Raw genomic sequence first — 144179 nt, 5'->3', positions numbered from 1 at the left:
GTAGGTGGGAAGCCAGATCAATCAAAACTTGCCTTGATGATATTTGTTTGGCTTCTGGACAGAAAATCAACTGGCACAAATCTGAAGTGTTTTTTGTCAACACTCCGCTCAACTTGCAAACGGTATTATCAAGGATTCTCAATCTCAGAGTTGCTAATTCCCTGGGAAATTTCTTGGTACCTTGCTCTTCATTGGTAGTAACAGAGCTCACTACTAGAAGCACCTCATTGATAAGTGCAAATCCAAGCTTGCAACTTGGAAAGGCAAGTGGTTATCTTATGCTGGGAAACTCACTATGATAAAGTCGGTCCTTTCAGCGCTACCAGTTTTTTCCATGGCTTGCCTACGATTACCAGTGGCAGTTGAAGATGAATTGATTTCTCTAATGAGAATTTTCCTTTGGAATGGGTCGGATGATAAAGGTAAATTTCCCCTGATAGCTTGGAAAAAGATCTGTCAACCAAAAATGGCAGTTGGTGCTAGTATTTGCCAAATATCAATTATGAATTTAGCAATGGGTGCTAAACTGGTTTGGGAAATTTGTAGCGGCGAGAAGCAAAAATGGGCAAGGCTCCTGAAATATAAATATATGGACTCCCTAGAACCTAAGAGGATTCTGACTATCAACAACCCTCCTAGGGGTTCGGCTATCTGGAATTTCATTTTCGACAACAGGGAAATCATAAGCGATCAAGTTACCTGGGAGGTCAGGAATGGCAAGGATGCCTCCTTTTGGTTTGATTCTTAGTCGGGTGAAGCTGCCCTATGTCACAACCCCTCTCTACATTCTGTTATGGAGGAAACCTGTCACCTCTGGGGGCATAATATCTGTGATTATGGTTATCCGATCCTAGAAAATGGTATTTCTAAATGGAAATGGAACTCCTTAGACGAGCTGGACTTGGATCAGTTTCAGAAGGGCTTATTTACTGACATTTTTACAAAAGGATTATTTTCCCTTCCCCTGATAAGGATATTATTAGGTGGTATGGCTCCTCTGATGGAAAATACAAGGTATGCTTTGGCTACAAGCTGAAAGATGTGGCTATAGACAAAAAAGACTGGCCTGTTAATCTATTTTGGCATCAACAGCTCCTTCCCAAAGCAGGTTCCTTTGCCTGGTTGGCTTGCCAGAGGAAAATCTTAACTCAAGAAAGGCTCCATTAAATGGGTATCAATGGACCCAGTAGATGTCCTTTATGTCTAGATCAGGAAGAGATTGTAGATCATCTTCTTCTCCATTGAAAATTCTCCAGTCATTGTTGGTGGTATTTCATGGGAAAACTGAGATTATTTGGCCCCTTCCCAACAAGGCTGGACAAATGGTTTTTACAATGGCCTAAACCGGTAGGAAAGGCGGTTTTTTCTGATTTGCTCTCCATCTTCCCATCACTTCTGATTTGGGAAATTTGGAAAGAAAGGAACCACAGAATCTTCCAGGGTAAAGATATGGGCCCTCAGTCTCTTTGTGCGAAAATTGAGAACCACCTGACTGAGCTCCTGAATGTGGTGGCCCAATCCAAAACACTTAAGAAAAAATTGTTCACAGACTGGGATTGTAAGATTAAGATGGCTCTTCCAAACCTACTCATCCCTCCGATTTTCAGTCTAGGCTCTTCGGTGGATCAGACCAATCCAAGAGTGGGGGTGATTTGGGACGCACCAGCGGTTGGGTGGAGCAAGGTAAACTTTGATGGTGCTTTTGCAGGCAATCCGGGCCAAAGTGGTATTGGTTGCATTCTGAGTGACTCTAATGGTCTTTGTATAAAATAAATCCCCGAAAATATTGGAATGGCTACTAATAATGAAGCGGAATTCAGAGCGGCATTAAGAGGTCTTCAGCTAGGGAAGGAGCTTGGGGTGCAGAAAATTCATTTGGAGGGTGACTCACTAAATGTCATTAACATGATCCGCTGCAATAGCACCCCTTGTTGGCGCCTTAACCAGTGGCTTCAACCGATCCTGGTGCTGCTAGCTACCTTTGATAAATTTCAGGTTAGCCATATCTATAGAGAAGGCAATGGTGAAGTCGATAGACTTTCTAAATTGGCTATAACCGTTAGTGACCCCCCCTGAAGATCCACCGATGATGTTTTTTGTTGGGCCGATTGACATGCTCTCCTCACTCAGGTTGGGTCCTTTGAAATATGGCACGTACCAATGGGTCTCCTGATAGGTGTGCGCTCTCTGTTTCTATCTGCCCTCTCCGGTTGTGGAGCAAACCGGTGCTCTGCTCCCCGATAGCCGCGATTCCCCCTCTCCACCTTTTGGTCTTGTTTTCAGTGGAAAGATCGACTGGCTGTCTTGTTAACTGGTTAAGGTCTCCTCTTATCATCATGATGTGATGCATTGCCGACACTATTGATTAGTGCTAGCTTTTGGCTTGTGGCTCTTAAATACAAGTGCACTTGAGTATCTAGTTACGACTGTATCCTTTCAAGATTTGTCTATGATCACTTGATGCTTAAAGTCGGTCGACATCAAGTTGAAGAGTTTTGGAGCAAATGGTTAGTCAGATACCGGTAGCTCACACATGTGAGCATTTATTGGAGACGCAGGTGCAGGTTGTCATATTTTTTAGTTCGATTCCTTGTTATTTAATAAAGGAATACCCCTTCTTTCCACCATATTTTGCTTTCCTCTCTTGGCAACTCGGTATGGAGACCCCAATCCTCCTCGAAGCTACTTGTCGACAGATGGCTTTCTTGGGCAAAATCACGGACAGGCGTCTACAAGAGGTCCTTTTCTCTCGACATCCTCTCATTCTCTACAACTTAAGAGGATTTTGGGAAAGGAATTTCTTATGGCTTACCATAGGTACAGACCCAGTGTTGATATTCCAACCTTTTTTCTTGCAATATTAATCTACATGGGGACTAGTAAGCAACAAGCAAAATTGCTAACCCAAATGATGTTCGAGCACCACTTGTTGGGGGAAATAGATGGTGTATTGGACAATATTGATGCCAATCTCAGAATTTCGCTTCCCCAAAACTACTATATGTCACTTAGCAACGGAGCGGAGGTGAAGAAGCTTGTGATTGTTAATTCTCTGGATTTTGAATCCTTCCAAGCAACTTGGCCCGTCATCTACAGGACCATTAGGTTCCTTCTGAAAGCAGCTAGTATACAAAGCGGTTTCACGTCGAATTGGAGGGCAATTTTTCTCTGTGGTGAAGATCTAGCAGTGACTGATGACCTCAGGATCCTTGAGAATGGTGATTTGGTGGATGGAAACGATTGGGGGTTTGGGCTGGGTGAAGAATGGTATCCAAACAACTACCGACTCCCTAAGGAGAAGGCAGAATCAACAACTCATTTGAATTGTGGCCCTGAATGTCCCATTTTCTTAGATATGGCCAATGCGCTCGTGGATGATGCTTCTGATGGCTCTCTGTGACTTCGGTTGACTCTAAGCCCTTCAGTCTCTCTGCCTTTTAAGATTGTCTGTTTTTGTCTTATGACCTCTACATCCTTAAGAGGTCGGTATATTGTTGTCCTCATCCAGTCTTGTGTTGATTTCTCTTTTCCACGGATTAGAGCTATGGTAGGGGGTTTTCTTCTTGATTCTTTCCCCCTACCGCTCTTATTCAATCGGGCCTTGTATTCTCCTCCTTTTTTAATACAAGGGTGTTGCCCCTCTGCAGCTATTTACTTATTAAAAAAAAAAAAGAATAAAATATAAGTATATTGTTATTAAAATATATTCATGCAATTTAATTAGTTAATTAATTGTTTTCAAAAACTAAAACTTAGCATGAATATGCATTCAAAAATAAAATTACTACAAATAGTTTTCTAAATTTAAAATTAATAAACCCATTATTATTAATCATGCACTCGTAATTATAATTAACTAAGTTTTATTTTTAGATCTCATTATTAAATGATTTTTAATTCGTGCATCTTTCATGAGTTAAATCGAACTTAGCCTTAAAATTCATAAATATAGGGTTCAATATTCGAATTGATCATCAAATTCTTTTTGTTCTTTGGCGGAGTCGAACTAGTTGGAGATATTTGGGTTGGAGTTGGGTATAATTCTCTCCTGTCTAAATTGGCTGGGGTTTAATTCTTTCCCTCACAGCTAGACATCTTCTACACAATTAGTTTGGCTGGTAATGTTTTTATTTCCCTCACACTTCCTCTCACCCTCCACGCCTACTTATACCTCCACGATTTCACTCTTTCAAGGGATCAACGGAGATTAAGGATTCAATCAGGGGGGTAGCAATAGATGTTGAGTGGACTAAACTTGCCATGCCTTCCTCTTTTCCACGCCTTTTATCTCCTTTGTCATTCTCAGCCAGCTTTTGAACAACGCCTAGTCAGATATATGGGAGGGAAGAAGAGGGTGGTAGCGTAAGAGTTTGACTACATGGAGACGCCTTACGCTTATTCCTTCCTTTTCCCATGTTTTCCTTCATCTTTGTGCCCTTACCTTTGGCCCCCCAAACACTGAAAATTAGGACAGAGGCAACAGTAGTTTTAAATTTTTAGAGTTTGCTGAAGATTTGATCTACAGTCAATCGGTTTGCCTGAGAATAGTAAGTTATTCAATTTTTCTTAATTTCATTTAAATTCTACAATCAACTTTATTGATTGGCCTTATTCTTTTACTTTAAAATTTATTTGTATTATTCGGTTGCTAGTAATTAAGTCACTGTGAGTACCAAATATGGTAAAGGGAAAAATTATTAAATTTTTTATTGGAAAATTCTAAGTATGAGAGGGTTTAGATTAGCGTATAATTAGAAAATGGAAAATCATTACCATTAATTATATATATATGCAAGAGATGGATTAAATATTGGAAAGATATTAAATCAATATTAAATAAATAATTATTATATTAAATTAATTAATCCGGGAGGGGTTGGAAAAGTGTGCTTGATTATGGAATAACCAGGGAATGGTGATTTTTCTTCACCTCCCCAATAGGGTAATGATGGACATCAATTTATTTATTTTTCTCCTTGCCATAACACACGTAGTTAGTTGAACAGGATGGGTTGTTAGTTCAACATGCATGCACGGGTTGCATTCCCGCCAATTGGTACCAACTTGCTAGGATACTCCGTCGTGAGGGACGGGAGCTTATCATGAGCACCAGGAAGCTTATTCTTTGTTTGGTTGGGCGGATAAAATGCTTGGTTCATATGTCCGTCATCTAGTTTGCAGGTGGAAGTTTGTACAGGGCAACGAAGACGACACATCCGGAGACAGAGAATTGGAGATTCAGATAATTTTTTGTAATAATTACATGATGTATATTGTATCTTATTTGTAATTTGACCAGAATGGTCGCATGCAAAAGTTACGTAAAAGACCTGAAAGGTCCATGATGTAATGCGACAGAAAGTCGCCATGCAATGTAACTAACATAAAGAAAAGATAAAAACTACTAACCTACTAACCCACTAACATGCATGATTTACTTTCTGTAGATTTTTTTTTTCCCACATGCATGCATGTTTGCATTTAATTTTAGCATTTTGCATGTTAATTTAATTTGTATTAACTCATGCAAATGTTACTTTTGTTTTTTTTCATGAACGCATGCGCACACTTAACTTGAAATCATTGATAATTATGGGTTATGCATGTTACTTTATCGTCATGTACACTTTACTTTTGTTTCACTTTTACTACATGTATGATAGGTTCGCATGTTAGACATGAATTGGTTGGATGTTAAGTTTCCTTATTTATTAAATTGCATGTCAATTATCGTAAACATTGCATTGCATTAATGAGAGTTTAATTTAATTGTAACTATGAATTATTATGGTGGTTCAACTAGGGTTAGGACAAGCGGGTCCTTACAAAAGGGCACCGATGTCAAATTGTGTGGACACCATTAATAGGGATTGGGTCAAAGTACTCCCAATGGAGAAGTGAGCAAGGTTGATGGTGGAATGTGGGGCTAGTCAGCAAGTGGAAGGGTCGGACTAGTGCATGCCACCAAAAAAAAGTATGACCACAAATATTTAATATGCCACCCAAATTAATAAACGGCTCCATAAAATATTAATAAAAAATAGCTAACCAAGATTTCAATATATGATACCTACCAAATTAAGTATGCCAACCAAAATGAAAGAAATAATAATATTTTTATTTTACAAAAACCAAGTACCTCTATGAACGTACCAATGATGAAAATGTCAAATGTGTCCCAAAATGAGCCAATATTTTTATTAAATAAAGACCAGATAAACTAGATTTCTGTGAATATAGTCTTAGAGGCAAGAATATTTTTCTCACACATCCATACAATGCTGATGCAATCCCTGCACAAGAGCGGTATGGACCGTATGGATAGTACTTGAGAGCGAAAAACCTTTGATGGCCTAGGATGATTGTGTTGGATTTTGACAAATTGACAAGTGTTCCTAGGGTTTTCAAGCCTTTTAGATTCAATGTCAAGGTTGGATTTGGCCCAAAATACTCCAAATGATCAACTACTTCCTAGAATCAACAACCAACCCTTCCTTCAAATCCTTGAAACTTTGGCAAAATATGTCAAATTTGAACAAAACAAAAGCAAAAACTGCCTTTCTTTAGTATCCTAGACTCAATAGGGAGCTTAGATTCCCTGAAGTGATAGTGAGATTCTTTGATATGGGAAGGGATTTACTTGGCCAAAGCTTTGATACCATGTTGAAATGATAATGGACCCATCATGAAGTTGCAAACTTCAAGGATCAAACAAGAAAGATGCCTTCCATAAGAGAATATTCGAATAGGTGCCTACATGAACAAGAGAAATGGTATTTGATCAAATTCAAATGAAAATGTGATATTGTAGAATGTACAAACACCTTGCATATAGAGGCAAGGTATGATGATGTAGGAACAACTACCCTTGATACAAGTCATTAAATGCCCACAACATAATGATAAATACCTAAAAAACATATTAACTAATGAGACATGGCCTCATATCTTCTAGAATGCCACCTAGGATAACTAACTCGATCCTATGAACATTATTAAATGTCAAGTTACATAAAAGTAACTTTATGACAACTAACTTGAATGTAAGTTAGGTCTTAATTAAACTTAACATGGGAATAGGTTCCAACTAAGAACTAGTTCAGATAAAACCACATTCAAACTAACACATGATAAAATAATTAAAAATAAAATGAGATAACAACAAACCCATAGACTCAAGACTGTCATAGAGTTTTGCAACAAATAGTCCAATCAAAACCCAAATTGTAACTTCAAACCCTTGCTTGCAACTTGTCAAGACTCAGAAATCTCTCTAGATTTGTATTGCATGATTTTAGCACTTTGAAAGAGAGTATGAACAACCAAACAATAGATAACCCATGCCCATACACCCAACAATAACTCCTGTAAACCAAATATCCAAATTAAAACACTAAAAATTGTAGGAATCATACCTACAAGCGAAAACTCAAGAAACTGCCAAATCCTTAAGCATAATGGTAACCTCTAGGTGAGAATACTCTCAACAACTCCTAACCTCTGAACCTTAGATCACCTAGAAACAATGAACATCTTGCCGAGAGAGTCTCCTTCTCCATTGGTTTATCACCATTGAAGAAAGAAGCCAAAGCTCTTTCAAAATATGCAAACAAGAATGATCCCTAAATGTAAAATTGCCTCCAAATATATAGAGGAGCAAAATCAAACAAATCCCTCCTAGGAAATAAAATAAAATTCATTAATTTCCCTCCAAAAACTCTTTCCAAAATAGTCTAAGCAAGATTCTTGATCAAAATTATAAAATATCGTCCACTATGACAACCTATAATAAAATCTGCCATAATTATTGCCTTTTGATTTGGATCCACTAAAATATTAATTATTTGAAAAAAAAATTGCCCAAAGGATATACATTTTATTAAGACAACGTAAATATTAAATACATAATATTTCTCAATGTGTTTGATTATCTATGACTTGCTATTTTTGGACAATAGGAAATTATTTTTAGTAAGTGTTATTTTTGGCAAAAGGGCACTTGACATTTTGGGAGTCAATTAACCTTGTAGCTAATCCTATCATATTGGTACTGTGAGATATTGAAAGAGGGATCCAAAAATTAAGCTATTACTTCACTTATTTCCAAACAAGACATTAAAAGGGAGAGTGGACCCAATAGATTCAACCTAAATTCTATTAAGAAGAAGGCTAAATATTGATTAAATTCTACTCCTTTTTTATTGAGTCGAGGATGCAATTCAAATGATGTAATTTGAAAGCTAGATCTATGGGTAAATGATTGTAATTTGACATAAAATATCATAAACAACAAGCTATAGACACAATATGTAGACACAAAGCTAAATATAAACAAAAGGAAAAAAGAGGCATCTCTGTCAGCAAGTTCAGCAAAAAAATATAGGATCGAGAGGCTCTGGACAAGCTGGTTCTCCAGCTATCAGATGAAGATAAACATAAAACTTTGGAATCAAAATGTCACTTAGAATTCGTTCCTAGGAGCTTGTTGGAAATTCATGGGACCGTGTGGTTCTGGGCGACTTGGTCCTCCACTTTTCACTCTTGCAAAAGTTATAATTGATCGTCCTCAAATTCTCTACCAAAATATTCGACCATGGCTCTTGAAACTATCATCTGCACACAAAAAGAAGGAAAATGTTGTTGATAGGGGTTTTCCTAGGTCAAATGTCGGGTTTGGAATTAACCCTTGAATTGAAATTGAGCTTGAAATGGAATTCATTGAATTGGAAAACTTGCCTTTTGAGAGGAAGGCTAAATTAAAATGCTTGAATTGGAACTTGATACCTTGATGAATCTTGCTTTGAAGTATTCATGCAAAGGTTGATAATGTCATGTATAATTTATTCATAATGTCTTCATCATGGATGCTTGAAATTTGAACTTGACCTCTCCTTCGTTGCCTTGACGATGCTTGATTTCTTGCTCACTTGAATTTGAAAAAGTTCAATTGGAAACTTGTAGAGAGATATTGGGAGATTACAAAATGAGGGGGTTAGGCTTGCTTTTATACCTAACTACACCAAATGTGTTTAAAATTTTGAAGCGGGCCAACACAAAGAAGTTTTTCCTGCATCCGAAATGTAATCATTGCGAGGTCCAAATTTCAACCCCTTTTGTGAGGTTCATGACACCCAAAGCATCTTGGTCCAATCAGGACTCAAATTTGGATAGAGCCCCACAAAGGTGCAGAATATGTAGATTTTGGATGGTGTGAGTAGAACCAAAGAGTCATGACATGAAAGGTCAGAACATAGAAGTGAGGCCTAGGCGAGGACAAAATTATATATGGATACAATTCATGATGCTACATCTAGCCCTCACTTTAGCGGAGTATGAGGCTACGTTCATACTCTCACTAAAGTACAAAATAACATTGGAAAACTTTCATCAAGATATTAAAGAGGAAAGACACAACAAGCCCTTGAGGACTTAGGATCTTATTGATCTAATATCAAGATAAAATGAGCAACACGTGAATAGAAAAGAGAGCATGACTATGCTAGCCTAGTAAGGCTTATGATTATTATGAGTCATGTTGAGAAGGAAAAAATTTAATTATAAAATTGATGCAAAATATCACAAGAAAAAGGTTTAGTTTGCAAAGTAATTTGAATAAATAAATTGAATCAACTGCAAAATGGGTACTGCATGTACCAAACATATGATGGTGTGTGATAAAAATTGTACAAACCAAGTCTTGCGGTGCATGCACAAAGTGTAACAATGAGTGGAGTGTATGCCCCCATGTTCAAGTGGTTGTGTACGCCTTAATGGGAGTAACAAATTTAAGGTGGCATACATGCATCTTGAAATACAAGCGTGTTTCCACAATGAAATGCACCCAAGCAAGGACAAATCAAGGGCAATGGTCACACAGTGTAATGAGAAAGCACATAAGGGATCCACTAACTAGGGTCAGTATGTGCTTTTGATAAATCATGTATATTAATTATGATTGTATTGAATTGACATCATCCCCCAAAGGTAGTGGAACTACGAGCACAATGGAAGGAGAACACATGAGATGAAAAAACAAAAGTATTTATTGGGTCAACATAGTAGAGACCAAAAAGAGATCACAACACTTTGCATCATCCCCAAGTAGACAACACAAAGACACATTTACCAACAATAGCATATGTACAATATAACATTGATATGATATATAGAAGGATTAAAATACAAATAGAGGAATGCCACGATAGATTCAACCTCTTTATTGTCTTATGTCAACTGAGCAACAAGGATCATCCAGAGATAACCTATCATAACACAAAGACATATTAAACAACACATTGCGCACAAGTAAACGTGTATACACATAAAAATGGCTATGAGCAATAAAATAAATTTAATAATTATTCTTAAATTAAATAGTTAATTTGAAAAGATTAATTTATTTAATTCATTTCATGTTTTTCTATTGATTAATTTAATTGAAATATTTTATTAATTAATTTATTTATCCTTTTCTTCTAATCAATCAATTAAATATCTAGTATTTAATGGTTATTCTTTTATCATATGGTCTCAAATATTAAATAATTTCTTAATTATTTAATCCCTTTTCCAACTCACCTTCCATCTCCACTTCATCTTTCCTTTGCCAACTCATCCATCATGTGGCTAAATTAATTCAACAAAATTAAATTAAGTTAAACATTTATTAGCCACTTATCTCCAACTTCCACAATAAATAAAATATTGTGTACGTACACATATTTCCTAACCTTCTTCTATATTCTCTCTAACATCCCTATATCTTAGGAAGGACTTGAGTCCACTTGTCCTCTCATGCCTAAATCTTCTCCAACCATCTCTAGATTCCCCCAGTCTGCAACTCAGTCAAGGTGAGATGAGTGACACTTATCTTTTCCTTCCCCCTTTCTCTCAACCTTCACCTTTGCTCATAGCCATCCAAATTTGTAGATCTAATCATGACCGTTGATCTCAGACACATCATCTTATCCTATCAAAAGTCTATAAAAGTAGGAGTTTGAGTTGAGAAAGAGTTAGTCTTCAAGTTAATAATTTGAGTAAACGTATGCATCTATGAGTTTTTATCTTGAAACAATTTAGCATTTCTCATTTAGCATAATCATTTAGCTTTAAATTATTTGCATTGCATATCATAGTATTAGTTAACTATCAGTTATCAGTCCATTCTTCATATGCCATCTTGGAAGCTACCAGTGCTTGTCTGAGAGCAAATCATCTGCAACCAGGAACAGTGGAGTTAGGACACAATGAGACTTAAATCATGAAGGTAATAATATGGTTTTTATTTTAATATTCATTCCATGTAGTTTCATTGGTTGAGTTTGGATTTCATGTAGCATTTCCTTTGTATTTTTTGAAACTAATATGTTGAAGGTAGTATTCTGAAGATGAAATTCAAGTCGACACATTTTGGCGCTCACCGTGGGGCTCGAGCCTCACATATATCTTTCTAATATCTTGTCTACTTCTCGTAAACATAAGTTTAATGCATTTGTAATCCAGATTCATGCCTGTGTGAATTCTGACAGTGCTTTCATTTAATAGATTAGTGCTTTTATCTCACATGTTAGCGCATTTGACATTTAGGTTAGCGCTTTTGTCCGCAAATCAATGCATTTAATCCTCAAATTAGCGCTTTTGTCTCGCGAGTTAACGCATGTGTCATTTAGGTTAGCGCTTTTGTCTATGAATTCATGCATTTAGTCTGCAGACCAGCGCTTTCATATCACAGATTCACGCTTTTGTCACCTAGGTCAGTGCTTTTGAGGTGGAAGACAACACATTTGCTAGGATAACGCTTTTATTCGTAGCTAACAAACTTTTTCTGCAAGTCAAAATGTCCAAGAACTAAAAATTTCAAACTACTAACATATATGTGTGTAGGATTATTTTAAAGCAAATTTCATGCATTTCCTCACATAGTTAGTTAGGAGTTTTATTTTGGAGAGTAACAAATCATATCTTGCTCATTTAGCTTAACTAGGGGGGCAAATTGACAGCATGCAACTTGCATTTTGAGTGACTTCGTTAAAGTAGTTGCATATAGATTGTAGAAGGCTAAAATGAACTTGTGTTTTTCGTACTTGATGAAGTAGTAGGTAAGTATGCTCTCACCCTCATACGGTGATCAGAAAACCAGACCTACTCTTTTTTTTTATGTGTAACCTTTAGAGGGCTTGCCTTCCTGAGCTGCCTTGAGGGGGCCAGTGAGAGTGGAGCGACCCAAGTGGAAACAGGCTAATACTGAGTCCTTCTGATCCACTCTAAATAAATTGTGTTTGTAATGAAAGTCAGAAACAACGTGTGCTGATAAGTTCATACCGACACTATGTTTCCCCATAAACCCTATGGAGTGTAACCTCTAAAGGCTGGGAACCTTCTATATTTATAGAGTTGAAAGTGCCGCATGTATGGCCACATGACCAGAAACCTTTACTAAAACCACTTGTACTAGTTGCCAAAATCCTTCTAATTGTTGGTGCAGGACGTCGGACCTCTGAAGCAGCTCACACACATACGGTTCTTAGTAGAGATATAAAGTTTGTCATGGGGAGTTTTCATGGAAACTGGTGCTTGCTTTCCCCAGAGAAGTGAGTGTTGAGGGTGGATCTAGTGGGGTCAAGCATCTAAATATCCGCTCCGAATAGCGTACCCTCGAGGGAAACCCCATGTGAGATTCAACAATTATTGTCTTAGCCTGCCATAGGATTCATGCTTTCTTGTGCATTTTGTTTTTCAAACATTGTGTCTTCTATGTCTATAACGTGTTCAGAATGGACAAAAATTGAAGAAAATCATCATCTAAAAATGAGCAAAAATATAACAACTTGCTGGAAAAATTGAAAAATCCTTGTAACATAGTCAGAACAACGCTTTTAAGGCACAAAACCGTGCATTTATTATGCAAAACAACGCATTTGAACAATATTACAATGCTTTTGTGTCATATGTTCATGCATTTGATCAGTGGATTAACACTTATAAACATAAAACCGTGCTTTTATAACACAGTTTTCCACTTTTAGTGTCATAGAGCAATGCTTTCAAGCAACATAGTAGCACATTTGTCCCATAAGTTAGCACTTTTGACCAAAAAGTTAGCACAAATGCTTTATCGCATCTAAGACAGAGCATATTAAAACCAAAATTTCAAAATCAGTATCAAAAACACTTCTTGAGTAGAGTTGTCTTTAAACTATCGCAGATCTTCAAACTAGTTCAATAATTGGGTTACCAATCCAACAGACTATTTCCAAAAAGTTTCTATAAGCATAAAATATTCAACAAGCTAGTGATTAAACCATCTTAAGTTCAAAAATCAACATCATTATCAGTTTCTCATCAAGATATATCAAATCCTCGATCACGAAACTTGATCAATCCACCCTGTGTTCATTATCTTGGATATATCGTTCCTATTTTGAACCTAGGTTTTATCAAAATCAGAATTGCACTCACTTTGGAATCAAGCAAACTTGTAAACTATCATATGCTTATCTAACTTTTAAATATCGCCTTAAGAAAATAAAACCCAGTTATAAAGCTACTTAGAAGAGGATAAGATTCTTGTATATCAATCGCAAGATCTTGTTAAAACATAGGACATTCCTACACTGTTTTCGTCACTATTTATGTGGCTGTGGGAAATAATTTGACGAAGAAATTTTGCAAGGATGTGTTTTTCAACAAAGAGACGCTTTATCACAACAAACCAATAACAGTGGTAGAATCAACAAAGCCTACCTTCCTAAACCAATAATCACCTATTAAGTTGTTTTTAGAAGGTCAAAACTTGAGGAAATTTTCAAAGCAATCATATGCCAGTTTGGACTAGAGCTCAATACGAGCAATTAAGAAAACAACAAAAACAAATGGAAGAAGATAATTCAATGTTCCAAACTTTTGAGTATGCAACTGTTGATGAAGAAGCGGTCAATAACACCATTAGAGACCTTGAGAAAGATTTCAAATTTGACAAACAAATGGAAAAGTTATTAACAAAGCAAAAAGAAAAATATCTTTTAATGTTGGCAAAATCAGGAGCTAAATTGCCACAAGACTTTAACGTAGAAGGCTTGAAACAAGATGCAGAGACGAGTAATAATCAAAACACAGATGATCCAAATAACGAGGATATAAATAAAGAAAGCCATGAGAAAACAAGGGGAGATTAAACAAGAAAAGAGTATGATGATACAAGAAGAGAGAGTAGTGATAAAAGAACTTATGAAGATACAAGGAGAATCCGTGTGGATAATCCTTTGTTAACTCTAGCTCAACAAATGCAAACCTTACAACAACAAATACAAGATATGCATAATGGAATGAGTTCCAAGAAGTATTTGTTGGAAGATATCTGTCCATATCCTTTTGACAAAAGTTTAAATATGATATCTCACAGCATTGTGAAATCCCTAAATATGATAAATATGATGGGAGATTTGATCCTCAAGATCACTTTAGGGAATTTTGTACTATGAGTATGGAATTTGCACATGATGAAACTTACCTAATGCATCTATTCTGTAGGAGTTTAAATGGACAATTGATGGAATGGTTCTCAAGACTACCATCTGGAATCAAATCTTTTGAAGAACTTGTGAATAGATGTATTTCACAATACTCCTACAATGTAATAAATGAGATAACAATGCTGGATTTATGCAATGTTAAGCAAAAGAATGGTGAATCTTTCATGATCTTTTTATAGTGATGGAAACAAATGTTTAATAGGCATCCAAGAGATGTACCTGACCAATAGAAAATGGACATATTCATTGACAACCTTATCAATGAAATGAGTTACCATCTAAAAATGCAATGTCCTCCTTTTGCCAAGATGATTGAAAATGGTCTAAAAATAGTAGACGCAATGGTAAAGAAAGGAGAGATAAAGCTTTACAATAATTCCTACAACAACAACAACAAAAATAACAATGACAAACCTAAATTTTGGTCAAAGAATAAGAATGCTATCAATGGAGGAAATGATGACAATAATGCTACAAAACAACAACCAATCTTTAATCTATCGAGTCAAATCCCAAACAATAACAATCAAGAGAACAATAAATCCAAGTCTTTCTTCTCCAATCCTCGCAAGAAATTCACAAACATTGGAGAACCCTTGGAATCAGCTTTGAAAACTCTTCTTGTGAATACACTAATTACTTTACCAGAAGCAAGAAATTATGAACAACAAGTCAAACCTAATTGGTGGAACGACAATCATGTTTACAATTACCATCAAAACAAAGGACACCAAACTAATGATTGTCAAATATTGAAGCACCTTATCCAAGATTTAATCGATAATAGAACTATCACAGTGGATAGTCATAAGACGAATGAATCACATCTAGCCTTCAAAACTCTAATTCCAAATTATGAAAAAGGTGAACAATCTAAATCAAAAGATGACAAAGGAAAAGCCAAAGTGAACTACACTTATACGTGTGATGATGTGGTAAATGTCATCATCATTAAAGATAACACACCTTCAGAACCAATCAACGTCATTACGAGAAGCAAAGCGAAGGTTACATTTTCAAGTATAACAAATGAATCAACATCCACTTCATGACAATATAACTTAGTGGAACAATTGCAAAGAATACCTGCTCAAATATCAATTTTAGAGCTCCTCAAAGTTTCACCTATGCATAAGGAAATATTGGAAAAAACTCTAATGAAAACAACAGTTTCAAAAGACCTGGATGTAGATTAGTTCCAAAACATGGTGGGACACCTTATAGCCCCTCATTGCTTATCATTTTCTGAAAATGATGACGCATCCTTGCAAAATCCTCACAATGCTCTCTTACATGTTGAAGTCACCATTCACAAAACTCATGTCAAACACATACTCATAGATGGTGGAGTTCACTTAAACATTTGTGCATTAAGTTTAATAATTTAGGCTTTGGGATATTCAGAAAATGCAATAGATCCAAAGAAGAAAATAACCATTAAGGCTTATGATGAAGAAGAACGTTCTTCTAAAGGAACTGTGGTGTTACCAATCAAAATAGGACCTGTGGAAAGGAATACATTATGCCAGGTTTTAGATTTGAATCTATCTTATAACATTCTTCTAGGAAGACCATGGATTCACAACATGCAAGCAGTTCCTTCTACATATCACCGATGTGTAAAGTTTCCTTATGAGGGACAAGAAGTCACTATAAATGCAGACTCCAGCCAATATTGCAATAATCTGAAGCCAACACAAGATACAAGAGTTCCACATAACAGAGAATTAGTCTATCCCACCAAAGAAATTCAAGAAAAATTATGGGAAATGTTTGAGAAAAAGTTCAAATTAAATGATGAAGGAATGGGAAAATATTCTTTACATAGCTTGCCACTTTCACCTAAATCATATGGAAAGCCTACAAATGTTCAACCATGGATCTTAGAAAAATTAGTAGAAATGTTTGATGGAGAATTTGTTAAAGCAGAAACACTTGCAAAAGAAACTGAAGACAAGGACATTCTTAGTTGGTTGTACAAATATGAAAATGAAACTATAGCAACAGTTGCAGAAGTCAATATTCCCATAGAGCAATATGACAATGGCTATAAGATCATGCAAAAAATGGGATATGAAGGAAAAGGACCAATTGGTAAGCAACGAGAAGGTATTTTAGAGCCTATTTGTCCTCACTCGCAATCTAAAGAAGATAAATCGGGATTTGGATATCCAAAATCAAATCAAAATAATTATCAAAAGCTAAAGTGGAGAAAGAAAGCAGTCCCTAAAGAAGAACCATGGCAAGAAAAGCTACACCAAGCAGCATAAATAGTAGCCAATAAACAAGAAGAATATGAGAAACAATAGGAAGAACTTGCAATCAAAAGAGAAGACGAATCTTGCAAACAATTTCAAGGAATACAAACAAGTGTTGAATCTAAGCAAGATATTCCAGAAGCAGTGAAAGAAGAGATGGCCAAAATCAGAGAACTATTTGCACCATACAATATTCCCGTATGGTATAGTGGTGTAATCCTAGACAATGGTTCAAAGACAGATTCAAATGAATATGAATGGGGTTCAGATTTATCATCTAGTGTATCAAGTGAAGAAAATGATAAAGAACAAGTAGCTATTACAAATGAAGATTCATCTTTCACAAAACAAATGATAGAGTTAGAAAGAAGACACGAAGGACTCATAATTCAAAGGAAAGAGGCATATACAAGACAACAAAAGAAAGAGGATGAAAAAGAACAAGAAGTAACATCGCAAGAAACACAAACAGCTATTGATCAAGCATCAGGAAATATCAAATTTTTATCAAATGATGAGCAAGACGTACCAAGGTATGGAAGAACTAATAGATAGTCAAGTAGGATTGACTATTAGTCCAGAAGAAGTTGAGTTTGAGAGAAGACAAAAGATAGCAAAAGAATCCTCTATGTCATGTACACAAGTATGTCAACTTCAAAATAGAAATGAATCTATTAAAATTAATCAAGAAGGAACTTGCAGTATTAAAGATGTATGTGTTGATATAATCCATTCGTTTGAGGGACAAACGTCAGATGAAGAGTCACTTGATTGTGAACCACAAAATACCAATACGATTTTATTAGAACTGATTGGAGAATAATTGGGAGAGACTATCCTCAAGAGCGTTCTATTTATGATATTACCTACTCTATGCCAAATTATGACTATTATGTCATGAACCTTGAAGCACCTAACAATGATGATGACTATGACTTACCCCTTCTTCATCCATAACTAAGTGATTGGAATAACCTAGAAAACCCTAAATTGGATGTCTTTTCCAATGACCATGACTTAGTTGTGTATCTTAATGTTGTCGAACCCATAACACCTAAGATATCTTCCATTGCAAAATCAAGTAACGTTTCTTGCAATCAGGAGAATGCCAAACTTTCCAATCGCAAAATTGAAATAAAACAAGGAAAAAGACCTAGTGTTGAAAACCATTTCATGGCAACACTAGATCAATCAAGAGGAAAAATAAAGGACGTATCTGACAGTGAAAACCTCTTTAGGGCACTAGAAGATGGAAAATTTGACATCCTCCCTACATATTTTTATGAGAGATCTACTATTCCAATAGAGCCAACAGAAGCAATAAACATTGACACACCAAAGGATCCCAAGATACTTCATCTTGCTGCATCATTATCAGATGAAGAGAGGAAAGAATACATAGAATTCTTCAGACAAAGACACGTAAATTTTGCCTGGTCCTATGTAGACATGCCAGGACTTGATCCAGATCTTATCATGCATCATCTCAATATGGATCTAAAAGCAAAACCAGTTAAACAAAAGCTAAGGAAGATGCATCCACACCTCGCTCTCCTTGTAAAAGTTGAGCTAAAGAAACTATTGGATGTGGGTTTCATAAGACCTGTTGCCTATCCATAATGGGTTTCAAGCATTGTGCCAGTGTCAAAGCTAGATAAAAACATAAGAGTCTGCATCGATTTCAAAGATTTGAATAATGCATGTCCCAAAGATGATTTCCCACTACCCAACATTGATATAATTGTGGACTTATCAACAACACATGAGATGTTTTCTTAATGGATGGATTCTCAGGATATAATCAAATAAGAATTTCCCCTGAAGATCAAGAAAAAACAACATTCACCTGTGCATGGGTTATTTATTGGTGGAATGTTATGCCATTTGGGCTTAATAATGCAGGAACAACTTATTAAAGAGCCATGCCAATAATTTTTCATGATATGATGCATACATTTATGGAAGATTAGGTAGATGATATACTTGCAAAATCTCATACAAGGAAAGAACATTTGAACATCTTGGGCAAGATCTTTGATAGGCTCGAACAATATCAGTTAAGATTGAATCCAAAGAAATGTGCATTTGGAGTAACCTCTAGAAAACTTCTTGGCTACATTATATCAGCTCGTGGAATTGAAGTAGATCCAGAAAAGGTCAAAGTTATCATGGAAATGCAATCACCTAGGAACATAAGTCAATTGCATTCTTAACAAGGAAGATTGCAATCAATCGGAAGATTTGTCTCTCAATTAGTAGATAGATGGCATCCATTCACTCATCTTTTACATAAGAATGTTCCATTTAAATGGGATCATAAGTGCGAAGAAGCTTTTACGCAAATCAAAGAATATCTGATGAATCCTCTAGTACTTGTATCACCAATCAAAGGGAAACCATTGTTGCTTTATATCTCAGCGATAAATACATATTAGGAGCTCTTTTAGCACAACATGATGAAGAAGGTAAAGAAAGAGCAATCTATTACATCAGTAGAACACTTGTAGGCTATGAATTGAACTATACATCAGTAGAAAAGACATGCCTAACAGTTGTATTTGCAACTTAGAAACTACGACATTATATGCTGACTCATTATGTGAAATTGATAGCAAAAATAGATCCACTAAAGTATTTGTTGAACAAGTCAACTTTGACAGGCAGACTGGCAAAATGGGCTATGGTACTAAGTGAGTTTGATATAGAATATGTTGACCAAAAAGCTATCAAAGGACAGGTCATTGCTGATCAATTAGTTGAAGCACCCTTACAAGATGACATACCATTGCACATTGAATTTCCTGATGCAGACATTCAGACAATAAGTACAAAATTTTGGGAGTTGCACTTTGATGGTTCATATACACAATATGGATCAGGCGTGAGAATTTTGTTCATCACACCTCAGGGACACACAATTTCAAAATCATATAGACTATAGTTTTCATGCACAAACAATACTGCAAAATATGAAGCATTGACTATTTGGCTCAAAATGGCTATTGAATGGAACATTAAGGAATTACATGTATATGGTGATTCACAACTTATAATCAACCAAATAAATGATGATTATCAAACTAAGGATGACAAGCTCATGCCCTACAAATAGTTGGTAGAAGAGTTTAAGAACACTTTGAAGAAGTATCATTCACTCGGATCCCAAGAAACAAGAATAAAGAAGCAGATGCAATGGCTACAATAGCATCTCTCTTGCAGAATCAAGATAATCAACAACTTTAGGAATTCCTGGTGGAAGATATCTTGAAACCTACCATTGAATCCCATCATACCCACATGATTTACCATATATCTGGAACAAATCAATCCTTATACGACCAAACTTATCAATACTTAAAAGAGAATATCCTTCCTCCTGACCTATCCCGCAATCAAAGAAGAAATTTTATCCGTCAGTCATCCCGCTATACTATTATTGTTGATACCTTATATAGGTGAGGTCTAGATAGCACTTTATTGAGATGTCTCGAACAAGAAGAATCTGAGAAAGTTCTTACTGAAATTCACGCAGGTATTTGTGGCACCCACTCAAGTGGATTAACACTGGCTAAGAAAATTCTGTGTATGGGTTACTATTGACCTACTATGGAGAGAGATTCATTCATATATGCCAATAAATACAAACAATGCCAGATCCATGGGAATCTCATCCACGCACCAGCACAAGAATTGCATCCTATGGCAGGATCATGACCATTCTCCAAAAGGGGTCTTGATTTGGTAGGTAAGATAAATTCTTCTTCATCTAATGGACATAAGTTCATTTTGACTGCTACTGAGTATTTTAGTAAATGGATTGAAGCAATACTTTTCACAAAAGTGACAGGAAAACAAATATCATCATTCATCTTGAATTATATAATTTGTCGTTATGGAGTCCCTATGACCATTATCACTGATAATGGATGACCATTTAAGATTCAAGATGTGAAGGAACTATGTGAGTGATTCCATATCCAACATAGGTTTTCTACACCATATTATCCACAGGGAAATGGTCAAGCCGAGGCATCAAACAAGACTATCTTAAAAATCCTAAAGAAAACAGTCAATGAACTTGTAAAGACTGACACATTCAGTTAAATCCTGCTCTTTGGGCATACCAAACCAATATCCGCACACCAACGGGGGCAACTCCATATTGCTTAGTCTATGTATCAGAAGCCATATTACCAGTAGAAGTAGAGATACCTTCTCTACGAGTTTCCTTGAAAGGTCTTATAACGAAAGAAGAAGAACGAGTCTCTAGACTTCAAGAACTTGAGCTAATTCAGGAACGTCACCAAAATGCAATAGAGCATTTGAAGACATATCAATAGAGAATGATGAGAAGTTATAATCACAGAGTCAAGCCACACATTTTTCAGATTGGAGATATAGTTCTAAGTGAGAATCCGATAAATTAGCAAGACCGAGAAAAGAAGGGTAAATTTGAACCAAATTGGTTAGGTCCTTTTGTCATAGTAGCAACATATGGCTTAGGAGCATACAAGTTATCTACCCCTCAAGTTGATTGGTTCGATGAACCTATCAATTCCATCCATCTCAAGAAATTCTATGCTTGAGATATAAAGTCCTGAAAAAATCAGTAAAAAGCATATAAAGTCCTGAAGAAATCAGTAAAAAGCATATAAAGTCCTAAAGAAATCAGTAAAAATTAGAAAAGCACAAAATCCCTAAAAAACATAAAACAATGAAAACAAAAGAAGAAAAAAATCAAAATACGAAAAAAAAATGCAATAAATTTAGATAGTGAAAACTTGGTAAACAAGCTCTATCTAAAAAAGTGAGTTCTTCCATCTATGAGATCGCTTTGCACACCTATCCACTCCATCCTATTGCATCTATCACTTCCATCTATCTTAGCCTATCCATTTCATCTTTCGCATCCATTGCTCTGAACCACTAGCAGGAAATATGCAGCTTACCAATAGTTATCAATCTTTGACATACTTGTCATAGTCACTATCTTATATTTTATCAGAATCAATCATATTTGCATTATATCCCACCGTGGTTTGGATCTTGATCAATTCATACATCCATAATAAAGTTTGTTTCCACTGGGGGGCAAAGTTCTAATTCCTTTTTTGCTAAGGTGATCTTTTGAATCTTTGAAAATCCAAAACATTCAGAAAACTTAGAAAAAACAAAAACACTTAGGATTTTGAAACAGATAACGAGCAACAAAGCAACGAAGATCAAGACATTTTTAACAACTGAATCATGAAACTCAGAAAACAAAGAATAAACCAGCAAGTAATAAAAGATTATCACTGATCATTCATCAAGATGATTATATATGTTAATGACCATGAGAACATGTGAATGACATACCAGATTCTGTGTTTATATCTTAATTTTATTGATAATCATGTACTCTATGTGACTCAAGAATCTCCATGACTAGAGAATCTATGATGGGGCATGATTATTTTCTTTGTTTATTGTATGTGGTTTATCTCTTATAAGAATATGTACTTGTCTAAGGATATGATCGGCAAAAGATCAAGGAGGACGTTCTAAGTCATGCATGAAAAGGGATAATCCTTGTCTGTTCTGCAAGAAATACTAAGGTCAACTTGATTCATTATATCAAGTTGCTTGTATAAACTCGCTATTTCAAAATCCATGTAAGAAATACTTAGGTCATCTTGAATCATTATGTCAAGTTGCTTGTATTTTCTTACAACATTTTAAAGCTCAATGATGAAATCAAGCATTGTTATAAGACAACATATGAAGAATGGAAGTATCATTTTAGTTAGATCATTTTAGATTAGCTCATTAATTCATTTGCATTATAAGCATTCATTGTTAGTTGCATTATAAGAATTTCATTCCATTCAAAGATCAACAGTCATAAATAAAGATTGAGTATACTTAAACAAACAAACAAACAAAATTTGCATTTGATCATTGTAGGTTCATTCATCTTTAGAATCATTTAAATTATCATCATTCATTTCATTTAGTTGCATTTCAATCATTGCATTAGTTTACATTTCATTGAGTGCATTCCATTAAGGCCATTTAGTTGCATCTTTGTGCACTTAGATTCATTAATCATTATAAGCATAAAAAACATTCCATGTAGATCATTTGCATTTTTTGCATACACATTAAAATCATACAAAAATAAAAAAAATCAACATTCATTTGCATTCCCATATAGATCATTGTATTTGCATCATTTAAGTAAAGCATATCATTTAAGTTAGTAATCATTTTCATTTGCATCCATGATCATCAAAATAGAAAATCAAATGCATTTTCTTTTCATAATCATCGCATCATATGGATTAGTATCATCATTGCATCATCATATAGAACATCATCATCATGAAAATAAAGGAAAGAAAAGATCATCATAACATCATCCATGTAATCAATGCATATAGATCATCATCATATAGAATAACATGCATAAACCAAATATTATCATATAGAGTCCACGTCTACATATAGATCATTATAAAATAATAAAAATTCCAAGTATACAATGATATCAAATCAATAAAACAAGTGCCTCATTAATATAAATCAAGTCAAGGCTGTCTTGTGTCACTACCACCCGACTCTGTCTATCTCTGTGGCTGTGGGCGAGAAGATCCTCTAGATGGTTGTCCCCCCTGATCACCACTCCTCTGAGGAGGTCCCATGACTCCACCGCTGCTAGTATCCATCCTCGCAGTAGTATGATAGCTACCTTCCCTCTGGCTCTTTGGGACTAAATCCTCATATAATCATCACCAGTGTGTTGTCTCCTTCCTAGCCCAAAATAACGCTCTAACGGTATCAGGTGAGAGAGTGCCAGATCCAACCTACTGAATGTGATCAAGAAGACCTTAAGTATCTTATTGTCTCCTAACAAACCTGTCTCTCTCTATCATAAGTGTCCGCACCTATGTCCTAAGCTAATCTATCTGTGCTCTAAGACTATCCAAGGTCTCCTGCTCTTGCACATCTTATTAAGGAACATGATCCCGAATCCCCTCATCTCCACCTCCCTCTCCACCTGCTAGAATCTCAACCTGAGTAGCCCTCAGAACCCATCTTCTGATGAGAGGAACATGATCCTCTGAATTCTTCTCCTCTCCACCATGAGTTGCAATAACCCTAGGGTCTGGTTGAATCTGACCAAAATCAATGCCTCTCCTGCAACCCTCATCCAGTCCAATGTTCTTGCCTCCTCCTGTAGAGGGTAATCCTCTCACTGATCTCATACCTGCCCTGCCAGTATCCCTCCCAATCCGTCCTGTAGAGGGTAATGCTTGATACAAATGAGCAAGCATGCAAACACCCCACACATATCGAGTCTGATGCTGCATCATGCTTTGTAGAATCTCATCCCAACCAATAGCGAAACCTCAAGATTTCCTGTCTGGACAGATGAATCCGCTAATCAAACCTGCAAGAATCACTAAGAGAGTCTCGCAGTACATGATCATATCCTCCCATTGGATCTCTCCTCTGGAAATGCTCTCATCACCAAATATGGCTCTGCAAGCCTCTATCCCTCCAAGATCCTGAAAAATCATACTGGACTAACCCACCAATCATAGGGATGTGAAGAATCCTATAGACATCCTCGAGTGTCACACTAATCTCACCAGTGGGTAGGTGGAAAGTGTTATGCTCGCTATGCCATCTCTCTGATAAGGCAGTCAACAATCTCCTATTATGGGTAATATCAGGAATGTACAACAAATGGTGTAATCCACATGCATCTATATGTCTAATCTCAGCCTGTGTAAGCTGTGGCACTAAATGGCGCATGGCCGAGAATTTCTCCTGACACTGGAGAACATCGAGTTTGTCCTGTTTAACAAGAGAATTTGATCTCTATCAATCATCTATCTATCAAATCAAAGAGATCACTAATCTATCACATAAACAATTGATAAATCTTTTCAACCAAGCAAATCAGGCTATCAAATCAACCTAAAACTATAAATCATGGTTTTATATCAATCAATGAGTTCAATCAAACTCTATTATGCTCTTCATCAGAAATTGAATCGGTCTCTTATAGCTAATCTATCAATCTACCAATCAAATCAATCAATCATTTATCTTATCAATCACATTTGCATATCAAAATGCCTAAATCAAATCATCTCAATGAATTTTAACATGGACAAAATCAAACAAATTCATCTAAAGAAAATACGCTATTCTTCAAGACAAAAGCGCTATTCTATTAACCACAGGCGCTAAATCATACAAAAGCGCTAACCTTTTCAACATAAGCGCTAATCGACAAGTCAAAAGTGTTAAATCATTCAAAAGCGCTACCCTTTTTAACATATGCACGAACAAATGAGTCAAAAGCGAGAAATCTATAAAAGCGCTAACATTCAAAACAAAAGCGGTAACATTCAAAACAAAAGCGGTAACCAAACATTCATATGCGCTAAATTAACAAAAGAGAGAACTTGCAAAGCAAAAGAATAAACCAACGGAGCAAAAGCGCTAACACGCAAAATAAAAAATCAAAAAATTAAAAACAAACCATAAAATGTGCCAAAAAGCAAGGAAATTGGTACAGAAAGTTGTAAACAAGCTTGGGATAAGGTACATACCGGATAACCATACTCAGGAGGTCGTTGATACCGTTGTACACGCTCAAATCGATGGTTTTCGAATGGAATCACCATTTTGCCAGCTCCGCAAGACAATTCTTTTCACTCCACAAGCTGACAAGGATGCAAATGAGGATAAAATTAACCTAGGTTAATTTTATAATTACCATTTTAAAGGGTAATTAATGCTTCTAAGTGGGTCAATTTTATTTATTTTTCACAAATAAATTTAATTGAAGGACCTTCTCAATTATCGCGAGATCAATCGCTTATCCAATTTTTTTAATTTCAATCAATCTCCCGAGGGGGCATACAATCAGGGTTTTAATCTTCATTAGGCACATTTTTTAGACTTGATTTAATCTTTTAAACAATGTTGTCTCAACATCATTTCAAAGAGGGGAAAATGTATACACATAAGAATGGCTATGAGCAATTAAATAAATATTTTATATTTATTTAATAATTCTTCTTCTATTAAATAGTTAGTTTGAAAAGATTAATTTATTTAATTCATTTCATGTTTTTCTATTAATTAATTTAATTGAAATATTATATTAATTAATTAATTAATCCTTTTCTTCCAATCAATCAATTAAATATCTAATATTTAATGGTTATTCTTTTATCCTATAGTCTCAAATATTAAATAATTTCTTAATTATTTAATCCCTTTTCCAACTCACCTTCCATCTCCACTTCATCTTTCCTTTGCCAACTCATCCATCATGTGGCTAAATTAATTCAACAAAATTAAATTAAATAAAACATTTATTAGCCACTTATCTCTAACTTCCAAAATAAATGAAATATTGTGTACGTACAAATATTTCCTAACCTTCTTCTATATTCTCTCTAACATCCCTATATCTTAGGAAGGACTTGAGTCCACTTGTCCTCTCATGCCTAAATCTTCTCCAACCATCACTAGATTCCCTCGACAACTCAGTCAAGGTGAGATGAGTGACACTTGTCTTCTCCTTCCCCCTTTCTCTCAACCTTCACCTTTGCTCACAACCATCCAAATTTGTAGGTTTGATCATGACCGTTGATCTCAGACACGTCATCTTATCCTCTCAAAAGCCTATAAAAGTAGGAGTTTGAGTTGAGAAAGAGTTAGTCTTCAAACTAATAATTTGAGTAAACTTATGCATCCGTGAGTTTTTATCTTGAAGCAATTTAGCAATTTAGCATTTCTCATTTAGCTTTAAATTATTTGCATTGCATATCATAGTATCAGTTAACTATGAGTTATTATTCCATTCTTCATATGCCAACTTGGAAGCTACCAGTGCTTGTCTGAGATCAAATCATCTGCAACCAGGAACATTGGAGTTAGGACACAATGAGACTTAAATCATGAAGGTAATAATATGGTTTTTTATTTTAATATTCATTTCATGTAGTTTCATTGGTTGAGTTTGGATTTCCTATAGCATTTCCTTTGTATTTTGTGAAACTAATTTTTTTAGTATCCTGAAGATGAAATTCAAGTCGACACAAAACGCACATAAGAGCCTATTACACAAGTGAAGCTACTAAAGAAAATTGTTCGCCCCCCAATCTTATTTAACATCACTTAGGGATGGTGGATAAGAAGCCAGAGGAGCAACAATGAGCATGGTAGGTGAAGCTACTACCAGTTCCAAACAAGGACCATGCTCTAATAATGAGTCACTTTATTTTTCATTACTAGGTAGGGTTAATGCTTTTGAAAATTGTGAAGATAATTCATGATTAATCTTAATAACCACATAGATATCATCAAAATCGTTAGGATCAACATTGTTAGCATTAGCATCAACATCAATATCATCATCTAAATTAATCACAATAATATTTGTAACACGTAAAGGAAACAGATAATCATTTTGCATCGACATGCTTAACTTTTAACATGGTGGATTAAGTTGAATTTCCTCCCTAGGGTCAGGGGAAGGTCAGACAAATGGAGCCAAGTCAACATTTGGTGTATTTGGGGAGGAATTGGTTTGGGAAGCAATTTCATGAGCCTTGGCATGACGTGTTTGTCAACATTCTCTCGCACTATGATATGTCTTAGTTCGACTCAAAACTTGCAAAGGTTGAGGAGCAATCAACATAGGCTTCTTTTCTTCCCTAGTAGGGGAGGAATAGAAGAAACTTCACTAGGTTGAGAGATACAAGATGTTGGGCATTTTCCTTTATACAATGTAGGGGTTGGGATCACAGCATATAGAGGGGGAATAAAAGTAGGAAGAAGTCCAAGTCCAAGGTGAGGAGGAGGAATATCCATAGGTGAAGGATCTTTAGGTTTACTCAAGGCTAATATTATCTCATTTTTTATGGGATAAAAAGAGAATATTTGTTTGAGGTTTCAAAGGTTCAAGTTGCCGAGGCCAAAAGTAATCAAGGGTGAAATTTCTATGCCTTGCTGTTGGTTGTTAAAGGCTATGATTAATTATGATAATATGCCCATTATGAGGGAACTTCAAACACTTATGAATTTTAGAAGGGACAACTTGCATGAAAGAGAGCCAAGGATGTCCCAACTTCACATGAAATTGATTAGAGGTAGGGATGATAGCAAAGGTAACATCTAAGGACTTAGTACCAACCTCAACTAGAAGGGTGATAGAACTTATAGTAGGACAAGTGAAACCATTATGCACCTTAATCAAAACATTAGATTTGTCATATGTTTCTTAATGAAATTGTTGCTCAAGTAAAGAGATGTTCTTTAGTAATAACATTCACCATACATACTAGATAAATGAGCAATCCTTGTGAGAGTTTTCCTTTAATCCCTATCTCCCCCCCTATCTCTACTCTTATTGAACTATATCTCTCGACTTCTCTACCCTCTCTCTACCCCTCTCTCTCTCTATATATCACTTCCTATGTATTTATCTTTCTATCTCTTTGTCAAGCCCTCTCTCTCATCCGCTCCCTCTTTATATCTCTATTTCTCCTTCATCTTTCTCTCTCCTTCCATCTCTCCCTCTCTATCTATCTAACCCCCTCTATCATTTCTAGCTTATATCTTTCTCTCTATCTCTCGATTCTATTCCTATTTCTCTATTTCTATTCATGTCTCTCCCTATCTCTCTATTACTCCATCTTTCTATATCTCTCTACTTCTCTCCCCTATATTTATGTCTCCCTCTTCCTCCCTCTCTTTCTATTTAAATGTATCTATCTCCCTCTCTATATCTCTCTCTCTCTCTCACTCACTCACTCCATGTTTCTCCCTTCCCATCTCTATCTCTATCTTCCCCCTCTTCATCTCTATCTCCCTCTCTCTACCTCTCTCTATTACTCAAGTCTTAGTCACCTTCTCTCTCTCTCTCTCTCTCTCTCTCTCTCTCTCTCTCTCTCTCCCTCTCTTTCTCTATATCTCTATTTCTTTATTCCTCTCTATCCCTTTCAATTCATATCTCTATACCTCTATCTCCTATCTCTCCCCATTTCTCTCTCCATCTCACTATATAATTCCTTCTCTCCTCTGTCTTTTGAGATCTCTATCTCATTCACTCCATTTCTACCTCCATATTTCCTACTCTATATGTCCACTTCTGTATTTCTATCTGATTCCTCTCTGTCTTTTTATCCATCTTGCCATCTATATATCTCTATATCTCCCTCTCTTTCTCTATATCTCACTTGATCTCTTCCTCTCTATCTCCCCCTATCTAGCTTCCTATCTCTACATCTTTATCTCTCCCTCTCCCTCTCTCTATTTTTCTCCCTCTTTCTTCCCCCCCCCCCCCCCCTCTCTCTCTCTCTCTCTCCACATTTCTTCTTCCATCTCTCATTCTATCTTAATCTCATTATCTCTCCATATCTCTCCCTCTCTATCCCTCTCTCTATCGCTTTCTATCTCTATTTTTTATCTTTCCATCTCTCCCTCTTTATATATTTATCTCTTCCATCTCAATTTGTCCTCTCTCTTTTTTTCTCTTTATTTCTCTCTCTCCATCTCCATCGATATCTCTATCGTCCTCTCTATCTCTATCTCCCCCCCTATCTCTCCCTCTTTCTACTCTATCTCTTCCTCTCTTCCTCTCCCCCTCTCCCCATCTCCCTATTATAAACATAGCACAAGTCTATTGGTAGTGGAGCTTGATTATCTTCGTAATTCATAGGTTTTGTTTCAATTTCACAACGACATTTTCTAAATAATTTATCAATTGACCTCTTGTAGTGCATAAATGTATAGACCAATTTTTTCGCCAATTTACCCATTGCATACCAAGGTGCACTTGTTAGTGGAAGGTATCGAGAGGCAACTGATTTAGCCTCTCATAGTTGTTTCTCGTGGAAAAGAAATCTCCGCAGCTTGATATAAACTCAACACCTTCTTACTTCATTCAGGAAGCGACTAATCTCCACATAAAATGACATTCCGTATGATTTTCAAAATGTGCAAAACACAACATATTTGTACGAAATTTTCAGCATGAAATCTTCGTGATCTTCATCTCCATTGCTATAAAAATACAAAAAAATGCAAAAAAAATCATCGTGTTTTGCACATCTGAAAAGTTTTTAAATTTTTTTCTAGTACCATTTTATGTGGAGATTAGCTTGTTCCATTCATAACGGGGTCAAATTTGTACCCTTAGTGATGGATAGACATTATTTACTAGTGAACTTTGTTCAAGCAAAAGAAAACAAGATAACACGTTAAGTATGTTCTCCCGATTCAAGAAACAAGGAGTACAGGATCCGTACTTTCCGTCGTGTGTCTGACAAAACTCTTCGGAAATCTTATTCAATTACAGAAATTGCAAAGTCAAAACGATTTCAAGATCCGAAACAAAATGCCTGCCTCAGGCGACTAAAGAGATGGCCGTAATTAAATTACAGCGAAGAATGGAATGCAAAAGAACTGAGGTGGATCTAGCTTAAGAATTACTGACAATTTTGCATATACCTAGGTTAGATTTGGAGAGAATTGTAATGGCGAGTGCTGCAACGCCAGATCGGTTTTATGCGGCAGCGGCCTATGCTGGATTTGGCGAATCTGCCAAACCTGCTCCATCTTTCTCCGTCGACACGGCCTCGCTTTTGTACGGCCTCTATCAGCAGGTACAAATTTCAGTTCGCTTAAAGTCCCTTCTCGAAATTTCCCGTGACATGAGATCGGTTCAAATCCCTTTAAATCCATGCATTTTTGCTCAGGATCTTTTTTATTCATTCTATTCCTTTGTGTATCAGGCGACTGTTGGACCTTGCAATGTGCCGAAGCCTCGAGCATGGAACCCTGTGGAACAGATCAAGTGGTCTAGGTATGTAAATTTCTGCTCTGTTTCTTTCTTTTTTTGTTTTTCCGTTCTCATTTTATTTCAATTGTGCTTATATATTATTCAAATCAGTTGAGTTTGGAGAAAAGTATATGGAATTCAAATTGATGTGTCTGTAGTCAGTGGCTCAAATGTCACACCTCAATTCAACTCTTTCGAGGAGACAAAACTTTTGGATAAAAAAAGTCTATGAGTTGAAGAGGTGGAAATGCTACATTATCAGATCTCAGAGAGTAGGCTAGGCCGCAATCTGGACAACCTTAAGTCATTATCACATCTCAAATTCCAACTCTTTCTCAAATTCAGTTGCTCCCATTTTGATAGGTTGCAATTTGAGATGTGATTCGAGTTAGGCCTTTTATCTAAATAGTGTTGGAATTTCTCCCTGTCAACACTCTTGGACATGCGTGCAGATATGCCAACAAGATTGAGGAAGAACTTTGTTTAAAAGTTCGTGCTAAGGATGCAACACAGAAGTAATGGAAATAATTCAGCAGTACGAGAGCAAATTCTGACAAAGGAAGGGAACCCCAATGTCAATATGGCTATCACTTAACCATCACCTGCACCAGAGACATCACAATCATCTTTGGTCCCAGAGAAGCAGCTAGGAAATGAAAATAGAATGCACGACCAAATTGGTAAGTTGTGTGGATTGTCCAAGGACCAAGTCATTAAACACTTAATCACCTCAGCGTGGTCACATATTCTGTTCACATATACAGTGCCTGATGGCTAGGGAAAGTCTGTTCTGGTTGATGCCAATCTTGGCATCCTTATAATTCAAAATGAGCTTTCAACCTTCAATTCTGAAGGAGAGGAGCATCTCTTTCATTCTTAGATGTGGGTTCCAAGGACAACCTTTGCACATTATTGCGGACAGTGGTATTAAAATATAGTCAAGCTCTGTAGAAACTAGAAACTGACAAGAGGTTGAACTTATTCACAATTTAAATCCACAACCATATACCATTGGTTGGAGGTCAACATGGCCAAGAGATGTGTACTTCTTAATATGAAACTCAAGCATGAATTCTTTCAAGGGTGGAATTGCCTGCAATGTGGCTTCCGATGTTTATGATATTCTTTTTAGAAGGCCATATAATAAAACCTGGCATGCAAAAGTCAAGTTCACAATCTGTCATTTTAATCATTGGTAACCAGCTCTACAAAACACCTTTTGTCATTCTGAGGAAAATCTTTGTTGATGCCGAGAAGTGCTGAAAGCTATCAATAAGTAACGAGTTCATATGTGTTATGATCAGCTGCAAAACCATTGCAAGATTCTTTGCTAATGCTTAACGTGTATGTCTTCCATTGCACAGTGTAACATACACCGCTATTTTTCCTTTTTTGAAAATGTTAACTTCAATTCTAAACAAGATGCATAACAACTTTCTTTCCACTTTTTGATCACCAAGATCCTGGAAAGGGCAAGGTGAGAGCCATGGTGTTTAGGATCACAATTAATTGAAAACAACTGTTGCAAGGAAAGCATCAAGCGGCAAGCTGACCAATACCACTTATTCAGTGTGATGCATTGCAGTGTTGAAAAGAGTAAGCATCCACATATTAGATGGGAATTACAATTGCACTTCCACTTCTCATTGGGAAAGATTACAGACACATTCACTTTTAGTGGGAAAGCTTCTACAAATTTGAAATATAAAAGCAAACTTCTTCCACTTATCCAGTGGTGAGCAATTACAGTAAACCACTTATTTAGTGGGGTAAGTATGAACAATAAACGAAGAATTAACTCACTGGTGATACTACCAGCTAGTGTTACAATCTATAATGCATGAAAGAGATAGCTTTTGGCTGTATGACCATCCGAAACATTACTATGTTAGCCCATAAGCAATATTATCACTGATTAGCTGCTGATAAGGAAGGTTGGTCTTTTTTTTGAAAGGAAGGTGGAATCATAGAGGCAAGAGCAAATTCCCGCATACGAAAATGCTCTTCCAGAGTCTCAAAGGCACTTCCAGATTAATAAAGAGGAAATCGGAATTTATTAGCATTCGTTTTCTAGAAATGAGAGGTTGATGGCATTCATTTATGAGTTTAAGATCAACCCACCACCATGCTCAAAAAGTATTCTTTTTCTTTTCAAGTTTGAGGCATAGGATGATTGAATGATGGTAAAGGAGGACATCTTAGTGGCTTGCAAAGCCAAAGATGAAGCAAGTAACAAGATTGGACAGGCCAGGGCCCTTACTCCCACTATTGTAGTGCAGAAGGCCAAAGCAATGTCATTGTCAGGACCCTGGAGGGTATTGATAGAACAAAGTGATGCTACAGGAAGTATGTAAACTCAGAGGATTGACAAATTGATACAGTACAAATGACAGCTAGAAATGTTTTATTGTAAAAGGGATTTATTATATTGTAAAGTAACTACTTTTGGCTCAATCTAATACAATACAAAAAGGCCAAAAGGTTAGTTATTTCTTCATCTACCCAAAGCTGTCTATTTTGTCCTGTAGTGGAGGTAGTTGAAAGTGGTTGAAAAGGGGCAGTTGGGAAGTTATGAGAATCACTAGGTATGGGTTAAAGCTGTTAGGGCTTCTGGAAGGCAGATCAGAGCCATTGGATGGATTCAATCTTGGCCATTGATTCAAAATGTAAATTCTATAAAAGGCCAGTGCCTCTCTCTTTGTAAGGGGTTAGATAGTTAGGATTTATGCAGGTTGGCAACTAGCATATTAGGAGTAGAAGTAGAATAGAGTAGAAGCTATTGAACAAAAGTTGTTGTAATGGCAGTTAGAACAAAAGAATGAAGCATTGAAGCATGGTGTTTTGTTATGGGTCCTAATTTGTTTGCATAGTTTCTCTTCATCTGGTTAGTTAACGTTCAATGATTTTAATGGTGAAGTGTGAAGGTATTTGATGTGATTTCAGGTTCATACCATTGGAGGCTTGCTGATTGTAGGTCCCCGTGTATGGTTAGTCTGAACCTAATATTGTTCTTAGTTCAACTGTGGGTGTTTGTCTCAAGCTGCGGCATAATTGGGTGTTTGAATGAATATCCACAATTTGAAAATCCTTTTATCCCTTGGAGCTTGCACTATTCTTGTGGAATTGTGAGTATATCTCTGGCTAAGTAGGAACTAGTTTATATGAAATCTGTCTACCCGCAAGATCAATTGTTACTATCATTGTCCTTAGGATTCCTAAACCCTATCTCTTTTGTTATTTATTTCCCCTGTTTGAGAATCAAAGCATCGCCAGATGCAGATCAGCTTGCTACATTTGTTAGTCCCCTCGTGTTTTCCAGCAAAATACATCAAACCGCTGAGTTATCCTGAGTAGTCAAGACCTGATAGTTGGAACCTTGAGGTTATATCCTTTGATCAGTCCAAACAGCATTAGGGACTTCCTTATTCAAGAGAGGTTAGGTTACTTAACATTCTATTATGTGTTGACCGAACAAAGAGTGTACTTCTCCCACGTCAACACGTACATGATGTGAAAACCTTTCATTTACCTTGGAAGATTGCATTGGTTTTGTGTAGTTGTTGGCAATGTGGCAAAGAAAAGCTTGGTTTAAGGAATGTGTCCATCCAAGCATGATCCAGTGCTATCATTGATCTTAGGAGTAGATTAGATTTCTCTAAACCTTCAATCCCTTTCGTCTTTTTCAAATCAAGTGGAATTCACGTTCTAGCAGCATTCGAGCAAGAGTTCAAGTACAAATGTAAGTCCCCCTTGTGATTCTAGCAATATCACATCAAATCATTGAGCTTATCCACACGTCAAGACCTGACATTTGGAACCTTGGAGTCACCTCGAGTGATCACTTAGTTCAGCATTTGAGGAGATTTTGTTCAAGAGAGGATAAGATACCTTGGTATTTTATTTTGTGTATGAAGTGCATAAAAACACATCAACACCTCTCAAATACAATATTAAATTATTAATGAAAGTTATCGGCCAGCTTTGCAAGTGATGCAAGGCCGCCAACATGATTTTGGTAAGCAATTTGTTGTATGATTATAGATAAAATTTGGAATCAAAGAATTCCTATACCCCCTTTGCATTTTAATGATTAACTCATCCCCTTTGTCAATGGGGAAGTTTGCTGGGAAGTCCACTTCTTGGTTAATTTATTTGAAAATGTGTTGAACTGAGAAGGCAGCCAAACAGTCCAAAAGTGGCCAAGCTTGTAACAGAATATTGTTTATCTTCTAGTTGGGTGAACCCTCTTGTGTATAGCATTGACTAAAACAATAGAGTACTCATTGATCTGAATAATTTTTATTCCATAAGCAGCACATACATGGAGGCCTGGAAGAAAGGCTTGAGGTTTGGCTTCATTGTTTCTGCCAACTTTTAGTTTCTTCAAGGCTGCATCAATAAGCTTCTTGTTTTAATTAGAAATCAAGTATTCTGCACCTGATAAACCTAGATTATCCCTGGAAGCACCATTGAAATTTAATTCCATTCGTCCAAATGGCAGTGGCATCTATATTGTTCCAGCCCTTGGATTCAGAAGAGAGTCAACTCTAGCTGCCCCATTAACAGGGGGAACTTTGAGGGTGTTCCAACTTTTCATCAGTTCATTGTTACAAACTTACAAGAACTGAAAATTTTGTTTTTTGAGGATTGATTCAAAACTATATTGTTGACCACTTCTTCAATCGTGTTTTTTAATTTGATCAGAAACAAATTCTCTGTCAGCTCCTTATACTGAAAGGTGCATTTATTCCTTTCTCTCTGTAGATCCCAAATAATCATTTGAAGGGTAGATATTCCAAATACATGAGAAGGTATAGCCAAGATGTTAATAGTGCCAACAAATCATCAGGTAGGACACTTGTCCACCCAGTTTTGCACAAATTCATTGCCAACATTTCGCTGCAAAGGGGCAACTAACCATTAAGTGGTTAGCTGTTTCGTCAGCCCATTTACACACAACACATCTTGATGGTTCCAGGAATTTATCCACTTTTAGAATCTTATTTAGAATGGCCAGCCACGCAAAGGCTTCTGCTTATGGCAGACAAAGTTTGTTCCAAAAGAGATGTATTGGTCGATTGCCCTGTTGAGCAGGGAGGTCTTCTATCATATATCCAACATTTGCTGAGTAAGCCTTGGATTTGGTTGCACTCCATTTCATAATGTCTTGTCAAGTGGTCACAAAAGCTTTTGTCTATTAGAGCTTTGCCTGTGCCAATTCTGTATTGTCGTTTAGTGCTGGGTAGCCATTCCATAATCCTCCTAATAAAGTGCTAATCTGCCATCCTTTATTTCAATGCTGGATGCTAGGAAGCTCTTGTTTTACACATGTTTGATTTCATTACAGATTTTTTGTAACAATTTTTTCAGATGGGGCCACTTGGTTACTCAACACTTTTGTGTTAACATTTGGGTCATTCATGGATGTGAAATTGATTGTGGTAAGAACTTTCCATCCATTGACTGCTGGTGAGACCAAGGTTGTCAACAAAACCATAACCCTCTTAACAAATGTTTGTGGTAAACATACTATGTATCTAAGTCAGTAATGACAATTTGCAAGATTATTAATCTATATGTCATCTTGCATTGCCCTTTTACAAAATCTGGTTTAGTTGTTGGCTTGAAAAAGCTTCAGTAGGCTTTGATTTTCAATTGGTCATATCTGTATTCTTTTTCTGCATTGTTCGTAATTGTAATCATGTAGATAAAGGTATTGTCTAATCTAACTTTTTTGTTTTGAAAAGCCATAACAATTGATATATTGCATATAGGAGGAATTCAGATGGTAAGAGTAAGTACAATCTTGTTCTGATGCTGAGATTAATAGGATAGACTTGTTTGGGATGTCGGTAGTGCAGTAGATATGATATTTTTCTTGCCTCAGATGGTCCAGAGTTAATACGCTTGCAGATTCTTGTAATTTAAGGTTCTTTATTGCACCATATAATAAGAAGTTACAATTAACTGTAAACTTTTGCAGCTGGAATGGCATTGGTAAGCTGTCCTCCACAGAGGCAATGAGGCTGTTTGTCAAAATATTGGAGGTAATTATATATGTTAATTCCACTTTTTAAATCATTTGGGTTGGTTTTGTATCTTCTCTAAGTACGTTGTTTATTTTCATCAGGTAAATGAGATTTAGTCTTTCTTCTTCTATAGGTTTACATAAAATAATGCTTTTTGTCCTTGGTTTCAGGAGGAAGATCCTGCATGGTACTCGAAGGTTTCTGAGCCTGGGGTGGAAACAGAAGTTAGTGTTTTTAACACATGGAGATCTCTATCCAATATCTCTTTTGTTAACATATTAATTAACTCGAGGAAAATAACAGTATTTGTTTAGTTCCTAACAAAATTAGAATGATAATTCATATAGCTGGGAAAGTCTGGTAAAGTTTTTCCATTTCTTTTTCTTGTCTGCTTCCAAAGGTTATGCCATATTGGTTTTTTTCTTCTGAGTGAATTAAATTATTGATTCAATTCAATTTTTGGGTGATGGTGTAAGAGTAATGGATACATTTAACTGTAATTTGTATTCATTCTGATTCCAACAGGGACCTGCGTCATCCTACAATGCTGGGCAAGAATAGACTTAAACATCGAACCTCTGACTTACAGACATTCTGTCAATTCTTTGAGTCTGCCAGATCATCCCAATTAGCAAAATAAAAGAAACTGATAGCAGATTGGATGTTTTTGTAAAAACTCAAAGTAAATATAAACTGTTTCTGGCATATTGAAGGTTATATGTCTTGAAATGCCCACAAATAGCTTATGCTCTTTTTATGCTCTAATGCAGTGGTTAGGAGTAAATGTATGCATGCCTTTCTAGTCTCAAGTTTGTGCAATTTTTGGAACACTGTGCTTGCATAGAAACACTATGCATGCCATGCATGAAACTAATCCTAGCACACTGCTGGATTTATAATGCATTGGGATTTGATAATCCATCATGTGTTCTGCACAGTTGAATAGACTTTGCTTTGCCTGCTAATTGTAATTGACACTCTGATTTTGCAATCCCTAGAAATCCATACTTTGATTCTGAGCTTGAGTGGGGCTATGTACTTCACTAAGATTGATTTGAAGAGCAAATATCACCAAATTTAGATTAGAGGAGGGGATGAGTAAGAAGATTGCATTCAAGAAAAAGGAAGGGTTGTATGAGTAGTTTATTTTTAAATTATACTTGTTTGGACTGACAAATGCACCAAGCATATTCATGAGTGTAATAAATGAGATGCTGAAACTGTTTATTGATAATCTTGTTATTGTTTATTTGGGTTATATCTTGATAGTTAGTAAAGTAAAGAGGAACAATCTTGATAGTTGGTAAAAGTAAAGAGGAACACTTGATGCATTTGAGGTTAGTTTTACAAAGGTTGAAGGAAGAGAAGTTGCTGGTAAACTTGAAAAAGTACAGTTTTATGGAGTTAGCGTACTTTGGAATTTCCCAAGAACGTTTGCAGATGGACCTTGAAAAGGTAAGGGCTATTGTGGAAAGTGAAGGATACCATCCTCAAGCATCATGAGGACTAGTACATGAAGTTTCAGTTGTTGAGGCAAAAGAGTGATCAATCTGTGTAAGACCATACAAACACATCTTGTGAGCTCTTTGCACCCCAAATGTATGTGAAATTGAGCATCACAAAGTATTGGAGAACATTAGAGGAATTCATTACCAAATTGGGTCAACATGGAATCTTGCCTTCCGAGACTTTGGGGCAAACCTGTTTACAAGCTTCCAAGATTGAGGAAAATCCAAGATGAAGAAGAAAGGTCGAGACTCTTTTGGTCCGTCACACAAGAAAATTCCCTCATGCAATGCATAGAATCACACCATGCAACAACCAGCTTGCAGTGGGAAATCTTTGTCTAACCTGCAAGTGACTTCACACACAAAGGCACCAGACTAGAGTCCTTTAATCCAGGGAAGGAGAAGTGTAGTTAATGTATACAGTTTCTGGATTTGATTGTGTAAAAGTTTTTAACCATCAACGTTTCGAATCACACTCCGTGATCCATCATCAGAATGAAGAGAGCTCAAGGTGGTGTAAAATGGATAGTTGCAGACCAAAGCTTCAATAAAAAGAAAGGGGTGCACGAGAACCAAGGAGAACCAATAGACCAGTAAAATATAAAACTCCCAAATATAATTACTACAAAAAACAACAAGAGAAAGAAGAAAAAGGATAAAAAAACAAAAGTAAAAAAGGAAGACCAAACTAAGCCTACTATTAAAAGTCAAAATGAAAATGAAAATAAAAGTAAAAATAAAATAAAATAAAATAACAAAAAATAAAAAGTAAAACGACAAAAAGGGGAAGAGGAAATGAAAAAGAATACAAACACTATATATATATATATATATATATATATATATAAACAAACAAATAAATAAATAAAAAATGAACTAAGCCAACATAAAGTAAAAAATGCATAAATAAATAAAAGAATAAAAAACAGACAAAAAAAAAAAAAGGAGAGGGCAAGAAAATGAATAAGAAAATATATAAACTGTATACATTAACTCAATGGATTGTGGAAATCTGATAGCTCTGAGAGAAGTGTAGTTGTTACAAGGTTAATGGCAATGCAATTATGATTGTCATGTGCAAAAGGCTTTTCTCACTCATTTTACAGAGTCCAGAACTGAAAACCTGCTGAACACTGACCGATATCCTATAGCATGTCTGAATATCAATACCAAGCTAGTTTGCATTGATGCTGAAGGGCGTGAGTGTCTTTTCTGCACCAAATGTTGTGTCATGAGGCAACCTTTCCATGCCATCAACACAAAAAGAAAAGGAAGCCATTACCTACTCCATTGGAGTCTTATCATAAAAGTATCATTTCAGTTAGCGTGCTGAATCCTTTTAGAAGAGGTAGGGTGTGGGAACATTGGCTGCAGCAATGGGGAATCGAGCATGGAAGCAGCTTAGTATTTAATTTCCTGTCTAATGTCTTTGGGAGTTAATTTGATTAGTATGAAATATCATGAACACCTTATTGTCAAGTGTACCCCTCTTGGACAATATACCTGATTATAGCAACAATCAACTTTGTGTAACATAATCCCTAACAATGTTTCAGCCTCAGTTTTCAAAATCGGTACACCTGAGGGGATACCCTTAGTGCCTTGTGTATGTGTGTGCGCGCGTGTAGATATATATTCTGGAGTGTTAAACTAGATTTTGAGACATTTTGATTACAATTAAACATTTTTAATCAACATTAAGAGCTTTGGGGAAGTAATTAAGTATTTATATATTCTTTTTGTCTGTGTACGTAAATTGTCTTTTTTGAGGTACTGTGGAGCATTAACACGCTAGATGTTGAGACATGCCAGTAGTATTATATTTATGACCAACAGTAGGATGCTTTGGAAATTTACAACTATTTATGTATTAGTTCTTTTACAAGGTTAAATGAAACATAACAAGCTCGGTATCTTATTCACCCCTTATTGAATGCAATTTTGCAAGTATTTTTTTTTGTGAAAGTAGCTAGAGAGTATTGACTGGAATGATTATAAGTTGCAATGAAATAGTTATTCACAGAGGGTTTGCAAATTTTCTAGAATATAATTCCTTTTGTTAGCATTATGGAAGTTTCTTTTTCCCCTTAAAGTGAATTTAGTTAGAAAATGAGCAATTTTTGATATTGTCATGGCAGCCTACAGATCAAAAGAATCATTTCAGGGCATCAAATGGAAGTGCCTTAGAGAACATGAATGTGGAAACACAAGATAATGAGATGATCTTGGAAGGTCTAGTATCAGCTTGTATTTATGACTGGTGGGTTGCACCACCTTTATCTGGTTGGCGTCCGACAGCTCGCTATGAGGTTAGATCAAGGATATTGCTTTTAATATTTTTGTGAGCTTTTGTATTTTATCCCGATGGTAATCTGATGTACTTCAGGTTTTTTCCAAGGGTCACCTCAAGTAGAGTAAATATTTGTCTGCATCTGCATTTCTCTCAAAATAATGGATTATCTTCTTTACCTCTTGGGTGCCTTAAATGCACAAGCTTGTTCAATAGGCACATATATACAGATAGAGAGAGAGTTACAGACAATTATATGCATTTCAAATAATCTGCATTTACGATTATCATAAGATTTTACACTTTTCCATGTAAATGATGTCATTTGCCCGTACCTAGCATTGAAATCTTAATGAGGTGGGATATGTATCAGTGGCTAGTATTTTGTTGACTATTTTTAGCATGACAATTAACCTTTATCAGGGTTTTGTGTTGTCTGCTGAGCAGCATGCAGCAGAAGTGGTGCAAGGAAAAATGTATGTCATTGGTGGTAATCACAATGGACATTATCTTAATGATGTTCAGGTGAGTTTGTAAGATGTGATAAGTGTGAGATTCTTTTCTGTTCTCTTCTTTGGAGAGTTGTTAAACTGAAATTATTAATCCATCATCACATGTTTGATGTGATGCAAAGTCTGTAACTATTGATATACTACATGGGTTGATGGTTGTCTTTATAAGTGCAGGTTCTTGACCTCAAAACTATGATTTGGTCCAAGATTGAACCAAAAATTGATCCAGATTTTGTGTCCAATGAAGCTTCTTTGCAAGCACTTTTACCCCCTTGTGCTGGTCATAGCCTGGTTAGTATGCTACCCTGAATGTAGGTATATCATTAAATGCATTATTTGTATTGACAGTGATAATATACTGTAGATCAGTTCTAAACTTCTAAGAGGCTGATTTCTCTATTAATAAATGTGCTCACCATACCATACTCTAGAATCTAGTAAATACTCTTGACAGTCTGACTAATTATCACATACAGATTCGATGGGGTACTAAACTTCTAGCTGTGGCCGGACACACTAAGGATCTTTCTGACACTGTTACAGGTGTTTTATTCATACTTCTCTTAAGTAATAAAAGTGAGATTTTTTTACATTTTTGCTTCCACAATTTAGGTTTAAGATGTGAAGCTTTCTAAGTAGTTTCTTTTTTCTGCAATTTGGTTTTACTTTTCATTGTGTTTTTTTGAGACTTCTGGTTGACTTCTTATATTCTGATAGTTGGAGACTTTGCACATGGTATTTACTTCATTTATGTGGTTCTGATTTTGACATTATTAATTTCAAGTGGAGTATTTTTAAAATGCCACTTAACACTATTTTTGCTTGCAGTTAGAGCATTTGACACAGAAACCCATATGTGGTCTATATTGAAGTCATATGGAAAAGCTCCGGTACGTTTTTTTTCGTTTTCTTTCAGTGGTTGTACTTGCTTATCTAAATTTAGTTCCCCCAAAAGTATGGCCTGTTTTATGGATCAATCCAGGTCAATAACAGTTTTCATGTTCAGAGAAAAGCTTCTGGAATAATTGCATACACCAAGTTTTTTTTGATAAATCATTGTTTTGCAATACACATTTTGGTTTATCATTAGGATGCAAAGTTTTTTTCTAAAACAAGGGGTAAACTCTTTTGACCTGGAGCTATGAACTGGTGAGGCCACAAACGGGGAACCTCATCCCCATTTAAACATTCAACAATAGCACCCCAGCAGGGTTTGAACCTTGATGGCAAGAATAACACCACCACAACTTAACCATGACACCAATGCCAATACTGGCACCATTCGGATGCAAAGTAGAAAATGCTTCAACAATTAATTAATTAATGCCTTAATACAATGCCAGTATAAAATAAGTCCAAGGACATTGATTAGACCCTTATATAAAATAAAATTAGTTTATCTACCATATGGTTTAAGCATATGACAAAAGGGCCTCCATGAAGCATTAAGCTTCAAGCTGTCATCGTGGTTTTGAAGTTATTGGGGATGTTTGAAAATTTCAATTGTTTCTCTAATTTTTCTTTTCAAGTAGCGCCCCTCATTACCTACAATTTTATATTTTGAGAGAATATAAAATCTATCCCATACAACCATTCAGCGTTGCTTCTTCTGCTGGTTAGCTTTATATTGCAGCTGAAATAATACCAAGTTTCATTTCTAAAGATGATAGAAAATGTTCTAATACTTGTTTGTTGATATTTATCAGTTAGCACGTGGAGGGCAGTCAGTGACTCTGGTTGGATCTCTATTGGTTATGTTTGGGGGAGAGGACTCAAGAAGGCATCTTTTAAATGATCTTAATATTCTAGACTTGGAGACAATGACATGGGATGCCATTGAAGCTGTGTAAGCAATGAGCCCTAAACCGGTTATGGTTCATGACATCTTTTTATTGTAACCTGTACATGGCATCTTAATGATTTTTGGTTTTCATGGACATTTATGTGTACTTTGAGGAATGTTTCATGTAGAAGAACATTTTGTAATGCTCAACATTTTCTACAGGGGCACACCTCCAGCACCAAGATCAGATCACACCGCTGCTGTATATGTTGATCGATATCTACTTATCTTTGGTGGTGGTTCTCATTCTACATGTTTCAATGATCTGCATGTTCTTGATTTGCAGACTGTAAGTGGAAAAGTATTCTCAGCTGTTTGACTTGTTTGATACTTATGGATTTGAAAATTGCAAAGTCTTTATTATGGGTGCTTTTAAAACATGAGCATTTTAGATATATTTTGGATATCGTTATCTTATTTAATTTACTTGAATTGAATTACATATGTATGAGAGAACCTAGATGTGAGCATAGGAGGCTTGTTCTGTCATAGTACTGGTGTTTGCAACTTATAGTTCAGTAAGTGACTCCAATGTGGAAACTAATAGCATGAATGTTTGTGTGATCTTTAATTGTTCTTGGAACTAAAGCGAGCATCTTTTGGTTTATTTGTAGCAATAGCTGTGATGTGTTAGATTTAAGATCTTTTGGGAGCTGCCTGATTAAGTTTTGGTGACATTATCTTCAAATAAACGGGATTTTCTAATTTTATGCAAGAAAGTGAACTATGAGCACTTGCAGCTGAGACACATGGGATTGCAGACCAGGGTGTCTGGGTTAAGCTCTAAACATGGGGTGTGTTTCCAACATATGGGGTGCCCCTATTCCATTTTGGCATTTCCCATGCTAAAAATTTAAAATTAGGAAAAAATCTAAAAAGTAAGAATGAACATGATACAAAAGTTTAAAATCCTAATAATGTCGTTTTTTCATTTTCTGTTTCTGCTGTTGTGAGCCATTAGGAGATGAAAGCCAATGAGAAGCAACAAGCTTTGGGGCTTCAATTTCACATACACTAGAACTCACATAAAGACAGATGGGAACTGTTTTGAAGAGAGAAATGAGTTTGTATGGATTGGAATGGCTTTTCAGCAGCTAAACACTACTTTCTATTTTTTCTTGGTTGTTGTTGGAAGGCTGTATTTATTTTTGAAATGTTCATTGTTATTTGCTAAAATAAACTTGAGTTTTTAAACTTGTATTTTTTTAATTTTATATAATACATGTATGCAGTTCATTATAATTCTTACATGGTTGCAGCTTTGTATCTGCATATCTGAGTTTGGGGTTTGCATTTGATACTTGTATCAAAATATGCATTCCTCCAGACACAGTCCTTGCAACCTTGTAAAGTATTTAGTATTGATACACACTACAAGCAGACTGCATCATGCAGGAAGGAATGACTTGTTGGGGCCATCTACCATTTTTGAGAATGAGTACAGCCACATGCATATTGTCCAGCTAGGGTAGGATAGTGGCTGCAGGGCAAGTTCCTTTTGGAAGCCTTACGCACATGCTACAGCCCTTGTTGTGGTGATTTTAAATAAATCAATTTAGCTTGTGCACGCTGAGAGAAATGATTGCCTCATCCAAAAATGAGTAAGAAACAAGAACCTCTAAAGGAATGTGAATTGAGCAAGTAGGGTTGGAAAACCAACCTGATATTTTTTCCAAGAAAACAAGAATGGACATCTCAATACTTTCAAAAATAGGATATATGGGTTTTGGAGAACTGCCAAAATATAATTTATGTTCGTTTGTGTGTGTGTGTCCCATACATAAAAATCTTAGTAAAATAAAATATTAGAAGATTTATAAATGAAAAATAAAAGAAATTGATGTATGTTATTGTTTTAATTTGCACCTTTCAGTGTGATAGAAAATGAAATTGATGTGTGGTAGAATCACTCTTAAAATTAGAAGGGGAGGTTTTCCGTAAATAAAAACTAACCTAATTTGCACAATATATACTTGCTATTTACAATTTTTACAATGTTGTTCTGGGGTGGTTCAAGATCATGCTGATAAACTTGAATAAGTCTTTCTTTTTGATTGAAAGAAAACCTTACAACTACACACTTATGTTGTTAAGCTAAAAGAAGAGACTAAACAATGTAAGTACACAAAGATTGGAATAGGTTAAAACACATAAAGGGAAAATGCTTTGTTTAATTAAATTAAGGGATTGATATTGAACTACAACCCTCAAAATTGAACAAACCTGCAAACTTGTTAAAAGCAACTGAATCTCCCTTAGCACAAACAACAAAACATTTGAATGGCATTTTGAAAGCAAGACATAGTAAATTTTATTGCAAATTCCTATCCTTTAATTATGAAACAAAAACCGTGAGACTGCCAGATAGATTGACGATAAGAATTATTACAAATTAACACTTAGAGCTAATATCTCATATATTATGAGAGATCTAAGGATAGATGATCTAACAATCACTAACTTTGGGCTAAAAATAGAAATATCTCAAAATAGCATGTTGGGTTAAAAATAGATATGGCTAAAAGTAACATTGGCTATGAATAGCATCAACCAAAAATAGCAAATCAAAATTTGCCCTTCTTGAAAATGGTGATGACTAAATAGTATGGGCTAAAAATAGACTTCTAGATAATTTTAATGAAGCTCTCCTCTGTATTGCATGGTGGACTTCTAAAGACACTTTGAAATGCAGACCTTTTCCTAACATCTTGAATTTGAATACCTTTTTCTTCCATCACTCCAAAAACACTCGAACTCAAAATATTGCTTTGAAAATTTCCTAGAGTTTAACCTTTTCTGAAATTCTTGATATTTCTAGTGATGACATGTATTCAAGACAATTGCTTTCAATTTGATTTGTTGATGATTAATGGAAACTGAAGACAATAGACTGCTGATCAGTGTTCTGCTTGATGCAATTTGCTGTTTTCACCTCAAATGATATAAGGAAGAATTTGAAAGATATTTTTTTTTCAATGCTATATGCTTCATTTTTCTTTGAAATTTGTTGTTTGTATTCATAGTTGTGTTGAAAAATACATGCTCTCTGCTGTCACCTGCCATGCCTTTGTCTACTTTGCAACTTACCATATTTTGAATATGGCCATTCTTTTGCATTCTGCTCTGATTTTGCTTTCTGCTAAAAGTCTCTGAACTGCAACATGATGTAGACTATTAAGATCCTGCTCAATGATTGATGAAAATCTGATTTTGGTGTTCTGCCATGTTGATTTCCGCTGGAGCTTGTTCAAACTTGAATTTTTGCCATTCTTTGGCAGTAAATGAAGCTTTCTTTAAAGAGTACTCTATCTCAAACTAGGTGCATTCCTTTATGTTTTCAAAATTTAAACCCTTGCTTTTCTATTGGTAATTTTTTTCTATTTAAAGTTAAACCTTGTTTTGTTCCTTCATCTGATTGCTGCTCCTAGGTGTGTGACTAACAACAGAATGCAAATCTTTTTTTTTTTTTGAAATTCTTGTTTCTGCCCTTCTGAGGTGCATCCACGTACCTCAGGTCTGTAGCATATGGTTTGAAACTTTGAAATGTGAAATTTATTTATTATTTGATGAGGTGCACACCTCATCCGTAGATGCACTTGGACTTTGCATTGAACTAAGATATTCAATTTTTCCCTTCATAGGAACATGCACCTCATGCTCCCATGTGTACTTTACCATTTTCAGGTATGCCTTACAACTCTAGGCACACTCCTGAACACCATTCTTAGCCACTTTTTTTATTTGAACATTTCCTTTTCAAAGGTGCAACCTTGTCAATATAAAGTTCCATGACAAAATGCACATCTCTCAATGACAAATTCTCATGAAATTTATAGGTTTACTCCTTCTAGGTGCACCCTTGGCCGCATTCCTCTGCCATTTTTTATAACAAAACTATCTTTCTTTGTGTGTTTCATATAGGTGTGTTGATATGCCAACTCATCTTCTGGTACCTACCATCCCCTTCTTTCTATGGTGAACTCTATGCATTTAAATGACAATTTGTTTGACAAATCTCAACTATTACTTGATTGTTTGAACCTATCTTTTGTCAACACATAAGTGTTTGAAAACTCTTCTCGCTGTTCCTGCATAGGAAAGGATGGGAGACAACATAGACAAACAAAAGACAAAGCTTGGAAACACAACTCATCATTTACAAAAGAACAAATGTTTAGCATGGAATTTGACCTATATTCCATGACGTTTTGGGGACAGGGACATGGGGGTGATAGGGGATGGCAGTTTCTCCCAAAAAATTGCCCTTAGGCTTTCATCCCTGAAACACTTACCCTTTCGTCCCCACCTCCCTATCCCCAAAACGTCATGGAACATAGGTCAAATTCCATGCTAAACCCTTGTTCTTTTGTAAATGATGAGTCATATTTCTATATATATAATTTTTTAAAATATATTAATATCAAACAATAACAATAGTATAACTGTTTAGATAGAGGGGAGACACTCAAATTTAATCATGGCAGTAGTATAACAGTAATAAAATTTAATCATGACTAATATAGCATATACTGGCAGTATAACAACAATAAAATTCAATCATGACAGCAATATAGTATATACCAGCAGTATAATAGCACTTCAATGATGACAATAGTATAAACACAATTTAAATTTTTGATTTATTAATAAAATTAAAATTTAAAGTTAATTCAAGTCTCAAGGCACTATAAACTATTGCAAAAATTAATAGAACACAATATTTTAATATTTTATTAATTAATAGGATACATTTACAAGGAGGTTTATCTCAAATAGAGATTGATGAATGAAACCATCTGAACAGTTAAAGATCACACGACTCACTTAAAGCTGAAATCCAAACTAAAAGAGTAGAAAGAAAGCATTTGCCTTGAAGATGGATTTATTACAACTATAAGCCTTTTCTTTTAATAATTTGATATTATTCTAATACCCCCACTTAAGGCTTATTAAACTGAAAACAAAACATAACAAACTAAAAACATGTTGAACCAAGAATATACCATTGTTTAAAAGATTTTCTTTGAAAAGAGACCATACATCAGGTAGAACTCTATCAAGCTGCCTCAAACCTTTGTAAAGGTGTAGCTCTCGAGCTGAATTTTCGAGTTCTTGAATTGCCACCTCCCCGAACCCTCAAATTACAAATTTCCCAAACTATTGGACAACAATCCATCTTGAGCTACACTCACTAAGCTCCATCAAGTTATCTCATAACCCTTGGAAGGGTATGATTCAGACTCCCAAGCTAACTAGGAAACCATCCATTTTGAGTTGTCTACACTAGCTTCCTACTTATCTTCAAAGTATGGGCTTCTTAAAAAATGTGCAATTCATTTAACATAGTAATCTTTCTAGTTTCTCCTAGAAATGCATCTAGAGGATCTTCAACATGGCTACAAAGTGTGTTGTCATGGTTGTCCAACTTTTGAGTCTGCTCCATCTTCATTGTGCTGGTCATTTAGAGCAACTCCTGTGAAAAGAACATTGAATATAAAAGTAGGTCTGTCACTTTGAATCTCAACACCCATAACTTGAAAAATGTTTGGATCATTCCAATGCTTCATCATTGTAGCTGGACCTCCACTCTCATCCATTGTAGCGATCATAGATCAAAATTCAACATACCCAGGAAACTTTTTTTTATCCATGTGAGGCACTAAACGGCTTATAAAAATCTTTGATAGAAATTTCACAATAGCTCAACAAGCTGCAAATCTACAAAGAATATCCATTGCAATCCACAAGCTTTCAACAATCAACAATTCCTTTTAAAAGATTCCCATAGGCTAGCCAAACTAAGAAATTATAACAGAAGAAATACTTAGAACTTTGAACGCAATGAATCGTTGACATGCAAACAACATACAAGTTCATGCAATAACATGCAAGTCACATGGTTCTTTGAGAAAAATCTTCCCACACAAATAAGCCAACCCGTGATTTAACCTTGAAACCCTCACAAGGTTTTCCACAAGATTCAAATTCGCTTCATGTGACACCCTGCTTTGATACCATATTGCAAAAATAGGATACATTTACAAAGCTAAAAAGTGAACTAAAAAAATAGAAAGAAAACACTTGCCACTAAAGTGGCTTTATTACAACTGTAAGCCTTATCATTTAATAATTTAATATTAGTCTAATATGAACTGCAACTAGCTTTTCAGCTCGTTTACTGTTATCCTGTTTGTCTTGATTGAGTGGATGAAACCATAGGTGAACTGATTCCTCTCTGCAATAGAGGAACTAGCAGTTTGTGAGAGTAGATGAATAGCAAGTTGTTTCAGCTCTGGTGTGTCCTTCCCACGAAATTTCTACAATTGAATGGGGTGTTTTTGTGCAATGGTGGCTCTAGCCATCCTAGCCTTTGGTTTGCTGAATGTAGGACCCTAAAGATCGAAAAATTAAAGCCACCGCTCTTGAAGTATGTTTGCCTCATTGCTATACATTTGACGAAGGGACTTCATAAACCCTTCCATTACCTCATCATCTTCAGAAGGAAGAATTCAAGCAACTCTAGGTGCATACCACTTGGGATTAAGAGGACAAAGAACCATATAAAGGTGGGTGTTCATTGTGTTCCACCTCTTTCTAACAATAGGTCCATTATGCTCCTCATAGAATTGCAATACAAGATTCTTTTCATGAATTGCTTGCTTCATTTGTTAAAGAATGCTATGAAAAGACTCATAAATTTCTCCAAGGTTAGGAGGGTCTATACCCACATACCTGATTACCCCATAACAAGTGATATGATAATGATAATTTGCAAGCAACATTTAAAAATTATGACATTAACACTATTAAAAATTTAAATAAAAATTTGAAAATAAAATGTAAAACAAAGTAGAAACTCCAACATATTAATTTAAATTATTAAATAAAATTAAAGTTTTCTTACTTGATATTGGACACCAAGCATCATTAAGCATCCTTTCTCTTACCACCTTCCCTTCTCTCTTTGATTGAGCTCACTTTCTCTACTCTCCACAAACCACTATGGATTGTAGAGCATTCTGCATCTTCAACGTCCTCTCTAGTAAAATAAAATGGCTAGCATATCTAGTTTCAACTGGTTTGAGGAATTCATTCTTTGTATAAGATCGGAGTAGTGCAAGTGAAGCGTGATGGTTACATATAAACATTTATTTGCGTCTAACTTTTGCAATTGCTACCTTCACCCAATCTATTTTGCCAATGTCTTTCAAAGCATTATTTAAAGCATGTATATAACATGGAGTCCAAAAAATATGTTTGTGAGTGCTCTCAACCATCAAACTAGCTAACTACAAACACAAATTGAAAATGTCACAACTTGCACAACATTAGAAGACCTAATCTCCTCTATGACATCCTTCAAAATGGAAAATTGTTAATCAACATCCTTATGTTTCCTAGAACAATCAGTAGCTCTAAGAAAGTATGAACCATTAGGACATGTAACAATAATATTAATGAGTGGCCAATGTAAAATATTAGTCCATCCATCCATGACAATGGAATGGCCGTTCCTAATCCATGTTTGTCTCATCTCCTCCAACATGTTCTTTAAATATTGTTTGTCAAGGAGGCAGGTATGCAATCTATGTTCTCTAGGGGAGCATAAGAGGGTCCAATTGCCATTGCATCTCTCAACATATCTTTGAATTAAGGAGACCTTCCCAAATGAGATGGAATAGCATGGGCATAAAAATATTTGGCCATTGAATCATTAGCTTGCTCCTGTTTTTGCAAATTCTATTAAAATAATATTATATTTATTTTATAACGGTCATCTTAGTTGTCCTTTTTAGTTCGTTTAGTGTAACCACTACTTTTATTAGAAGGCGTAGTTAGCTTTTTATCTTTTTAAGTGTATTTAGTTTTTTAGCTTCAGTTAAACAGTTTGTTCTTTGTATAACACCTTCGTGTAATTCTCTATATATACGTTGTATATTCATGGATAATATCATTCTATTATTTTTCATGGTATCAGAGCAGGTTGATGGTTTGTTTTAGGATTTGTCAAACTTTTTAATAAAAATTCATGAAGGTGCTACATGGAAGTTTTATCTAGAAATTGTTTTTTGTATGGGTTTTCACAAATTTTTTCATGAAAAAATGTCCTAGAGTTTTCACGATTTTTTCTTGAAAAATTGTTTGTTGGTTTTGATCGATTTTTCTCCTAAAAAATCGTGTATCATTTGTAATTTGCGATGTTCGTGTGGGATTTTGTTATTTTGGGGTTTTACTCTTTTTTTGACAAAAACGATGATTTGTAACCTCAATTTTCAGGGTTTGATGGTTTTCTCCACAAAAATCATGCTTTGTTGTAGTCTGTTTTTGGTCACACCTGGAGTTGTTGGGGCGAACATCTTCAACCGTGGTATCTTGCAGTTTTTTTTGGAGTTGTTGGAGCGAACAACTTAGTGCTCATTTGCAAAAGTTTTTGTGGTTTTTGACAAAATTGTGTCTATTGTTCTTTGGAGGGTTCGCCAAATTTTCCTCAAAATCGTGGTTTCAGGTTCAATAATTCGTGTGTGACAGTTCTATAATTCGCACGTGAGGATTACATCAGGTTGGATGGCTTCTGGTACTCTTGGTCATTAACATTTTGTAGATTCTGGGAGGGTCTCTATAGCAACATTGTTCTTTGCATTTGTGATCAAAAGACCCGTAGTTTCTTTTGTAGGGTATTGAGTACAATGACCATTAGGGAGGGTATTAAATTCAAATTCATTAACCCTACTATATTTTTTTCACTTGCACTAGCAGTGCCCTTCCTCTTCCCTCTATCACAACTCTCTCCTACTGATACATTGGAATATTCATATTGATTAATAGATTGCAATGTTTTGGATGACCATTTCTTACTATGAATAGTACCAGTAACTTTTTCTTCACTCACCCCAACTAACCTTGCCATTTCAGCCTGTTGTTCCAATGTTATATTTGCACAAGCTCTAACCCCACGTCCACTCTCAACCAATAGATGGTTTCTAACCCTACTATAACTCCCATAGTAATTAGTTTTGCAAAAATGTTGCCCTTGTAAATGTAATTCGATTTTCAATTTAAGATGCAAGTTATATTCAAGGTTATTCTTCTTCTTTCAGGTATATGTTATTTCTTAATATAATGGATTTGATTATTGTCTGGTATGATGCAGATGGAGAAGGAGCATTTATCGATTTCAATGTACTTCTCATCATTATCGATTGATATATATATATGCTAATGAGGAGGATCAAGCAATACCTTGACCGGTCATGTCTAATGGACATGACCGATCAAGATATTACTTGATCGCACCTCTTAGAATCATAATCACATTTTACCTTATACCAATCGGCATGCATAAGTTACTAATCGGTGTGTACATCATAACAAGTGAGCCAATACTAACCGGCGTATATATTATTAACAAATGCACCGATACTAATCGGTATGCATTCTTTTAGTAATCCCGATAATAATCGGTGTTTACGTAGTTAACGTGTTTGACCGATAATAATCGGTGTGCAAATGATTAACAAGGTAAACCGATGCCAATCGATATTTGTGCTTTATGATTTGCAACCGATAATAATCGATAGTTAGACATTGATCGGAATAAGTAAGGTTATATATCGAAGAATGATCATTAGATGAAGAAATGATAAATGAATTCTTATCATAGTCTATCGATAAGATAGATGATTGAATGAGAGACTTCATTTATCTCTCATTCAATCATTTATCTTACCGAGGTTATCATGTATCAACACTCCCTCTTAGCTAGGTAAGATAAATGAAAGATAACATATCTAGCATCACATTTCTAATGATGATCAGTATTCCTTACGTAATCTGATTCTCTAGGGAATCATATCACCTAAACATGTGACATGAAGTATCATCAATCATCTGATACAGAAAATCACATCACCTAAGCACGTGACATGAAGTACCACCTAAATATGTGATACAAACGTTCATCACATCAACTTGTGATGACAAGATATCACCTAAGCATGTGATATCAGTATTGCCTAAACATGCAATACTTTAGGAATAAGTATAAAAGAATAGTTAAATTCTTAACTTATTCAAGTTGTGGTATGTGCACTAGCATTTTATTCAAATGCTTTACCACAACACACTCATGGCACATCCAGGGCATACCAGAGATCCAACATGATAACTGGTTTGAACATCATAAGATCGTCACCTTATAATGTCTACATACAAGTGTTCATTATCTGAGAGATCGTCACCTCTTAGACATGAGCACAGGGGGTTAAACCCATGAAAGTCCTAACATGACAAAGAAGTTTACACATAAAACATCTTAATAAGCATAGGAGTACAAAGCAAATTAAATTTCAATCATACCAAGACCTTTTCTGAAGTGCTCAACTTTCATCCTTGAAAGTGGTTTGGTAAGAATATCTGCTGTCTAATCTCCTGTACAAATGTATTCCAACTGGATCACATTCCTATTTACCATGTGTTGACGTGTATTTTGTACACTATCAAACACAGAATAAAATACCTAAAGGTACCTTATCCTCTCTTGAGTAAAGCCTCCGATTGCTGAAGATATCGCGAAAAAGGATCAATCAGGATGACTCCAAGGTTCTTCGTTGTAGGATCTCTACGTGTGGATAAGCTCTCTGTGGTATGATGTGATTTGCTGGAATCACAAGGGGACTTACATTTGATGATTGAACGTCTGATCTGCTTTGAATATTGCTGGAACACAGGCTCTTACTAGCTTAGACTTGAAAAAAAAGGAAAAAAGATGAGGGCGAGGAAAAGATCTAATCTTAACACTAAGAATGTAAGAGCAATGAATGATCTTTGATGAAATTCTAACTAGTCTTGTTTTGACATCCCAGGACCATCTCCACAAGGTTAGTGCGATCTTCGAAGGAAAGCTTTATGATGTTCAAATCATCCCTGCAGGCATAGACACCATCAGGTTGATGCATATCAATGAAGAAGTGACAATTGAAGTTAAGCTTAAGCTGAATGATTCCAGTTGACTACACAAGGCAAGTCTGCAATCAACAAACTGCTAGTAGTATGGATATACGAATTCCACCATCAGTCAAGCACATTTCTTCCACTCATCTAATAACATGAAATCAAACATGAGAAGTATAAAGACCATGCAAATTGTCGAATCGACCCATAAATTTCACCATTTCTTCAATGAAGTTACAAGTCTTTTACAACAACATCTTGGCAACAATCTTTGCCTTCTCTTTCTACTCTACTCTAATTGCTATTCTATCAACTAGCTAATCACCTTCTAACTACTCTCTATTTGTCTTCTAATTGCTTCCAACTATATTCTAACTACCTATTAACTTACCTTACAAATGAAATGCTAGGGCTTATATAGTGCCCTCAATACAATTCGATGGCTTAGATCAATTCGAGATCAATGGCCAATATTCAACAATGAAAACCCTAATTAGGGTTTGTTACAACCATTACATAACATTTAATGCTTGACCAATGATAAAATTGTATTGCTTGGACACATGTCCTCTCTAGAAAATTCCACCAATGGATAGCTGGGGTAGGTACATCGGAGTTTGCGCCACCTTACTTTCCAAAAAATATAGATTCCCGATTTTCTAGTAGTAGGGGCCCATGCTTGCTATAATGGCCCTACTCTTGCTATATGGATATTAGACCCTTGCTATTGCTATAAGATTTCTTGTTTGATGGTCGATTGATTAGGGACCGCCATCGCAGGGTACATTGAATCTGGAAATTGTTGAGGTGGACCACATTGACTGGAGAAGTGATGACTATGATGCCACCTTGTCTGACACTTGTAACTTGGTAAATATTCAACTTGATGTTGTTGAGAAGCTAGCTTTAATTAATTCATCTGGAACTATCTGCTTCTTCAATGAACCCTTGCTCTAACTCCTTGTGTCCTTGATTGGCAGGATGATTGATGTACCTCGCCTTGGAATGCTGGATTGGAGAAGTCGCCCTTGATGACGTTAGTCCAAAGAAGGCCGTCCTTGTCGATGCTAGGCTGGAGGAGGTCGCCCTTGTCCTTGCTTGATCGTCCTTGGAGGAGACCGTCCTTGATCTGGCTTGATTTTATAACTCCGGGATCTCCATTTGATGCCTACAAAAAATATTAAAGTTAGTTTTTTGAGCATCAAACCTCAAAGCATGAAATTTAAGACCTTTCAACGGTAAAACTTAAGATATTAATTTGAAAAAAGTCATGATAAATCAAGAACTACACATTTTCAAATTAATAATGAATGGAATTTGGATCTTCAAGACTTAGACTTTACAAAATTGCAATGGGATCATAATAAGTCTTGAATAAGAACTTCAAAAAATGATTCTTCATACCTTCCCTTTGAGTATATAAGTACAAAACCTTGAAAAATGAAGGAAGAGGACCGGATTTTGTTGGGCAAGATTTATAGTCCTTCCTTGGATGAAGTACGCCTCCTCTAGTTTGAAAAAGAATAAACTCCACTAGCCTCTTCAAAAATCTGGAAATTCGCCTTCAAATGTCTTCAAAAAATCTGGAAATTATCCTCCAATCTAGCTAGAAATTCGCCTCTCCAATAGCTTTCAAGATGAATTTCACCCTCCACTAGCTTCTCCACACTTAGTAGAAATTCGCTCCACTCCTCTGGATTTCGCTCCTCAAATTGCTCTCCAATTTCGCACTTGAAAGGATGATTGAATGATTTGAATTGTGAAACAACACCTCCAATATATAGAGCGCTCACCTTCTACATCTCTCCATAGGCCGACTTGGCAAAATAGGCCAAAAAATAAATAAATTTGCAAAAACAAGAGGCCGACCTAATAAAATAATAAAACATGATACCTCAAGCGCCCCATTTTCAATTTTAATTTAATAAAAATTAATTTTAAATGCCTTCACAATAAAAGTTCGATTTTTTTAAGGCCTAAAATCAATTTATTAAATGCCAATTTAATTTAATTTTTTCAAATATTTCGAAGTTTTTAGCGAACTTGGCATCTAATCCGATTTGGAGGATATTAATGCCCAAGCATGGTAAAAAAATAACGAATGTCAATAACCTCGCTCTGGTCCCTTGGAGAGGGACAAGAGCGCTCTTGCATTTTAAACCTTGTATTCCTTGCTTTCACGTTCAAAACCTCATCCTTGGCGTCCAAAATGGCATTGTTATTTGGAACTTTGAGTTTAATTCACTTGATCTTTAGAAGGAGTGTGCCTTAGAACATTTTCGCCCTGGTCCCTTGGTGAGGGACAGGAGCAATTTTCTACTTTTGTCCTCAATCCTTCATTTTTTAATTGCCAATTCACGTTGTGGGGCTAGCAATGATCCCTTTCGTCCCTTCAGTGCATGTTCAACTCGTTTTTTGCAAGGCAAAATTGATGTTCTAGAGATTTTCGCCCTAGTCCTCCAGTGAGGGACAGGAGCGCCTTTTGCATTTGGCCTAGGATCATCAAGTTTTTGGAGTCAAACCTTTGTTCATCATGATTTAGAAGACCTTTCCAATCTTGCTCAACTTTGCCTTAGCATAATCTCGGAGGGAAATTGTTGAAAAAATTGCCCTGGTCCTTTGGAGAGGGATAGGAGCGCTTTAGCCAATTGTCGTCGAAGTTTGTGGTCCTTGCAACTCCATTTCACCCCAAAGCACTTCAAGTATCATTCCAAACTTGTGCCTTGGCCTAGGTTCGTCCAAACTTGGCGAGAAGGACTGGATATTAGGTTTTTCGCCCTGGTCCCTTGGAGAGGGATAGGAGCGATTTTGCAAGTCCAAGCTTATCCGTCCTTTGTTAGCCTTCCAAATTATATTCAATGGATGAATCTTGCCCTCCTTCATTCATTTCAATCACGCAACTTGCCTTGCCTTTGCCAGAAATCTGTATTTTTAGAAAAAGTGGGATGGTCCTTCAGTGAGGGACGGGAGCACTTTTGGAAAAGTGGGATGGTCCTTCAGTGAGGGACGGGAGCACTTTTGACATCTTGGCGTACCCTTTTGTTCTTTAAATCTCTCAATTGCGTCCAAGGCATAAAACATCCTTCGTCCTTCCCATCCAAGTCAAGTTTTGCCATAAAATATCAAACAAATAGGAGAAACTTGAAAAAGTGGCACGGTCCTTCAGTGAGGGACGGGAGCACTTTTTGTCATTTGGGTTGATTTACTCCTTTGTAGATTGCTTAAATTATATTCAATGGACAAAACATGCCCTCCTTGATCTCTTCAAATCATAAAATTGTCTTGATCCTGCAAGAACAGTGCAAATTTGAAATTCAAGCTCCGGTCCTTCAGTGAGGGACAGGAGCGAATTTTGTCTTCTAGGCTAAAATGCTTCACTTTTCACCATGAAATGTCTTGACTAAGGAAGATATCATCTTGTTACACGCCGTGAATAAGAGTTCAAGTCTAAGAAAGGTCTAAAAATGTGTATATAAAGAAAATCGCTCTGGTCCCTTGGTGAGGGACAGGAGCGCTTTTACCTTTGTAGACAAAAACTCCATCATTTCATTGTCTTTGATCAAGTCTGGATGCTCTATCACGTTCATTTCGTCCTCCACCATGCCTTTGATGTTCCAATTTGACCAAACAAGGCCAGGAATGACTCAAATAAGCCTTTTCGCCCTGGACCCTTGGTGAGGGACAGGAGCGCTTTGCCTTGGTCCCTTGGAGAGGGACAGGAGCGAAATTCGCTCTGGATCCTCAATGAAGGACAGGAGCGAAATTTGACTTTTTGAACTCTCTATCAGGATAATTTTTATGGAATATAACATTTAAGTATAAGTGATACTTTAAGTTATATTCCATATATACTTTCAGGATGTTTGAGAGTGGTTTCAGACCTCTAGGAGTTATATTGCAAAATCTAGTTTTTTTGAGGTTTTCTGTTTCCAGACTTAGTCAAATTTCAGGATCAGGACATTCCAGACTTAGCCAAATTTCAGGATCAGGACTTTCAGACTTAGCCAAATTTTTAGGATCAGGACTTCACTCCAGCAGGACCTGCTATCCTATTGATCTCCCCGACAGCACTCAAAAATGCAAAAGCCAACTGACAAAACCCTAAAAGACCTAATAAAAACAAACCCTAAAAAACCTAAAAAAACAAACCCTAAAAAGCAAAAAAAAACAGGGGTCCCCATTTGCAATGGGGCGATGTGTGAAAACGTCACAACACCATGTCTCGTACATAATGATATGGAATCTCAATATGTTTGGATCTGTCGTGAAACACCGGATTCATTGAAAGTTTTATACAACTTTGGTTGTCGCAATGAATAACTATAGGCTTCATTGGTTCACCAAATAACCCCACAAGCAGCTTCCTAATCCATACTGCCTCTCGAGCAGCCATGGAGGCTGCAATGTATTCTACCTTAGTGGAACTCTGTGCTAATGATGACTGTTTTCTGCTGATCCAGGATATCATGGCTGAACCTAAACTGAAAGAGCACCCTGAGGTGCTTTTCCTGTCAGTTACACTTCCAGCCCAATCTGAATTTGTGAATCCGTGTAGATCTAGTTCAACTCTCTCATATTTGAGACCAAGTTTTAGGGTACCTTGTAGATATCTCATGATATGTTTTATTGCTACCAAGTGTATCTCCTTTGGTTCACACATAAACCGACTCAAGGCATTAACTGCATAATAGATATCTGGTCTCGTATTTACAAGATACATCAGGGACCCAATCATTTGCCTATATAGAGTAGGATCTGAGGGTTGTGAATCTGCTGCTGCTTCCTTAAGTTTATGAGGGTTTGTTTCCATTGGAGATGTGTTGACGTGTCTTTTGTACACGACCAAACACAGAATAAAATACCTAAAGGTACCTTATCCTCTCTTGAACAAAGCTTCCGACTGCTGAAGATCTCACCGAAGGATCAGTCGGAGTAACTCCAAGGTTCTGTATGTAGGATCTCTACTTGTGGATAAGCTCTTTGTGGTATGATGTGATTTTTGCTGGAATCACAAGGGGACTTACACTTGACAACCTAAACGTCTGATTGGCTGGAATCACAGGATTTCACTAGCCTAGATTTTTTTGAAAAAAGGGAAAAAAGGATGAGGGCGAGGGAAGGATCTAATTCTGACACTAAGAATGTGGGAACAATGAATGATCTTTGATGAAATTCTAACTAAGTCTTGTCTTGACATCCCAGGACCATCTCCACAAGGTTAGTGCGATCTTCGGAGGAAAGCTTTATGATGTTCAGATCATTGCTACATGCATAGACACCATCAGGCTGATGCATATCAATGAAGAAGTGACAATTGAAGTTAAGCTTAAGCTGAATGATTCCATTTGACTACACAAGGCAAGTCTGCAATCAACAAATTGCTAGTAGTATGGATATACAAATTTCACCATCAATCAAACACATTTCTTCCACTCATCTAATAACATGAAATCAAATCTGAGAAGTATAAAGACAATGCAAATTGTTGAATTGACCCATAGATTTCACCATTTCTTCAATGAAGTTTTACAAGCCTTTTACAACAACATCTTGGCAACAATCTTTGCCTTCTCTTGCTATTCTACTCTAATTGCTATTCTATCAACTGACTATTCACTATTAGCTAACTATTCACCCTACTATCAACTATTGACTAACTATTAACCTTTACAAAATGAAGAGCTTGAGCCTTTTATAATGCTCTCAATACAATTCAATGGCTCAGATCAATTTGAGATCAATGGCCGAGATTTTACAATGAAAACCCTAATTAGGGTTTGTTATAACAAACTCAATTCTGGGCATTGAAATAATTGCATTATTTGGACACATGTCTTCTCTGGAATATTCGACCAATGGATAATGGGGGTAGGTGCCTCGGAGTTTGTGTCATCACTGGTGAGTCAGGTACATTGTATCTAGACATGTTGATGTGGAACCCTCGAATTGGTGAAGTAGTGACTAGGATGCCACCTCAATCTTGCGCTTTGTAGACTTGAGTTGATTTATCATCATGAAGGGATGTTGAGAGATATCTCTTGATACTCAACATTATTCAGTTGCTTAATGTAATAATGATGATGAGAATTATTGATGTAGCTGGGCCCTTCTTCCATCCTTGCTTGCTTGCCTCAGGGTGATTGCATGATCTCTTCCTTTAGATCCTTACTCCAATCTTCCTCTAACCTGGTCCATTTGATTTCTTTCCTTGCTTCCTGCAAAACAAACAAATGGGTATCAATCTCACATGATATATAACCTATATACACTCCCACTTTGACTTGATTTCTTCTTCTACATTTGCAGGTCTGATATGTGTTTCTATGGGGAGATTCCTCCTTTCGATAAGTGAATTCACTGTCCATGAAGTATCCTTATTGTCTAAGGGTGAATTTGAGCTGTCTAATGATGAGATCTGTCTTCCTTGATCATCAGGTCTACACCTTCAAAGTCTGATTTGCCTTTGTGAGAATGATATTATTGCTTCTTTGGTAAATTCACCTTGCTAATGATTGAATTCTTTTCGCCGACTGTTGGAGCTGCTTACAAAATTCGCTGATGGAAAAGATGCTGTTTTGTTTTGATGTTAGAATGATCTAATGAAATCCTTTATATATGTGGCCTAGGGTAGAGACATGTCTTTGGGATGCAAGGCCGACTTGATCTAGTGTAAACAAAATCGTAAATTATCCCTCTTAGTGCTGGCCGACTTCTATTTAAAAATTCGAATTTGCTTTTGCCGCTAAAGTGAGATTGGTTTATTAATGCATCAAATGTTTCTAGGTTGACTTGCACTTAGTCTTCTTTTGATCTTTTCAGTTTATCACAAAGCACTTTACTCTCAACAAACTTCGCTCTTGTACCTTCAAGAGGTACATGTCCTTGAAAACAATTTCGCTCTGGTATCTTAGAGAGGGACAGGACCCTTAGGATAATTCGCTCCTGTACCTTTGGAAGGGTCAGGAGCGAAATTTCTCTCTTTGCTCACTTCACACTCAAATCTTTTCACTTTGCGTTAGACCTGATTTTCCAGATTCTCTTCTTATTGTGCTCAAGTCGATCTACTCCCAACTTTGCTTAAAACAAGATCCTCTTAGAGCTTTAGGTGAGATAGGAGGTCCTTCCAAGAGATTTCGCTCTGGACCCTTAGAGAGGGACATGAGCGAAATTCTTCTTTTGATTCAATTCCTTCACCATTCCTCAATACTTCACCTTGAACTTAGCTTTTGAATCCTTCTTCCATCATGATCAAGTCAATTTGTTCCCTAATAAGATTCGTTCAATTGCTTGAGTGAGAAATTAGGACCTTTCAAGGATTTCGCTCCTGTACCTTTGGAGGGTTCAGGAGCGAAATTTCGCTTCTTGGCTCAGATTCCTCATGTTTTGCTATTCAAACTTGTTTCAATTCAATTTCAAGGCATGCATACATCATTTCCTCTTCAATCACGACATAGGAGCAAGGATTTTGGTCCAACTTAGAAGCAATGAAGGGCTCTAAGAAAAATTCGCTCCTGTACCTTTGGAAGGGTCAGGAGCGAAATTGGCAATATTGTTCAAATTCTCCCGACTTCATCATTCAACTTGGTTTGAGTTCACTTCTAAAGGCACACATAACTCAAATTTCTTTCAATCAAGCCCTGAAAGCGTGATTTTGGATCCAAGTAAGGAGCAAGGTGGTGTTCTAAGAAAATTCGCTCCTATACCTTTGGAAGGGTCAGGAGCGAAATTTCTCTCTTTGCTCACTTTCCTCATTGTTCATGATCAATAACTCGTTCAAACAAGTCTCTATCATTCCAATGTGAAAAATATCAAATCAACCTTTTAAAGAAGGCCTTAGGAGGGATTTCGCTTCAAATTGGGAATACTGGACAGTTTCTTCACTTGACGAAACTCATTCCATCAACTCAGATCCTAAGTCTTAGTCATCCATATCAGACTAACCTCAAGAAGACCTTTGAAATCCATTTGCTTTCCAAAGCTTCATCCAGATTTAGAAACTAAGTTCATCAAATTTTAATCCCTAAGGCAAATCGGTCATTACATCAGTCAAAACTTCATCTTTCGTTGTCAAAACCTTCTTCACTGAATCGGCCATCAGAGCTTCTTTTGTAGCAGATGATTGATCAACCATATTCACTTGCTTGCACAATTGAATCAGGCCTGATTTTCATAAGCTTTGGTCTGATTTTAGGTCTTTCTGCATTTGCAGGATTAATTCTATCTGAGTGCATTCTTCATGTGGAGATTGACAGATCAGATCTCTTCCCTAATGTGGAGGATTCCCCATTCTTGGTTTATCATCATCTTATATTCCTTGTGATCCATTATTTGTTTACAACCATACCTGCAAAGACACAAAACTGGAATTAATTATCATGTACATTAATCATATTTCTGAGTATGAAATAATACTTAGATCTGATTGTGGTCTAAACTCAGAGAAATTAATCCACTGGAAATTGCATTTAAACCAAGAGTGAATGAGGCCTGATCTCTTCCTGAAGATCTGACAAATTTTCCCGTGATTAGGAACCAGCCTGCTTGAATTTCTTCTTACACAGCTTATCCCTTATAATTCACCTCATTTTTGCTTGAAGATCTTCTCTCCTTTGGAGCCAATCAGTGATTAATATCTCCCTTCAAGGTGGATCTGTAGGTACAAACCTAGAAGTTTTGAATCAACTTTGAAGTGAATTGCTTTATATTTTTTACCGCTGAATCTTAGTGAAGTCCAAAACATGCCACGAATGTGAGAAGGGATGAAAGGTGTAACAACAAAGAGGATGTGGTGGCAAAGAGGATGGGGTGATGTTGTAACGAAGTGCCATGGGGGAATAAGGTGGAAGGGTATAGTGAGGTGGATGCTCTCCCTTTTAAAAATTCTATTAAAAAAAAGAACTTTTCTTTCATTCCAAAAATTCTGGTGGGGCCCGTTTAATATCAAAGACCAAAAAAACATTTAAATTCCCCAAACCAGTGGTTGGTGGGTCCCAACAAGAGTCTTCAATAAAAAGTTAATTCAATTCTCCATTTTGAGTTTAAAGTGGGGCCCAAAAAGGTGATGAGAGGAATGTGAGGGAAGTGGTAAGGGAAGCTGCTACGTGGAGAAAGAGGGGAAATGGGATGTTGGAGGAAAGGGGGACATAGGGGATATAAATGATGGAAGTAGGAGATGCGTTGGGTTAGGAGGTATAAGAGGTAGTGGATGGAGTTAGGGAAGGTTAGGGAGTAAAATGTAATGGGAGGTATGAGGGGGTAATGAAAGGGTAGAGGGGTGTAGGTTATAATGGGATGAGGTTTAGACTAGGGGAAGGAAAGGTGGGATAGATGGGTAAGAAGGTTAGGGGTAGGGGTAGGGGTAGAGGTAAGCTTAGGGAAATAAAGGAAGTGAGACTTATGGGATGTGGGTTAGAATAGGGATAGGGGTAAGGTGGAAAGGAAGTTAGTGAAGGGAGGTGAGGGTGTAGTGGAGGTTAAGAGGTGTAGTGGTAGGGCTAAATGTAGGTGAAGGGTAGTAGATGAATATGTTAGGTGAAGGTGATAAAAGATAAAAAGAGATAGAAGGTAAGGGATATGGAAGTGGAAAGGGTAGGGTGAAATGGTGATGGTAGGAAAGGGGAAGTGGAAAGCCGTCAAGATGGAGGGTTATGGAATGAAGAGAGAGACGAAAGGATGGAAGGGTGGAATGGTGATGGCGAAGGCAAGGAATGGAAATGAGAGTGATCGGGCTTGGGCACCCACGGGTAGTGTTGGGAGAAGTGGAAGTGATAAAATCTTGGCTGGGTAAAGGAAGTGTCGAACCTCGGTTCATCTTAAAGAGACAAACTTGATCAACTTCTGACCTCTTGACTCACTATACCTCTTCAATGCAAAGGTTCATAGCGAAAGACTCAACACTAACCTAGAACTAAGCTAAGAGGACTAATCCTAGAAAGCGGAAAGTAGGGGTCCTCATTTGCAATGGGGCGATGTGTGAAAATGTCACAACAAGATGTCATGGGTCTGCAGTTTAGCATTCCAAATCTCTTCAAAATGTCCAAGGTATATTTACCTTGGTTTAGTATAATACCATCAGAATTCTGCCATACTTCCAAACCTAGGAAGTAATGAAGGAGTCCCAAGTCCTTGATATCAAATTCTTTAGCAAGGTCTTTCTTACACTGATCTATGAGGTGATCTTCTCCTGTGATTAACAAATCATCAACATATAAAATCAATATTAGCATATCACCTTTGTTTTGCTTATAGTAGAGGTTAGGATCTGCATCATTCTTGGAGAAGCCTAGTTTTGAGAGATAAGTATCAATTCTTTCATACCAGGCCTTGGGAGCCTATTTAAGCCCATAGAGAGCTTTCTTGAGTCTACACACATGAGACTCTATATCATGAATCTCGAACCCTTCAGGTTGCTCTAGGTATACTTCTTCTGAGATCTCACCTTTAAGGAATGTTGTCTTAACATCCATCTGATGAACTTTCCATCTCTTTGATGCTGCAATGGCTAATACTGCTCTTACTGAGGTGTATCTGGCTACAGGTGCAAATGTTTCCTCATAATCAATTCCTTCCTTTTGAGAGAACCCTTTGGCTACAAATCTAGCCTTGTGTTTATCAATGCTGCCATCTGCAGCGTGTTTGATTTTGAAGAGCCATTTGGAGGTGACAACAGATTTTCCAGCTGGCCTAGGGACAATCTCCCAAACATCATTTTTCATAATGGATTGGTATTCCTCAGACATGGCATTCTTCCATACTTGATGTTTAAGTGCATCTGATACATTAGTAGGTTCTGCTTTTGAGAGATCATTCAGGAGAGCAACGTAGTTGGTAAGTTTGTTAGGCCTTTTGCTTTCTTTGAAAGTTCCTAAAGGGGCAGCATACTTCTGAGCTTCTTCTATAGTTTGGGTGGCCCATAGTGGTCTTTTCTTGAAATTTTCTCTAGGTGGGTTTTGAGTTTCACCTTCATTTTCCTCAAGACTCTCCCTCTGAAGCTCAGGAGCAGGGTCTTCATCTATGCTAGGGGTAGGGATATAGACTTCAGGTTCTTTTGAGCTTTGAGTTCTTTTGAAGGCTAAGTCTTCTTCAAAGATTACATCCCTACTCAGTTCAATATTCCTCTGACTAGGTATATAAATTCTGTAGGCCTTGGAGGTTTCACTATATCCTACAAGTATTCCCCTTTTTCCAGAAGGCTCTAATTTTAATCTTTTCTCCTTAGGTACATGAATATAGATAGGGCACCCAAATATCCTAAGGTGGCTGATATCTGGTTTTGTTTTAGTAAAGACTTCCTCGGGGGTTTTATCTTCAAGATGGGAGTGAGGACATCTATTTTGTATATATACAACAGTGCTGGTTGCTTTTGCCCAAAGATTGGTATTTAGATTTTGATCAAGAATCATGGCTTTGGCAGCTTCTACAATTGTCCTATTTTTCCTCTCAGCTACCCCATTTTGTTGAGGATTATAAGGTATAGTAAACTCCCTCTTAATCCCAACATTTTTACAAAAGTCTTTAAACAAATCTGAAGGTGTATTCCCCCCCATTGTCAGTTCTTAAGGTTTTAATTTTATTTTCGGAGTAGTTTTCTGTTAGTGATTTAAATTCCTTAAACTTATTAAGGATCTCTTCTGATTCTTTACATTTCAGAAAGTAGATCCAAGTTTTCCTAGAGTAGTCATCAACAAATATTACATAATACAAAAACCCCCCTAAAGAAGGTACGGACATAGGTCCACATACATCGGAATGAACTAACTCTAAGATTTTGCTTGTTTTCCTAGCACTATTTTGAAAAGCACCCTTAGCATTTTTACCTAAGGCACATCCTTTGCATGCCCCTGAATGGTATTGCTTTAACTTAGGTAGGCCTGTGACAAGGTTTCCCATTGATGATAAAGCTCTAAAATTCAGGTGACCTAGTCTTCTATGCCAAACTACATTTGCATCTGTAGTTTCATGGATTAGGGCTAGGTTGGGCTCTGTGCACAGCTCATACAAGTAGCCTTGTCTTTGACCAATGGTTTTATATTTCTTGATAGATGAATTCTTTGGCCAAGCCAACACTCTGTTGTCCATGAAGGTCACTCTGTATAAATTATCCTCTAGTGCTGATATGGAGACTAGGTTTCTCTTGATGCCTGGGACATATAGTACTCCTTCAAGTTGTAATGATACGCCTGACTTTAGTTTGATGGTGCAGGTTCCAACTCCTCTGACTGGATGTGTGGAGTCATCTCCGATAGTCACTTCCTCATCATTCTCCTCTATCATGGAGTCTAGCACTTCTCTAAACCCTGTAATGTGTCTGGATGAGCCACTGTCGATCACCCAGGAGTTAACCTTGTTTGAAGCTTGGTTTGTAAGTGCTGAATAAAGAACATACTTCTCGGAGTCATCTTCCCTTTTAGATTTTTCTGCTTTGGCAAATGTGGCTTGTTGTTTGGCTCTTTCTGGACATTTGGCAACATAGTGCCCGAATTTGTCACATCTGTAACATTGAATCTGTGAAAGATCCTTCTTGAAGGTGTTCTTGCCATGACGACCTTTCCTCTTCCTAAATTGTTTCTGCTTGCTTTTCTTGTTGGAGTTTGTATTTAGGACTTGAAGATCTTCATCTATATTCTTTTGTTTGATCCCTTTCTTATTTAACCTTGATTCTTCTTGGAGACAATCTGCCTTTAGCCTATCAAACTTAGGAAATTCATCCCTTGCACTGATGCCTTGGATGAATGTTTCCCATGTGCTAGGCAACCCATCTAGAGCAATGAGTGTTAATTCTTTGCTTTGGATCTCATATCCAAGGGTTGCTAGTTCATCCCTTAGGGCTGACATCCGCATGAAGTAGGCATTGACTGACTCCCCTTTGACCATAGCTATATGATTTATTTCTCTCTTTAAAGCCAAGGTTCTACTAGCATTGGATATCTCAAATGCATCTTCAAGTGCTTTGAACATGTTGTAGGCCGTTGCATGTTTCCTTATGATGGGCATGATATTATTTCTCACCCCATCAACTAAGATTTTGATGGCCTTTTCATTTCCCTCTATCCAAGTTGTTTTATCAGGTTCAGTTTCAGGTTCTGCAGTTTCAGTTTTTACAAATGATTCGACTTTATTTTCTTTTAGAATCATCTGAATTCTGAACTTCCATGCTGAGAAGTCATCACCTCCTTCGAGTCTATCTTCGAATCTGATAGCGCTAGCCATTAGAAGAAATGTGATGTTGAATATATGCTTGTCTTGAATTTTCCACAAAATTGAATAGCCTAAGGTTCGATTTAACTTGGCTCTCATACCATGTAAATGTAATTCGATTTTCAGTTTAAGATGCAAGTTATATTCAAGATTATTAGGTATGTTATTTCTTAATATAATGGATCTGATTATTGTCTGGTATGATGCAGATGGAGAAGGAGCATTTATCGATTTCAATGTACTTCTCATCATTATCGATTGATATATATATATATATGCTAATGAGGAGGATCAAGCAATACCTTGACCGGTCATGTCTAATGGACATGACCGATCAAGATATTACTTGATCGCACCTCTTAGAATCATAATCGCATTTTACCTTATACCAATCGGCATGCATAAGTTACTAATCGGTGTGTACATCATAACAAGTGAGCTGATACTAACCGGCGTATATATTATTAACAAATGCACCGATACTAATTGGTATGCAGTCTTTTAATAATCCCGATAACAATCGGTGTTTACGTAGTTAATGTGTTTGACCGATAATAATTGGTGTGCAAATGATTAACAAGGTAAACCGATACCAATCGGTATTTGTGCTTTATGATTTGCAATTGATAATAATCGATAGTTAGACATTGATCGGAATAAGTAAGGTTATATATCGAAGAATGATCATTAGATGAAGAAAAGATAAATGAAGTCTTATCATAGTCCATCGATAAGATAGATGATTGAATGAGAGACTTCATTTATCTCTCATTCAATCATTTATCTTACCGAGGCTATCATGTATCAACAGCCCCCTCTATTTTTACCCTTATTGACGATTAAATTGATGGCAAATTGAAGCAAGGGTTTCTTGGGGTTGAAAGGGCCTTTATTTTTGAAGAGAGGGTGAAGAGCATACAAAATGGTCTTGTGGAGTTCCAATAGAACTTGTGTTTGGACTTCTAGAATGAGAAGGAAGGTCTGTTTAGTTTACTTCATTTTCTTCTCTGCCCTCATTCGCATTTTGTTATCACTGGCATCCACTTTGCATTCTCAATGGTCCCGAATTTCGGGGACACATTCCGGGACGTTTTTGATAAATTGTAGATGAGGGGGGATGATAAGGAGATGACCCCTAACACCCCTCTATCCCCAAAATGCCTCAGAGGATGGGGACAAGGGTTTTAGAGGTGGGGATGCATGCCCTTGTAACACATAATTTGACACAATATAGGAAGCTTTGTATGGGTACAACAAAGGACAATTGAGAGGTCATGGGATATTGGAAAGCAGGTTGATTTAATGCTTCCAAACAAGATTGAATGAGAAACTCTTAATTTCCCCAAGGGTCCTAGAGAAATAACTCTATTTCATTGTGTAAGAGACCATAAAGGTGGACATTTCCAAAATAATTATTTCTCCTAAATTTCATTGTACATTATAGGCACTCTTTACCTATGTGGTCATCTAAGGTTGAATGATCTTGCAGATATTTTACAAAAGTTGTTGACTATAAAGTATTCCTTTCTTGTGCATTTTTGTTAGTCCCAAGAAGATTAGAAATGCAAATAATGCTGCAGATGATTAGTTAAGCTTCTCACATGGAGTACCCTTTTGTCATTTCAAACAATTGATAAAATTTGTATGCATATAGACATTCAAATCATTTTTATTGTTTTCCTTTCTTTCTTTATATCATCACTTTGCCCTTTGACAAGGAAATTCTTTGCTAAACTATGTTGTAAATTTTCATGCAAAAATCAACAAATACATTTTTATTAGTATTTTACTATTTTTTCGTCTCTTTTAACTCTCTTTAACCATTAATGAGCATACGAAGAAGCAATCTTTGTAATTTCTATAGAAGTCCCCCAATTTTCAAGGATGTTTCAGAGACTGCATGAAGTCTCTTGACATCTTGAGATGTGCTTGTTAGGATTCCCAAAAATACTAAGAGGGCCGGGGGGGGGTGAATCAATATCTAACCGGTATGTGAATTTACTTGACTTAAAACATGAAAAACATATTAAAACTGTGTACCGGTAAACCAGAAATAATGCAGTTGACAAGAATAACAGTAACCACATGAGAAGCACACCATAACACAGTATTTTAATGAGGAAACCCGGTGTGGGAAAAACCTCGATGGGATTTGTGACCCACAATATTCGCTTACTGGCCATTAAGGGAATATTACTTTTACAATAGGGGCCTGCACATGCAGGAAGGCCAAGTGCCTAGAGCTCACTGCTCAATTACAAAAGAAGTCACACTGACTTACACAAATGGATTATATTAATCCAATGTTTTGTACTGCTTCAGATTAGCATCTGCTATGCCAGATCCAGTACCGGTTTAAGCTCTGCTACGTACATAAACCCTTAACCTATAATTCGCATATTAGGTCTGCATAATTTCGCCTATCTCCTTATTACAAAATGATCTATAATGATCTCATACATATATGAGTCATTTTACAACTTGCCATGTCGGCTTACAATGATTTTACAATTAATTACAAAATACATTTTAAACAAAATTCCTGTCGGCCAGGATGCCGGTATCCTTCCTTTCACTGCCGATGTTCTGTGTGCCGGTGTGGAGTCTGCCTGTCGGTGCCGGTGCTGGTATTTTGTCTTGCCAGTATCATAGGATTGCAAGGTTGCCATCAATGACAAAATCTTCAATCACCTACAATTTCTCATTGGAGTGTGCATTTGCCAACAGTGCTAACACATTTCTTCAAGATGGGAACATATTTCTGGGATAGAAGGCAAGTACCAAGGATCAAGTCACATGTTTCTGGGTAACTATGCTATTTACCTTTGGGTATGTAGAAATCAGGATTTATGAACCCCATGTAACTGTAAGTGTAAACATGAATGAGGGATTTGTGCTGTCTCTAGAACTCTGAAGCAGAGAGAGGTGCATGATTATCTTTGCAGATATTAGTTGCCAAGCCTCATATGTTTGAAGAGAGATGTGCATGGAGCCTTTTCCAGACTTCCTAAAGCTCCTTGTGCATGATGTTAGTAGGTAGCTGTATGGGATTTGACTTTCATAAGTGCTCCTGAACCAAGTGAGAACATATGTTTATGCCTCAAATCTAGGTTGGCCATAGGACAAATTCCATCCTCGTGAGCTCAGGGGACTCAAGCAGTGGGTTTTTGAGTTGTGAAGAGCAAAGTGATGGGCAACACTTTTGCTGAGCTGTAGATCAGGCAGGTGAGTGTCAACTGGACCTTCCTACTGAGGAACAGTCTCCTCTACCTCTCCCATTATTGGGAAATTGCCCCAGTGAGTGATGAACTGGCAGAGATCACTGTGCTGCATGCTAAATATCTTTGTTTGGCACTTGATCTGTAGGGACATAAATATTGAAAATTGCCTTTTTTTAAGAAAAGTGTATTGCTCATATGATTAACTGTTTCCAACAGGAGAAGTGTATCGCCAATTTATTCAATAATTTTCAGCGGTGTCAAAATTGTGCTGAAGTCATAGGAAAACCACTTTCACTTAAAACTGCTGCGAGAAAATTTGTAGAAATTTTGCAGCAGCAGAGTGATCAGCAACTAACTTCTAAAAATCAGGCATTGCAGAAAGTTCTGCTGAAACTAGCAGTTGAGGGTCTGAATGGGAACCCTCAATTAGGGTTTGCTTCTCCCGATTTGGCAGTTTCAAGGTCCTACTGATGACCTTATGGAAGGAGAACAGGACATTACCCCTAACTCTACGGGATTTATTTCTGTTTCCTAGTCTCTCTCATGCCCTATGAAAGAACAGGATTACTGTGTTTAGAATACTGCAGGGCCTTGATGTTATCTCGTTATGAACTATTTTAAAGAAAAGAGCTAATGCGTCTCAATGGATGTGGGTTTTCTAATGTCTCTGTACATATTATTGGTCTTTAGTATAATTTTAAGTTTTATTCAAAAAATCTGTAGAAACAGATTGATTATTGCAGAAAATTTTCAATGCTCTAAAATGAAAGCAATGATCGCATCAAGCAGGTCAGACTTTCTCAGGGCTATAAAAGATTCAATGCTGTGAATGAATGTGTAAACTATGGAAATTCCCATGGCAAAAGGCAATGCCATAAAAGCAGTATGGAATCTTGACCATTCTCACCTTTTTATTGTCCCCAATTTACAAGCTTCTAAGCATTCTTTCTTGCATGAACTAGTTGACAGATGTAGTTGATCACGAATGTCATCTGATATTTTATGTTTGGCATATCATAGCAATGGTTTTTGCACCTTCAAAGCAGGATACATTAAAGTTATCAGATAAAAATGTTCCACAGAGACAATTTGGGAGAAACAATATAATTCGAAGTTTGGGAATAAGATAACAAGTTTTGTGTACTTAGCCCTGCAAAAGAAATACTTATCCATGAAATTCTCCAAGGGATGCATGGGAAGGTCCTATCATGCTTCTTAGATTCTGAGACTATCTTATTTGTTTATTCACCCTGAATGGATTTGCAGTTTCCTACCCATAACTCTTGTGCAGATGTCTTTCAACACAGGCCAAGTGATTTTCTTTTGTCAAAACATCTCAATGTAATTTGCAGTATGGATCCCATTTTTTAAGTTGGAGATTCTGAAACGTGGAAAGTATTATGTTTTTGATTGAAATTGATTGTTTAGATCAGGTAGGGCAGCTTTTTTATCATAATATTTAGTAGACATCCCTAGCTAAGGATAAATGCTGATCTTGTAAAACTTTCATCCCCCAATATTAATGTTGAAAAGTGATAATTGTTGGACAATGCTTGAGAGGTTCTTTCTTTCTTTTTTGGTGCTGACAGTCTTGAAAATGGTGTGGTCAAATCTAATGGATTGCTATCAACAAAACCTCCCAGCCTCTTTAGAAGATGAAGGCAATAATAATAGGATAAGAGGGTACTCTTCAATGAGAATCACATATCCATAATCTTTTGACATGTTAAGAGCTGAATAGAAAATTGAAGATAATCCCCTCTCAAACACCTGTTATTGCTTATCAACTTTAGCCTGTTTGCTTAAGGGGTTTTTACATCAGGTTATTGCTCCAAAATTTAAGAAGTCTCAGTATATTGGTCATAGGGCAAATTAATGGTTGTTCTCCATAACTGATGCTAGTTTTCGGAACTTAAAATGTGATATTTGAAGTCAGAAAGATTTTTTCTTAGTCATCCTGTGCACTTCTTGTACTCTTGGCTTCTCTACTTACAGCCAAAATTGAACATGGGAGTGACATCATGATCTCAGCAACAAGGACCACTTTGAGATATAACACAATCAGACATCTACTTTTGTATGAGTACCAGTTTTTGTCACCATTTCCTTATTTTCTCTCTTTTGATTTGTCTTCCATCATATATAATCTAAACTTTTCAAGATGAATGTTATACCAATAAACTTATGTACCAAAGAAAATCAGCCATCAAATTTAAGGAAAGCAGAGATGGGCACAAAATAGAATTTTGTCAAACTGCTTCTTTAGTGTCTCCTTTATGGTTCTTGGGTTGTATTGTGCAAATTGGATTTAATTCAATGTTCTAATTGCATGTTGATGAGCGCTTATTTATCCTGATTCGATGTGTTTTTTTTGCAATGCTGAATACCAGATGGAGTGGTCACATCCACAACAGCCAGAAGATTTGGTTACTCCTAGGGCTGGGCATGCTGGTGTTACAGTAGGTGACAGATGGTATATTGCAGGTGGAGGAGATAACAAGAGAGGTAGGTTCAGCATATGCCTTGAATATTTACGAATATTTTGTATTTTTTGTTTCTAATCTTTGTTTTGAGTTTCAACACAACTTATGCCTGACAGGTGTATCTGAGACCCTGGTTTTGAATATGTCCAAGCTTGTCTGGTCTGTAGTCACAACTGTACAAGGACGGGTACCGATTGCGAGTGAGGTGAACTCTTTTTTCTTTGTAGCACTTTTATCTTTATTTCTTTTTGGTTGTACCTAATTTTAAAATCAAGGAAGCATTGGTGATGAGATTATCACTGCTTTATCTTTATTTGTAAGTTGAAACAAAAATAAGTGTCCACTATCACTGATTTATGACTTTTTTGGGTACTAATTTAAACATGTTTTAAAAATTAAATTAAATTTTGGTGCCAATATCATAGGGATCATGATTGTCTAATAAATTGCTGGAAAAATATTCATACATTATTCAAAAAGATACGTTTCTACATTTAAAACATGGTAAAGGTAAAGGTAGTTGTTTTGAACTTTTGATCATAGTCAAGTTATACACCAATTTGGTGTATGTGACCCCCTTATGAATGCATTCTAAAGGGGGTTTCTTTTTACATTTACCTTATTTATTGTTTAATGAGGTTTAGCTTTTCTTATTTATATACACTGTTAAACCTTTTCATAGATCGTTGAAGGTAGTTTTCCTTACCTTCAGAGAAGATAATAAATAACTTCTTTTGTGACATTTTATGAACTTGTCATATCCAATTGTGGTACTTTGTGATAAAACTTTAATTGCATCATAATAAAATATAAAAAATGTAAAATACAGCTTATTCAGATTCAGGTTATATAATGTTGAATATGTTTAAACACTTTCTGGATTTTATAAGACCATGATTATCTATCAGCAATGGCCTCTACAAATCATTGGCATTTGTGCTTAGAGTAAAACAACAAAAGCATTGGCTAATGAATCTATCTAAGAAAACCACTGCACCCATTCGAAAGATAAAAAGTCTGTATTAGCCAGCTTTGAAATTGTGAGACGAGCCAATGATGTGATGATTAGATTCCACACCCACTGAATTTTTATTTTCTCCTCTTAATCTTCCAATTTGGTCCCTCAAAGCAAATGCTTTGATGGCTTCCTGGGTGGGTTTTCTCTTTTTATTTGGTGAGTTTTTAGCAACAATATGAAAGTATCAAGCTTTCCCTTGGTCTTGTTCTGACCTTTGGCGGCTTTAGACTTGTTTGATGGTTTATAGGAGTCTGCTCGGTTTTGTTCTTACCTTTGGTGGCCCTAGATTTATGCAATGGTTTATATGAGTATGCTAATGATTTGAAAAAGTACCTGATCTGTTATAGGCTTTGACAGATTACCTGATTTTTCCTCTTCCTTCATTGCTTGTGTTGTAGGTTGATTCTGAGTGGCTTCTTCAAATCCCTTTGGTTGACCTCAGTCTTCAACCTCCTTACCCACCTACAAAACTGGGGGCTTGGAGAGAATTTATCATTTATTCATGGCCAGTTTGTTTACCTTCCATTTCAGTGATATCGAAATGCTTGAGTGCCTGAAAGGGATATGAAATGCTGACATTTTTGTTGGTTGAGTTGTTGGGTAGCATTTTCTTATGAAGTTGCTTTGGAATTCATCCTCTCATTGAGAATGGTGGTTTTTCCTTTGAGTTGATGCTTGGTTTTCTTTGTTGTGCCTTGGTTTTGCATGGTGTTAAATGTGAGCTAGATTGTCATGTTGATAGCAGATCTGACATCTGAAGGAATAATCTCACAGTCTATTGGTTGTTCCTGGCCCAATTCATCCCATGCACGACAGAATTCTCTGGTAGTGGCTTTTCCATATCAATGTACGTTGAGACAGTATCTGACATAGTTGTGATTCGTGAAGTCTCAATTGCTTTGTGAAGTTAGATATTGTGATGTATTTTCCCGAAAGAGATCTCTTGCCAATGTTCGTTTGGGAGCTCTTTAGTTGTGTTGAATGCAACTTTCCAGTTTCATAAAAAATCCTTAAAATGTTTTTATGAACCATAGTCCACCTTGGAAGGCCTGAGCTTTGTTTTTCTTAGAGGAGAAGACAGCCATTAATACCATTTGGGCACTGTAATGTCCCCATCTTTGACCTATCAAGTAAAGAACAAAACATTTGTGTGTTTAAGGGTGGCAGTCTTGGTCAATCTAAGTATTTAAGAGTTACAAAGTAATAAGTGTACATAGTACCAATATTAGGTTGTAAAATTATAAAACATTGAGGAGATCATCTTATCCCAATAAGGTAAAGACAAATGAGGAATTGATATGTTATTCATCCATCAAAGAATAAAGACTTGCGAGCATTCAAGCTCACAATGATAGGAAGACCAAATTTGCATCAAGGACCATCCATGAAAGATAAAATGATGATTACAAGGTGTTGATCAGTTATAAGCATGAAGTCAAGTATTGAGTATCAATTACTTTAGATTAATCAAGGTATGGAGGGCAATAATACTTATAAGCTTTAGTAATATGAAGACCAATCACATATACCGAGGGAGGAGACTTGTAAGTAACTATTAAATATTGCATCTTGATCATCATTCTAATTGGGTTGGTAAGACTTGTGTAAGAAAAAGGAGGAGCAAAAATTAGAATATCCATAATGTTAATAAGAAGGGTCAGATCAAATAATTATGAGAATGATTTATATTGATAATTGATATGAAGGAAGACTGAACAAAAAGATTCACATAATCTTCAAGCTTCAATGGGAAGGTAACATTGATCGATGCCAATATCAATATATGATAAGGATCATTATGAAGACAATGGCTAATATTATTAATTGAATCCAAGAAGACATTGGTGATACTGGCAGAGTTTCAGGACTCGCCAAGTCTTGGTGAGTCCTAAGCTAGGTGACCCTAGGCAAGTCCTAGGGGCCCGTACTCGGGCTCGTCCGAGTCTTGGGTGAGTTTTGGCAAGTCCCAAGACTTGCGGACTCGGCCTGATCTAAGCAAGTCCCCATGCTTGGACTTGGCTAGACTCATTTTTTTTTAAATCTCAAAAAATGACAAACACAGACATTTTTTGACGTTTTTCTCTATTTTTTTTTCAGGGGCTTAGCCCCCAAACCCACACTTTTGGCCCATGGGCGTTTCCCCTCACCCCTTCTATCGTTGAGTTTTTCTCACATCTAACACCTTGTATAGCTTATCATTGCTACCTTTTAAACCCATTAGCATTTCCACTCCCAAACCCCCACTAGTTAGTGGGACCTACCTTAGATGCTTTTGTAGGAGGGATGCATACTCCTTTGAGCCATAGGCTTCTCGTTATTGTTTTGATATTTGTTTGGAACATTTGATGTCATGGATTTCATATTCAATGAGTATTGTATACATTTGACACTATTTATATATCTAAGTGTGCTATCTCCTTTAATTATAATTTGCGTTTATAATTATGTAATCAATTTATACTTGTGTATGTGATTAAATTAGCTTCTACTTGATGACGTACTGTGTCTTTAAGGTTTATTTAATAAAGGGTGCATGAAACAAGTTTTAAATCCTTAAAAATCTCTAAATTACTTGGGTTTTTTCACTTGCCGAGTCCGGAGTCGAGTCACCTTTGCCAAGTCTGCGCCAAGTCCGAGTCTTGTTTCTATGGATACCAGGTATTAAGGATCAATAAATATGAAGGGATAAGCGATCTGTATATTGCTAGATGGTCAACTAATGAATAACATTAACATTGATCTCCATCAGTTTGCTGATTCAATATTAATGCCCTCAGCACCTTAATTGATGGATAGACTTATCAATATTATACAACAGTAAGTTGCTAATGAACAGCAAACATATCAATCTTAATGAAGAGGCACGATACTAATGGAGCGATTATGCTTTATGCACATAACCATGGTGGTTATAATGTAAACAGGCACAATTAAAGACAATAAGGGGCAGCGATTAGGAAGAGACGAGGGACGTGTCTCTTAAGAGACCTCATACCCATCATAGAAGAAGACAATCCCAATCATTTCTATAAGGGCATTGATTAAGTTTATATTTCTTTTCTACATCCAGTTCGGATTTGCTCTTTGCGAGCAGTTTGCCATTAAGGCACCCCACCGGTTGCATAAGGAGCAAGTGCACAAATCAGGAAACGCACCAAGACATTGCGTGCATCAATTGACATATCTGGAACAGCAGTCATTTATTTCGTTGCAAGCACATCTCTTCACATCAGGAGCAGCAACTTCAGACCTGCATACGTTATTGTTTACATCAGACATAGCAGCAAAGATCATTGCAGAAACCTATCAACATATCAGGCAGAGCATTTGCATCTAGTTGCAGATTGGAATATCACAGTGGCATAACTCACATGTTTAGATCAGAGACAGCACTGTACTCAGTCTGTATCCCTCATCAATATTGGTGAAAGGGAAGTTTAGTGGCCTATCATTCACTTAGCATATACATCATTGCATCTATTAGAGAGAGCAAGTGACATTATTTGCATATTTATCTTTAACTACAAACAATATCAATTTATAATAAAAAATCAGATATTGTGATCTATGATAAGTACAAGAAAGTGAGTAATTGTCCCATAATTACTAAGCATCCTAAAAGAGGACATTACAGGCACTAAGAGGATGCCCACATAGCTTGTACGTTTTCAATTCTCTTGTACCTATAACCTAAGTGTTTTAGTTCTCAGAAAAGCTCTCTTGAATTGGCATATTAGATGCTCTTTGTTGAGCAGCTGTTGCCTATTTTCAATTCCAGGTACTAAAAATCTGATCTGGGATGGAGTTTAACTATCTCCTTTGATAGGAAAATTTGGATAGAATATGGTTCGATGGGTCATATCTAATTTTATTGAATTCCATCAAGGTTCTTTGATGAAAATTATCCCACTTGTTACTATGAGTTCGAAAAATTATTCAGATAGTTATTCTAAATTAATAAATTGTAACTCTGATGTATCATTATTAATATTTAGTTTGACTATCATCCCTTGTATGTTTCTTCAACAAAATGTGCACCAATATTATGATATCCATGTTTATTTTTGGTTGTTTTTCTCAAAAGTTCTTTGAATGTGGAGGGATTTAATTGTGACATATTGATTATAATCTCATAGAGTATCTTTTTGATTTCCAGGGCTTGAGTCTTGTGTCTACTTCAATCAATGGGGAGGATATACTCATTGCTTTTGGTGGGTATAATGGAAGATATAACAACGAGGTATGTAAAGATAAGAAGTTTGCTGAAGCAACATTCCACACCTCACTTGCCTGCATTTTTATCATATGTAATGCCTGCATAATATTTGGTTTAGCATGGTTCTTATGATAAACAGAGATGAATGGATATCATGTAGGTCACCATAATTAATTTGTTTTCCTGTTTGTTTTGGTTCTAGAGTGTTTTTCCTTTGGAAGAAAGAGAGTGGATCTAATTATAATTTTAAGAAAGTACTGTAGAGTTCTGACAAGCAATGTCGAGAAATTATTCAGTGTTAGATTTATAATAAGATATGCCTTGCTCATTCAAGGTAGTTATCAATTTCTGCATTTGTCATCTTCTTGTTTTTATCCTTAGGTGAGTATATTCCAAGTGTCTCTAGATGTAATTTCCAATTGCTATGGTTGTCACCAAACTCCACTTCTACTTCTGAATTGAGTTGAATTTTGAAGAATGCAAAATAGACTCTTTGGCGTACTCTATACAAAGCTCTTGCTAATCAGGACATCATCTATACTTTAGCATGTTATCAATATTTTAGTTTTAAGTAAGTGTTTGGTGGAATTACTCAGAAATGGATGGATACAAAAATGTCAAAGAGATGCTGACAGTTGAATACTGGAAGTTGGGAATGTTGCCAAAAATTCATTTAGGCTATAATTATAGGCTTTACTTATGTAAATATTGTTGATGTTATAGCAGCAGGAGATATCTTTCCCCTGACTGTTGTCTTAACTTTTATTAACATTTTATTTATTTCCTTATAATCGCTGTCTTATATCAGCAATTTCATTATTGTTGTTATTTCTCTAACTATGCTAATAGTTTTCATTATGTTATAAGTTTCTTTTAGTTAGTATCCATTTGTTAATGGATAACTAATATTGGTTGCCTATCGGGTGTTTATTCATATCACACCCCTTCCTTGTTGTGCCACCTGTTGTGAGGTATTCACACATCGCCCCATTGCAAATGGGGACCCCCACTTTTTGCTTTCTAGGGTTAGCTCTTTTTAGTTTTGTTGTTGGTTGCTTTAGTGTCTTAGCCTTTGCATTGAAGGGATTGAGTTTCTCAAAGGTCATCAAGCCAGGTGGATCTCCTCATGGTAGTGAAGGAGGTCAGGTCAGTTGAGTGATTAGGGGTTATTTAGATCATTCCTAGGGTTTTTGTATACTATTTGGTCACGCTTCAAGTTGCTAAATCAAACCTTGGTTGAATGCATAGTGTCCTCCTAGGTCCCGTCCCTTACATCAAGGTCAGAGAGAACTCGCCTTAGAAGTTTGGAATGTCATCCTGATCCTAAAGTGTCCTGAAATTTGACTAAGTCTGGAAATTTGAAGAATTTTCTAAAAAATAGATTTTGCATTATAACTTTTGGAGGTCCGAAACCACTCTCAAACATCCTGACAATATATATGGAATATAACTTAAAGTATAAGAAATACTTAAATGTTATATTCCATATATGAATCTTGACGGAGAGACTAACTTGTCAAATGAACTTCATGTTGAAGGAGAGGTGAGCGAACTTCATGTTGAAGGGGAGATGAGCGAACTTCATGTTGAAGGGGAGATGAGCGAACTTCATGTTGGAGACGATAGGAGCGAACTTCATGTTTCACCACTTTAGAGCGAAGTTTCTTCTTCACTAGTTTGCATTTTGAAGTAAAATTGACAACTTCATGTTCAAGCACTTTGGAGTGGAATTCATGATCTAGCAAAATGAAGTGAACTTGAGAGTGAAGTTGGATATAAATAGGTGAAATAAATCAACTTTGGTAGTTAAAGGAGACGAGCTAAGTTTTTTTTTTTAACTTCATGCATTAAAGAAAGTGAGTGAAATTCCCAACTTCATGAATTGAAGGAGGTGAGCGAAATGCTACTTCATGAGTTGAAGGAGGTGAGCGAAGTATATAACTTCATGCATTGGGGAAAGAGAGCGAATTTCATGTTTTCACCAAGGAGAGCGAATTTCATAAGCATGAGCAAAATTGAATAAGAGAAGGATAATCACCTAAAGAGGACTCAATGCCAAATGAACTTCATGATCTCACTAAGAGGAGCGAAGTCAACAACTTCATGAGTTGAGAGATAGGAGCGAACTTCGGGTTCAAGCAACTAGGAGCGAAATTCATACTTCATGTATCAAAAGAGATGAGCGAAGTTGATAACTTTAGCAACTGCAAGCTTCAAGCGAAATCCTCCACTTCACGAATTGCCGAGTAGGAGCGAAATTGTTACTTCATGAGTTTGGGTTTTGATGCGAACTTCATGAGTTGAGGTTTTGGAGCGAAGTTTATTACTTCATGTGTTTGGGATAAGGAGTGAAGTTCATGATCTTGCTAAGTGGAACGATTTTTAAGAATGAAGTTGGATATAAATAAGATAAATAATTAAGAGAAGCAACTTCATGTTTCACTAATTTAGAGCGAAGTCTTTCACTTCATGGATCACCGATTTGGAGCGAAGTTGTTACTTCATAAACTACCAATTTGGAGCGATCTTACAACTTCATGAATTAAAGTGAAGGAGCGAACTTCATCCTAGAAGGTTTTTGAGCGAGATGTTACTTCATGAATTGAAGAAGTGAAGCGAAGTTATACTTCATACATTGAGAAATAAGAGCGAATGTCAACTTCATGAATCAAGCTTCATGATAAAATTTTAACTTCATATTTGAGACAAGTGAGCTTCATATAGGGGGGCTTCAATGGAAAATTCCAACTTTACAAACCAAGGGATACAAATGAACTTCAAGAAGTAAGACATGAGCAAACTTCACAATTTGAAGGGTATGAGCGAAGTTCAAGGAAATGAAGAAGATAAAGGCAAGGAGAAACTTAATGAACATCAAGGATGAAATACACTTAAAGAACTCCTCTTCACGAGCAAAAAGCAATTTCAAGTGTTGCTTCATGATGGTCAATCCTCGTTATATGCTTTAATCAACCTATATTAAGTGTATTTGATGCTTGTTTGTTTTGCAGGAAATGAAGAACGAAATAAGGGGATCAAACAAGAAGCATTCACTTACACGAAGACAAGATCTACAACATCAACAACATGAAAGAAGTCACAAGAGAAGGAATTCTGAAGGAGAGATGCAAAGATGACACCAAAAGTTCATTCTAAGACATTCAAGAGTAGATAGTTTCAGAAGAGTTAATCAAAGTTAGAAGATCAAACCTACAAAGGGCAAGTTGGAGGTCGCGTCCCAGTCATCATCCCAGTCACTATCTCTACCAATTAGAGGGGTTCCACATCTGCATGTTTTGATTCAATGTACTTGACTCACCAGTTACGACACAAACTCCAAGGCACCTACCCCTGATTTCTATTGGTTCACTCATGGAATGTAATTTTCTCATTGGCTATGGAGAAGTTTGTTGTAACAAACCCTAATTAGGGTTTTTATTGTAAAATCTTGGCCGTTGATGGAAATCCAATCCTGGCCATTCATTGCAAATGAGCTCTCTATAAAAGCTCAGAGTCTTTCATTTGTAATTGTTAATGGAGAATAGTTAATAGTTAATAATTAGGAGAGAATAGAATAACAATTAGAATTAGAGTAGATTAAGAGAAGGAAGAATTGTTGGTATGACTTGTAAATGAGATATTCTTTTCATTGAAGTTATGGTGAAATTTGTTATTTCAGCAAGCCTCATGGGTTCTACTTCTCAATTTATTTTCATGTTGATTAGATTGAATGGAAGAAGTTGTTGAATGTATTTATGTGGAATCCGTTTAGTCCATACCACTAGTCTCTTGTTGATTGTAAGTGTGCTTTACGTGGTCAACTGGAGTGACATGAGCTTAAACTCGAATCATCCTACACTCATTGCTTATGCATTAACTTGAATGGTAATCAATGTTTGGTGGTATTGATTCGAACATCTTTGAAACATCCTTAGAAGATTGCACTGAGCTTGTGTTGAATTGTTCTATTTGATGGTGAGACCATGCCCAGTAGGATTCCATCCGATCATTCACCCATCTTCCTACATTCGTAGGATTAGAATAGACTCTCTCAACCCCTCATCTTTTGCCATTTTTTCAAACTCAAGTTAGTTTAGGATCAAAAGCATCACCATACTGTAACATCAGATGATCTAAGTTCCAGCAAATCAAGCATTCAGGCATTCGAATGTAAGTCCCCTTGTGATTCCAGCATAATCACATCAACCAACAGAGCTTATCCACATGTAGTGACCCTACATTCATGAACCTTGGAGTCTTCTCAAGTGATCCTTAAGCTAATCTTCAGCATCCGAGAGATTTTGTTTAAGAGAGGATAAGATACTTATGGTATTTTATTCTGTGTTCGCATGTGCGTTAAAAACTCATCAACACCACCCCGATTGGTGTCATGTCTTTTCAAGACTTCTGTTCAGGTATTTATCCCTTCAAACGGGGGCATTAGAGGAGTTGAAAAGGAGATACATGCTGTTCTTATTCTGCAATTCCTGTGTATAACTTGTTGTGTGCATTTGTGTGATACCATTGAAATCGATCTACTTTGTGGGTCGACGGAATATATTCTGTGCACATTCAGACATAGTCTGTGAAATATATATATGCTAAGTGTCTCATGTGGCTGACATCAACGTCTAGCAAACTGAAAATAATTATCTAGCACTTAAAGGAAGAATCAATATCTTCAGCAGAATTAATATCTTCAATATATTTTGATATATTGCTTCAGATTAATTCAAATTAAAGAAATATTATTCTGTATATCTGCAAATTTAAATTCTGATCCAAAACTTAACATTTTATCAGAGTGGATCTAGCAAATATCGTGATCAGAATTATTTAACAAGCAAAATATTTTTCTCTTTTTCTTAGGGCATCTATCCTTACATAAAAAATGGTGAATGGGCTCAAGGTCAAAGATAGACTTGATGGTGCCTCTAACTTCACCTCTTGGAAGTTTAGAGTCCTAATTGCATTAGAAGAAAACAATATTCTTGAGTTTGTAGAGAAAAAAGTGCCCGAGCCTTCTGATGAGACTGAGAAAACACAATGGAAGAAGAATGGCACGAAGGCCAAGAAGATATTAATTGTTTCCATGAAGGATCACCTTGTACCTATTATCTCCAAGTTGAAGGCAACTAGAGAAATGTTCAAAACTTTGGAGGAATTATATGAGATCAATAACACTAGCAGAGCTCTTGCTTTAAGGCAACAACTTCATCACATCAAGATGGCTAAAGGAGATTCAGTCATCTCCTTCTTCATGAAGATTACTGAATTGAAGGATCAACTATATGCCATTGGAGACATAGTTGAAGACATGGACATAGTGATGTTGGCACTCAACGGTCTTCCTCAATCTTGGGAGCCTTTTATTCAAAGTATCAGTGGAAGATCTAGGCTACCAAAGTTTGATCGCCTTAGAGCATATTGCATTCCAGAAGAATCCAGGTTGGCAGCAAGAGGTATGGGTTATAGCTCTCACAATGAAGACAATTATGTTCTTGCTACTCAAACTTCAAAGAGGAAAAGAAGAGAAGGGAGAAAAGAAAATTTCAAGAGAAGTAGAGATAGGAAATCAGATGCTCCTGAATCAGAGAAGAAGGATCTCTCCCATATTCAGTGCTTCAGATGTGACAAGTATGGTCACTATGCTAAAGTTTGTCCAACAAGACCAAAGCGTCATGTCTCTACTGCGGATGTGGATGATGTCTCTCCTCTGAAGGAATCAAGAGATAACTCAAGTGGATTTCTATTCATTTCAGCTCTTTCAAGCAATTTCCCAATAGACAGTAACACTTGGTTGATTGATAGTGGTGCTTCATGTCACATTTTAGGATATTGAGAGCATCTTTCTGGCTTAGTAGAAAGAGAAACCAACTTGAAAGTGATAATCGGAGATGATGCTTGCTATTCAATGAAAGGCACTGGAACCACCTCTCTTCATCTAGATTCCGGCATCCCTCTTCATTTGAGTGATGTCTTGTTCGTACCAGGTATCAAGAGGAACCTTGTATCAATTTCAGCTTTGGAGGACAAAGGATATCAAGTTGCATTCTCAAAAGGGAAAGTTCTTGCTTGGCCGAAGAACTCTAGCTTTAAAATAGCTAAAGTGATTGGTGTTCGCCAAGAGAATCTATATAGAATTTCTACTAGCCCAATTCAAGCATTAATGCATGATTCCACCAGTTTGAGTGAGCTATGGTATAGGAGACTTGCTCACCTTCACTTCAGAGCTCTTCCATCCATGGAGAAGATGGTTACCGGCCTTCCGAAATTCAGTCAGGAACATAATGGTACTTGTAGGGGATGTGCAATGGGTAAGAATACTAAGGGTCCTTTTTATAGTAGTGAAAGTAGATCAAAATGTATTCTAGATACTGTTCATTCTGATTTGTGTGGTCCAATGTCTGTGGCATCCTTAAGTAGTTTTTGGTACTATGTAACTTTCATTGATGACTACTCTAGAAAGACTTGGATTTATTTTTTGAAGTCTAAGGAATCTGAAGAAGTGCTTGAGAAATTCAAAGAATTTAAGGCTCAAATAGAAAACTTGTCTGGGAAAAGGATCAAGGTTCTGAGATCTGATAATGGAGGAGAATACACCTTTGGAAGCTTTCGTAACTTCTGTATTGAGGTAGGGATTAAGAGGGAGTTTTGTGTTCCTTACAATCCTCAGCAAAATGGAGTTGCAAAAAGGAAAAATAGATCCATAGTTGAGGCAGCCAAAGCAATGATCCATGATCAAGACTTACAAACCTTCCTTTGGGCAGAAGCATCCAGAACTGCAATGTATGTTCAAAATTGGAGCCCTCATCAAATATTGGAAAGTATGACTCCTGAATAAGCATTTACAAGTGTAAACCTGAGGTTAGTCATTTGAGAAACTTTGGTTGTCCTGTTTATATTTATGTGCCTAAAGATAAGAGATCTAAGTTAGAACCATCTGGCAAGAAAGGAATATTTGTGGCTTACAGTGAATCTTCAAAAGCCTTCAGGATTTACATTCGAGGACATAAACAAATAGAGATCAATAGGGATGTCTCTTTTGAAGAAGATGTTGCATTCAAAAGATCTAAAGGTTCATACATGGAGATAGATGATGAAGATTAGGAGATCCCTTAGGACATGGACGTTGATCATACTCCTGAGATTCAAAGGGAGTCTACTAAAACTTGAAGAAGCTATTGATCCAATCGAGCCTTTGGAACCTACTGATGCTCCGAGAGATATTGCCATAAGTCGAAAGAGACCTCTATGGGGTAGACAGACTATGCAAGATGCAGAGAAGTATGTAGCCCTGTTGACGTGTATTTTGTACACTGCCTAACACAGAATAAAATACCCAAGGGTACCTTATCCTCTCTTGAATAAAGCCTCTGATTGCTGAAGATGTCGCGAAGAAGGATCAATCAGGATGACTCCAAGGTTCTGTAATGTAGGGTCTCTACGTGTGGATAAGCACCAGTGGTCGTTGTGAATGCTGTTTCATCAAGGGGCCTTATGTTTCCGTTCAGGGACAGATTTTCCTAAAACTAACAAGTTCTCAAAAAGATCAAAAGGTAGGGTTTGCAAGAGATGAATCCTAATCTAATCCTAAGAATGACTCAATGTAGGCTAGACTTGGTAAGATCCGACCAATTTCAGTATTGCCAAGGAATTACAACTCTACTGAGATTGATGCGATCTTCTAAGGTGATTATTGATTTTCAAATCATCAAGAATCATAGACACTACCATGAAGGTACATATCAATAGTTCAATGATGATTGAAGGTTTAAGTAATCCAAATATCTCCAGTTGACCACACAAGGCGTCCTTACAATCAGTAAGAAGCTAGTGGTTTGGAATGTGAATCTCACCAAAGATCAAGCTCAACACTTAGTCCTTCAAATTTAAACACTACTTCGACTGAGAATGATTCAAGAAAGTAAACAACCATGAAGATAACCACGAGAATTGCAATAAAACACCATAACTTCAATATTTTATTGATCTCAAAGTCAACATAGACAACAATTGCTTGAAATTCTTTCTTCAATGCTCAATCTTGCTACAAAATAACTTTCTTATCTCCAAAAGCTCTAATTCTAATTCTAATATCTCATTTCTAATAACAAAATGAAAATGAATGAGGGTATATATAGCATCCTCAATTACAATGAACGGCCCAGATCAAAAGAAGATCAACGGCTGAGATTTTGACACCTAAACCCTAATTAGGGTTTATTACAAAAAGTTCCCCTTTTATTGAACAATATTAAATGCATAGCCAAATATTTAATTGGCACAAAAATCTAGGAAACATAGACCAATGATAATTAAGGTGCCACATCATCTATAACAACCTCTCTTCTAGAACCTTGTTCCCTTTCCAATGCTCCTTCTTAGCATATGCAACGAATCTAGACACAATTCCTTCGATCTCAGCAATAGGAATTTCTGGAAATTCCTCATTCGTTCCTCCAAGTGGATGACCTGATCGAAAGCCTTGAGAAGAGCTACGTCCCATCTAGGCTCGAGTTCTTTGATTTTCTCAATCAGGAGCATAGTGGCGAACATTTGATCTCTTTGCTCATCTGTGATAACATTCTCATCTTTGCAAAAGATGACCTTGACCTTCTCCTCCAACTCTTGAAGATTCACATCTGTCTCATCTTCAATCCTTCTGCCAAGAATAGAACATAACACCTCAAACACCTTGTCCTGAATTGGATGGATGACCTCCTCAACTTGATTGCATTTGGTACTAATGTCTTCGAAAAGAACTTCCTTCATCTGAAGTAGAGTTGACCACTGGAGCAAATTATGAGCTCCTCCATCCATTATCTTTTCTTGTGCTAAGATCTTCCTTGGTGTTTGCCTGATTACTTGCAGAACAGGAATGATAACATCTCTAGTGTGGGCAAAGGCGGCTACTGTTATCATTAGGTTGTGAATGATCTCAAGGACCTGGATAGCTCGATGGGTGGTCTGCATCATTCTTGTTGCGAACTCAATGGCAACGGTATGGGATTTGTCAATCCAAGAGCTCATAAGCTGAACCAAGCTCTTAACTCTTTCTGCCTCACCAACTGATTCAAGGGGAAGTGCTTGTACAGGAGATACTGCTGGATCCTGACGTCCCAAAGGCTGATTGAGATGGCTAAAGTAGCCTCTCCAAGCACCGACCTCTCGCTCAAGCTTTCTATTCTTTTCCATTTCTTCTTGAGCGAGAGGTCGGTGCTTGGAGAGGCTACTTTAGCCATCTCAATCAGCCTTTGGGACGTCAGGATCCAGCAGTATCTCCTGTACAAGCACTTCCCCTTGAATCAGTTGGTGAGGCAGAAAGAGTTAAGAGCTTGGTTCAGCTTATGAGCTCTTGGATTGACAAATCCCATACCGTTGCCATTGAGTTCGCAACAAGAATGATGCAGACCACCCATCGAGCTATCCAGGTCCTTGAGATCATTCACAACCTAATGATAACAGTAGCCGCCTTTGCCCACACTAGAGATGTTATCATTCCTGTTCTGCAAGTAATCAGGCAAACACCAAGGAAGATCTTAGCACAAGAAAAGATAATGGATGGAGGAGCTCATAATTTGCTCCAGTGGTCAACTCTACTTCAGATGAAGGAAGTTCTTTTCGAAGACATTAGTACCAAATGCAATCAAGTTGAGGAGGTCATCCATCCAATTCAGGACAAGGTGTTTGAGGTGTTATGTTCTATTCTTGGCAGAAGGATTGAAGATGAGACAGATGTGAATCTTCAAGAGTTGGAGGAGAAGGTCAAGGTCATCTTTTGCAAAGATGAGAATGTTATCACAGATGAGCAAAGAGATCAAATGTTCGCCACTATGCTCCTGATTGAGAAAATCAAAGAACTCGAGCCTGGATGGGACGTAGCTCTTCTCAAGGCTTTCGATCAGGTCATCCACTTGGAGGAACGAATGAGGAATTTCCAGAAATTCCTATTGCTGAGATCGAAGGAATTGTGTCTAGATTCGTTGCATATGCTAAGAAGGAGCATTGGAAAGGGAACAAGGTTCTAGAAGAGAGGTTGTTATAGATGATGTGGCACCTTAATTATCATTGGTCTATGTTTCCTAGATTTTTGTGCCAATTAAATATTTGGCTATGCATTTAATATTGTTCAATAAAAGGGGAACTTTTTGTAATAAACCCTAATTAGGGTTTAGGTGTCAAAATCTCAGCCGTTGATCTTCTTTTGATCTGGGCCGTTCATTGTAATTGAGGATGCTATATATACCCTCATTCATTTTCATTTTGTTATTAGAAATGAGATATTAGAATTAGAATTAGAGCTTTTGGAGATAAGAAAGTTATTTTGTAGCAAGATTGAGCATTGAAGAAAGAATTTCAAGCAATTGTTGTCTATGTTGACTTTGAGATCAATAAAATATTGAAGTTATGGTGTTTTATTGCAATTCTCGTGGTTATCTTCATGGTTGTTTACTTTCTTGAATCATTCTCAGTCGAAGTAGTGTTTAAATTTGAAGGACTAAGTGTTGAGCTTGATCTTTGGTGAGATTCACATTCCAAACCACTAGCTTCTTACTGATTGTAAGGACGCCTTGTGTGGTCAACTGGAGATATTTGGATTACTTAAACCTTCAATCATCATTGAACTATTGATATGTACCTTCATGGTAGTGTCTATGATTCTTGATGATTTGAAAATCAATAATCACCTTAGAAGATCGCATCAATCTCAGTAGAGTTGTAATTCCTTGGCAATACTGAAATTGGTCGGATCTTACCAAGTCTAGCCTACATTGAGTCATTCTTAGGATTAGATTAGGATTCATCTCTTGCAAACCCTACCTTTTGATCTTTTTGAGAACTTGTTAGTTTTAGGAAAATCTGTTCCTGAACGGAAACATAAGGCCCCTTGATGAAACAGCATTCACAACGACCACTGGTGCTTATCCACACGTAGAGACCCTACATTACAGAACCTTGGAGTCATCCTGATTGATCCTTCTTCGCGACATCTTCAGCAATCAGAGGCTTTATTCAAGAGACGATAAGGTACCCTTAGGTATTTTATTCTGTGTTAGGCAGTGTACAAAATACACGTCAACAAGCCCTGAAGGCACATTTAGAGAAAGCAAGAGACCACCAAAGTTTCCTAGCTATGTGGCATGAATGAGTCACATCATTGAGTTTGAACCTTCCAGTGTTGAGGAGGCATCAACTCAGCAAGTGTGGAAACATGCTATATCAAAACTGAAAAAAATGCAATCTAAAATCAAAACTGAAAGAAATGCAATATCAAATAAAGATCAGCACCCAAGAAATACATGAAAAACCCGAAATGGGAAAAAACCATAGTGAGAAATGCTGCTAGGATCTACTGTCCTAATCCAGCCTCACAAATCAACAATGTATGCATAGTTTTAGGGCACCGACCCTCACCAAACTCCTTGTTTAAGAGCACCAACTCTCACAAACATAAAATTTTCAGTTTGAGCACCAACTCAGCATCTTTAGGCACCAACCAAAAGGATGTTACAAACATCTTATTTCAAATCTGGACTGCTGCATTTTACACTGTTAAAATCATATATCCAATCATTATACACTGTTTAATGTCACCTTTAGATCTTCCGATCAGATTTTCAACACACAATATTAGGAGCCTGTAAATATATTTTCTTAATCAAATGCACTGTCTGAAATCTACAGAAATCCTGTCAACAGACTCAGAAACACTCATTAAACAATTCATAATGTCCTGATTTAATCTGAATCATAATTGTGTTCAATGTTCTAAAACTTTCACCACAAAATCATATACTCACAGCCTTCATAACCTGTTATTATTGAATGAGTATTCACAGTGCTTCGTTGTTAATCCTCTCTTTTCTTCAGCGATGATACTTTCTGATTTTTCAATGCAGATGTGTTTATATCATTGAACAAAGCCTGAATACGTATATGTTGTTCTTCAGTGACTTCAACTTCTATTCATCTCATCTCATGTCTTATTATATCTCAACCAAAAGATCTATCACTGTTGACGTGTTTTTTGTACACGACCAAACACAGAATAAAATACCTAAAGGTACCTTATCCTCTCTTGAATAAAGTCTCCGAATGTTGAAGATGTTGCGGAAAGGATCAATCGGGATGACTTCAAGGTTCTTTTCTGTAGGATCTCTACGCGTGGATAAGCTCTCTGTGGTATGATGTGATTTGCTGGAATCACAAGGGGACTTACACTTCAATGACTGAACGTCTGATTTGCTTTGAATATTGCTGGAACATAGGATTTTACCGGCTCGGATTTGAAAAAAAGGAAAAAGGACGAGGGCGAGGAAAAGATCTAATTTTGATACTAAGAATGTAGGAGCAATGAATGATCTTTGATGAAATTCTAACTAAGTCTTGTTTTGACATCATAGGACCATCTCCACAAGGTTAGTGCGATCTTCAAAGGAAAGCTTTATGATGTTCAAATCATCACTACAGGCATGGACACCATCAGGCTGATGCATATCAATGAAGAAGCGACAATTGAAGTTAAGCTTAAGCTGAATGATTCCAGTTGACTACACAAGGCAAGTCTGCAATCAACAAACTGCTAGTAGTATGGATGTACGAATTTCACCATCAATCAAACACATTTCTTCCACTCATCTAATAACATGAAATCAAATATGAGAAGTATAGAGACCATGCAAATTGTTGAATCGACCCATAAATTTCACCATTCCTTCTCTGTATTACTTCGGTTGAGTGTTTGAGAAAAGGCTTTCCACTGATCTTCCTTGGATTTCAAGAGTTCGTATTCGCTCACCTTTCTTTTGCTTCAATTCTGTCAAGCGTGGAGGAGGGTAAAAAGTTCTGGATAACTCCTTGCGGATTGATAGGATCAGTTGTTCAAACACATGTCGCGGTCATGCCCTCCTCCTAGCGCCAATTTTGTTGACGTGTTTTTTGTACACTATCAAACACAGAATAAAATACCTAAAGGTACCTTATCCTCTCTTGAATAAAGCCTCTGAATGCTGAAGATATCGCAAAAAGGATCAATCAGGGTGACTTCAAGGTTCTTTGCTGTAGGATCTCTACGTGTGGATAAGCACCAGTGGTATGATGTGATTTTGCTGGAATCACAAGGGGACTTACACTTAATGGCTGAACGTTTGATTTGCTTTGAATATTGCTGGAACACAAGATTTTACCGGCTTTGATTTGGAAAAAAAGGAAAAAGGACGAGGGCAAGAAAAGGATCTAATTCTGATACTAAGAATGTAGAAGCAATGAATGATCTTTGATGGAATTCTAACTAAGTCTTGTTTTGACATCACAGGACCATCTCCACAAGGTTAGTGCGATCTTCGAAGGAAAGCTTTATGATGTTCAAATCATCACTATAGGCATAGACACCATCAGGCTGATGCATATCAATGAAAGAGCGACAATTGAAGTTAAGCTTAAGCTGAATGATTCCAGTTGACTACACAAGGCGAGTCTGCAATCAACAAACTGCTAGTAGTATGGATATACGAATTTCACCATCAATCAAGCACATTTCTTCCACTCATCTAATAACATGAAATCAAATATGAGAAGTATAGAGACCATGCAAATTGTCGAATCGACCCATAAATTTCACCATTTCTTCAATGAAGTTTTACAAGTCTTTTACAACAACACCTTGGCAACAATATTTGCCTTCTCTCTCTACTCTACTCTAATTGCTATTCTATCAACTGACTAATTCACTATTCTAACTATTCACTCCCTACCTTCTAACTCCTTTCTAACTCCCTTTACAAAATGAAGAGTCGGGGCTTATATAGTGCCCACAATACAATTCGATGGCTCAGATGAATTTGAGATCAATGGCCAAGATTCAACAATGAAAACCCTAATTAGGGTTTGTTACAACCATTACATAACATTTAATGCTTGACCAATGATAAAATTACATTTTAAGGACACATGTCTTCTCTGGAAAATTTGACCAATGGATAGCTGGGGTAGGTACATTGAAGTTTGTGCCACCTCCCATTAGTTAGGTACATTGAATCTGGACATGCTGTGGTGGACCACACCGACTGGAGAAGTGATGACTAGGATGCCAACTCGTCTGACACTTGGTTGATGCCAATTTGATGTTGCTGAGAAGCTAGCTTTAATTAACTCTTCTGGAACTATCTGCTCCTTCAACGAACCCTTGCTCTAACTTCTCTTCTTTGATGTGTAGGATGATGATGTACCTCGCCTTGGAATGCTGGATTGGAAGAAGTTATTCTTGATGATGCTTGACCGAAGAAGGCCGTCTTGTCGATGCTAGACTGGAGGAGGTCGCCCTTATCCTTGCTTGATCTTCTTTGATGATACTGAGCTGGAGGAGATCATTTTTGTCCTGGACCGGATCTTCTTTGAGCCTGCTGACTTGTAGATCCTCCGGGCTTTGGAGTTGCTATCTTGACACCTACACAACATTTCACAATTAGTAATATATCTTGAAGTCTAGAAACTAAACTTAAAAGGAAGATTTAAGATTTTAATTAGGAAACCTCATGATAAATCTTGAGTTATCGTTTCCTAATTAACCATGCAATACTTAGATTTTCCAAAACAAATGTCCAAAAATCAAACCTTGAACAAGGGTGTCAAGATGATTTTGCCATACCTCCTCTTGAGTATTAAACTCTAAGAAATGATGCAAAAAAATGGATTTTGCTAGGCAAAATTTAAATCAAAATTCTCCCTTGGATGAATTGCGCCTCCTCTAACTTCAAAAGAATAGACTCCACCCTCTTTGATCTTCAACACTTAGTAGAAATTCGCTCCACTCTAGCTAGATTTCGCTCCTTCAATTTGCACTTCAACCTTTGGATTTCGCTCCTCAAATAGCTCTCCAATTTCGCACTTAGGAAAGGATGAATGAATGATTAAACTTGAACAAAGCATCACCCATATATAGAGCTCTCACCTTGATTCCCTCCAAGGCCGACTTGCCAAAAGGGAAATGAAAATGAAATAAAATCCCCCTCAAAAGAAGGCCGACTTGCTTGTAAAAGCAAATAAATGTATTTGAGCGCTCACCTTCATTTAAACTTTGAAAATTAATTTTAATGCCTCCAAAGTGGATTTTTTGATTATTTCAAGGCCTAAAAATTTATTAAATTAAAATGCCTTTAATTTAATGCGAATTTGATCTTAATTTTCCACATGCCTTAAAATTAGCAATTCTGGTGATCCAATGCAATTTGGAGAATATTAATTTTTAAAACAAGGCTTGATGAAGTTTGCAAATAATTTCGCCCTGGACCCTCACTGAGGGTCAGGAGCGATTTTTCAATTTCTAGCTGGACTCCACCTAAATTTGATCGTTGACCCCTCAATGTCACTCCCAAAATCCATTTCCTTGCACTATAAAGTTAATTCATCAATAATTTTGAAGGAAATAATGTCCTTGAAGGCAATTTCGCTCTGGACCCTCTCAGAGGGTCAGGAGTGATTTTTCATTTTTTGCTCAAATTTAGCATTTTTCAACCTCCAAAATCTCTTCAAGACATTTCAACTAGGCCCCCTCACTGACTTGCAAACCTAGCTTTGTCAAATTTTAGGGAAAAGGTGTGTTTTTGAAGTTTCTCGCTATGGGCCCTCTCTGAGGGTCAGGAGCGACTTTTTGATTTTGAGCTTGATTCTCCATCATTTTTCATTAAAACTTTATTCATCATTTGGCAATGTCCTTCCTTAATCCACTCCAACCAAATTCGCTTTGGTGTTGCAAGGTAAAATGAGGATTTTCAACAATATCGCTATGGGCCCTCTCTGAGGGTCCGGAGCGATTTTTCGCTGTGGGCCTTCACTGAGGGTTAGGAGCGATTTTTCATTTTCTGACCAAAATCATCAAGTTTCAAAAGCAAAATAATATTCATCACGTTCTTGGAGGTCTCTTCTCCTTGTCCTAACCTTGCCTTAGCACCATTTTGAAAAAAAATGCATTTTTTCAAAATCTCGCTGTGGGCCTTCAGTGAGGGTCCGGAGCGATTTTTTGGTTTTAGGCAAATTCCTTTATCTTTTAATCTTCAAATCACCTCCAAGGCGTAACACATCACGTTCTCCTCCTGTCCAAGCAAGTTTTTACCTCAATTCTTCAAACAAAGGAGAGAAAACTGGAAAATCGCTATGGGCCCTCTCTGAGGGTCCGAAGCGATTTTTGTAATTGCCTTCAAAATTTTGATTCTCAACGATTTCTTTTCACTTCAAGGCTTTTCAAACATCATTTCAAACCCATGCCTAACCTTAGCCTTCCTCAAACTTGGATGAAAAATTCCCATTTTAGGTTTCTCACTGTGGGCCCTCTCTGAGGGTCAGGAGCGACTTTTGCTACCTGGACCAAAATGTTTCACTTTTCATCTTAAAATCACTTTGCCAAGGGAGATGTCATCTTGTTCTTTGCTATGAATAAAAATTCATGTCCAAGAAAGGTCCAAAAATGTGCACACAAAGAAAATTGCTCTGGACCCTCTCTGAGGGTCAGGAGCGATTTTACCTTTCCTGGGCAAAACTCCTTCAATTTATCATCTTCAATCAAGTTTGGATACTTCATTATGCTCATTCTATCCTTCACCATGCCTTTGACATCTTAAGTCGACCAAATAAGGCTAGCAATGACCCCTACAAGATTTCTCACTGTGGGCCCTCTCTGAGGGTCAGGAGCGATTTTTCTGTTTTCAACAAGGTCCTTCATCATTTCTAGCCAAAACTTCTTCAGGTGGGTGGAGAAAGTCATTCATTTCCCTTTCATGCTCAAAACTTAGTCCTTTTCCATTGCAAAATGAAGGAAATCAAAATCTCGCTGTGGGCCCTCTCTGAGGGTCAGGAGTGATTTTTCGCTATGGGCCCTCTCTGAGGGTCAGGAGCGATTTTTCGCTGTGGGCCTTCTTTGAGGGTCAGGAGCGAAATTTGACTTTTTGAACTCTCTGTCAGGATAATTTTAGGAATATAACATTAAAGTATAAGAAAATGTCACTTATACTTTAAGTTATATTCCATATATACTTTCAGGATGTTTGAGAGTGGTTTCAGACCTCCAGGAGTTATATTGCAAAATCTAGTTTTTGGAGGTTTTTCAGTTTCCAGACTTAGTCAAATTTCAGGATCAGGACATTCCAGACTTAACCAAATTTCAGGATCAGGACATTCCAGACTTCATCACTCACCAACTTGACCTAACTCAAGCAGAACCTGCTATCCAGGTGATCCCCTAGACGACCCTCAAAACGCAAAGGCTAACAGACAAAACCCTAAAAGACCAAGAAAACAAACCCTAAAAAACAAAAAGCAGGGGTCCCCATTTGCAATGGGGTGATGTGTGAAAACGTCACAACAATCACCCACATCTCTCATCAATGCTTTATACTCCTCAAACAAATAAGTTTTAATGTTCTGAACAATACACAACCTTTTGCTTTGCTACGTTTAGATTTTACTTTAGAACTCTCTCAGCATTTTTCAACAACACATTCTATCAATGCCTCGAACATGTATTAACATAAATAAAAACTAATAACTGTTACCAACAGTTAACAGTTGCAACTGATCATAACTGTTTAAGTTGGCAGCCAGTAATTAGTTCTAACCTCTTTCAGCCAATCTTAAAGTGTTCATCTTCACATCGATGATACAAAAACAATGCCATTAAGAATATGTTCCAACTGCTCAAACTCCTTGTAACCGTCAACTATCCCACGGGTATAACTGATCAGTCTATACTAACAATATGTATTTGTTAATGCTTAATACATCGGGTGAGACAGTTAGAGCAACCACTCTTCAACCAAAGTCTAACATAAAGAGATTCATTTCTGTATGTGACAAAATTGTCATTCATTCTTAATTTGTGAATCTTTCATGGAGATACACTTTGAGACAGAGAAGAAATAATGGTAAACTAAATTTTATTTAATTAATCTGAAACCACAATTGTTGTAGATGTACTGTTTTGTTATCACAATACCATGTTTTATTGTTTGTTTCTTTTGTCATATCCAAGGTACAAAACCAACAAATCAAGGACACAAAATCTGCAACAACGACATGATGTGAGGCTACCATGGAAGATATGTCTGAAATATTCAATCTGTAACATTCAAACTCTACCAACTGATTAGATTATCTGCAATTTCATAATCTATCTAGGGTTTCAAAAACTCTTGACATCAATGACAAATATACAGACTTCTAACAGATTGTCATTCACTATATTTGGCGGACGGTTAATGAAGTGAGCTGCCCGGTTTGCCTTAGTTTTTTTTTGTTTTTGGAATGGATGTGCAATGGTTTTGGAATGACAAATATATTAGAATAATCAGTTAATTTAATTGTCAATATTGTAAATATTAGGAATTTCTAATTTAGTATTTGTTATCAGTTGTTTCTTAATAGAATTATCGATCTCTTGTAATTCTATTTAATGATCGTTTGATCATTCATTGATTCAATCAGTTTTTTACCAAATACTCTTGTATTATGGTATCAGAGCCATAGGATAAATTTTTTCGAAAATTTTTATAATCCTAAATTTTTTAGTGAAATTTTTCGAAGAGTTGTTTTTTCTCAAAAACCTGTCTAGGGTTTTTCAGTGCTTGTGTCTGTTTTCAAGGGTTTTTAACACGATTTTTCACGTTTTCTGATTAAAACCCGCAACCTGGTTTGTGGTATTCTTCGCCATCTGCTTGCGATTTTTCGTTTTTATTCCCGTGTCGCGTCTGGCTTGGAACTTCTTACCCGCGCAGCCTTCTTTTTACGTGGTGGATTCGTTTTTAGTGGGGATTTTATTAGCAAAAATCGTCACGCAATTTATTTCGTGTCGTGCAATTTTTTCTCCTGCGCGACAATTTGACGCAATTTCATTCACGTTCTGTGCATTTCATGTTGTGATCTTTGCAACTTCAGCCTGATTCTGTGTTTATATTTTTGCGATTTTCTGTTCGCCTCCGGCTAGGGTTTCTAGGCAGTGCTTCAAAAAAACCTTGTCTTTTTTTTGGCACAAAGAAATATTTTTTTTCTGTTCTGGGTTTTCAATTGTGCCGCCTAGGGTTTTTTTACGAACCCTCTATGATTTTTGTGCGGCTAGGGTTTTTAGAAAAATCTTTTTCAAAATTTTGATATTTGGGTTTTTTGAACTCATCTGGGTCTCTGTCAAAATTTTCTAAGTCGTTAGAAATCCGTACATTGGGATTTGTGCCGGCAAATTTATCTTCATTCCTCGACATCGGTGCCAGTTTTATCCACGATTTCACGCATCTCTGCCTCGATATTTGTGCCATTATTTGGTCAACCTGCTTTGACCTCCGTTTTTAGTAATGGCATCTCATGAATTTTCTGTTTGAGGGGGGTAAAAAATTCAACAGCAGAAATTACCAGCGGATGCTCACAATTTTTGAGTATCGCATTATTGATTAGTTGGTTCTCGGAAAAGTCCAACGTCCTTCTGTAGCCGATCTTGATCAGACCAAGTTTGAGAGCAAAATCGTGAAGCTGTCATGCTCGTCAAACTCTCAGTGACTGATGATCAGCTTCCTTAGATACCTTCCGACAAAACAGTTCCCGAGATATGGGAGCATCTCAAGATGTTGCATGAGATGTCTGATAAGAGCAAAGCCTTCTTTCTAAAAAATATGCTCTTCTCTATTGTCATGGATGAGAGGAAATCCCTTCAGGATCATCTCAATCGGATCAAGGAAATCCGTGACCAGTTGGAAGCCATTGATCGGAAAATGGAGGAGGATATGGTTGTCATAACCTTAAAAAGTTTGCCAAAGTTCTATGAGCAGTTTTTCGAAATCCTCAACATCACCTCAACTGGTGTTGATGTGAAGTTCGCTGATCTCTGCACTAAACTTCTGCAGCAGGATCGATGGAATCAGTAGTTCGATAGCAGTACCAGCTCATCCTCTACTGAACAAGCATTTGCAGCCAAATCCTTTCAGAAGGATAAAGGCAAATCACAATCTTCTCAGTCTTCTTAGTAGAAACCCTCTGCTCCATCATCAGAAGGCTCGAAGAAGAAATTTTTTTAGTGCAATTACTGCCATAAGTATGGTCATATGAAATGAGTGCCATAAATGCTTGGCTGCACAGGCTAAGCAAAGTGGTTTGTAGCCAAAAACAAATGTAGCAGAGCACACTGAGCAGAGCAAGTCTGCCTTTTACGCCTTCATGGCTAAAAGACCTGCAAACCATGTCAAATCCTTTGCCTGGTATATAGATTCAGGTTCTGCACGCCACTTCACTCATCACCGAGATTGGTTCACTGATTTCTAGCCTTACTCAGATTCAGTTATTTTTGGAGGAGGGGAAGAATACACCATTGTTGGAAAGGGCAATGTGCAGATTCAGTTTGGAGGGAGGAAAATAATTTTCCTCGATGTGTACTATGTTCCAGGAATGGAACTCAACCTTCTCTCAGTTAGTCAAATTTTGAGACATTCTCCTTGGCTTGAAGTGACCTTCAGTTCACATTAGTGCAGTATAATTGATCGGGAGACTCAGTCTACTATTGCCGTGGGTCTTAAGGATCATGGTCTATTTAGACTAGTTGATTTTGGTGATTCTCAGGTGCTTGCCATGGCAGCAAAGCGCTCCTCTGTCAGTACACTTTGGCGTCAGTGGTATGGGCACTTAAATGTGGACTATCTTGCTTAGCTTGTTCGGGAAGATCTTGTCATCAGATTGCCAGAGATTCAAACCTAGAACCTCGAAGTTTGCGGAACATGTCAGACTGGGAAGCAACATCGGACTCCATTTTCAGATGGCAACTCCTGGAGAGCTTCTAAGGTACTACAACTTGTCCATGTTGATATCTGTGGACCTATGGCTACTCCTGTTACTGGGTCTAGGTATTTTCTTCTTTTTGTTGATGATTATAGTAGAAAAATGTGGGTGTATTTTCTTCATCAGAAATCAGAGGTGTTTGCTGTGTTTCAAAAGTTCAAAGCATTAGTTGAAAAAGAGTTTGGTCAACATATTGTTACTTTTCGGTTTAATAATGGGGACGAATTTTGTTCTTCTGCCTTCTCCCATTTCTGTGAACAAAAATTGGCATCAAGCACCAACTCACTACACCTTACACCCCTCAGCAAAACAGTGTTGTTGAGTGGCGAAACCGCACTATTACCAAAATGGCCCAGTCTATGCTTGAACACAAGAGTGTTCTGAAGAAATTTTGGGCTGAAGCAGTTAACACTGCAGTGTATCTTTTGAATCGGTCTCCTACTATGGTTGTGAAGAAGAAGACTCCGGAAGAGGCCTGGCCAAGTCGCAAGCCCAAAATTAGTCACTTGTGTTGTCCTCATTTTTGAATTTAAAAAAATGTGACAACCCCTACAAATTTTTGCTCAAAATGTGTCATTTTTGTCTCTAAGGCACATTTTACGAGGTGCAAAAATCACATCTGTTAGTATCAAATCATCAGGGGGTGTGTTCACCATTGTTGTCCAAGTTTTGGCCATCATTTCCCTAGCCTTCTGTGCAATTTCAGGTTTCAGAGCAGTAACTGCAAGTTAGAGATTTTTCTCTAAGGCACATTTTTCGAGGCAAAATTTTTGCCCCTTTCTGAACTGGACTAGTCTTCGGTTCATCCTTGATCCACGTTTCAAATTTCATTGCATTCTAAGTTCATTTGCTTGGTCTTATCTTCAAAATTAGGTTTTTTCCTCTAGATTGCGAGTGGGAAATTTTCCTTCTTTTGCAAGTAAAGAGATCTTTTTGTTTTTAAGTTATAGGAGTTTTTTCAAACAATTACAAGTCAAAGTTTATAAAAGATGTGTAACTTGTAATTTGCTTTTTCTTTTCCATTTCCCTTTTGTCTTTTAAGTTGTTATATAGGAACCTTTTAGTCAAACTACAAGTGAATTTAAAAATACAAGTTTATGAGAACTTGTAAGTTCTCTTAAAAGTTCCTACTTTCTTTATTTTAAACTTGTAATAGGGATTTTAAAACCCGATTGCAAGTATTTAAGTGATTTTTATGTTTTATGCTTTTGCTTCTTTAAAACCCGATTTTGGAGGTTTGAAGGAAAAGAGAGTTTTTATTAAAACATGTAGATGGGTTTTTGAAACCCGATTACATCTTTTTTGCTTCAAGTTTTTCTTGTGCCTTTTGCTTGAAGTCGGATTCTAGAAACCCGACCACGTTTTTTCCCTAAGAAGCAGCAATCTTGTGGTGCTTTGCAACTTGAATCTGATTCTCATGGGAGTGGCGCCATGAATGTATGCCGACGTGCGGGTCTTTTGCTTCCATTTTTTCTATTTTAAGCTCTGCGTTTCTTGGCGTTTGACCACGTATTCCGCCTTGGTGTGATGCGTTTTGCATCCAACCTTCAATGTCAAGTGTTTAGCACCAAATGGGTTTCTTCTTCCAAGCCGTTTTTTGTGCTCTGGGTTGAACACAAAACTGGTTTACTTATTGCAAGAACTATCAACGTGGTGGCTCTTTCATCTATTTATAGAGCATTTTGGGTCATGCCAAGTTCATTTGTTTTTGTCTAGGGCATTTGATCAAGAAAGGTATGTAATTTTCAGTTTTATCTTGCTTTCTTTTTATTGTTTTAAGTTTACTTGTTTCATCAAGTTTTGTAAATAATCTTGCTCTTGTTCAAATTTCGGGTTTCTAAGAGTTCTTCCCAGATCGATTGGTTCTTTGAATGCATTTTGTAAATTTGTATTATTTTCCCCTCTTGCAAATTTTTCCTATTTACTTGTTTTCAGGATTTTGAAACCCGATTACAAGTAACAATGATAACATTGATCTTCCCCTTGGTAAAAGGAGTTAATATTCTTTTTACAAAGTTACAATGTTGAGTGTTCAACTCAGTCTAAGACTTTGAGCTTAGTTGTAAATCAGATTGCTGTCAATTAAAAGAGGCAAATTGCTTTCAAACTTTGTGTTGATTCAAGGTGCTTGTGACGACACTTTTTGGAGATTGATTGTGAGTTTTGAGGTGTTATACAAGAGGGATTCAAGCTCAATCTTGCAGACTTTGAGATGCTTATTGCATTCGGAGTTTTAGATTGGTTTTCAAACTTGGTCTTGCAGACTTTGAGCTGCTTATCATGTTTGAAGCCAGTGTAGAAAGCCCAAGTAAGAAGGTAACTTGTAGACTTTGTGCTGCTTTTATTTTCCATGTTTGTGCATAAGAGGTGCATCATGTAGTTAGACTATGAGCTGTTACATACTGTACTTGGTTAGCAGGAAATCATTTAAAAAAGTTGATAGGAGAATAGATAGTTGAAGACTTTGAGCTTTCTTTCTGTTTTCCCGTCCCGAGGAAGTGATGGAAGTCTTTGTGCTTTCAGGAAACTTCATTTCCTCTCATTTTACTTTATAAGTTGCTGCTTTTATTTATTTCCAATTGCTTTTGCTTTTCTACGAAGATAAAAGAGTATAGTTTTTTTTGAAAGAAGAAGAAAGATTGCTATCTCACCCATATTAGATTAGTTTAGTTTGTAGATAGGGGGAGCCGTCCCTAAATTAGGAGAGTATCATACTCACACATTGTGGCTGAAACTACAATTTTGCACATCTTCCCAGGTGTAGAAAATTTTCAACCAGCAAACTAAAAGTTTTTGGCTCCACTACTTTTGTTTGGATCCCTGATGCTAAGCGCACCAAGTTGGATGCCAAGAGCCAGAAACTCATGCTAATCGGCTACAGTGATATGCACAACGCCTATTGACTGGTTGACATCAAGATAGATCGTATCATCTTTAGTCGTGACGTGGTTTTTGATGAGGAATGAGGGCCATTTCAGCTCTCTCCTCCAGTTGTGGATTTTGAGGATCAGCCATTGAAGGCTTCAGACTTGGGTGTCCGTCTTCCATTAGGTCCACTTGATGGGAGGGTTCCAGTTGTTCCAACTCTCGCAGGATCACCCAGACACGTAGCTGCTCCACCCGACTTTCCTCAAGATTCCTCTGATCTTCTGTTTGATGAACCTGATCCTGTTGCAGCTCCTGCATCTAATTTTGGCACTTCTACTCTCTAACCTAAATGGTGGGCTAAGACAATTGCTGATCTTCATGATGATGAGCTCATCGAGGGTAAAACTGCTCGGAAAAAGAGCAAGCAGATTGATTATGTCAATTTTGCTCTCATGGCCAACATTCACAGTGTGTATGAACCACAAACATACACAGAGGCGAAAGGGATACCTGAGTGGGAACAAGCTATGGCAACCGAGCACCAGAGCTTGCTGAAAAAACAACACTTGGGTTTTGACAGATCTTCCTCCAGGGAAGAAACCCATCGGATGAAAATGGGTTTATAAGGTCAAATACAAGGCTGATGGTACTTTGGATAAGTACAAGGCTGCCAAAGGCTTCTCTCAGTGTGAAGGAATTGATTACGAGGAGACCTTTGTTCCGACAACAAAGATGAGCACCATTAGACTAGTCCTAGCCATGGCAGCTCAGTGTGGCTGGAAGGTCCATCAAATGGACGTCAAGAGTGCCTTCCTAAATGGTGAGTTATAGGAAGAGGTCTACATGATGCAACCCCCTGGATTCAAGAGTGCCTTCCTCAAACTGGTGAAATCACTCTATGGCCTAAAATAGGCTCCTCGGGCATGGTACATGAAGATTGATAAGTACCTCACAGTTCAGGGTTTCCAGAGGAGTCCTTTTGACTAAAATTTGTATGTCAAGACTACTGTCAATGATATCATCATTCTGGTTATGTATGTTGATGATCTGATCATCACTGGCAACTCGACATCTTTGATTCAGGGAATCAGGCAGAATTTATGCCAGTCTTTTGACATGACCGACATTGGGCTTCCGCACTACTACCTAGGTGTTGAGGTTTGGCAGCAGTCTCATGGCATCTTCATCTCTCAGTCCAAATATGCCAAGGCTCTACTAGACAAGTTCCGAATGTAGGACTGCAAACCTGCATCTACACCTATGGAGAAAGGCCTGAAGTTGTCAACCAAATCCAGTTCTCCAGTTGAGAATGAATCCGATTTCAGGCAACTAGTGGGCAGTTCAATCTATCTCACCTCCACTAGACCTGATTTGAGCTTTGAAGTGAGTTACATATCCCGCTTCATGACACCTTCTACATCAGAACGTTGGGCTGCAGCAAGGCGGATCCTGCGCTATGTCAAGGGCACTTTAGACTTTGGTATCCTTTATGGATGGACCAAAGATCCCAGACTCATCGGTTTCACAGATTCGGATTGGGCAGGCTTTGTTGGTGACAGAAAGTCCACATCCAGGTATGTCTTCAGTTTGGGCACAGGTGCTATCACTTGGACCAGTAAGAAGCGGCACGCCGTAGCTCTTTCCTCGATTGAAGTTGAATATCGAGGAACAGTCAAAGTAGCTTGTGAGGCAGTTTGTCTTTGAAGGATGCTTTTAGACATCCAACTGTCTCAAACCGTTCCTACACCCCTCTTCTGTGACAATCAAGGGGTGTTGAAACTCGCCAAAAATCTAGTCTTCCATGAGCGGACCAAGCATGTTGAGCTTCATTCTCACTTCATCTTCAAGCTGGTTGAAGATGGATCCGTGGATCTGCAATATGTTCCTACTGAGGACCAAACTGCAGATATCCTCACCAAGTCCCTACATCCGGATAAGTTTGTTAGGTTTAGGGGGCAACTTGATGTCGTAGACAGATTGACCATTAAGGGAGGGTATTAGAATAATATCTTTATTTAGTTAATTTAATGGTCAATATTGTAAGATATTGTAAATATTAGGAGTTTCTAATTTAGTATCTGTTATCGGTTGTTTCTTAATAGAAACATCGATCTCTTGTAATTCTATTTAATGATCTTTTGATCATTCATTAATTCAATCAGTTTTTTACCAAAGACTCTTGTATTAAAATAGAGTGCAGAGAACAGAAATATGTTTAGCAAACTTATAACTTAGAATTTCAACAAAAACTCAGAATTTCACTAAGCTGAAAATTCCAGATCTAGTTCTGATTTGAATAGACAATATTTCTCAAAACTATGAGCAACCTTGATCATTAAATGACATTACATATTTATTTTCAACATACCCAAAAAATGCAGCAATAGAATAGACTGTTCTGGTGAAGAAATCTACAAATTGGAGTGTCAAAAATGGACGCCACTAAAATACATCACCAATAACCACACAGGGAATAGGAATGGTAATAGCAGGTCCAAACCTCTCCAAACAGCCACTAGCAATGCTAACCAACCCTAACCACCTAGCAATGAGGAGTATGTCCAGCCAAAGAGGTATGACCAGCACAAGGGAAGGTACGGCTAGCCCAAGATAGGTATGAACAGCAACAATATCCTCAAATACCACTCCATTGACCTCCCCTCAATTTGATAAGCATTGAAAACTCCAGCAACAACTGAAAAATGAAACTCCAATCAGCTCATTTGTGTTTCTAGAGTGAAAACACCAAGAAATCCTCTAGATTGTGTCTTCCAACAATGTGGAGAATGTTGCCTATAAGGGATTTTGTCCTCACAAACTAGTTCCAAATCTGTGGTCTTTTCTTTCTCCTATTGCTTCTTGACCTTTGCCCAATCCAAAAGGATTGGACTAGGGTGCTAGGTGCCATAGTCCAAGCAAAAGGGGCCCAAGTTTAAACCCTCGGTTGGAAAAAGTTGAGCGGGAAAAGCTACCCCATGTTGGCCTTATTCATAATTTTCAACACGTTTCATGAGGTTAGGTATAAAAACAAGTCTTACCCCCTCATTTGAAACATCTCTCATCAAGGAATTTCACTCCACATCAAGCATTCCGATTGAGTAAGCAATCAAGCATCTTCAAGGCAGTGAAGGAGAGGTCAAGTATTCAGTTTTTCAATCATTCAAGATGGCATTCATGATCAAGTTTATGTGAAGACATTTATGAGTTCCCACCTAGCAACAACAACCTTCATGAGAACTTCAAGACAAGGGAGGTTCATGAATGAAGGTAATGTTACCTATTTTTCGCTTCTAGCTGAAAAATAGGTTAAGTTATGCTTGTTTTTACAAAATGGAACAAGTACATATTACTTCTGCTATATTGCATTCCAACTGCACTAAGGAAGAATGAACTAAAGATTACATTTCAAATACTTCTAGTTCGTAACAGCAAAAGAGAGAGACATCTCATCTAAAAAAGGGAGTATTTTTATTGATTTTTAAACACATGCGTCTCACACAAAGAGCCGTGAGACTAGCTATACAACTGGTTCAAGAAAGAAATACATAGGCATGTATACATGAGTACAAAAGAAAAGAGAGCATGTTGAGAGTGAAACCAGTCATTGCCTGAATGACTCGTACGGTTGGAGTAGCCTTGATGTTGCCTTTGTATTGCCGCTTCGTCCTTGTCTGCGTCTGCCTTCCTTCTGGTATCTGCAAAAGAATGAAGTATACAATGCGTTAGAACATTTTGTTCTAAGCAATGGCTGATTACATTCCTAACATGTATACTAACACATGCATGTATATGTATTTCCTGCATGCATCAGGTGCATATGATCAACATCATAGAAGAATCTCAGAAGGGGAAACATTGAATCAGAGGAAACCAAGGAAATCATCATACATAGACATATAGTTTCCAACTTTTTTTCTTCATGTGCAGCTGCAGATCTGATTATGTTCATTTTTTAAAATTTTTTTTAGCATGTTGGGTGAAATGGGCTCCCACAAGGGTTGAGCTCAGCGTGCTACAATCTAATGTTTAAAAGGAATTATGATACTCTGATGTGTCAGTGTAACTCAATCAAATAGGGGTTCATTATTCACAACGGTGAATTAGTCAATTCACTGGTATAAACAACAAATCACTACTCCAAGGAGCCACGCTGACATATCAGAGTATCAAGCAGCTATAGTCACTATCAAGGATTGATCCAAGGAGTCTCCCAAGGGTAAAAGCTTTAAAACAGGTGTGAATTATGACTCAATGCAAATTTCCTTGTCATGTGTGAGGATCCCAAGAGCAAAAGAAGACAGTGCAGCAATAATAGTCACAGCAGTATGAGGAATGTAAGTGAGCTTCAAGGTTGACCATGGAGATATTCAACAAAGGCCACAAGCAAGGGTGAGTCATGACAACCTCATGATTGTTAAAACAGTGCTTTCTTTGAAGACAATATGTGAGGGATAAGGTAGAGCAAACTCAAATTTTTGGAAGCAGATTTGAACAAACACAAACAGCCAGTTGCATCCATGCCGAGAGTGCGTAAAATACTCACAGTCCGTGTAATCAGAAAGTTCTATCAAAGCATTATCAAAAGCAGATTGTGAGAAATGATGATAGAGGAACAATGAAGAGTTCTATAGCAGCTTGATGACAGTATTAAAGAAGATAAGGGCATGATTATGTAACAATCTTAAGAGAAGATGCAGTGCAATTTTCTCTGTCAAATGAGCAATCCCAGCAAGGTTCATTTAAAGATCTGGTATATCCTTCACCAAATACAATATGCAAGTATGAACAAAATGCAGAAAATCTTTCAACAATACAGCATGTTGCAAGATTTTACACTAGCAAAGAGAGATTCACGCTATACAATGCAGACATTTTAATCCCTTTCAGATTTATCAGTGGTAACCAGAGAATAGATTCTTCTCGGAGCATAGAAAGAAGAGGTTTTACGGTTTCCAAAAGAAGATGCAGCTACAGCAGACATGAAGACGGTTTAATATAGTCACAGAGGGTCTTTTAACAATGTGAAGAAGAAACGATGGATGGATATTTCAGTTTAGTCTAAGTTTTAGCAGAAATATACAGTTTTGCCATCATACAAAATTCAGAGCAGCTAGCCAGTAGTTACATCTTACAAGGTGCAGATCCAGTCTATAGCAGAAAGAATGAAGCTATTGAAACATAGCCAGGAGAGGAGTCACAACCGATAATATTTGTCTCAGTCAAAGGCTTATCATTGAAATTTCAACATCCTCCATACTTATGTGCAGACCTGAAGATCATGATGCCTAATCGCAGTTTTTGAAAGGCTGGAGCAGTTTCTATTTTTTGAGGAGTCCACACACAACATGCATTGTATAGGCCATGGATTTTTTGGAATTGGTACTCTTGCACAATTTCGAGAAAATAAGATTCAACAGAAAGAAGAAAGCAATTGTCAACAGTCTAGTACCAATTTACCTCACTCACAAATGTTTAATAAATGATGTTTGCAACAGAAGGAGGTCAATAAACACACGGTTGCTTATATTTTTGAGGAAGCATGTACTCAGAATCGGCCAATATGAAGGAAAAATTATGCTACAGAATCAAAATAGAATCACCACGACAGCATATCATGCATTTTTTTTTTCCGGTCATAATCAACAATGGCAGTGTATGCGTTGCTTACCACGATAACCTGAAAGTCTGTGGGTTTTCCTTCCAGAAACCCAAAAATCAGAAAAAATCACTCCCAACATAGCAGGATCAGTAGAGAGGGGCAGCCCCCAAAAAGCAGTCAAAGCCGTGAAGGTGAAAGTTGGAATCGACTTCAAATCGCAAAATGGAAGTTGATTTTTTTCGAACAGGAGAATAAATGCAGCCTAAACGCATTACACAAGGAAAATAAACAATGGCGACACCCAAATATGCATGAAGATCACCCAGAATCATCCAAAGTTACAGTTTCAACCTTAAAACCCTAGCATGGCGGCAACAGTGAGAGGTAAAAAATATCGAGAGTGAGGAGAAATGAAGAGTTTAGGGTTGCCTTTCACCTAAAATATCATCGAATAACTTAAGGCATGTTTGCCTTTGTTTTCATTTTATTTTTTTTCTCAAACTATCTCCCGTGAGTTTGCTATGAGGTCGATATTTTCTATCCCTCAAAATGCAAATTTTTTTAATACTTATTAAGTGATTATATATTATCACTTAATAAGTCATGTAAAATATTTATTAAGTGATAATATATAATCACTTAATAAGTATGAAGTTTTTTGAAGCATGGCTAGAAGGTAAAAAATGAAATAGAAGAATATTTAATAAAGTGAAATTATTAATTACTTTATTAAATATTTTCCTTTTTTTTTTAATGTGGGAATTTTCTTAAAATTAAATAATAAAAATATTTATTAAGGTGTTATTTTATTAAAACATTTTAATAAATATTTTTCTTATTTATATTTATTAAATTTTTGTGTTTATTAAAGTGAAAGTAGCTTATCACTTTATTAAATATATTTGTGAGAAGTTATTTTTGACTTAAAATGTAAAAATGATTAAAAAGGTATTTATTAAGCGGTGTTTTATAAATCACTTTATTAAATCTTTTTTCTTTCATTTATTGATAAAGTCAAGATATTTTTCACATTAATGAAGGCTTGCAGGCCTGTTAGGAGATATTTTGGAGCATTTATGTTGCATTTAGGAGCTTTTATGGCACAGCATGGGGTGGCTTGACTTTTTGTTCAAGTCCTTTTAGTTTTACACTTGTTTTTGACCCTAAAAGTGGGCTTTTTGGGTTGAATTCGACCAAGTGGTTAGGGTTTGCTTTGTGGGATGCAGCTGTTGGAAGCAGCATATATACTGCTTTCCTTCTTCATTGTAATCTTCTTGATTATTCATCTTTTAGCAAACTGTAATTTCAGAGTTCTTTCTGCAAAAGGGGATGTATTTGTAACACTTTTTCAGGAGTAAGAGAGCATTGTAATAACTTTGAGCAGTACTAAGTAGTCCATGCCTTCCCATATTCTTTTGTTATTGTGAGTCCTTGGTGTTAATGCAGGTTTTTGTGACATTCTTGTCCTTGAAACTGTGTTTTCATGTGGATATCTTAAGTAGGAGCATAATTATTTGCAGGTTATAAGCTGTGTGTGGAATAACAGTCTTAGGTTGTGAGAAGTGTTTTTCTCAGTGTTCCACAGGCGTTGGGGACGGGGGGACGCGGGGACGCGTTTCCGGGACAGGGGGACCAAGGGCCTAAGTTTGGGGACGGCGGGGGGACGGCGGCGGGGGGGGTGGCGGGGTGGTGGTGCTGATATAGTTATACATATACATATAGTACTTGAAAAACTAGTTTTGAAAAGATGTATGACAGTATTACAGTGTAAGAATTATATTTCAAATGAGACTATAGGAAATTTGAAATACTAAATCTAAATACCAAGATTTCTAAGTTGTGTTGTTATATGGAGCCTAATCAGACTCGGAGGTTAGATTTTCCCTACTTCTATTGGCACTGTTTCCCCCTATATTTTTCAATGGGGGTTTGGGGGTAGCACCCCCAAGTTGGGGTCAAGGGGCAGTGCCCCTTGCGCGTTCCCGTCCCCCCGTCCCCGAGACGTTTCTGACGGGGGGACGCGCCCAAAAAGGGGGGGTACGCAAGGGTTATGATTTACTGGGTTGTGTAGGCGAGTATAATTGCTGTCATTTTGTTTGTTGTTTGTTGTTCTTTCTCAAGATATTCAGTTTGGTGCATCACCTGTTAGGCAGTAGGTTCATTTTCATGTTTTCCTTCTTCTCTTTTCTCAACAAAAATCATTAGGATAGTTAAAATTAGGTGATAACCAGCTAAGAACCAGCTTTCTCTGTGTTGTGACCATTTCACACATCGCCCCATCGCAAATGGGGACCCCCTCTTTTTGCTTGTTTTTCGCTTTCGTTTTTAGGGTTTTGTTAGTCAGTTAGTTGTCTGGATTTAGGGCCAAGCCTTAGGGTTTTAAATTTTGCCTTTTCAAGCCAAAATCCAGTTGTTTTTTGAGAGCTTTTGAGCTTCTTTTCTAGAATGCAAATTTTGAATGCAATGATTTCGCCAAAATGGTCTAATTTTCAATTGGAATGTTCATGCAGAGCTTAAATTTGTCTAAGTGTTGAAGATGAAATGTGAATTTTTGTCCGATTGAATATTTTGACCAAATTTTGACTTTTTTGAATTTTGATCCTGGGCATTGGAATTGATTTGTTTTCGCCTCGTGAAGTGTTAAAATGTGAAAAATCTTGTTATTTTGGCCTGTAGGAGCAAAATCGCTCCTGTCCCTCAGTGAAGGACGGGAGCTCAATTTCAAATATCTCATCATCCTTGCAGAGTCCAGACAAATTTTACGTTTGAAGTGATGGAGAACGACGAGATCTTTCCATTGAATATAAATTGAAGATTTTTACGAGCACAGAAATGCCTCCAGGAGGAAAATCGCTCCTGTCCCTCAGTGAAGGACCGGAGCTACAATTCAAATTTCGTCTTGTCCTTGCAAGATTTTGAAAACTTAACAATTTGAGGACGTCCGAAGGAAGATACTTTGCCAAATGAATATAATTTGATATGCAAAAACGAAGGAAAATGACCTATATTGACTAAATCGCTCCTGTCCCTCTCCAAGGGACCAGGGCGAGGTACCTTGTAGCTCTCGTCCCTCTCCCAGGGACCAGAGCGATTTCCTTCATTATGCAAAATCCAGACAAGGATCAAGGCAAGTTTACGTTCAAAAACAAAGGAGAACATGAGATGAACGCATTGAATATAAATTGAAGATTTTTGGGACGTCCATACCAGTGTTAAATGCCTAGTTCGCTCCTGTCCCTCAGGAAGGGACCAGAGCGATTTTTGATATAATTGTTTTTCTTGCAAAGTTACAAATGATGTCAAGGCATGGACGAATGGAGTGAAGAAGGACGAGTCCGTTGAATATAAACTTAGAACCGGGCGAAGTGAGATGAAGGCCACAGGGGGAGGATCGCTCCTGTCCCTCTCCAAGGGACCAGGGCGATACAATGGTTGTATTGCTTCTTGTTCATGTTTAAACCGATCCAAGTCAAGACGAAGGGTGGCGAAGACATTTTAGGGCATTTCCATCAAGCGCAAGGTTGTAAAGGTCATCACATGGAAGGAATGTGCACTCTCAGACCCAGACCGCTCCTGTCCCTCTCCAAGGGACCAGAGCGATATTTCCATTAAGGCATCGATTTCAAAGGATAAGCAAATATTAAGTTATCAAGAGGACTTAAAGGACGTCATTTCACGCAATGAAGATAATTGCAAGTTGGTAAAAACAAGAACAAGCTCGCAATGATGAACTTCGCTCCTGTCCCTCAGGAAGGGACCAGAGCGATGTTAGATGCATTGGCCATTTCAGGCAAAATTTACGTAAGGACAAGATGTTGCAATGTTCTGGAGGGTCCATGGTATGACAACAAGATGATAAACAAGAGTTTTGAACGTTAAATAATCACCAAAATGGATCTAGGAACCATATCGCTCCTGTCCCTCTCCAAGGGACCAGGGCGATTTGCTTTGGATTCCTTATTTTGCTTCAAGATCAAGCTAAGTCAAGACGCCCTAAGATAACATATGCTCCAAGACATCGTTTGAAGATAATTTGCAAGAGTGTTGAACGTCCAAACATCGCCAAATAGTGTAAAAGCCCCATATCGCTCCTGTCCTTTGGACAAGGACCCAAGCGATTATTGCAAAAACACTCATACTCCTTCAAAGGCAAGTCAAGGCGAGGATGGACGAGGTAAGGGACATCGTTGGGAAAACGTTGCAAAGGAGATCGAAGTTTAAAAGTCGCCAAGATCAAGGAGAAATAATGGATCGCTCCTGTCCCTCTCCAAGGGACAAAGGCGATGGTCCCTTTAATACGTCCAAACACATAATGAAGACAAATGGAATAAAGCGCAAAGGACACAAGCAATGATATTATTCGCGTTACAATGAAGGTTCGAAGGTCAAAGATACAAGATGAACGTGAAGACATGGAGATCGCTCCTGTCCCTCTCCAAGGGACAAGGGCGATGTTAGGCAAAACACATGATATTCTTTGAAAATCACGTTAAGACAAGGACGCACAAGGTTTTAAATGGCATCTGGAAGATGACACAAGGAAAGGATCGTACCAAAATGGAGAATTTCAAGCAAAAAACTTAGGATCACTCCTGTCCCTCTCTAAGGGACCAGGGCGATAATGGTCATAAGATGCACTTGCTCGCACAAGAAAGAAATTCAAATTCGAAGGACCACCAGATGATCGATTTGGGACGTGGAAATGAAGGAGTTGAACGTTGAAAACGCAAGAATCATGCCAAAGATGGTGAATCGCTCCTGTCCCTCTCCAAGGGACCAGAGCAATGAGGTACGTCCCTTTATTTTCATATTTTTGGCGCCAAATTAAACAATTCAAATTTCCTTAAATGCTAAATTGATTTAAAAATTGAAAATTCTATTTAAATTGGCATTTAATATGGCGTTAAACATTTATTAATTATTTTTTTGCCTTTATTAAAAATCGAAATTCTCATTTAAAAAAATGCAAGGCATTAATAATTAATTATTTAATTAATAAAAAATCGATTTCAAGCGCTCATTTAAGGAGGTCGACCTTCTTATTTTATTGCAAATCATTTAAAATTATTTTTAAAAGTGTTTTTTATCTCAAGTCGGCCAAAGGGGTGAAGGATGAACGCGCTATATATAAGGGGTGAGAGATTTCATTTTCTACATCATTATTTTACCTTCCTTCATGCGAATTGAGAAGAGGCGAATATAGTGCGAGTTTCATTCATCCAAGGGTGGCGCGCTAAGTTATCAAAAGGTGGTGCGATTTCAAACCAAAGGTGGCGCTAGTATCATCTTGTGTGGAGTGCGAAGTGTGTTTGAAGAGGTGCGAATTCCATCCAAGGTGGCGCTTTATCCAAACCAAAAGTGATGCGAAGTATATCATCAAGTATAGAGTGCGAATTGCGTTGAAGACCAAAGGTGGTGCGAACTTGAGGATACATTGAGGCGAATTTGCTAAGGACTTGGAGATTTGTTTATGCGAACTTGAAGAACCATTTGAGACCACGTCCAAGGCGATAATTGAAGATCACATTCTCTCCAGAGGTGGCGAAGACAATTTTGAGGAGATCATATTGAAGATTATCTTATATCTCAAATTTTGCCTAGGCGAATTTTGTTTTTGCATTCTAGAGTTAGCTCTCTATCGAGGTATGGCGATTTATTATTATTGTTTTATTCATTCATCGTCCTATTTCAAATTTTGAAATTTTGAGTTTTGAAATCTCTTGGCTCAATCGTTGTATTTTAGGAAATGATAACTCTAGAGACTTATCATGAGGTTTCCTAAAATTTATCTCTCTTATTTACGTTATTTATTGCAAAATCTATTTCTTATAATGAAATGTTGTGTAGGTATGGCGACCCCAAAGGCGGGAGCATCCACCAGTCGCTCGGCTCTCATGAAAGAAGATCAGAAGACCGAAGAAGTGGAGACCAAGATCGTGTCCAAGTGGAGCAACATTGGAGATACCAACTTGGGGAACTTTAGCACAAAGAAGTTCCGGGAGGTCCCTTACATCGGCAAGCCATCACCTGTCGCCCGGAGAATAATAGAGAGTGGCATCATCAAGGCGGCCGGTTTTCCTCCAGCCATTCAGTGCCACGAGTTGATAATCGAGTGTGCCCGTCATTACAATCCGCAGTCCAGGACAATTGTGTCCAATGAGGGAAACACTTTGGCGTACCTTTCAGAGGAAGCCATAAGTGAAGCCTTCCATCTTCCAGAGCACAGGGACATGATATACAAGAGCATTGAAGGAGCCAGATCAGTGTACGATGATGATCCAGATGCTTGCCTAAGCATAATCAACAAGAACTGGCTACTCAAGAGTCGTCCCCGTCTGAGCAAAGTACCGAACACACCACACAGGATTGATTTCCAAGAGGAGTACAGAGACTTGATTACCATGCTCAACAGAGTTACAGGAGCACCTCATGCCTTCTATTTTGAGAAATGGATGTTTTACTTCATCCAGGTGATTGTTCAAGGAAAGGGTACAATACATTGGGCTAGGATAATTAGCCATTGCTTGGACGTACAGTTGAGAAGACTCAGGGCTACTAAGTCCTTCCACATGAGTTCATACGTCATCTATGCCTTAATCAGGAGTGTTGAGTACGCAGGACTACCTCACAGAGGAGTGATTGGAAGAGGACCCGGCGAGGTCAGAGTTTGTGAATCCTATACCTACTTGCATCATCCACCAGGGAAGAACTACAAGTTAATCAATGATACTTTCACGATGAACATCACAAGGACGTTGCAAGGAGGGATTCACAACAGATTATCTCAGGATGCCCAGGAGTTCATCAAGAGGTACGGTGCTTGGTTCATCCAGTTTCCCAAGTTCACTTACATTAGAGTGCATGGATGTCCTTTACCTCCATACATGTTGCCGAGGTACCCGACAGACAAAATTGTGTTACTTGAAGTAACAAGGCAGTTGGCAGCATATGTGAAGGCATTCAGACACAGACATCAGAATGGAGTTCAGGTACCTATTATTTTGGGTAATTCAGTTGAGGTATGTCCTAATGTCTTAGCCATGGATGACGCAGAGAAGGAGTTAGCCTTGTATCCTTTTTCATCTTTTGCTTGGAGGAATAGTTTTGATCCACATGGACATTTAGAGGAGACGGTCGGTAGAAGATTTAGACATGAGTACCAAATTGAAGATTTTATGATGAATCTCCTAGATGATCTTGAAGTGAAACGTAAGATACATTCTAGATTGCCTTTGGATTTCATCAGGAAATGTAAGATTTACAGAGTAGCCGACCAAGCTCAGGACAACGGCAGGCACATCCAATCTTCATATGATAGAGAAAGCAAAACAATAAGTTTGAATTGGAATGAGCCCGAGGCCGTGGATTTAGATGATTTGATGGCACCAGTCTTGTCTTGTACTCGCAGATGGGTAGACGTTCAGCATCAGAAGTTGAGAGAACAAGGCATAGCCATGTCTTTTACTTTGGAAGAGAAGCCAGCCGAAGGTGGAGCCAGTGTTAGTGAAGGCAATCCTAATCCTAGGAATTCAGGTGAAGGTAACCTTCGATGTGCCAGTGAGGGCAATCTCCATTCGAGAGGTTCGAAGAGAATTGGAAAGGGAATAAGATTCTAGATGAAAGGTTGTTACAGATGACATGACATCTTATTTCTCATTGGTTGATACCTCCTAGATTTTTGTGCCAAATTTAATATTTGGCTATGTATTTAATGTTGTTCAGTAGAAAGGAGGTCATTTGTAGCAAACCCTAATTAGGGTTTAGGTGTCATGATCTTGTCCATTGATTTACTTTCAATCTGGACCTTTCATTGTAACTGGGGATGCTATTTATACCCCCATTTTTCATTTCATTTGATAATAGAAAAATAGTGAATAAGTGTGAGAGATAATAGTTGATGTAATAGAGAGATTAGAGTTAGAAGCAATTTTTATTTTGTAGCAAGATTGAGTCTTGAAGAGAGAAATTCAAGCAATTGTTGTATATGATGACTTGGAAATCAATAAAATATTGAAGTTATGGTGTTTTGTTGCAAATTTCTTAAGTTATCTTCATGGTTGTTGGATGTACTTGAATCACGCTCAATCAAAATAGTTTGTTAATTTGAAAGGCTAAGTGTGAGATTCGATATTTGGTAGGATTCGCTATCCAAACCACTAGCTTTTTGCTGATTGTAGGAACGCCTTGTGTGGTCGACTGGAAAACATTTTGAGTCCTTAACCTTCAAGCATTTTCGCATCTAGGATATGTACCTTCGTAGTAGTGTCCTTGATCTTTGATGCATTGAACACCATTATTACCTTAGAAGATTGCACTAATTTCAATTGAGTTGTTATCTTATGGCAAAATTGAAGTTGGTTGAGTCTTGCCAAATCTCATTCATGCTAAGTCGTTCATAGGGTTAGGCTAGACTAGACTTCCTTAAACCCTGTCCTTTTTCCATTTTTTGAAAGTTCCTTTTAGTTTAGTAAAATCTTCGAACTTTTGAATCCGTAAGACGCCTTGGAGGAAACAGCAAATCACATCATACCACTAAAAAAGCTTGTCCACACGTGGAGATCCCACTAAAAGAACCTTGGAGTCTACCTAACTGATCCTTTTTGCAGATCTTCAGCAGTTAGAGACTATTTTCTCAAGAGAGGATAAGATGCCTGTCGGTATTTTATTCTGTGTATGATTGTGTACAAAATACACGTCAACACTCTGGAGGTTCACTCCAAGTTTTAGGCAATCCGCACGCCTAGGAGAGTTCCCATGTGTCACAAGCTTGCTGAGTTGATAGCTTAGCAAACAGGGGTGCAGGCTCAAGTGATAACAAGTAAACATTTCAATTCTACATTTTATTCTAGATCTAGCCTCTTCCCTACAAGGTTAATCTCTCTTTTCTATTTATTCATCATTACGAGGTTAATTCCAAACCCAGGATTTGACCTAGGCAAATCTCTTTCAACCCAACACCATTTTTCTTCTTTTGTGTGTGTAGTTTACAGGTTTAGTAGAGAAGGAATACAGATTCAAATAGCGCAAACTGAGACAAAGAAATTCAAACTTTGAAGAAGCAGAAAACTCTGGATATTATGGCTTAGCCACATAGTTTGACACTTTTCCAATGAAATTTTAGGGAGATATTTTGAGTGACATCTTGATGCCAAATCTGTTTCCGATATCCACTTTAGATATCTTCAAGACTAGCACGCCTAGCAACATAATCGAGCACTTTCGGGCTCGAATTGCAAACTCATGCTCTTTTCTGATCTCTGTTTCCAGATCTGTCTTCAAAATTTGCATATCTGTTTTGTAGCTTACTGTCTATGCTAATTACTCTCAATTTTGCATCATTAGCCTACTTCTTGCATTTAATAATTCAGTCCTATCCAATTGCAGTTATTCTCAACAAGGAAACAACCAATCATTGTGCCCAACTCTCACCCAATAGGTTTGAAGTTGGGCCTATTGGTCATTTCCTTAATGTGAATTGATGTGAATGGGTTTGAGTCCTAGTTTGCATGTTTAGACTAGTGAACCCCATTCCACCACTCTACAAGATGGTAGAGTATTGAAGGCTAGAGATACTCAACAAAGTTTGAACTTTGGACATTGTGAAGGTGCTCAAAGCTAACCTACAATAGTCCCAAAACCAGTAGAAGCTGTATGTTGATTGCCACCAAACTGAAAGGATTTTTGAGATGGGAGACAAAGTATTCTTGATGTTACAGCCATATAGACATTTTACATTCAAGAGAAGTGGTGCCAAGAAGTTGAAACCATGATGTTATGGACCTCATAAGATCATGAGGAGGATTGGGGAGGTTGTGTATGAGCTGAAACTTCCTAAAAATAATAGGATTCATAACATTTTTAACGAGTAATGCCTTAGAAGGCCCTTGGACAACAGATTACTCCTTTGGAGCTTCCCCCACTTGATGATGAAGGAAAATTGATTTTGGAGCCCAAGTCAATCTTCAATGTGAAGGAGAAGAAGCTGAAAAACGGAGTTATTTCAAAATATTTGGTGAAATGAAAAAAATTGCTTATTGAGGGTGCTAGTTGGGAGGTAGTGGAGATCTTCAATCACCCAAGTCTGAAATTGTTTGGGGCAGGAGGATTGTCACGTTTCTATCACCCAAAATGCGTAATGTTATTTAATTTTAAATTTTTAAGTGTTTTTTAACACTAATAAAATAATAATATATTTATATAATTAATATAATATTTTTATTATTAATTTTAAACAAATTTGAAGGCAGACTTGTCCCTGTGCTTTCTTGGTGATCAAATAGGTATTTATGCATGTTCCTTGGAAGCATTTTGCAATATTAGATTCATGTTGAAATAATACTACTTTTTACGATTTACTTGGGACACAAATGTGAAGCAAACAAAACTAGCCTGGACACCGAACCCACTTTGTCTTTGTTTGAGCAATTTCTACTTAAGAAATTTTACTAACTTCATTCACTTGTTATAGGAAGATCCAGGCAATCAGACTTGGAGCTTCACTTCAAATGTAATGTCCCCTACTAGGAGGCTGCTAGTTTACCAATAATTAACATATATCATTAAATATTATTAGCTCTTAAATTAAGCGTTTGAGATTAGTGAACAACTAATTCTTCATAATACAATCAATAACCAATTATATTAAGGGTTTATCCTTATTACCTCCCTAACCCTAACAGAGGATGGGGGAACATAGGTCCTTACCCCATTTTGGGACTTCTACCTCAAGGTTTCTGGAACACCTATCCATACCCCATCTTCGGACTTACCTGTCTTGTGAGGAATTACTCCACCTCTCGCTACACAAATCTTAGCTATCCTCACGAAGGCATCAGTGGAAGATCAAGGACTAGACCGTTTAATATCTTGGTCTTTCAAGTATTACGAATGTATAAGAAATTAAGTATAAATCTGACTGTACTATTATTGATAAATACTACAGCATATGTATTAGACCCTATATTGGCCCTCCCATTCTTAGTAGAACTCATATATAACATTCTGTTAATCATTATTAATTAATGTATAAGTTACAGCATACCCAGTTGGCTAACACACAATTTTTGTCAGAAAAATATGATTTGTCTCCTTGTTGAGCAACCAATATCCTTTATGATCTCCTTCATGATCCTTTATATCCCTTGGTTCAGTTGTAAGAACATGACACTTTACTGATGGGTGTCTTATCAAATGGACTTGCTCTTTTAGACGTGGCTTTTCACCATCACGAGGCCTTAACCATTATTAATCCTGTCTTAATGCAGTCGATATTAATTTGGGATTCTTTTGTTGGCATACTTGTCATTGATGTCAAATTGGATTGATTGCAGTCTTATTGAGTTGGATCATTCTTGTCGAATCAAACCATCAGTTTTAATTATTGTTATATGATCAATCAGATTATGCCATTCAGACAAATCATGTGATCAGTTGAAATTGATGGATATCTGATATATCTTGTATTCCTCCAAGCACAGATGGCTGTCTTGCAGACTGTGGTGGTCTGATTCTGAACGGGCTAATGGATTCCTTTGATCTGAGATACACAGCTGTTTGTTTGAAAATGAATATGTATAAGATAGACATTGAGATTATTTCAGATTGTATGAAAGGGAGAGTTTTATCATGAACCTGTTTCAAGATAAATTATAAAGTATTTTGCAGAAATATATAACGCATAGTTGGCACGGGATCTTGTTTGACATACAAATGGCATGGGATGGCAAGGGTTTGATTGATTTTTCCTGTTCAGCATATACAGGAAAAATAACATGTTAATCTCCATCATGCTTTATCAATATTCGATTCCTTGGCTGAGAAGATAGATATCGAAACTTTTGGTTCAGAACGATGATTATATAATTGCCATTGTGTTTTACATTTTCAAGTTGGATTTCTTAAAATATAAATGGCAGGTACGAACTGGTTAAACATTAGTTGAAACTAATACCTAATCACAATTAAGTTGTGTGTGTTTTCATCACATTATTATCGAAGATTAGGTGATATATCTCTCAGAAATATAAAAAGTTTAATGAAGAGAAACTAATCATATCGGTTGTAACTCATAATCATACCGGTTGTAACCACTCTTCTTGGGTTGAAACTAATTTATTATATGATTCGATGGAGAAGATAATATTTTTAGAGATGAAATGACTTATGTTGAAGTTCGATGATGACTAAGTTTTTGAAGATAGAGACTTTGAGTGTAGAGAACTTCAAGTGTGTTGGTAATCAGATTGCAACGAATTTTTGAGAATGCTAAAACTTTGTAATTTTTGAGAAAAGAATGATGTGTTGAAGAATGAATTGGAGTGAGTGCTAAGTATTGAAGGTATTTGAGTTCTGATGACAAAGAGAGTTATATGAACAGGATTATTTAGAGGTTGAAGACAGAAATCAAAGTTCTATTCGCAGATTGATTTCATGATATACAAAACTGATTTCTATATCTAAAGTCTTCTGATATTTCAGTTTGTAATGCATTCAATATTATAGTCTTTCAGACCTAAAATCTGTAATTGGTTTGTAGTTGATGCTTCGAAGATTCTGAGTTGGTGCTCAAAATAAGAAAGTTATAATTGAAAGAGTTGGTGCTCTTAGAAAAGGGGTTTGATGATTCCTTAGGGTTGGTGCCCTTAAACATTGTAATTGAAATTTTAACTGTGAGGCTGGATTAGGACAGTAGATCCTAGCAGCATTTCTCACTGTAGTTTTCCCATCTTGGGTTTCCTCGTAATCTTTTGTGCATTGGTTTCTTTGTATGGTGTATCTTTCAGATTTCAGTTTGGTGCTTTCATTTCAGAATTAAGTTTATAAGCTTTGAATAAATTTCAAAAGAATTAATTGGATAAGTGTTTAAGTTTTATTTACTACTGATTCATCCCCCCTTCTCAATAGTAAACCTGTGTTCTACATATTTCCCTTGTAACCGATGTTAATCTTCAGCCCTCAACACATGTTTGACAGATGTAACAACCTTAACACGGGTTTGACCAATATAACTAATCATAGCTGAATCAATCATGATGTATATAGCATGACTGGACATTGTTTAACCTTAGCAACAATATATGGGTGAAATCGTGAAGTCTTACCTTGTAAGATGATTTCACTTACAGGCTTATTATTGAGGAAAGAGAGGGGGCATGACAGTCTGCCCTTCTTAAATTTGGTTGTCCTCAAGCAATGGTACTTTTGACCAAGTCTGTTTATGGGAGGATCCCTAAGCTAACTTTTTGATCCTTGATGCATATGTCACTGTCTCTAATTCACAGTAGGTTATCTCGATCAATGAATTGGAATTTTCATGGTTTGTAATCATAAGACAAGTTTTCTCTCATCTTTCTTTTCACATCACTTGAAAATGTAAACGTTTGCACAATATCATAGATATCTCTTACGTTAAGGCAATAATTTATGTATGAGGATAAGAAGCATTACACACATCTATGAGCTCAATTGCAATGTCATCTCATATTCCAGATCAACCCAAAAATATAAATCTTATGATGATATGAATATGTCTATAATAATTATAAACACTCATAGAGTAGACAAGTAGATCAGGAATGAACCAAACACGAAGCATACACATGCCAGTTATTACTAAATCTTTCTTATTAAGTAGAATGTATGTATTCCCTTCTTGACAATGAAACCTTGAGGTTTTATGAAGAGGTTTCAGCTGCCATATTTGTGAGGGTGTCATGATTACTGGATTGGTTCCTCAATAAAGCTCCATCTGTTCAGTGTCCCTTCTTCTTTTGATTGTATGCTTTTAAGATTTTCTTCATCATACCTTATTTTTTGCTAGGATTCTTTTTGATCTATTTGTCAGTGGTTGCTTCTATCCTATGAGCTCGACCTATCTTTTCACATTTATGCCCTGGTTCCCATTTCTCCTTACATTTGTAATGTAAATATTTCTTTTTCGGGTTCACCTTTATGGCAAATGTGCCTGCGTTGCCAAGGTTCCTTGCATTTGTAGCATAAGTTCCTTTTCTTAAGTTCATCTCTTAAAGAGAAGACTTTGTGTAATCTATCTTCCTTGTGGAAATTTTTTGTGTGCTCGTTTAAGGGTTTGTTACTTGTAGATGATGTTTCTAGTCTCAAGGCTTTTTCAATGGTATCCTTTAGAGATATTGGGTTAAGGGCACTTACCAATCCTCAGAATGAATCTTTCAATCCTTCAACAAATAGATAGGTTAGCCTATTTTCATCAACTCCTGAAACTCTCGTTGAAATTCATTGGAATTCAGCTACGTAATCCTCCACTGCCCCTTGCTGTTTTAACTGAGTCAGTTCTTTAAAATCTTTTTGGGCATGTTTCCGGTCAAATCTTTTGGTCATTTTTTGTGAGAATTGATCATAGGAAGTTACATTGTGATGCCCTTGGGTGTGGATTCCATGGTTCCACCATTTGGGTGCCAACCCTTCTAAGTGTAGGATAGCAAATTGGACAGCATCTTCATCTGTCATTGGGCTAAGAGTAAAATAGGTGTTCAACTTTTGTAACCATGCATGGGCTGTTATTAAGGTTTGGAAGAGTTACTTTATTTACCTTGTGTCTCAAGTCTTTACTTGGATGTCCCTTTTCTTTTCTAGGTGCCTCATGTTTCTTTTCTTCACATAATTCCCTAAATGATATGATTCTTCTCACCTTAGGGTCTAAATTTGTGTATGCTACAGCAATTACCTCCATGCTGTTAGGGGGAGGATTAATTTCTTCTTCCTCCCTTGGCATATCATTCCTTGGTAGGAAAGAGGGTTTTGGTATCTTAGATGTAGAGGATCCATTATTGTTTTCTGAATGGTTAGAACTAATGTCTCTCCCACTTGATGAATTGGTCTTAAGATTATTAATTGAATTACTCATAATTCTCTTTAAGCTTCTGGATTAGATTTTGTGCCAAAATTTTTTACCATCAACGTTTCGAATCACACTCCGTGATTCATCAAGGTTTGGAACTCTTTCATCATCCTGATGATGAATCATGGAGTGTGATTCGAAACATTGATGGTAAATTTTTTTGGCACACAATCTAATCCAGAAGCTTAAAGAGATTATAATATGGATTGTGGAAATCTGATAGCATTAATGAATTACTCATGTTTTGTAGGGCCTGCAGAAGTACCTGGGTTCTTTCATTCCGATCCATTAATTATTTGCTTGTCAACTCCATGATTTTCTCAACTCATCTCCCATTGGTTCATCCATGTTATTGTTTTGATTGGGGTTAGAGTTTGTTGCTAGTTTTTTCTTTCCCTTTCTAAGGCTCTTTGTGCCCTTTGATTATGTTGCATTAACTTACCTTTTCACAGGATGGCAGGATATAGCTTTGATACCAATTGTAATGTCCCCTACTAGGAGGCTGCCAGTTTACCAACAATTAACATATATCATTAAATATTATTAGGCCTTAAATTAAGCGTTTGAGATTAGTGAACAACTAATTCTTCATAATACAATCAATAACCAATTATATTAAGGGTTCATCCTTATTACCTCCCTAGCCTTGTTAGTGTTTTGTAGCTTCAGGAGATATTTTCCCTTAAATATATTCAACTCAAGGCAGGTCGGCCTTTGTCTTATAAATAAAATTTGTACTCTTCTAGGTCGGCCCTAGAAAGAAAGATCAACTAGCTTGTATATATAGGAGAAGGTGTCTCCTCATTTTATCATCATTCAATCCATTCCAATTCAAATATCTTCAACAGCAGGGTCGCCCTTCAAGAGCAGCAGATTCAACTTCAGGAGACGAGTTAAATATTTTGTGCATCTAAAGAAATTGCACTATATGCAAGTGCAGATTCATTTTATAAGATTCGCCCTTTCTAGGGCCTGATTGTTGAGTGCTATTTCTGCACTTATTTTTTCTGATTATAAGAGAATATTTTGCTAGGTTTTTGTCCCTCGAGTAGGAGGGTTTTCCTAGGGTAAAATACCGTGTTCATTGTTCTGTGTTGTGTTTCTGCTTATTTCAATTCTGATCTAAAAACTGACAAAACCTAACGGAGGATGGGAGGATTACTATACTAGGGCACGTGGTAACTAATCTACAAGAAGGCTCCCTCAAGGTTTCAGGAACATGGGTCCCTACCCCATCTTGGCACTTCTCCCTCAAGGTTTCTGGAACACCCATCCATACCCCATCTTGGGACTTATTAGTCTTGTGAGGATCCGCCTCTCTCTACACAAACCCTACCTATCCTCACAAAGGCATTAGTGGAAGATCAAGGACTAGATCGTTTAATATCTTGGTCTTTCAAGTATTACGAATGTATAAGAACTAAGTATAAATCTGACTCTACTATTATTGATAAATACTACAGCATATGTATTAGACCCTATATTGGCCCTCTTATTCTTAGCAGAATTCCGATATAACATTCTGTAAATCAGTATTAATTCATGAGTAACTTACAGCATACTTAGTTGCCTGCCAAATGATATTTGTCAGAAAAAAATGATTTGTCTCCTTGTTGAGTACCCGATTATCTTTATGATCTCCTTCATGATCCTTTATATCCCTTGGTTCAGTTGTAAGAACATGACACTTTACTGATGGGTGTCTTATCAAATGGACTTGCTCTTTTAGATGTTGCTCTTCACCCTCATGAGGCCTTAACCATTATTAATCCTGTCTTAATGCCATCGATATTAATTTGGGATTCTTTTGTTGGCACACTCGTCATTGATGTCAAATTGGATTGATTGCAGTCTTATTGAGTTGGATCATTCTTGTCAAATCAAACCATCAGTTTTAATTACTGTTATATGATCAATCAGATTATGTCATTCTGATAAATTGGATTGATATTAATTTGGGATTTCCCTTGTAACCGATGTTAATCTTCAGCCCTTAACAAGTATTTGACAGATGTAACAGCCTTAACATGGGTTTGACCAATAGAACCGTTCATAGCTGAACCGATCATATAGCATGACTGGATATTGTTTAACCTTAGCAATGATTTATTGTTGAAATCGTGAAGTCTTACCTTGTAAGACGATTTCACTTACAGGCTTATTATTGAGGAAAGATCAGGGGCATGACATCAAATCAGTTATGAACATCTGTCACTAGTCAAGAAACCCTGTTCTCATCAACTTGGTGATTGGCACATGTGGGCTTGAGGGATTAAGGCAATATCCCTGAGGGTTGTGTGCCTCAATCTGGACATCATTGGAGGCTGACTTATGTGCGTTTGCAGGCAATTATATGTTTGTGTAACCAGTCCATTTCCAAATAAATGCTATGGCCACATTTCATAGGGAAACCAATCCAAATCTGAACAATGGAGGTTCCTGTCATTATTGTAATGTGCTTATAGTGCTAGAGTCCGAAAATTCTTCCATCTCTATCCAAGTTTTTGGTTATTTTGAATAGAAACAATTATCTACATTTTTTTGCAAATAAACTGGAGATTGTGAGCTATATTATCGTTATGTTGTGTGAGGTTCAAGTAACATGCAATATACTTAATCAGTGAGGTGTGAAGTTTATTTTTGGTTCCAATTTTTTTTTTCAAACTGGTTTTGAATTCATTTTTCGAAGACCTGATTTAAATTAAGACTAGAAACCCTAGAATCTTTACAAAAAGTTCAATGTTTAACATTTTGGATGAGTTTTGTGCAAAAAATTGCCATGAGTTTGCATAAAAACCAGTGACGAGTTTTTGCGCAAGTTACTCACCATCAGTTTTGGTGCAGGAGTACTTGTGATTTCTGCAAGTAATCAATGCATTTTTCATCTATTTGTAAAACAATGAAGACTCTAGGCGTCTTGCAACCATTTGGCATTCCAGCACAATTATGGGAGGAAATATTAACGGGCTTCATTATGTGGTTGCTGAAGTCAAATAATTTTGATGTAATATTGGTTGTGGACAAGCTCACTAAGTTTCCACATTTTTGTGGACTCTCATTCCTTTCATGTTAGTACAATGGCAAAAATATCTATGGAAAATGTACAAAAGCTTCATGGAATTCCCAAAATCATCATGTCCCTATGTTCACTAGCATATTTTGGACAAACTTATTTGCATTGTGAAACAAAAATTATGAATAATTATTTGGAATGATATTTACATTGTTTCGCTTCTGACAAACAAACACAATGGTCCAAATGGCTACCACTAGCAGAGTGATGGTATAACACATCATAAAAAATGACTCCATTTGAGGCTCTTTATACCTACTCCCACAATCTACTATATCTTATTTACAATCTCATTCCAAAGCTCATGTAGTAGAGCATTGGTTCAACACCAACAAGAAATGTTACAAATCCTTAAGGATAATTTAGTTATGGCACAAAATGAGATGAAACAAGCAGATCAACATCATAGTGAGAGGCATTTCAGGAGGGAGGTTGGGTGTTTCTTCAGTTACAACCTTATAAGCAAATGTCACTTAATCAACATAAGAAAATCAAGCTTGCACCCAATTTATATGGCCCCTATAAGGTGCTTCATTGAATAGGATGTTAGACACAATGCACCACTGAGAGGGGGAGGGGGTGAATCAGTGGTTCTCAACTCCTTTCCTTTTAGCTATCCTATGTGAGCATACCGGTTAATAGATCTAACTCTATGCAGACTTATCGGTTAGTGGGGAGACAAAAACAAATGCAATCACACACAAAGAGACATCTCATAACACCAGGATGTACGAGGAAAACCCAAGATGGGAAAAACCTCAGTGAGCAATGCTGCTGGAGTCTACTGCTCCAATCCAGCATCACAATGAAAACTCTGTTACAATGTTTTGGGCACCAACCCAAGGAGCACCAACCCCTAATTTAGGGCACCAACCCAAGGAGCACCAACCCCTGATTTAGGGCACCAACCCCTAACTTGTTTATGGGCTACAACCCAAAGGAGCTACAACCCCTGCATCGAGCTACAACTCAGTGTTCACAATAAAAACATCAATTACAAAAGTAGTTGTCTTGTTACAAGTGAATCTTGCAACCATTTGATATACCTTACTCTGCCGGCGAGATACCTTCTCTGCAACACCGACTCACTTCTCTTGCCGCTCTTCACTTGCTGCTTCTCTGCCGGTAAACCCTACCGGTACACCTCTTCTACTCTTCTTCTCTGCAGTATCTCCTCTTCACTGCTTTGCACTTTACCAGTGCTAAACTCTACCGGTCCACTGTTTGCCTTCTTCGCAGCTCTCTTCCCTTTTGCTCTGCCGGTATAACCACTACCGGTTCTGCTCTTCACTCTCCCTCTTGTCTCAGATACTCTCTGAGCACTTGGCTGATTTTCTCTCACATGCAGAAGTAACACTTAATCACTTCGCAATAGCACAATATCTTTCTTTTCTTCAACAGCAGCACATGACAATGTCTTTTGCTTGCACATTTATAGCACACACTTCCCGCCAAGAACCAATTCAACTTGGCGCCTTAGGGTTTTATCCACAGATCACGAGGCACATTGAATCCAATAAGATTTGATCGGATCACAACTCTGAGATGACTGCCTGCACATTTCCGCCAATATCGTGTCTTCCAAAACACGCCTTCTTCAGCAACTTGCAACCAATCTGTCGGCTTTCCTCAGTCAATCACCATAAATGGCCCAGTTGTTTCCGTCGCCTACTCCGATCCACACAATCAATCTGTCCTGGATCTCGAGCCGCACAACTCTGCAACTCTTCCTCGAGCTTTGCAGTCACCATTCATGTCGAACATCACAACGACCTTACCGACCTCACTTCACCGACCTGTGCATGTTTCATCCGCCACCTTAGCTCCGCGTGGCATCACAGTCGGTATCCTCCTCATCACACTACTCTGTCAGTTTAGCTTGGTCACTGACCACACACATAACCGGTATGCCCATACCGGTTCACCAACCCTACCGACACTAACCACCTTGCTGGTATCTCACATTCTACCGGTTAACTACTCAAGTCTGCACTTTGCTGAACTGCCGGTGGAACACCAAGACCAGTCTCTAGACATGTCTATCCAAAACATGCTTATTCCCACAAGGTGGGAAGACATCTGCATTTGCATCTTGCTCATATTACTAGTGGACTTACATACCGGTAAACACTCTTGATGACACCATGTCATCAACCTTCACCAGACTCCATCTTCAATCTGCCCATTCTCCTCTGACTGCATCTACTCAGCCTTGCCTTCTCCTAATCAGCTCGGACCAAAACTCAACCTGATTGTCATGCTGACAAACTCATCACTTTTCATCTGTACCGTCATCTCAACATGCCTTCACTGTCGGTCTAGTGCATAACCCTTTTCTCATGCACTTGAGGCATTCCTTTTGTTTCACCGGTAGATCCGGTGTGAGCCTTTAAGTACTTGCCTTTGCCTCTTCTCTCTTATCTCATAGAACCATGATGCACACTATGCATACTTGGAGATAAGCTCCACTTACCGGTGGAGTGACACCTTGTCATCTTCATCCTGCAATGCACTCATGTGACTTCCCTGTTTGTGCAACATATCTTCAAACAGGCACATGTGATCTGGTGTGAGCACATTCACTGTCAGTCATCTCTTCATATGGTGACTGCATTCTTCATCTGGTGGGAGTCCTGCCGTTTTGCAACCTTACAACATACCTGTGATCTGTTCATTCTTCTCCTCCAGTGTTGATGTGATTTAGGTAACATTCTGCCTCTTCATCACAAACAACCGCTCAAACACCTTGCCCATCCTGCTTGTACACTGGTCATGACCTTTGCAGGCTGACAACCACTCGGTTGATTTGACTTCCCATGTCAACACATCACTTACCAGTTGACATCCTTTCCTTATCGGTGACCTGCAACACAGAATGATATCCAAGATATCACATCATGTACTCTCTTCATAACAATGTTGCACATATATCTCTACTACCGGTAGTCATCCCATACCGTTTGACATCAATGACACCACAATGCCAATATAGGAAGTGTAGCTTATAAGTTAGAACTTCACCCTCTTCCAAAATTCATCCTATATTCCATGTCTCCTGTTCAAAAATTGTAACAAGTAACAATATTCTAGTCCAGTTAGAATTGCCTTAGTTTGATGAAGAAAACAAGTTTATTATAGAACTTGAGGCAATCATTGAGGAATGAGTGAAACGATTGTGAAACAGAGCCATCTCGGATTTCCTAATTAAGTGAAAGAATTTGCCAGTTGAAGATGCAACATGGGAAGATGAACAATTCATGTAGAAGCATCCAAAGTTGGTAAGCATCGAGGACAATGCTTTTCTTAAGGGGAGGGGCATATTAGGTCCCTAATATTTTATCTTTTTAAATATAATAAGGTGAAGCACTTGTGGCATGCTTAACCTTAGCTTTAGTTTTGGTTAATACCTTAAGCCTTCTTAATTAGGATGAGGGGGTGTGTACCTACATAGTTAGGCCTATAAATAAGGAGGACGTCTCTCCTAAATTACCATAACCTCAAAGTACTGAATTCATATATTATTTTCTGATCATTGGATGCCACCCTTGTAATGTTCCCTTTTGGGATATTCCTTTATTTTGCCTTTGGAATCACCAAATGAGATATGAAGTATATTTAAGAAATGCAACTTGCCAACTTTGATGTCTTGATTTAAGGCTGGCAATCAAGTTAGTTATCATTCTAATATCCTTGATTGCTATAGTTGTCATTCTAGCAATCAAGTTAGAAAGCATACAATCATCAATTTGTTAAAGAGATTCCTAACCACCATTGTAAATTACCTAATGTGTATGTGGGATTCAATAAGACTTCCCCTAACAAACCATCTACATTGTGGACTACCTTGGGAGATCACATAAGGTGCGTCAAGCCTATCTCTTTCCATCAAGCCCAAAAGCACGGAATGACACCCACCTTTCAGCCACTTGGCCCTACCCGGGGTTGGCGTACCTAATGGAACTCAATGCTACTTGCATTCCTTATCATGTGCTTCATTCTCCCCTCCATAATGAGATGGTTGGATAAAGTATTAAGGGATCTTCACTATAATTTATTATGCACAATATCATAATAGCAAAGATAGAAATATATAAATGTATATTAACAACACTGTTAATTTCTTATCATTATATATTATTATGTGTAAGACAAGATATCCAGATCAGAATTCTATTTCTTATGCATCGTACCAAATACTTGGAGATATATAAGTCTGCTGACTATTTGTATTAATTCTGAAACTGCTTCTATTCTTCCTTTCTGATTCCCCTCCCTTCTTGAATGCCAATCTTCCATATATATCTCTTCCTTTGGATGGAAGAGTCATGTTCTTCCATGGTCCACATCTCTTCCCTCTAAGGTGGCATCTCCCCCTTGGTAACCGTTGCCTCTAACTACCACTGATTGTTATTAATTTAATTGCTATTAACTTAATAATAACCTGCGGCTGTTTTGTATGTAAGCGCTCCTTGTTAATGCATATCTTGATGAAATCTACGCCTGTATTTTACATTGATACAAAACTATTTTCTTGGATGTGTGAAGTCTCATAAATGAGACGATTTTCTGATCAATGGTGTATTTTGATTTATTTGTTTCCGTTTTCTCTGGGTAAGAGGTTGTTAATAGGCAGGAACATGACAAACCCCTCGAAGTGGTCTGCTGTTTTCTTAATTTTTGCATTTTTTTCAGAGAAATATCATAATAGGCATGAAGACCTTTTCCCCTTTCATTGAAGGGAATTTCCATTGGTTGTTAATAGGTATAGCTTATTACGAAGTAATTGGTAAAATATTTGCTTGATATTAACAGAGATCAATAGATCTTTATATACAAGAAGAAAGACGATGTTTCCTTAGGAAACGATCATGAAGAATAGAAACATTCTATTCTAGCTAACAACTAAGTATTTACAAAATGTTACAGTAGATAACCATTAAGAATAAATAGAAACTATCTATTATCGTAATACCCTCCCTTAATGGTTAATCTATCCACTACACCAAGTTGTCCTCTGAATTTGACAAACTTATCTGGACCGAGTGGCTTGGTGAAAATGTCTGCAGTCTGATCCCAGCTGTAGGAACATACTGCAAGTCTATGATCTTGTCTTCAACCAGCTGCCGTATGTAATGACAATGAACATCTACATGCTTGGTTCGTTCATGGAAGACTGGATTCCGTGCTAACTTGATAACGCCATCGTTATCAACAAACAAGGTGGTCGGTCCTGCTGGTGACATCTGCACATCCCCAAGCATCCGGCGAAGCCAAACAGCTTCACAACCTGCCTTAACTACCCCTTTGTATTCGGCCTTTGTAGAGGAGAGAGAAATAACCTACTGCTTCTTACTGGTCCATGTGACGGCACCGGATCCCAAACTAAACACATATCCAGAAGTTGACTTTTTATCGTCAACAGAGCCGGCCCAATCTGAATCTATGAATCCACGGAGTCTAGGATTAGCACTCTGAGAGTAGAGAATTCCATAATCAGTAGTGCCCTTCACATAACGAAGCACACGCATTGCGGCTATCCAATGATCAGCCTTGGGAGCTGTCATAAAGCGTGAAATGTAGCTGACTGCGAAGCTGATATTAGGTCTAGTAGCAGAGAGGTAGATGAGACTACCTACTAGTTGCTTGTATGTAGTATCATCAACGAGAGGAGAATCAGACTGGGCTGATAACTTCAAACCTTTCTCCATAGGTGTAGATGCAGTCTTGCAATGCTGCATACGAAACTTGTCTAATAGAGCCCTAGCATATTTAGATTGAGAAATGAATATACCAGAAAGTTGCTGCCAAACCTCAACACCTAGGCAATAATGCATGAGCCCAAGGTCAGTCATGTCAAAAGACTGGCATAAACTCTGTTTGATTCCCTGAATCAAAGATGCCGAACTGCCGGTGATGATCAAATCATCCCCATAAATGACTAGAAGGATGATATCATTGTCAGTACTTTTGATGTACAAGTTTGAGTCTGAAGAACTCCTCTTGAAGCTTTGATCACTGAGGTACTTATCAATTTTCATGTACCATGACCTAGGGGCCTCCTTCAAACCATAGAGAGCTTTCACCAGTCTGAGAACCTGGTGTTTTTTACCTGGAGGTTGCGTCATGTAGACCTCTTCTTGTAGGTCACCATTCAGGAAAGCACTCTTGACGTCCATCTGATGGACCTTCCAACCAAACTGTGCTGCCATGGCTAGGACTAATCTAATAGTGCTCATCTTTGCTGTAGGAGCAAAGGTCTCCTCATAATCAATGCCCTGACGCTGAGAAAAGCCCTTTGCAACTATGTGATCTTTGTACTTATCCAAAGTACCATCAGACTTGTATTTGATTTTGTAGACCCATTTGCAACCAATGGGTTTCTTCCCTGGTGGAAGATCAGAGAGTTCCCAGGTGTGATTATTCAACAGGCTTTGGTGTTCAGATTGCATAGTTTGTTCCCACTCTGGAATACCTTTGGCCTCGGAGTATGTCTGAGGTTCAAACACACTGTGAATGTTGGCCATGAGAGCAAAATTAACTGTCCCTGCAGGTTTGCTCTTTTTCCGAGTAGTTCTCCCATCGATGAGTTCATTATCCCGAAGATCAGCAAGTGTCTTGGCCCACCATTTAGGCCGGAGAGGAGAAGGACCAACATTAGCATCAGGAGATGCTCTATGATTAGGTTCCTCATCAGAAGAATCTAGATCAAAATCAGGTGAAGCATCTGCAAATCTGGGTGATCCTGCAAGAGAAGCAGGAGGTGTATGTACAGGAATCACCGCGATAACTGGAGCTGTAGGAGCCCTCCCATCAGGTGGACCTAATGGAAGTCTAACTCCCAAATCATGAGCCTTCATAGGTTGGTCTGTTGAATCAGGAACAAGAGAGACAGGCATGAAGGGTCCTCGTTGCTCATCAAAGACTACATCACGACTATATAGGAGATGAGATGTCTCAATGTCGATCAAGCGGTAGGCTTTGTGAAGACTACTGTATCCAGTAAGCATAATTTTCTGGCTCTTGGCATCCAACTTGGTGCGTGAAGCATCAGGGATCCAAACATAAGCAAGGGAGCCGAAAACCTTCAGATGACTGATTTTGGGCTTGTGACTTGACCAAGCCTCTTCCGGAGTCTTGCCTTTGACCGCCACAGTGGGTGACTGTTTCAAAAGGTAGACTGCAGTGTTAACTGCTTCTGCCCAAAACTGCTTCGGAACATCTTTGTGGTTGAGCATGGATCTAGCCATCTGAGTGATTGTTCTATTCCGATGTTCAACTACATTGTTTTGTTGGGGTGTGTGGGGTGTGGTTAACTGGCCCTTAATGCCATGAATATCACAAAAGCTAGAGAATTCATTAGAACAAAATTCCCCCCCATTATCTGATCTAAGAGCAATAATAGATTTCCCAGACTCTTTTTCAACTAGAGGTTTAAACTTCTGAAATACAGTAAACGCTTCTGATTTCTTTGCAAGAAAATAGACCCACATTTTTCTACTGAAGTCATCAACAAACAACAGAAAATACCTGGACCCAAGAACAAAAGGAGTAGCCATAGGGCCGCAGATATCAACATGAACAAGCTGAAGTACCCGAGAAGCCCACCATGAATCGCCACTTTTGAAGGGTGTGCGATGTTGCTTCCCAGCCTGGCATGCATCACAAACTCCAAGCTACTGAGTCTGAATCTCTGGCAATCCGAGGACAAGCGCGTCCCGAGAAAGTTGAGCAAGATAGCGCACATTTAAGTGCCCATATCGTTGATGCCAAAGTGTACTGAGAGAAGATTGCTGAGCAGCCATAGCGAGGTCTTGAGAAACACTAGAATCTGCGAGTCTGAAAATACCATGATCCTCAAGACCAACTGCAACAACTGACTGAGTCTCCCGATCAGTGATGGTGCACTGATGTGAACTGAAGGTGACATCCAACCGTGGAGAGTGTCGCAACATCTGATTGACTGAGAGTAGATTGAGTTCCATCCCTGGAACATGGAAGACATTGAGGAAAATGAGATTCTTCCCAGCAGACTGAATCTGAATGTTGCTGTTGCCGACAATCGTGTATTCTTCCCCGCCACCAAATATAATAGAATCTAAATAAGGCTGGTAGTCAGTGAACTAGTCTCGACGGTGGGTGAAATGACGAGAGGCACCTGAATCAATATACCAGGCAGACGATTTGACATGATCTGTGGGTCTTTTAGCCATGAAAGCGTAAAAGGCAGATTTTGTCTGCTCACTGTGCTCTGCATTGTTCGCTTTGGGCTGCGAACTAGATTGCTTAGCTTGGGCAGCTAAGCGCTTTCGACATTCAACCTTCATGTGACCATACTTGTGGCAGTAGTTGCATTGAATGTTCTTTTTCTTGGAGCCTTCTGATGCAGGAGCAGAGGGTTTCTACTGAGAAGACTGCTGAGAATGAGACTTGCCCTTATCCTTGTGAAAAGAATTAGCAACAAAGGCTTGTTCTGTGGAGGTGGAGCTGGAACTGCTACCGAACTTCTGTGTCCATTGATCTTGCTGAAGCAGAAGTGTGTAGAGATTTGTGAACTTCAAATCAACACCAGTAGAAGTGATGTTGAGAGTTTCGATAAAATGCGTGGACTTGGGTAAACTTTTAAGGGTGATTACCACAATGTCCTCTTCCTCCATTTTGCGTCCAATTGCAAGCAACTGATCACAGATTTCCTGAATCCTATTCAGGTGATCTTGGAGCGATTTTCGCTCATCCATGACAATAGAAAATAGAGTGTTCTTGAGAAGGAAGGCCCTGCTTTTATCAAAAGTCTCATGTAGGGTTTTGAGATGCACCCATATCTCAGCAGCTGTTTTGCCGGATGGAATCTAAGGGAGCTAATCATCAACTACGGATAATTTGAGAAGCATCACTGCCTCCCGATTATGCTGGTCATATGCAACTTGATCAGGACTAGCTGTACTCGGACGCTGAGTAGTACCTAGAACCACCTGATTGCTGCCGCGATATTCGAAGATGGTTAGCATCCGCTGCTTCCACGTGCTATAGTTCTGATCATTGAACTTCTGATTTCCCTCGAGCATAATATTCGTCAGAGATGCCATGGCACGAATTTATGTGAAAAACGAGAAAAACTGAGAAGGCACGTACCTCGAGGCAAAATGTCAGAGGATCCAAAAAAATGAAGATGCACACAAAAGAGAGCTTGAAAAACCTAAAAAGAATAAGCTGTTGGAATCTGGATCTGCTGGCTCGAAAATCAAGACACAAAAATCGAGGCACCCAAAAAAAATGGACGATAGCCCAGTTGAGCTCTCGAAAAACCCACCACGAATCTGTGCTCAGAAATCTTTCTAGACTGAATCTAGAGGGTCAAAACCCTAGCCGAAAGTCAGAAAACGTGGGTTTGACCAAGTTGCAGGTTGTAGAAAAAATGGCGGGTCTGTACTGACTCAAACAGGAAGAATCCCGTTACACGAGATGAACACAGTCCTTAACAACCTCAAAAAATAGAAGATTTCAAAAAAAGGGAAAAAATTCTTCACGAATTTTTGTTTGAAAAACTTCTGAAAACAAAAAAGTTTCTGAAAATCTGCAGCAAAACCAAGAGGCCCGAAAAATCTTAGAAAAGAATTCACAAATTCTTTATTCAGGCTCTGATACCATATTACGAAGTAATTGGTAAAATATTTGCTTGATATTAATAGAGATCAATAGATCTTTATATACAAGAAGAAAGACGATGTTTCCTTAGGAAACGATCGTGAAGAATAGAAACATTCTATTCTAGCTAACAGCTAACTAAGTATTTACAGAATATTACAGTAGATAACCACTAACAATAAATAGAAACTATCTATTATCGTAATATAGCTTGCCTTATTCCATAACAAAGCCTCATAGGTTATCTCATGACTGGCTTTCTCATTTTCATTGATCAAAATTTTGAGCAACTATAAATAGTAAAGGTTGTTCAATTCAGAACTAGTTGTGTGTGACCCATGGCAACACATCATTTTTGATTCCTTTTTGTGTATGCTATTTAAGAGAGCAGTGTATTTATTTTCCCTCAGTTTCGGGTTAGTAATTTGCAGAAATTATATTCATTAGGTATGGCTCATGAGAAAATATTTCATTATTCTCCTTTAAACCTTGATTACTTGCTGAAATAAGATTATGGTTGATCAGTTACCAACTGTAATAGAAGTTTCTCTGGTTGCAGGTTCACATCTTAAAACCACATTACCAGGGTCCCCCACGACCAAAGATTTTGGAATCTCCAGCTGCTGCAGCAGCAGCTGCATCAGTTGCAGCTGCCTATGCAGTTCCTCCTCTTCCTCCACCGCCAATGCCAACATCAAATGGGACCATTGCTGCAAATTCTGTGGATGCAGTACAAGACAGCAAAGTTAGAGAGATCCTTATGGACAATCCAAAATTGGAGCCTTTGGTAAATAAAAAATTATTTTCATGTTTTATACAGTATATCGCATCCTCCTTTGTCTGCATAGTGAAATCTCCTCTTTGAACAATTACAGCATCAAAGAAATCAAGAGGCAAGAGAACGGATTATAACAACATTAAAATGCGAGAAAGAGAGCTTAGAGACTAAACTTCTAACGATACGAGAAGAGAACTCTAGCCTCAGGCAAGGGCTTACTGAGGCACAAACTACACACAAGGAGTTAATTAAGGTAAGACCAAATAGGCAGTTAAAAAATTACTATTTCTTATGTTGTTTAAGAAACATTTTATTAATTTCCAAGATGGCAAGTGGTTTATTCTTTTTGATATTAAATTGAAAGGAGAGAAAAAAATGGCATGATTTAATTTTTGTGTGTTTGTCTTGTCTATCTACAGGAATTGCAATCGGTGCGTGACCAGTTAGCTACTGAACAGTCTAGGTGCTTCAAACTAGAAGTATGTTGATATATATGGACAATTTCATGTTACTAATCAGGGTTAAGTTTATTTGAATGCATGATCTAATAGCTGGATTGAAGGAGCTCCATATTTTTGTGTGTTGAATCATGTACTTTGTATGCTTTCCTTGATTCAATGCAGGTAGATGTTGTTGAGCTACAGAAAAAGCTTCTTTCACTCGAAGCTTTACAAAAGGAGCTTGAGTTGCTTCGGCGCCAAAAAGCTGCATCGGATGAAGCTGCTACACGAGCTGCACAAAAACAAAGCTCAGGTGGTGTTTGGAGTTGGATTGCAGGAAGTCCAGCTGTCCAGAATCCCATTTGATCTTGACCGCATTTGAAATGTGATTATTTTTTGGTAGTAAAATGTGATTGCTCTTGATCATTTTTGTAAGTTGTATGCATATCGTGATCTTAGCTGATAGATTTTATGAAGAGAATATGTAGCGGTCCATGGTGTTTCAACCAGGTCATTTTTAATATGTAAAATCAGTTAATCTTGTTATTCAATAGTTATTGTTTCATTCATTGATTTAATGAATTCTGCTATAGAGAAAGCTAAACATTATTTCCATATTAGTAGGCGTTGCTTCACTTGTAAACTGATTGCTACGTTACCCCCAGGTTAATCTTTTGGCTTCCTGGATTGGGTTTGTTTCTTTGCAAAAGGGAACAACTTGCAGCATGAGATAGTCTTGTGGAACAATGTCATTTAACTTTTTAAATAAGAGACTCTATTGACTATATTACACGAAATACAAATCTGGGTCAGCCAGTAGGCAATAATATATTCAGGAAGGACATAAATACAGAAACTCTAAACAAAATCTGGTAATACCAAATGCGGAGAGATCCTACATGTAGTTTGACTTCTTGATTGCCATATGATCAACTTTCTTATTGAGGGATCGAGGTATGTTATTCAAGTTAAAAATTAGAATCATTAAATATTTCCTAGATAAGGTTAATACTCGTCACTAAATACTTACTAGATGCACTTGCAATGGAAATATTTGACATTGCTTATCAGTTTGGAATCACTGTTGACGTATCTTTTTGAATCCTTGTCCATTTTCTAATAGAAGAAAGAGTGTCAATTTCTCAAGGCTGGTGCTGAACGGTAAGAGTCTTCATCTATCTTTGGATTTTTTGGGCATATTGAACTGTCTCTCAAAGAGCTTGGACATTCATTGCCTTTATCCAAGTGGGAATTTCAGTTTCTTTGATAATTAAATAATTATGAGCTTTCCAAATATCCCAAAAGATACCTTGTAAGTAAATGTTTGGCAACGAGAGGCCAACCAATCACATTATGTAGATTCTAAGTTTGACCAGGCAACAATAAAATATTAAAACCTCTTGGAATGAGGTGGGACTAATGACAAGAGGATTAATATTACCAATCATAGCCTCCATACTTTGGCACGCCTACAACTTAGGAATATATGGCTGCAATTCTCTTCATGTTGTCAAAGAGCACACCAATTTGGTCTAGAAAAACTTCTTTGGAGATTATCATATGTTATGATCTAGTGGCATTTAAGGTTCATGCTGTAAGCATCAACTAAAAACACATTTTGTTGCAATTTTGGATTTTTAAGATCTAACATTGTGTTTGCAGGTGTAGGAGGCAATCTCTATACTTTAGATTCAAACTTGAATGTTTTCCCTCTCAATTTTGATGTCCCTCTTGGATGAAGTTTGTTGTGGACCTAAATTGAGACTTGTTCCAAAGTTCATTACACCTAGTGGCACTTGAAGAGTCACAATTTCTATGGGAGTGACTAGGAAGACAAGCCACTTGCACATTGACCATTTAACTTATGTGTGTAACCTTGATTCGCATGCCATGGTCACTTATTTCGAAACTCTTTTTGATGGGAGTTACATTGGAGGGATAATCTTGCATGCATGGATTACGTGATGGATGAGGTGGAGGTTACATTTGACTCTTGACTTGCATTGGACCTTGTTGGATGGTGCCATATTTGGAGGAATTTACCATTGGGAGGAGTTACAAGTTGACTCATTGACTTTAAGCTTTACTCTTCTTGGAAGAATTATGTCACATGTGGAGAGAGATGTATTTGGGAGTTAACATGTTGATCGGTTGACTACAATTCTCTAGCTAGGTGCCATACTTGAAGAGTTATAAAAAGAGAAGGGAGCTAAGTTTGCTTATAAGTTTTTCCTTGTAGGTTGAAGGTAGAATAAAGACCTTGTGCTATTAAAAGAGAAGGCAACTAAGTTTGGTCAGCTTCCCATAAGTTTTTCCTAAACATTGAAGGTTTAGAGCTCAAAGGTGTATGGCTCATTTAGGCAGATAGTGTTGGGCTAGAAAGCTTAGTTTCTTTATAGTGCTTATAGTAATTTTCTATTTGAATTTTGGTGATCTTAGATTTTGTCAAATGTTCATTTTGTAAGAGGAAAATTTGTCCAAATCACCCCATGAAATGTTATGTAAAGTTGGTTTCTCAATGCACTAAAACCAACAAGTTGCTTATAGGTGTTGTTTTTAGTTTAGCTCCATAATTGAACACGAGTGTAATGTAATTAGGGATATGGTATGATAGTGTAGTAGGTATAAATACATAAAGATTAGGGTGCGTGTTCTTTGTAAATCAAGCAAGTAATAAATTATATTGCATATTTGTGGGGAAGTGGTAGAAGTATGGAGTTGAAATAAAGATTGGGGTGTATTTGCTTGGTAAGTCATACCGCTAGTTAATTAGAGTAAATGCATTTATCTCACTTGTGTGAGTATGTGGTAGTGGCAAACAATTGAGTAGTATATAATAAAGATAGGAGGCTTGTATGGGATATGGGGAGAGTATTGTATGCATTTGGATCTTATATTGCAATATAATTTAGAGTGGCTTCTTTGAATTAGAAGCATTTATGGTGTCACCTTACCTCAAGAGTGTGATTTATACATATTGGAACAAATTTATCATAGTATAACGATTTGTTTTCAATTTATTCAAGACAACACCATTTAAAGCTTTTTATTGGAAGAAGCCACTTTTCACTAAATCACACGTAGAATTATAGAATTTACTCCAATATATTCCCTTTGAGATAGGGAAAACACCATATTATACTTCTTATTGGAAGACATCACTCAACACTATATCTTAGATGTGAGGAAAACACATACAATGCCATTCACATATCTTGTATGAGTCTCTTTCCTATGTACTACTCAACTGCATACAACTACCACATACCCATGCATGTGGAATAAATATATTTATTTTAACTAGTGGGTCGACTTACAAAACATATGCATTGCTACACTTATGTTTGATATATTAGGAGTTAATAACAAAAAAAATCTTTGCAATATGTGGAAATGCAACTCCTTCAAAGAGAGCTACATATCACCCATATTATCAACGTTTCAATGATCCAATCAATACAATGCCTAGCCCGTTGACCATAAAAGAAATTGAATTGCCATATTTTTGTTTAATAAAACATCTAAACATTAAAAATCAACCATCACCAAAGTTCTTTAAATCCCCTTTTAAATCAAAACTATATTACATTGTATATTCATTGTAGGTCCGATCCTTTTGCATTTTGATTTTTGGAAAATTGAATCGAATTTTATTTTAAAATTTCATTTAGGGCTTTGAAATGTGCCACCCATTTGTTGCTTCCATGCCATTGGTTTGCCACTATTGTCAGTGTCATTTGTATGCCATTGGAGTGCCTCTACATAATGAAATTGGACTTCTTCAAACTGACATAACTTTCAACTAGGGAGTCAATTTTTTGACGTCTAGTTGGTGGAAAGGTCTCCCAAAACAATATGTAATGGTGCAAGTTTGGTTCCTTGATTTTGTCGTTTTAATTAGTTTTTGGAGCCTCACAATTAGATGCTTTTTGTTACATAATTTTGTTTATAACTTTTGCATATGAAGGTTGGATTTTAGATTTTGAGTACGCATTTGAGAGCATTTACAATGTACTACATAGTGGATTAGGTAGATTTTCAGTTTGTGGTGCAAGTGAGGTTTGTACTTGCTTGAACACTTTTAGGTGCTTGAGATTCAATGTGTAATTGTGGGAGCATCCAAATGAGTTGAGACAAAACAATGGAGTACATGTTTTTATGTGATATTTATGATGGTACAAATGAATATCAATTGTGGTGCTTTTTAGTATAGATTTACATGTGTTTTTCAAAGTTAGACTTTGATGGTCATAGGTATTGAGTTTGTCTTCAGTTTTGAGGATATGGGTTGACATGTGTGGTGACTTGGAGTCTCATTTAAGTGATGGATTTGTGCATATATAATATTGGTGATGATTATGGTGTCATGGTTATGTAGGCACACTTATGTATTGACATGACTTAATCAGGTTTGTGGTTGTTTAGTGGTGATTTGGTTTGATGTTAAGAGGTATCTCCTAGATGCTTGTTTGGTTCCTTGACTTTGGTTACTCATTTGTGAACATCTTTGACAAATTAGATCTTTGGTTGATTTGGTGTTTGAGTCTTGATGTCTATATTATTATCCTCTTTAATGTATTGGTTTGTAGGTTATTAATGTGATGATGAGTTTTGGGATCTACAGGTTATGCAATGATTGGGCATGCACATGGATGCCTTAGATGTAGACTATCTATATCCATGAGATTGATTCAATGTTGACATAGACTTTATTAGTTGGCCTTGTATGCGGTCATTTGTGCATTGGTATGTGTCACATTAGGATGAGATGACAGATGATTTGAGTGCCTGGATAGTTGGTTATTGGGACTTGTAGCATGTGGTTTTTCTTGATGCTATGGATAGCTTGGGTACACAATTATATGATTAAGCTTGTTACAATGATGTATTTTTGCGTTGTAGGATTGTTTCTTGATGGTGGTTGTATCTTTTTATCTTGGAGATCTTGGTTCTAGTTGGTTTTATTGGCATTTTAGTTGTCTGTGTGGACCTAGATGATCTCCATTTAGGAGATGGTTATCACAATGCCATGTGTAGCTTGGTATCACAATTTTGTGGGAGCTTTGGTAGTGACATGGATTCATCACCTATTGATGGATTATCTTCTTCGGTGTTTGTTGATGTCTTGAAGGAGCTCTTAGATCTTGTTGTTGGAGAAGAGTTCTTTCACATTTGCAAATTCACTATTTGGAGACGGTTATCTTTATGTGATTGGAGATGTTGTTTCTTGGTTTAGATTGTGTTTGCTATCGTGTCTTGTTATAATTTGGATCCTAGGTTTGCATTTTGACATGATATAGGTTTTCTTGAGACCAAGATGTATGCATTGTTGCAAGTGATCTAGGAGATGGTTAGATCATAATGTCATTTTTGGGTTCTTGATTTTGTGATTGGAAGTTTGTTAATGATTTTGTTGGTTCTCTTGGTATTGAGTACTTTGGTTATGTTCTCGGGGGCTTCATGATAGTGTGGTGTTGCATTTGGATTTTACCATGTATTTTTAGGTGCTTATGAATGCTTGGAGACTTAGGCGAGCTTGGTGTTCTCTTGATGAAGCTATATAGAAGATTGTTCTTGGAGTGAGTCATTTCCCCACTCTTGGTCGACTTGGTGGATTGTCATTTGAAAAGATATTTTCTCATTCTTGTTTTCAGAGCTGTTATGTTTTATGCTTTATCTTTCATAGATATGGAGCTTGAGCTATGTATAGTTGATTTTGGAGGATTCATTTTGAGACATGCTTGGCATGGTCATCTCCCTGTGCTTATGCATTAAATTTTTAAGTCAACATGAGGATTATAGGAGATGTTTATTGGGCTGATTTCTTGATTTGTGAATGGATACTTTGAGTTTGATCTTCCTTGGTTAGAGAGGCCTACATCCATGTTGAATATTACATGATACATATGTTGCATTTAATCTAAGATATTAGATGGTTGGGTGTTGTCGAGGCTTTTTAATTTGGGGTTGTAAGGAGATCATATTTGACACAACATAACTCTTTGAGGTATTTGGTAGGACATGTTATGATTTATAACTCTCCTCTCTTTATCCTATGGTTCCTTCCTAGAAGTTTACGTTCATATGATTTGGGAGGATTGTGACATGTTGTGAGAGAGTACGTAACTATTTGGGTCACATGTGCGAATCATTGGGTTTGTTCTTGGTAATTCATGTTTTGATCATTTATCACACTTTGTTATAAGTGTTGATTGGTAGATTTGATATGCCTTTTTTTATTTGCATATTTGAGATTATCCATGCAACGAGAGTTCCTAGATGTGTATGTTCTTCATTGATAGGTTTGATACAAGGAGCTTGATTGCAGTTTATGGGTTGGACATATTGTTGGCTCATTGATGTTGTTGATTCCTATGAGGTATGGGTGGTTGGATGTATTGATCTCTGTTATCGATTCTATTTTTGATCATGTGGGTTTTTTCCTTTGACAACAACTTGGAGCCTTTTTGTAGACCTCTAAAATTGACCATTGCAATTTGGCCAATTTTCCTCTTTGTATTGGCTAATTAAATAATTTATTAATTATCTTTCATTTGTCTAAAGGATAATAATTAAATTATTTACCTACTCAACTATAGTCTTTATTTTTCTATTAAATTAAATAAATCCCCATTGTTTATTTAAATATTTAATTGATAAACTATTTTCTTGTCCAAGTGGAATTAAAATAAATTTTTAATTACCTTCCCCAAGTGACATTTTGTTACCCCCTATGTTTGCAGTCATTGATTTTTCTTACATTGGTATATTTGTGCCGAGATAATGTGTGTTTAGTTCAACATAATTAATTCTCTTAAGTTGTCATCCTTCTACTTTGAGTCCATCTCGATCAATGCATCTCCATGTCTAAGTGTTTGCATCTTTGAACCTTTTTGTTTGAACCTGGAGTTTTGTTCAAGAGTTCATCAGTTCATTGAGTCTGTGTGTATTATGTCTTAGTTGTGGCAAGTCTAACTTGTGCAAAAAGGTCAGTGTGGAGAATGAACTTGAACCTTTGAACCTTCATTGGTTCAAGAGTTCAATGGTTCAAAAGTTCAACATTCAAAATGGAATCATCGTAAAAGCAAGAGGCTAAAGGAGGGAAATGACTAGCATGGAGGAGGATATTCTGGGAATCTCGATGATTTATTTTAAGGAATTCTCACTTAAGGAGGTAATCATTTTCTTGATAAGAGATCGCACAAAGTATTTTGTAATAAAAGCATGTGTCAGAAGTGTCACTTCAACAGTAACTCGACACGAATGATTGAGATGTGGTAATCATGAATCCAATTTTTAAGCCATTTATATCGACCTCAAAAAGATTTGTATCTTCATAGAGAAGCTAAATTAGGGAAGGTGGGAGTTCAGCGCTGGAGGTAATTTTCTCACTTCTCAGGATTAGCAAACACTCAATTGCATGAAAGGTGAGTTAAAAATCTTCGTCGTCTCTGTCATTTTCGTGCCTCAAAGAAGAAATTGGTTAATTTTGGTTGTAGTAGCTCTTGTGGGTGTGTCATTGCAGTCTGTGTTAGTGTGCCGAATTTGAGTAAAATTTGAAAATGAGGCCCTTTCCACCAAAGTTAAGGTCGGAATCAGGTCTCAGTTGTTCTCTCCCAGAATTTGGGGATAGATCCTTAGCTCATGCTGATTTGAATGAATTCTTAAAAAGAGCTAAGAATCCCTCTGGTTCACCCATGATGGAAAAGATTGTGAATAGTGGGTTAATAGAAGCTACTGTTTTTCCTCTTGCTATATAGTGCCCGGTATTAGTGCTCGAGTGCATGGGTAGGTATGACCCAGAACACAGATGTATTAGAAATGCGAATGGGGGTGTTTTATTGAATATAAATAGAAAAATTGTTATGGTTGTTTTGAAAATGCCTGCTAAGGAATCATATGAGGACTGGACGATAACCACGTCCTATGGATTCTTCATAGAAAAGAAGTCCCAGTATAGGAGTGTCATAGCCACAAATTGACTCTTGAAATTTCAGAAAGACAGTTCTAGGTTATCCAAGCACTTAACCAGAGAGCACTTGATCAAGGAGGTAAGGGACATTGTCATTTTGTTGCACAAGGCAAAAGGGAGCCAACATACATTCTATTGGGAAGATCATTAAGGTCATATTAGATGAGAAGCGCTATATAGATTGGGTAGAGCTAATTGCTGAAAGGTTACATGAAG

At 37.2% G+C, this 144179-nt stretch overlaps 1 protein-coding gene across 1 annotated transcript; it reads left to right on the top strand.

The window, feature by feature from the left end:
* The first annotated feature begins 30002 nt into the window (after positions 1–30002).
* On the top strand, positions 30003–136778 carry LOC131038899 (acyl-CoA-binding domain-containing protein 4). Its single transcript, XM_057971462.1, has 18 exons — positions 30003–30465; positions 30595–30665; positions 36625–36688; positions 36841–36894; positions 40317–40487; positions 40916–40993; positions 41155–41271; positions 41457–41523; positions 41809–41870; positions 42687–42826; positions 42986–43112; positions 72582–72696; positions 72791–72879; positions 77849–77932; positions 135333–135560; positions 135649–135804; positions 135971–136030; positions 136175–136778. The coding sequence occupies exons 1-18, from the start codon at positions 30337–30339 to the stop codon at positions 136355–136357; spliced, it is 1995 nt and encodes a 664-aa protein (XP_057827445.1). The 5' UTR covers positions 30003–30336; the 3' UTR covers positions 136358–136778.
* Positions 136779–144179: the final 7401 nt, after the last annotated feature.

This window comes from Cryptomeria japonica, chromosome 1, assembly GCF_030272615.1.
Source record: "Cryptomeria japonica chromosome 1, Sugi_1.0, whole genome shotgun sequence".
Classification (NCBI taxonomy): domain Eukaryota; kingdom Viridiplantae; phylum Streptophyta; class Pinopsida; order Cupressales; family Cupressaceae; genus Cryptomeria; species Cryptomeria japonica.
This window is presented reverse-complemented; position numbering and strand designations above follow the sequence as displayed.

What these genes read in the sequence shown, in the direction of transcription:
- LOC131038899 (XM_057971462.1), top strand. Translation starts at nt 30,337, where the DNA reads ATGGCGAGTGCTGCAACGCCAGATCGGTTTTATGCGGCAGCGGCCTAT. An exon ending in TGTTTGTCAAAATATTGGAG is followed by an intron (nt 36,689 to 36,840) that starts GTAATTATATAT and finishes CCTTGGTTTCAG; the next exon opens with GAGGAAGATCCTGCATGGTA. An exon ending in AGCCTGGGGTGGAAACAGAA is followed by an intron (nt 36,895 to 40,316) that starts GTTAGTGTTTTT and finishes TTGTCATGGCAG; the next exon opens with CCTACAGATCAAAAGAATCA.